The 144,179-nt window shown below is 43.6% G+C and overlaps 1 protein-coding gene across 1 annotated transcript; it reads right to left on the reverse strand.

The window, feature by feature from the left end:
* Positions 1 to 9,279: 9,279 nt before the first annotated feature.
* On the reverse strand, positions 9,280 to 110,810 carry LOC147900658 (Rhodanese/Cell cycle control phosphatase superfamily protein). Its single transcript, XM_087376007.1, has 13 exons — positions 110,647 to 110,810; positions 85,607 to 86,731; positions 85,403 to 85,503; positions 85,057 to 85,171; positions 76,949 to 77,026; positions 58,949 to 59,041; positions 47,558 to 47,641; positions 47,329 to 47,427; positions 47,042 to 47,104; positions 29,059 to 29,089; positions 28,884 to 28,930; positions 28,698 to 28,756; positions 9,280 to 9,714 (listed from the first exon to the last, which is right to left on the reverse strand). The coding sequence occupies exons 1-13, from the start codon at positions 110,707 to 110,709 to the stop codon at positions 9,477 to 9,479; spliced, it is 2,196 nt and encodes a 731-aa protein (XP_087232133.1). The 5' UTR covers positions 110,710 to 110,810; the 3' UTR covers positions 9,280 to 9,476.
* Between the last annotated feature and the right edge of the window lie 33,369 nt (positions 110,811 to 144,179).

Below are 144,179 nucleotides of genomic sequence, written 5' to 3' on the forward strand. Positions count from 1 at the left end.
GAGTTTGGGAGCAAATCTTTGTAGATAGCACAGCCAGAAAGTGCAAGAGTGCATTGTCTCAGATTGAGACACCCTTCGCGGTGTGGTGAGAGGGTAGTATATGCTGCGGGTGAGGGTGAAGCCCTCAGTGACTTTATTTTTCTGATTCGAGGCCATTTCAGGGTGCGTTTTGGAGGCGAAAGTTCTTCGCAAGCACTGAGAAAAAGGCCCTATTTTTGATGTGCGACCACTGCTCTATAGGTCGGTGAAAAGTTGCCATAGAAATTGCATCGTATGCCTATGCGCAGAGATACTAGGATTTACAGAATCATCCTTATTGCCTATTGATGCAAAATCGTCACTAGGAAGTGACTGTGTGGTCAAATACCACTTTTGTCAGTTTTGCAGATTTGCCCTTGTGAGGCTGAAGCTGTGTTTTTTGCAGTCATAGAATATTTTGCAGTGTTCTGTAATGGCGTTTGATTCTCTTTCATAGATTGTCACTAAAAAGCTTGACAAGAACAACTTCCAAGCATGGAAGTTTAGAATGACGAATTTCCTTATGGGAAAAGGCTATTGGGAGTTCATTACAGGAAATGAAGAAGAACCAGTTCTTCCTAATATTCCCAATCAATAGGAAATGCAGGCATTTAAAGGATGGCATGAGAGATCCAGAAAAGTTATGTACAGGCTATCTATCAGTATTTCAGATTCTATGATTATGCATATTCAGGATGCAAGTACACCAAAGGTGGCATGGGATACTTTGGCAAAAATGTACAGCACAAATACGCAAGCTAGGAAAATGCAGCTCAAGCAAGAGTTGCACAATGTGTAGAGAGAAAATATGAGCATCAATGACTACCACATGAAGGTGAAGAAAATCACAGATGCACTTGCTTCCATTGGGTCGCCAGTGGAAGATGATGATTTAGTTTCTGTGACCTTGAATGGTCTAGGAAAGGATTATGCACAGTTCCAGACATCCATTGCCATCCGTGAAAAATTTCGTGATTTTGAGGAGTTGATTACTCTTTTAATTTCTGAAGAGCAGAGAAATGGTGGTGCATCTTCTTCAGGAGGAACTTCAAAAGAAACTGTCTTCTACTCAAATGCTGGAAGAGGTAGAGGCAGAGGTAGAGCAGGCCGATCTGGAGGCCATGGTAGAAATAAGAAGCCATTGGAATTAATCCACTCTGATGTGTGGACTACTAAAGCTGCATCTATTGGAGGCTATCATTATTTTGTCACTTTTATTGATGACTACAATAGAAAAGTTTAGGTGTATTTATTGAAAAAGAAAAGTGAAGTGTTTGGGAATTTCAAAGCTTTTAAAGCTATGGTTGAAAAAGAAACAGGCCTGCAAATAAAATGCCTGTCAGATGGAGGGGGAGAGTACCTCTCAAATGAGTTTGCAAGGTTCCTACAAGAGCATGGCATAAAGCAGCAATATTCATGCAGTCATACCCCACAGCAACCCTTCTCCCCTGTTGCCCACCCACTTTTACATCAATCACATTTTCATTCTCCATGGTCCCACTGCAAGTACTTTATGGGGACACCCCTATAAAGCCAATCCTCACAATGAGCCCAAGAGGATATCCTTGAGATGGGGGTCCAAATACCATCCTAAAGCTGAAAAACATTGCTCTATGTCCCCATAATCCCAAAAGATGTGGCTTTGTTTTTCCAAGGAAAATACTTCTATTGAGTATGAAATAAACACCAAGAGCAAAGCTCATGGTAGATATACATCATCCAAAGCATGAGAAATCAAAGCCTTATATGTAGGACATACACTGAGGCAATGTTGCAGACTTGGGTGTCTCATATGCAGGGTAGTGACTTCTATCATTCAGTCATCGCAACGAGTGCCAAAAGCCATGTGAATGCAGGTCACTCTTATGTGGATGGTGAATCCAGTGGCTCAGAACAGAGCATTGATGATGAGTTGAGTATTCCTTCTATTGTTACACCTGGAGTAAGGAAGACCAGGGATGTTTTGAGAGCACCTGGAAGTGAGCCTATTTTGTGCAGGTCTACCAGAGCTGTATCCTATGGATAGGCTGAAATATGATAGATTTGCAGCCATTCACTATGCCTATATGGTCAAAGTGATACAGGAACCAGAACCCACTTCTTTTGAGCAAGCCATGGGAAAAGAAAAATGGGAGAAAGCCATGGATGAAGAAATGGATGCCTTGGAAGCAAATGCTACATGGGAATTGGTGCCTTTGCCTAAAGACAAGAATGCAATTGGCTGTAAGTGGTTTTATAAGGTGAAGCACAATGCAGATGGTTCTGTGAACAGATACAAGGCAAGATTAGTTGTCAAGGGGTATGCACAGACATATGGCATTGATTATGAAGAAACATTCAGCCCGGTTGTAAGGATGGCAACCGTAAGAGTAGTCATTGCTATGGCTACATCAAAGGGATGGTCTTTACATTAGATGGATGTAAAGAATGCCTTCTTGCATGGTGATTTGCAAGAAGAGGTCTTTATGGAGCAGCCACCAGGTTATATTCATGCTGTTCATCCTGAGTTTGTTTGCAGGTTAAAGAAAGCCTTGTATGGCTTGAAGCAAGCACCTAGAGCATGGTCTGACAAGATAGGACAGTATCTTGTCACTATTGGCTTTCAGATTTCCAAGGCAGATTTCTCACTTAATGTGAGAAAAACAGAGAAAGGTATTATGCTGCTTGTCATTTATGTTGATGATTTGATCATCACAGGTGATAGTGATGAAGATATCCTTCATGTGAAAATGCTATTGAAGCAGAAGTTTGAGATGAAGGATTTGGGAGAGCTGCGTTATTTCTTGGGCATTGAGGTGATTATACACTGATGTTGATTGGGCTGGTAGTATTTCTGATAGACGATCTACCAGTGGATATGTGTTCTCTTTTGGAAGTGCTGCAGTCACTTGGAGCAGCAAGAAATAGCCTACAGTTGCCTTGTCGAGCATAGAGGCTGAGTACAGGGGTGCAGCAATGGCTGCATGTGAGGTAGCTTGGTTGCATAAGCTACTTTATGATATGCATCAGTCTACAGATGGGCCAGTTATCATTTATTGTGACAACATGAGTAGTATACACTTGGCAAATAACCCAGTCTATTATGCTAGAACAAAGCACATTGAGGTGCATTATCACTATGTGCGGGAGAAGGTATTACTAGGTCTTATTGATCTAGTTTATGTTAGCACAGAGGATCAGATAGCTGACATATTCACACAGGCATTCAGCACAGAGAAGCTACGCAAGTTCAGAGACCTGCTTGGTGTGCAAGAATTGGGATTGAGCTCGAGGGGGAGTGTTAAGATATCGAGCTCCACTCATGATATGCCAGGGTGACCGTTGTGTATTTATGTCACCGACTTGTTAGCTGCAGATGCGGTTGGTACACCGCCCATGAATAATAGCTAGATGACAGCTATCCTTATGTACTCTAGTTCGTGGCTTAGTTAGTATGCCACCTTAGTTAGCTGAGTTTGGTTTGAGACACACATATAGGGTTCTTCTATTTCTTTGTACTAGAGTTCTTTTGGCTTACACAACTAAGAAGAGGAAAACTGTTTTCAGCCTCCACCTTTGTGTGTATTCATCCATTGTGTATGTGAGAAAGCTGCAAGTGAGACTCCTTCCTTCTCTCCACTATCTTCATAAAAGACACTACCCATCACAACATTATTGATTGTGAAAGGATATGATTCCGGCATAGGGACGTCTTTGTCCTACAAAATGCAAAAACGATTGGAATTTCCATTTTGTCGGAGTGGAGACACCACCTTGCCCAAAGAAGCTACAATTTTTTACGACCATGTCTCTAAGCACCAGGGGAAGGCCATGACTTCAACCCACATAGGGCATTGATGCCTAATCAGTGAAGGATAGTCCCTTCTAGGAGACCATGGCAACACATGTACCATCTATTGACCATAGTGTAGAGAGGAGTATTCCAATATGCTTATATCTTTCTTTTGCTAAAATTACCTCAAAGAATCCTCGACTACATAGTGCACTCTCTGAACAAAACCACCCATAATGTCTTGTAAACCAACTTCTAATATCTCCAATAACAACAAGCATGTAGCCTAGAAAGAAATGATCGTAGCATTATTTGCATACACCCGAATGCCTCAACTAATGTGCCCATAAAAGTAGGGGGCTCTTTCCAATCCTTCTTGGTATCCTCAACTTCTTCATGCATGACATCAAAAATCAGTTGGGCTTCATCTGAGGCACGAATCAGGTTATCCGGGGACCCACAACCAACTTCCACTTCTTATTCTAAGACAATTTGTCCTTGGTGTAAATCTTATCTATTGAAGTTGTATCCCACGCCTCTATCAACACACAAACCTACACCAACGACAAAGCCAAAAATAAACTAAAGCTTATAGATAATAGTTAAAAAAAGTAGCAAAGCAAAAGATCAGCACACACCATTTAAAAAAAGCAACACTAAAAACAAGCCCAATAAAGGGTGAGATAACAATGATAATCTAGGGGGAAAATATGTGTAGAACCCGTTGGGAAGACTATGGTCTGAATTGAAACTGATCTCTCTTCTTGTCTCCTACACACACACACACACACACATACACACATGCTCACACATGTGTAGAGAGCAAATGGAGGAAAAAGCAAGAAAGAGAGCCCATTGGGGCAACAATAGACTAAAAAATAACGGGGTTGATCCCTCAAAAAAGGGCGCACACATGATGAAATCCCTGGATGTCAAGTCACCGAGAGCTTGGCGTGCCCTAGGCATGGGGATACCCACGCTGAAAAGGAGACTACAGAGGCAAAAATACAGTTGTGACTACAAACAAGCTCTCTCTCTCTCCCTCTCTCTCGCACACACACACACACACACACACACACACACACACACACATCTTTTTCCGCTTGATATCAAATACAAAGTTGAAGTGAGCATAATATGTATGCAAACATCCTTATTAAATTTGCAAATATTGAGTTCCTAAATAAGCAATTTCGATCCCTAATGCGACTAAATGTTGCTTTTATACTTGAAAGAGCTTTTAAGCTTTTCATATTCTAGATCTTCAAGTTGATCCATATGGAGCTTGTAACTTATCTAATTATAAATTGAACATATAATATCAATCTCATCTTGCTTTTTGTACATTAAGACATATTGTAAATGTATTGCTATGTAAAAAATGATGACAAAATAGAACATGTTTGATATGAGAAGCAAGGCGACTAATAGAGTAAATGTGTTGTCGTTTTTTAAGTTTGTGGTAGAGGCTCAATTTCTATCTCATTGGAGATTAATATTCTTATTGCATGTGATGCACTTGTTTAGATCTCCTCAAGTCTTAAAGTGGTCATACATTCAATGAGGTGCATGTTTTAAGGACCATAACATTGCCTTCAAAATGAACACTACATTTGATGAAGCAAAAATGGAAAACATGTTTATTCAAAGGATATTACCTATGAAATTGAAGTTAAAAAACAAGGACCATGAAAAAGTTTCAAATATACAAGGTATATGTCTATTTTAATGTTCCAAAAGTTAAGTATACCAATTCTTTTGTGTTTGCAAAGTACATTTGAAATTCAAAACTTTCAATCATGCTATTGATACTCTTTTTGAAGGTTCATATGTCATGAACTATTGGCAAGGTGATTTGTATTGAAAAACATAAACTAAAGACAAACTCACAATATATTAAGGTGCACCATTTTGTGCTATTTACTAACATGGAGACAACTTGTAAAAATTACCTTTCCCTTTATCCATCGAAGGTCCTAGCATGTTAAATTGAAGATTTGTAGAGGCGATGTACTTCTTTAAATGTAAAAGTGCTCATTGAATAGAGCCTTGATTTTAGCATGATAGAAACATATCATGCTAAGGAGCAAGTTAGTTTTCTAAAATAATAGGAAATGAAATATATGTTTTATAGATATTGTACACAAAATGTGAATCTTTCATGTGTGTGCATGCATGCATGTGTGCGTGTGGGTGTGAGCGTGTGCTTGGGGTGTGTGGGCGCAAGTGGGTGGGAGGGCACACACATGCTTGCATTGTAAAAGCACACCAAGTAGCCTAGCTTAAACTCCCCTAGTCGAGTCAAAACACACCCCAATGGCAAAGATTGGAGGCATGAATATGGATGTGGAATCCCAAGTCCTAGTTTAGTCGCTTCAAAGTTAGTGCTTTAGCCATAGCTTCTTTGAGTTTCAAAGATTCCACACACTCTTTTACCCATATGAACACTATGAGAATGTGAAAAGTGGTTCGACCAACCAACAAAGTTAAGGATGAATCTTTGATGATAGCCCACATTTTTCATAAAGACATAAGTACTTCAAGTTGTTGGGAGAGGCAATTAGCTATTACTCTACTTTAAAATTCATACATTATGTGTCCCAAGACCACATCGTAGGTAACCATATATTGGCATCTCAATGAGTTGAGAAAGAGATGATGACGTTAAAATTGGCCAAATCTCTCTCTTTGGCACTCTAGTATTTTTCCTAGGTTAAATCTATGCATATATCATCCACGAATTGAAAACACCTAGAATCTAAGGCAAATGACATTGCGCAACACATTTGGGTCAATTATGACTTGATTAAAAATATCTCCAACCAATGGCCAATGACATTGCGCCTAGCGTTTGGGTCAATTAAAACTTCATAAAAAACACACCCAATCTATGGCTGATGACATTGTGCCAAGCACTTAAGTCAACTAAAACTTGCTTGAATCCTTAAAATACATCCCAAAAGTTGTAAACCTCCTTCTACAACTCTTTCCAACATACTGTCCATGAAGTATGAAGGACAATCATCCCTCATGGTTGCAACATAAGTTCCAATAGACTCTAATCTTTCTATTCCTTTTTCACCATATTAGAATGGCAATCACTATTCCATATCTTGTAGGTGACATAGACTTCAATAAGTTTTCCAACTTCTTGCCTCACAAGGCTCACAACTCTGATCATTAGGTCAAAAGCACACTAATCACCTCCTCTCAATGCCAAGGCACAACAATCTTTGCATCACAAGCGAGTGTCTTCTAATTTTGAAAGTACACCCATGATCTCCTCTCAAGTCTAGGCACAACCATCTCTAATGTAGATTTGCTTTCACGTGACAAGGACTATTTACAATGCTAGATGTAGCTAACCCGTCCTTGCTTCTTTTAGTTTGTTGAAATGCTATGATCATTGTTTTTATCTTATATTTAGTGAAATACTAAGATGCAACATGGATATAATATTTTGTGCTATTTTCTTTCCATCAAGACCATTGTTGCCAAGTGTGATTTTATGGGGAGTATTGTACATTTTTGCTCCTTCTAGAAGCTTTTCTTTATACCTCCTTTTCTTATGTTTACAATCCTTCTACTAGGTAAAAATACACATTCTAGACACCACTATAATATTATAGTGAAGTCATCTTCGAGGGTGATTGCTCTATGAATGTTGGGTAAGTACACTTTCCATTTCATTGAATTTCCTTAAGCATAGGTTTTTTTCCTATCCCCATCCTCTCTTTTCAATGAAAATATCAAAAGAGGATGCACGTATTCCAAGAAGCATGTCTTCCCAAACCTTTCCCAAATATAAAGAAATTTCATGCCATTTCACAACTCCAAGGATCATGGTAGGAGGGATCATATCTATAGTGGCATACAAGATAGGTTCTTTGAACAAAGAGATTTAGTTGATCCATTCCACCAGCATCCATCATGCTCATGCTGATTGAAATAATTACAACCATGACATGCATTACTTGAGTAGCTCGTCATCACAAGAATAGTGTCAATTCTACCATGATAGCTCCAACCTTCCAATTATCTTGAGTTGTCTTTACAATATTTCCTCTATTTGCAATGATGACAATATTGGAAATCCTCACCCAAGGTCTTCCAACGATAGAATCGATTGCTAATAATGTGAATGGCAATTTTAAATAGAACAAATCACATGGCAAGCCTTACTCCTACATACACATGAAAAACTTGGTTGGATTGGACCATCCCCAATTTGTAAGGTCTAGTGAAACCACATTGAGATTGTTTCATTTTCTTAAAGTCCAAGAGAGACTATGGATTTGAGCCAAGTCCTAGATTGCAATGGAAATGTAGGTCTTTCCATCATTGGCCTTTCTACATAAATCTGTAAGATGCCCCAAAGCCTAATATGATGCTCAACAATTAAGATTAGAAACTCTAGTCTCATACTTGATAACAACTAAGCTTATTGTGCCCATTCACCCTAGTCTTGACCAACATAAATCCTATTTGCAGCTTTTAAAATGATCTTTTACAAATATTTACCACCATGAATGCCACTTGTGTCTAGCTATAGTGGTCTTCATTTATATAGAAAGAGGTTATGATTAATAATCCAAAAGCATAAAGTTTTGAGAATACCACAGATGCAATGGCCATTAAGTAGAAGGATTTAACTAGTTTGTACCTTTTGTGTTGTACACACCTTTCTTGTTTCAAGAATTTTTTTATTACTAGGCTCACACAGTGTATGGAAAATATCCAGTGTTACATTTTTCCATTTTTCAATCGAAAGCTGTAATTCCTTTGAGTTGAGCTTATAAAACTAATTATTTTAGACATTTTAGCATAAACATATTACATGGAAAATATTGCATCAAACCCTCTAAAAACTCAAATGAGTGGCTTTCCCATGTTATTTGTAGTGTTTTTTTGCATATTAATCTAATTTGGCAATTGATAATAGTCATAGTTTACCTTCTGATATCCACCTAGGTTTGGAAAGTCTCACTCTATGATTTTGATTGCTGTGATGTAGTCCAAAGAGGCACCAATATACTGCATTGTAAAATAGCACTTCAAAACTACGAAATCTTAGAAAAAAGTAAAATTTGGCATTTTAATATTAGGGTAAATTGGGAGGTATCAGAGTTCCCGATTACATGTGGACTTTTTTGTTGAGTCCTCAGCTTCTAATTCTTGGTTATCACGTCTTGCTTTTTCAATACGTTGCTTTTGTTTTGAGTAAACACGCCCTATGTGTAGGGTATATATTTGATCCCAAAGGTGATCATGATTTCAACCACAAGCCACACCTAGTGGTCATAGCTATGACCCCAAAAGTGATCGTGATTTCAACCACCAGCCACAACTTGTGGTAAAAGAGAGGGCATAGCTTAACTCACCTAAAGATCTTGAAGGCACACCATGGGTTTTCCAGGGAAAGGAAGCGGGAAATAAAGGACGCGATCAAGGGGACAGGCCTCAGGGGACATTTGATAATTGGAGGGATATCTAACAAAAAGAAAATGAAAGCTTTTCAAAAATATTAAAATACAAAACTTGGAGAGTACAACTTTAGAGGTACAAACCTTATGAAGCCTCTCTTAAGCTGGCTCTTCTTTTTCAGTTCTCAGTTCAGATATGGACCTGGATGTGATGTTATTTTATTTTGCCTCTTTTATCAAACCCTTGTTTAATGTACACAAATTCACTCCTCTGTGCTTGTTGCATCCATCCCTTCAGCAGCTAGTTCTTCTAAAGGTTGTACCTCCTGCTGCTGATCCAATTCTGAAGGAAGGGGTCCATGCTTGGCAGCTGCTTGAAGTACTCTGTCCTGAACAGCTGAGGTTGACGGAGAAGTTGCAAGCTGCAACTTGCTGGGCTCCAATTTCCCAGCCATCCAAACGATTCCTTGAGTTGCCAGCGCAAACGGACTTAGCAGCACCCTGATTGAGTATCACATTAGGAACAGTTCAATAAATCACATATTCAAACGGAAAATTTTAAGAAAGCCATCATATTCTCTGGGTTCATTGCGCGTCTAACCATAATTTGTGTTCATGATTCAGTCTGACTTAAAAGACGGGTCCATGCTCTTAAATCTTTGCCTTTACGTTGCTCCACAAGACTAGGAACACATTTCCAATGTTCAATCCACAGAAAAAGCTATGGGTCCTTACATCAAGGAAAGACAAGTTGGGCATACCATACAAACAGCAACTTTCTGGATCCCAAAACGTTTCGTGAGACAATCTAATTATAAAGAAGAAGTGGGACGGCAATATCCAGCAAGTAAGCCCATTAAGTTGACATCACTCCAGTTCCCCATGCTCGTTCCCTTCACTGCTGCTCACTCTTCTCCCCCACAATTCCACCTCCCTACTTCAGAGTCTTGCCTACTACGCTGTGTCCTTATGCAGCCCCTTTTCTACCCTCCCTCCCTACACTGCTACAAATTGCAGCCTTCACCACTTATTGTTGTCAACTCCTAGCCATCAACAAGGCCCCCTTTTGTTAATTTATTTTCATGTTCCAGGATCCCCTGGCCTTTCAATTTGCAGCTCCCTGCCACTCCATGACTTTCAAATCCCTGTCTCCTCCTTTCTCTTTAGAGATTGTAGTGCCCTTTTAACTCATCTCTTTAACACCCCATCCTTCCATCACTCCACTTGTGACTTCTTGTATCTGTTGCCCTCATGTCTTTGACTTTGGAGGTGGTCCTGATTTAAGCTTTGGTAGTGGTCCTTGTGAGGTTCCTGGCTTCTTGGGGCAATCAGCCCGAGTGTGCCCTTGCTCCTCACAAATAAAACATCGCCCTTTCTTCCAAATCCGGAGTGATCGAAGGAAGCGCTCCTTGTTGCCTTTAGTCGGTTTCTGCTTTTTCTGAGAATCCGAAGATTTCACTTCTCCCATGCTCGGAGCTGAATTAAAGAGTTTTCTTTTGTTCTTTCCTTGGGTCTCCGGTACAACTGTCTTCTTGGTGGAGGCCATGGTATCATCATGTATGCGCGCAAAGTGAATGGCCTCCTTTAGCGTATAACTTTTATTATTAACCTGTATGAATCGGGTAATCCAGCTACAAAGAACCCAAGAGGGTAACAGGATCCATCTTTGTAGCCCGAGTCTGTAGATCCCTGAATTTATGTAGGCATGTCTCGAAAGTCAGATTCTGCTTGGTCATATTAAGAGCTTTGAGCTTGGCCACAATATCATAATCATCTTCCTTCTTGAGAAATTCAGCTCTAAAAACTTCCTCAAACTCTGCCCAGGTGGTTGGCTGAGGCCTCAATTCCTTCCACCAGAGAAGAGCTTTTCTTGCTAGGTATCCAACGGTGACAACGTGTACTTGTGAACGCCAAAGGATAATCACTCTCTGTGTCACGAACCACACATGTCATCTTTTAAGATGACCCCTAGTGAAGGAGGACACCAAAAGAGATCATACTTAATCCTAGGGGCATATAAAGCATCTTGGATGCAGAATTTGTGTCATCAATAACGGCTATGAGCAAAATCTCTCCGATCCTTTTAACAGGATAAGAAGAATTGTTGGCACATTATATTTTATTGCCAACAGGTTCACATGACACGCATGTCAAATAAGTCTTTTCTGGACGTGATGTGTCTGGATGCACCACTATCAAAATACCATGAATGTCGACTCATTCATGCTGAATGTGCATGACTCCCAAGAGGCATCATAACTGCAAGTGAAAAAAGCCCGATCGTGCTGTCTAAGATTAGCTAAAGCATCATCTTTTCTTGCATTAGTGGCTGAGCCTGAAAGAGCAATACCAAACTCTTTTCTCTGCTCCTTTGCAATCCTCGTAGGGCATTCACTGATTTGATGATGTAGCCTCTTGAAGTAATGGCATTTTCCTTTCTTTTTAGGCTTTCCGGCATTCTCGTTATTCTTTCCACAAGCATGTCCAAAAGTATGTCTAGAACTATGACCTGCATCATCTTTGGGCTGAGATTTACCTTTCCCCTTATCTTTTGCAGCAAATACTTGCTCTTCACTGCGTCTATGTGTTAACACATTCCTTCTTGTCTGCTCTTTCTGCAAACATATTCCTTCTCTACTCTTGTTGCAACAGGAGTCCCACTAACTTCTGAAAAGTGAGGATTTCAATTTCCCTCATAGATAAATTGAGCAAATTATGGAAGGAAAGATAAGACTCCGGTAGGGAGTTCAAAGTAGTAGAAACAAGTTGCAAATTTGCAATGTCTTCATCTATATTTAGAAGTGGTTGGTTCAACTTGGCCATAGAATCTCCTTCATCCATTTGCATAGAATCAAGATTTCTCCACAAAATTGAGACTCATGCCTCATTACGAGCTCAATGCATACTTCCAAAATAGCTCAGGCATGCTTCAAAGTTTGGCAAGACCAAGTATGAGGTATAATAGACCACTTCACTGGAAGTGAGATCACAAGATAAGGCATGTGCATCACGAGTATCCCATCTCCTTTGGTCAAGAGTGTTACTTGTATGTGCTTGCGCTTGTGATTGTTTCCCTCGACCTGCCCCCCCCCCCCCCCCCCGCCCCCCCCCGCGGTTGTGGATGAGTGCCTGGTGCAATAGGACGAGGATGAGCTTCATCGCCGGTGACATAGCCTCAAAGTCCCTTGGCAACCAAAAGGTTTCTGACCATAAAGCTCCAAAGCAAATAGTTGGTGTCATTCAACTTATCCTCCTAGGCAAGCACACCAAACTATTGTTTGGATTCTGTGCCATCTTGAACAAATGCACAAAGGCAATGAACTCTATCAAGTTCAGTTTTGTGAACACACTACACATCCAAAAATATGCCCATTTTCAAAGCCAATACTTGGCTTGAGGATGCACCTCAAAACAGTCCACAAAACACCTTTACTGGGATGTATATTGCACACTCAAATCTCTGCCCAAACTAACCAATGCTTGGCTCAACAAGGCATATACCCCACCAATAACCGGATGTACTCAGAAATGGGCAGCAAAATACCTCTGAAAGCAGTCCAAACAATGATTGGAAATTGCTACGGTGGAAGCACCACTCTTCCCCTCAGTCAAACTGATCAAGCATCAAATGACTGAAATTCACCTGTATTTTGTACCAAACAGCAAATTGCAGCACTGTACGGGCTGTCTATGCACTTGGGAGTGCAAAAACAACGTACCCCTTCACCAAACTGCTTGAAACAGGTTCGCAACAGCAAGTAGACAGCTCCAAAAACTCGAAAACAGCCCCCAAATGAGTCGACCAGCTGTAAACAGCAAAACAGTCTCACAAAATGACTCGACCACATGCAGCAGATCCAAAACAACTTCGACCTGCAAGAGAAGCTGGCTTTGAGCTCTGGAACAGCACAAAACTGATTTGCAGCTGTCTCGATAGCTCAAAACCAACAAAAAACAGGTCACATTACTTGGAGGAGTGAACAGCAGCAGGCGCCTTGGCCTACACTTGCAGCAGGATTTGAAAAACTGAGAAAAAGGTGGTCTACCTACAGCAATTATGACAAAAAAGGCATGAAACTGATGACCAGCTGCTGTTTTTGTTGAAAAACTGCTTCGAAATGTGAGGAAATTGCTCCAGAAAAAGTGGCCCAGCTGTAGAAGGTCTACAGGATGTGAAAACTGCCAAAACCTACCTACAACAGGTAACGCTGATGTAGAATCAGTTGCCTAGCGGAGGAGGAGCGCCTAGAGCTCTCCTAAGGCAAAAAATGCAGGCAGCTGTTCCAAAACGAGCTGTTTGCAGACTTTTTCTCTGTATCAAAAGTTGAGCTTTTTGCGACATAAGTGGCCCATTGGGTTAGGGGAGGTGCTAGGGAGCAAGGGCACCCTGCTCTAATAACAAATGTTGGAAATGGAAGCAAGAGTTCAAAAGATCACGAAGCTGAAGGAAGCTAAAATGAGATTGTAGCAAACAATAATGAAAGAGAACACTAGTGTAGTCATAGAGGTATAAACCTAGGATGGACCCTAATTGGGGTCAAAACAGGTGTGGTGGCTAACTCAACCACAAAGTGAACCTCTAATTGAAAAAACCTTACAAAGGAAAAAAGCGCCCCTAGCCCCTTATTACCTTGGCTTAGAAATTAATGTTTCTAATGACTTAGAAATTACCACACACATGCTTCAAAATATAGCACAGAAAGCAATCAATACCTTATTCAACATATCCACTTCAATATTGTAAAAGGTTTAAGGATTGAAAACTTGGAAACTTGAAATATACCACATCGCATAGATATATTAGAGAAATTCATATTATATATGGAGAAGGGCCTGATTGCTCCTTTTCGATGGGGCTGGGGAGATAAGAAGTGTGTTTTGTACTCCCAAATGGTTGGAAATGTCTTTAAAAATACAAAACGCCTTTCATTGCAATTATAAATCCTGTAAATTCCCATGTGCATCTTTGATGTAGTGTGCAATGAGGCTCGCATCCTATTAAATCATTCATGCCACACAGTAGAATGGTTAGAAACGCCATCGTCAAACACATGCATAGTTAGCTGTCTATACCACCATAGTGCATGTGCACTAAAGATAGTCCCACTCTTCTAGCATTTCCTTGCATCCCCAAGTTAGCATACATCCCAGCTGCATTGGATACCAATGCATTCCTTAACCACTCTGCAGATTTTCCTACTGTATTTTGGGTAAAATGCATAGATTCTGTTTTCCTAATGATGGTGCAGTCGGGGCTAGAAAGAAATTGCAGCTTGTTCACAGTGATGTTCAATGGTCCAATCTGGACACAATCTCTTGGGGGTCATTTCTATTTTGTCACTTTCATAGATGACTTCACAAGATTCACTTGAATGGTTGCTCTCAAGCAAAAAGCAGAATTGTGCACTGTGTTTAAGCACTTTGTTGCTTTGGTGGAGAATCAATCTGAATGCAGGATACAAACTCTATGTTCAGATAGAGAGGGGGACTATATGTCCAAGGCATTAGCAAACTTCTTGGTTGAGAGGGGCATGGTATACCGGTGCACGCTTTAATATACTTCTCAGCATAGTGGAGTGGCTGAGCAGAAGAAAAAGGTCACTCATGGAGATTGGAAGATGCATGCTTAAGGCCAAAGGACAGCCACATAAGCTTTGGATGGAAACGATTATGTGCACTCATCATATTTTGAATAGGTGACCCACTAAAGCACCTAAATTTATGACACCATATCAGCTTGGTATGGTAGAAAACCCTATGTAGGTTATTTCCGTACATTTGGATTGTAGCCTACGCACATGTACCTAAGGAGTTGAGAGGACAGCTTCATGATAAGGCCGAGAAGTCCATACTTGTGGGTTATAGTAGTGAGAGCGAGGGCTATAGACTTTAAAATCTGTGACCAAGAAGGTCTTTACCAATAGGGATGTCACTTTTGCTGAGAATTCACATCTGCCCCTTGCTGTTTTTGACAAAAATCAGGTTTCATCTGATGCTTTTGATGGGCTGTTGCCAATTTCTTTTGATGCTGCAGCTGAGATGCCTGTGGAAAATCAGAATTTGCCGCAGGATGTGGTCCTTGTGAGAGTTGCGCATGTGCGGAAGCATGTGAAAGAGAAGAGAGAGAGAAAATGACACAAGAGATAGGCAATAACAACTATATATTCCAGGGGTACAACCACAGCCAAGGGACTGGCACAGAGAGAGAGAGAGAGAGAGAGAGAGAATGCCCCAATGTGAGAAAATGAGTAGAGAAGGGGGGAAGCCCTTTTATAGTCCCCACTGCCGGCCTCGTCGGCCAGCATGGCTGCCATAGGACTGACCAACAGGTCTGCTTGACCCGACCAAGCAGGTCAGTTGACCCGCCTTGGTTGGGACCCAATTTGGTTTCCCAACTCAGCCCCACCTGCCAGCTAAACTAGCCTAACCATGCCTCTCTCTATGCTATCCTCTCAGGGCCGGCACATCCCACAATACAACCATCTCTCACTATGAGATGCCATACTCTAACACTCTGCAGCTCGTGGTGAGCACAATGATCTGAAGAAGCAAGCCGATGAAGATGCAACCATGGACCCTCCAGCAGCACGCCTACTAGATTCACCTCGGAGAAAGCACCAAATAGCATGGATTCTCGAACCATAATGCCACCTCAAAAAGCAAATGAGATTTCCTCAGCCGTGATTTCCCATGCCAATATACACCGAGTTCCCAATGGGGTATAATGATTTGTGGGACACACCACTATCTATATCCTCCGATGAACACACCACGTGCAAGGACCTTGAACAATGGACGCTAGAACACACCATGTTCATAGTCTCTGCAACATTAAGCAATGAACCTCGAACATATCTGGTCCATAGCTCCACAGCCTTACTTTGCCTACCAGGCTTTCAATCGATAGGGGCCCTTATCAGCCCACATGCCCTCTCTCGCTGTGACCCATGGGGGGAGACTGTCTTATTGTTGGTGCTATTTGGTGATCCTTGGCAATCATTGCTGCCTTGGAACCACATGACTAGGAAGATGAGTTGACTCCAAGTCCTGGTCCTTAGCTTTACCTTTGGAACCAACAATCTCTAGCCAGATGCCCTTTCTTCATGCATTGGTAGCACTTTGCTCTACATTTCCTTGTCCACTGTCAAAAGTGCTTCACCGCATAGAGTGCCACCTAGAGTGACCCAAAGCTTACCCTAGGAGACGAGAATTATTCCCTCCTTAAGGGGAAGAGAGAACAAGTCATCAAGTCCAACTGACTTGTTGTGACCTGGCACCTCAAAACGAGTCTTAAGCTAGGGGAAGCTTGGTTAGAATGAGGCCTGCCAATCGGAGTGATGTGAGGGCAACACCTATTGCCTGCAGCTGATCATGGAGGACCTTTGCCAGCATCAAGAATGGGTGCATGGTACTCCCTTTGGGAAACTCAAGATTATACAACTGTTCATGCAAAGTGATAGCTCGCAATGCCGAATTCTTGAGTAGAGATCCTTCAATTTAGACTACACCTCGTATGCACTGTTCAATGTTTGGATAGCCAGAGAAACCTCCTTAGTAATTATCTGGACGAATGTTGAATGTGCCTTCGAGCTTACTCGTACACGGGGTCCCATGAAGCTATTCCAATCTGCACACCCTTCTGCTTGAACCTGACAAGACAAGTCCCACTAGGTGAAAAAGAAGTGAGGAAAAGCGAGATGGAGGAGTGTAGAAGATTGCCCTCCTAACATCTCCAATACGAACCATTGTTGCTGTTCATGCCTCAGGCAAGCTGTCCAATAGGATGCTGACCAACAAGATGCTATTACGCCAAGGGTTAGCTCCACCACACAGCATCTTTTTCCTCTCCTTCATACTGCCTTAAGCCAGGCTATTGCAAACCCTGATTAGCTCTTTGATTTGCTCTTACATTTGCTATTGTTAATAACTGCCGCCTCAATGCGCCTTTGGCAAGATGCTCCTGCTGCCTTAAATCGTACCAAACTGCTCCACACAGCCGTCTAGTATCTCTGCTGCAGATCGGCCTCAAACAGGCCCTGCAGCCAAGGATCAACACATTCAAGTGCCCGAAGATCTTCGTAGCAATGTTCTCTGAATTGTGCCAACTCAACCCTCTCTAGGTCTGCCAACTCAACCCTCTCTAGGTCCTTCATCAATGATGATGAATGAACCATGTGAGAGTTGTGCACGTGTGGAAGCGTGAGAGAGAGAGAGAGAGAGAGAGAGAGAGAGAGAGAGAGAGAGAGAGGGAGAAAGAAAGAAAGAAGTATTAACGTTTGCAGAAGGCCTTGCGGGCCTATGAGACAAAGTGCAAAACCAAAAGGTAACTCATACAAGCCACTAAGGGCTGAAGCAAAGGGCTTACTAAGGCCCTTGCTGAAAGCTAAAGTGCTTAGCTAGTGAACAAAATAGTAAAGTAGCAAAATATCAGAAGAGTATCAGGTGCTCAGAGCTAACACTCCTAGTACATGCCCAGGTTCCATATATCCAGGTAACCTGGTGGCTCTCTGATGAGATGTGAGGAGCTCTTGTACCTGTGTCTGTCGAGTTGTCTCGTGATGCGGTGGAGGGTGTGGTCTCCTCGATCTCTATATCCGATGGGCTACATCAAGGGTGATGCCTCGTCTCTGACAGTCACCTTAGAGGAGGGCTGAAATAGACCAGACCGCGATCCTGCGTGCCCTGGTCCCTCTCCATCTCGCATGTGGAGTGCGTGTCTCTCGTTTGGCAACATCATGGCCGAGACTCCCACTGCTAATCCACCATGCTCTCATCTCATCAAGCTCCTCTCCCTCAGCCTCACCGGCAGCTGACTCAAATGCATAGAAATCAGTAACAAGTGCCTGTGCTCTGTTGATCTCGGTGACCATCCTTGCAACTCTCTAGTCTGTCGCATCACTATATCTCTTTGTTGTCGCATCTCAATCAAAAAAGACCAACACAAACCTAATTGGGAAAATGAATCAGCCGTGTTAAGTGGACCAAATCCATGCCCCTCCTGAAAGAGGTAGTGATATTGCCCTCGAATCTCATACTAGACCGGGCACACACATAGAAAGTGCTCCTTTGTCTCGATCTCCTCTATCCTGCATAGTGTGCAGATCTTCTACTCTCTAGGTATGCCTAACAGCACTCGCTCACGTGTCAGGTGGGCTCTCATCTCTCTGCACTCATTGTCAAACCAGGGGTTTTGGGGCATCTTCCCATTTGGGACACGTGCAGATCGAGTCGTGGGAAAGGATCTCGTGACAACATTCTGTATCACTGAGAAAAGGGTATCTGATGCATGTGCGAGGTCCATACCCTCTTCAACTAAGACTGGAAGCTCAAAGGCCAGGTGGTTCACATATACCGGGTCAAGAGCACGATCAAAATGGATATAGACGCGAGTGGGTGGCAGGGGGGCCCTCCTCTTGGCTGGCCTAACGGTCGATATACCGAAGGCAAGGTATGAGTGATCGGCCCCAAGTGGAGGAGGGGGCACAATAAACTCACGTATCCATGGGGCAAAGGCTAGTGGACTCAACAGGTAGTCCACTGTACTTTTTGCCATGTGGGAAACAAGTGAGCCCACTAGATGATGGCCATCTCCACAGACCGCTATATATGATCAAGTCGTATAGCCCCTAATTCAAGTAGGTGCCTCCCATATGCTGTCACGGCTGCATCTACATCTGCATCTGCCGACTGCTGCCTCACAATCCCTGGCTCTGTTGCATATGAGGGAATCCTAATCAAAATCTAGCAAGCCAACCTGTCTGTTACTAGAACGTGCATTGAAGTCACCAAGGAGGAGAGTGTCCCCTTGTCCAATGGTGACTTCTTGTGCATACGATGATGTGTCTGAGAGAGATTGACACAAGAGATAAGCAAGAGCAGCTATATAATCCATGGGTACAACCATAGCCAAGGAATTGGTGCAGAGACACAGAGAGAGAGAGAGAGAGAGAGAGAGAGAGAGAGAGAGAGAGAGGCCCTATCTGAGACAATGACTGGAGAAAGGGGGGAACCCTTTTACTGGCTCCCCTTCCAGCCTGGTTGGCCAACATGGCTACCATAAAACTGACCAACCGTTGGCCTTGACCCGACCAGTAGGTCAGCTGACCTGACCTTGGTTAGGTCTCGTTAGGGTCGTATTGACCCAGGCTCCTGTTACGCTCAAGTTGAGGCAACATGACCTCGGAAGGGTCAGTCGACATTTTCCTTTAAAGGATCAATGTTTGTATTATATTTGTTTGAGCTTTACGTAAATAATAAAAAAGGAATCAAGGTCAAGGTCTTTGGTGAGGGTGACATGGCACAAGACTAGGTGGATCTAAGGCTAAAGGGTCTAAATGCATTAAATGTGCCAAGGGGCAAATGATTTCAATGATATCCCAAGAGAGGGGTAAATGATGCATTTAGGAGGTACCTTAGAATGAAGACATGTGGCATACTAGATCCATCTAGGGAATTGGGGCTCGGTGGAATTTTGCAAGCAAGATCTTTCACGTAAATTAGGTATTCTGTGAGTTTGCTACTACCGAGGTTGGCTGGGAGGAAAGTATGTGCCTATGCCCGTGATTGTGAAGAGAAAGTTAGGTGTTACATATTTATACATATCATTTGGTATCAGAGTTATACGTATCATTTGGTATCAGAGCCCTGGTCACATGATTCTATCGGGCTATGGGAGTTTGGAGCAACGCTTCCCTCAGAGTACAAAGAAGAAATGCACGCAAAGTTATACGAGATCGGAGTCAAAGACGAAAGCTGTACGTGGGCTTTGTGACGGGAATCTAACGAGCTGTTGACGATAGGAAGCAGGAGTTCACGACTGCAAGCAGAGGGTTATTGTGTCGTTACGGGACTTGCATGTGCTACTTGAAGGGCACCTGGAGTTCGATACCAAGGTCCGTTTGTTTGGTGAAAAAGAGCTGCGTTAGATATTAGAGTGGCGCACGCACAGGTTTACGGGTGGTTACCTTCAAGGCTCCTTGACATCGCGGGGACTAGCTGTCGTTATATTTTGGTATTTTTCGTCGTTGATTTGAAGGCGTGGAAGACGAGATTATAGGAGCCTGTGAGCACAGGTTAGATTTGCAATTATTTATATCGTGATTCCGTTGGTAGTCGGGGCTAGCGCTTATGTATGGTAGTTTGATGGTAAGCGGTGCGCACGATTCTTGCCCTTGTACGGTGGTGAGAGAGTCAGTGAGGGGTTCATATATTTCTGTCTGGTAATTCAATAGCTCTGCAAAGTTCGTGCGTTACGATGGACAAATGGTTGTGTTAGTCGTGACAATTCTGGGCTTGACTAATGGATCTGGTAGCCTGCTGAGATACGTGCATTTTGCTGTGAACGAATATTGAGAAGCTTGGTTACATTTAGTCATATCAAAAGATTAATGACTATGTTCAGAAAGACCTACCTGGTCAGCAGTAGCCAAATCGACGTCACATATTGAAACAAGAGAAGAAAATTGGGTTCCAAGACAATCCCATTCAAGAAGTCGATTCTGAGTTACAAATCAAATGGTGGCTAGCAAGACGAAATTACCAGGGAGCATCTTACTCTGCTTTTCTAGAATTTTGGTATTTCTAGTGCTATTTCAGATTTTATTTGTCTTTAGTTCGGAGTTCCTGCTCTTTGTATTGGGTTCTAGATTTGGGAGGCATATTGGATTGATGCAAACATTCGGTTATATGCCTGTTATGCATGGGATATTTACAGTTTAGGTGTGCAGCAGGAGGTTCCCTAGTATAGGAAAAAGTGGTTTTGGTTGCAGTTGATATATGCCTGGTTAGCTGTAAATTTGGGAGTTGGGCTTTCGATTCTAGATACAATTTAGGTGTGTTTTTAAATAAAAAAAAAACACACACACACACAACCCCATCGACCTAAATGGAAGTTGAAGAAGAAGCTTCTAGGGTGGATCCCGTAGAGTCGGGAGTCCGGCCGACCCCGCAGGTGTCGCGCCCAACAGGCCATACACTGTCTGGTAGAATTGACTTATTGGAGGATGCCTTGCAACAGATTTTAGCGCAACAGTTACAAGCAAATGTAGGTCAATCCGAGCTCAGGAAAATGCTTCATAGTATGTCTGCTAGACCATCTCGTGAAGAGAAAGGTAAATCTCCAATGGAGCTTGAATCCAGTGTTCATACGATCAAGCCTAGGAGGGCTAAGGTGCCTAATATTGCCAATTATAGGCCAAAAAAGTATTTTGGTCGGATGTTTGACCGTAGTTCTGATATCATAGAGACCTGGTTACACAAACGGGACGAGGCCTTCGCCATTTGTGAAATCAGGAATGATATGAAGAAAATCTGCGAGGCCACCCATATGTTTAATGAGGCAGCGGATCGGTGGTGGATAAAACAACAAAAAGATGGAGTGGCATCCACTACTTGGAAGGGGTTTAAAAAGGAATTTAGAAAACACTTCTTACCTCTTGACGAAGCATCCCGAGCTTGGGATCAGTATCGAAACCTTCACCAGAGAAATTTATCAGTGGCGGAATACACTGATAAGTTTAGAGAAAGTGTAATGAAGGTTTATGAACCTCTATCTCAGTCAATCCAGGTAAAAGATTTTATCTTTGGACTGAATGATTGGATCAAGATGGAAGTTCGGGCTAAGTATGCGAACACGCTAGATGAAGCGATTGCCATAGCCCTGAACTATGAAGATGTCAAAGGGAACAAACTTAGTGGGTTGGTGCAAGTTGAGACTCGGTATGAGTACCCGAAGAAAACTGGGTTTAAGAAGAAGTGGATTAGCAAAGGGAGTGTCTCACAGCCTAGTGGTCAAGCCAAGCAGGCGAAGCCAGTTGAGACTCCTAAACCAAGTACCACCATTGGGATGAAAAGAAAAGTAACATCAATGGCAGCCCGGGCTTGGTCGAAGTCTTCTTTGAACCCAGAGCAAAGAGAAAAAGCGAGGAGAGAAAGCTTGTGTTTTGGATGCCTTCAGCCTCATCAGTGGAAAGATTGTCCATGAAACAAGGATCGTCGAATGGCTGAGATGGTGATCTCAGAATGCGACGTGGAAATGGAGGGAAGTCCCAGAGCAGAACAGATGCAGATTCAGCTAGCAGGATCTTCTCAAAGGTCAGTACCTATTTTGTTATGTGTGTCTGTTGCTAAGCTAGTAACTAGTGCACCTGATAATGTCCTATCAAAGCCCGCAACAACAGGATATACAGCCTTTAACGATACAGAGTTAATTAAGATGAAGGGGCAAGTAGCCAATCATGATGTCATTGTGTTGTTTGACTCAGCATCAACACACAATGTAATTAACTCCAAGTTGTAAAGAGGCTGAAATTAAAGACTAGTTGGAACTTTGAATTCAGGATTATGCTGAGAAACTTGATTTTGAAATGACAACTTGCTCACGCAGACATAGCCCTGGGTAAGGCTTGGCATTCTAGGAAGAATCCAGCCATAGATTGAAAGAAGCACATTTATCAGTTCAAGATGAACGATGTGATGTATGTCTTACGAGGTAAAAAAGATATACCTCAAGGACCGTTGGTTGGAGCCGTAATTTTCAGTAAGATAGATCTTAAATGTGGCTACCATCACATCCGTATTAGAGCCGAGGATGTGCATAAAACTGCTTTTAGAAGCAGGTTTGGACATTATGAGTTTTTGGTAATGCCGTTTGGACTTACCAATGCTCCAGCTACATTCTTCATGCTTATATACAATTTACTACGTCCGTATATCGGAAAGTTTGTGGTACATTTTATTAACGATATTCTTGTGTTCAGCAAAAGTATTGCTGAGCATCACGAACACTTAAGAATAGTGTTCAATACTTTGAGAAAAGCCAGTCTTTATGTAAATAAAAAGAAAACTGTACGATGTATGGTAAGACTTGAATATTTAGGATTCATAATTACTCTTGAGGGGGTAGAAATGGATCCAAAGAAAGTGGCTGCGATACTAACTTGGCCTATCCCTTAGAGTTTGACTGCTTTGCGATCATTCTTGGGATTTGTCCAATTTTATCAAAGGCATATCAACCGATATTCCAAAATAGTATCGCCATTGACTTATCTGACCTGAGATAAAGTACCTTTTATATGGGGACAAAATCAACAGGAGAGTTTTAACACCATAAAACAAGCTGTGGTCTCAGGACCGGTGTTAAAAATAGTTGATCCCCAGAAACCGTTTTTCCTTAAAACCGATGCAAGTGGCATTGCCGTAGGAGCAGTTCTCCTCCAAGAGGAAAGGCCAGTAGCCTTTGAAAGCAAGAAGCTTTCTCCCTCTCAACGAAATTGGCCGACTCATGAACTAGAGTTGTATGCTAATATCCATGCTCTGAAAACATGGAGACATTATTTATATGGATCAGAGTTTTATGTTGATGTTGATCATGATACTCTAAAACATTTTTGTAAACAACCTGACTTGAGAGGCTGCCAAGCTAGGTGGGCAGAACTCATGCAAGAGTTTAACTTGACGATTTGGTACCGAAGAGGGAAGGATAATAAAGTTGTTGATGCGTTGTCACGCATTATGCATAATGTGAGTTTCACGGTATTAGAGAGTGCTCTAATGACCGAGCTTAGAGAAACTCAAAAGGTGGATGAGTTCGTCCAGAGCCTTTGGCCTAAGGCTCATGTATTCAAACCCAGGGAAAAGGATGACCTGGCATCCAGGAAAGGCCAAACTTATGCAAGATATACCATAAGAGATGGTATGCTGAAGAGAAATGGCAAGGCAGTAGTACCTAATCAGAATGATCTCAGGCAGAGAGTCATTCAATAATGCCATGATAGCCCATGTGCGGGACATCCAGGAGTCGAGAAAACGTATGATCTCGCGAAGCGAGATTTCTTTTGGCCGAAAATGAAGAAACATATTCATGAATATGTGACACGTTGTTTTTCGTATTAGGTAAGTAAAGCAGAGCGGGTGAAGCCACCCGGACTTTTACAGCCTTTGGAAATACTACTAGGTAGGTAGGAGAGCATTTCCATGGACTTTATTGTAGGTCTGCCTACGACACAAGGTAGATATGATTCTATTCTTGTGATAGTTGATCGTCTTACCAAGATGGCTCACTTCATTCAAACTAGAGAGTCTGTTAGTGCCCCGCAAGTGACGGATTTGTTTATTAAACATATATTTCGTTTGCATGGATTACCCAAATCCATAGTGTCAAATAGGGATATCAAATTTACCAGTCATTTTTGGATTGCAGTGTTTGAGACACTAAGGACTGAGTTGGGAATGAGTAGTGGGGATCATCCAGAAACGGATGGTCAGACGGAACGAATCAACCAAATTTTAGAGAATATGCTTAGAGCATATGTGTCATTGAGGCAACATACATGGGACAAGTGGTTGCCGCTGTTAGAATTTGCCTACAATGATAGAAAACATTCCTCTACAGGGTTCAGTCCGTTTGAGCTGAACTATGGTTATAGACCAGCAAATCCAACTACAGTTGGAGTACCTCAGAAAGTGCCTAGTGCTGCGAACTTTGTAGTTCAAATGCGGGAGATGCTAGCACTTGCGAGAGCTAACATCCGCCAAGCTATGGATAGAGCTAAGGCGTATGCGGATGAAAATAGATCCGTTAGGGAATTTAAGGAAGGAGAAAAAGTTTTTCTTAAGAGTTCCTTCGCACTCTTTGACTGCACGAGAGTGTACTAAGTTATCACCCCGATATTGTGGGCCGTGGTTAATTCTAAAAAGAATAGGCAAGATAGCCTATAAATTAGAATTACCACAAGGTTGTAAGGTGCACCCAGTGTTTCATGTTTCTCGTTTTTGCATACAGGTGACTCACTAATCGAGGGTGTTGTTTTGTTTCACGAGATAGAGGATAATGTAAGACGCAAACCAACAAGAATCTTGGACCGAGGAACAATGCAAGTACGCAATCGGAAGATACCCATGGTGTTGGTTGCATGGCATGGTTTACGTCTATCAGAAGCTACCTGGGAATCCGTATACCAGTTACGGAGAGTGTTCTCATACTTTATCATCAAGGACGCTGATGCCTAAAGAGGGAAGGAATGTTACGCTCAAGTTGAGGCAACATGACCTCGGAAGGGTCAATCGACATTTTCCTTTAAAGGATCAATGTTTGTATTATATGTTTGAGCTTTACGTAAATGATCAAAAAGGAATCAAGGTCAAGGTCTTTGGTGAGGGTGACATGGCACAAGACTAGGTGGATCTAAGGCTAAAGGGTCTAAATGCATTAAATGTGCCAAGGGGCAAATGATTTCAATGATATCCCAAGAGAGGGGTAAATGATGCATTTAGGAGGTACCTTAGAATGAAGACATGTGGCATACTAGATCCTAGGGTATTGGGGCTCGGTGGAATTTTGCAAGCAGGAGCTTTCACGTAAATTAGGTATTCTGTGAGTTTGCTACTACCAAGGTTGGCTGAGAGTGTTCCCATACTTTATCATCAAGGACGCTGATGCCTAAAGAGGGAAGGAATGTTACGCTCAAGTTGAGGCAACATGACCTCGGAAGGGTCAATCGACATTTTCCTTTAAAGGATCAATGTTTGTATTATATGTTTGAGCTTTACGTAAATGATCAAAAAGGAATCAAGGTCAAGGTCTTTGGTGAGGGTGACATGGCACAAGACTAGGTGGATCTAAGGCTAAAGGGTCTAAATGCATTAAATGTGCCAAGGGGCAAATGATTTCAATGATATCCCAAGAGAGGGGTAAATGATGCATTTAGGAGGTACCTTAGAATGAAGACATGTGGCATACTAGATCCTAGGGTATTGGGGCTCGGTGGAATTTTGCAAGCAGGAGCTTTCACGTAAATTAGGTATTCTGTGAGTTTGCTACTACCAAGGTTGGCTGGGAGGAAAGTATGTGCCTATGCCCGTGATTGTGAAGAGAAAGTTAGGTGTTACAGATTTATACGTATCAGCTCCCAATTTCAGCCCTACCTACCAACCAAACTAGCCTAACCAGGCCTCTTCCTATCATATCCTCTCCAGACGAGCACACTCACAACACAACCCTCTCTCACTATGAGATGCCATACTCTAACAGTCCTATCACTCAGCAAGAAATTGAGGATGCAATGGCATAAGAAAGTACCGCAATGCAAGAAGCAAGAACATTTCATCATTGGCTGCTCTGTACTCTCCAAAGAGCAAGCTCTCTGCATCGCTTCCAGTCCGCACACGTAGTGACACTAGAGATGGTAAGGATGCCACTGGTGTCACTCAATTTGGACCCGTAAGTTACTTGATATGGATGAACCTGATTGCTTTGATGATGCACGTGACAATGTGCATTGGATGCAGGCTAATGCAAGCGGAGCTAGACTCCACTCAGAAAAAACCACACTTCAGAGTTAAAGACTTGCCTATAGGCAAGAAAGCAACTGGCACAAAGTGCGTTTACAAGATGGAATGTAGATCGGATGGATCTACAAACAGGTACAAAGCCTGTCTTGTTGCAAAGGCCTATGTGCAGAGGAAAGTCATAGATTATGACAAGACCTTTGCTCCGACTTCTCGTATGACTACCATCAGGTGTGTAGTTGCTATAGCTGTATTTTATGGATGGAATATCCATAGATTGGTCGTTAAAACTGCAACCTTGAATGAGACCTCCTGGAGGAGATTTATGCTTCTCAACCCATTGGTTTTATGGTAGCTGGCAAGGAAGACAGGCATTGCAGGTTGTAGAAGGCCTTATGGATGGCTTGAACCAGCCACCCTAGAGCCTCATATGCAGAAATTGATGCCTTTTTTACCAGCCAGGAATGCATAACAGTCTAAATGAGAGCACCCTATATATCAAGAAAGAAGGGGATGATTTGCGCATTATTGTTTTATATGTCAATGACATGTTGCTCACCAGTACAAGTGCTGCAAAAATTACAGATTTCAAGGCTGTATTGCAGAAGACATTTGAAATGTTTGATTTGGGGCTGTTACATCATTACTTGAGCATTCAATTTGTGTAAGATGACAAAGGCATTGGTTTGTTGCAATCCAAGTACATTCGGAAACTCTTTGAACAGTTCAGATTTCAGAATTGCAAGCCCATTTCAACTCCTATGAAGCCAGGGTTTAAGCTGTCCATGCATGATGACAATGAATTGTTTGATGCCACTATTCACAGCCAGGCTGTGCGATGCCTAGTTTACTTGTGTAATACGTGGCCAGATATTAAGTATGCAGTATCCGAGGTGAGCTGATTTCTGCATAGTCCAAAAACCTTCACATTGGCACGATGTGAAGCGCATGTTCAGATACTTGCAAGATGCTTGGTCTCTTGGTTTGCTATTTCCCCAGGGGAGGGGGGAAATATCAAAGCTTTAAACTTATAGCATATGTATTTTTCGATTTCCGTTACATTTTTTTATGTGCACCATCCCTAGGAAAAAACTTTGAAACAAAACGCATTTCAAAAGATTTACTGACATTTGGAAACGTTCCAAACGTCAGGCACCTATGTTACAAGATTATATGCGCAGCAACAGGACTAGGTACACCTTTGTAGCATGCTAAGGAGGAGGAGAATACAACATGCCAAGCAGGTTCATGTTTCACTAACACACTGATCTCCCTACTTGTGTTGAGATATATAAAGTTAAAATAGCAAGCTTGACAGTCTAGCATCTATGGTGTGCTCGATACTCTCAACCTATGGATACAATCGACGACAGACATGGTTTAGCAGTTTCAGATGTACCTCATACACACTCTAAGACATCTGGGACTAACACGCACAGTGTTATGGGCGTTTATGTCAGCAACTGCCTTATTTTCTCTAGAACCTTGGTCTTGAGATTCTGCAACCTAGCAGTGCTATCTATTGTGCCCTTTATCTCTCTCAATATGCTGTTTAGATGCTCTAGCAGTTTCTCTCAAAGCAACTAGTTGACTAGCTTGCATTGACCCTTTCTCAACTTAGCACCAGCCTTGTGCTTAAAGCAAGCCAAACTTTGACGTAGTGCTGTCTTGTAGACAACTTGTGCAGGCAGAAGTTTACAAATTAACTGCAATGTTTGTGTACAGTAAGCCACAAGACCTGTTTTTGTTCTAAGCATTGCAAGGTTGCAATTGAAGATGTCATCTCGAGTTGACATCTCTTTTCGACCCAGTATAGCATGGGAACAGATATGACCTGCCTGCCACAAACTTGGCTTGCAGATTGTCAGGCCATTTCTATCATTCTCATCCGAAGGGGTGACCTTGTGTTTTGCGCATATACAAAGACTGGAGTCTTCCTGGGTGTCTAAGCCCTTGCTTTTATTAGTTTATTTACACTTGACAGAAGCACCCTCTGTATCAACAAAGGGGGTGGCAAACTCAAAAATGATTTGAGTGTCCCTTAAAAAGATGATAACCCTTAAGACGTTCTCCCAGCCTTGCCATTAATGTTTGTCAACAAAGAAAGAGTCCAAAAATAACCAGCAAAATTCCCTCAATCTTGTAGTAATACTTAGTAGACTTCAAAACTCAAACTGTCAAAGAAAAAAAAAACTCACCTTAAATCGGCTTTCAGATCAGCCACACTTCCATAGGAGCTGAAGCGAGAGTAGAGTACCTGAATCAAAACATAGACAGGATAAGTGATGCTCAATGCTGGCATGCTAGAAGTATAAACAGAAGCAAATTACAACCGAGCTAACAAACATCAGATACAAGCCATCCCTGCAATACTTGGACCATACTTGACTAATACATATCAGCCCCAACAATTGAAGGGTCTTCTCCCATTCTGCATAGGGACAATTATAAGAATTAGTTGCATTTTCGCCTCCATTTAAGGTAAGCCCATTACACTGCAACTTCAACAGCATTTATCGCTTTTCTTTTCTTGAAAAGATAAACGTGAGCTCCCCTCACCAGTCAAAGCATAAATGCCTGCGAAAAAGCCCTGTACATATTTACAAAAAAGAGTGAGAGTGAGCATTTGCACTGTACATGGAAACAACTCAATCACTAAAACTAGGCTCTCTATGACAACCCCTCTCCCAATTGCAAGGTTATCACTCACTTTTTTGGAATTCAAGCATCACTCAAGGCACCCCTCCATCTTCAATAGGAACTCATTTGAGAGCATCCAAACAATTAATCATTGGTAAATTAATAAACATTGAGAAAATCTTACAATAACACAAGTGAAACTTGACTGTTACGTGTTAGACAGTTGTCACATTGACATATTTGAATTAGCTCAAATTATGATGCAGTTATGACACCGCTCTGCTGGAGTTATTTCCTGCCTTGAGAATTACAGATCCTTTGTTTAGTGACTGTTTATAACTTTAAGCTTGGGATCAAAATCACCAATTGCCATACTCTACATCACAACAATATTTTTTGGATAGGCATTAGGAAAAGACGGAGCTCATTTTGGGACCGTTTAGGTTGGACAAAAAATAAAGATCCTCCGATGAGAGAGAGGCCAACATTACATTAGAAATGCTTTAAAAAAGCCTTTCTCTCTCTATAGATGCTTGACACACTCACATTTTGAAGTTCACGCTCTTGTTTTTTAGTGTGTCATAAATGCTACGACAAACTACGAAAAAGATAGACTGACATTTTGAAGTTTTCGCTTGAGCATTTTTTTGTGTGTCATAAATGCTACATCCAAGGACCCAAACGGCTTTCTACTATTTCGGTGCGGAATTTAGTGTTTTTGGCATTACTATTGTGTCCAGAGCAGGCGAAAAACCCCCAAAACGACTTTTAAATCACTAAATTTGGACCCTTTGAGAGGTCGAAACGACCAAAATAGGCAGCAAAAAGGATAGTGCTTAAGAAAGAGATTTGGGCACCAATGATTTCCCAATCGCTTTCTTAAGCACTTTCCTTTCTAGCGCCTGCTTTGGTCCTTTGGATCCCTCAAGTAGTCCAAATTTAGTGATTCAAAAGTCATTTGGAGGTTTTCGCTTGCTCTGGACACAATGGTAATGCTAAAAACACAAAATTCTACACCAAAATAGTAGAATTTGGATCCATGGATGTAGCATTGGACACATTGAAAAACGCTCGAGTGAGAACTACTCCCCCCCCCTACCCGAGAAAAGAAAATTCTATCAATGCTTGAAAAAACTGATGCTTTTAGCCTCCATGAGGAGCTGAAATAACCAGTAAATACAAAAGAGAGGCTGTTAAAAGAAAACCATCCTATTCCTAGGGCACCGGCTCACTGCCTAGATTGCCCTGGAACAAGGGCTAACAGCCACGGAGGTGGTCTATACATCCAACGGATATCTCCTGCCGCAAAAAGAGTGTAGAAATCCCTGCAAGCCAAGCCTTGCAGAGGCGGTCTCGCCTTTCAACAGTCCCTCTCGAACCAGGAGTACCACGCTCCCAAGTAGTGCACAGCGTCAAAATGATATCTTGCCAGATGGCCACAATGGTAGCCGTCAAAATCGTCGCTTGTCGGAAGGCAAACCATGAAGATATGAATACATCCTCCTCTATTACTAGATAGCTCTTGCCAATCCTACATGCCCAAACATTGTCCCAAAAGCCTAATGCAAAATGAGACTCATAAAGCCCCATATTTTTTTGGTATTCTTCTGCCAAATTCACTGAAATCTATAACGCCACAGTGGTGGAGTATCTCTCTTTCCTTATTTTAAGTCGAGTTCATTTATTACCTCTTTGTTGTCATTGATAAATGTAGGGATTTTTTGCAGCTTGCTTCCGTCTGCCCAAGTGATGTTGTCCTCAAACCGAAGACAAGAGTATGGGTGATAGCTCTCATAGAGGAAAGTAGGACACTCTTAAGCTATAGCCAAGTGACCGAGTTAGGTAAAGATATTATGTGTCATTTGCATTGTGCTTGCAAATAGAGTTATGCGTGAACCGACTCCAAAAGACTATATCAGCTCTAGGGCACTTCTTAAGACACTCCTTGTCTCCCCACACACTGGCAAGTTGGTGGTACACCATAGTTTGTGGGGGAACATTCCCTTTTTTTCCCATAGAAAGACTTCTATGAAGTACAAACAAAACCCGCGAGAGCAAGAGCTCAAGGCGGAAATAGATCATGCGATACATGAGAAAATACTCCTCAGAAGGAGGTAGAAAACAACCAAGGTTGAGGCTGAAAATGCCATCTCAACCCTGTAGTAGCCTCAAAGAAAAAAACGGAGCTCCCATGTTCCCTTTAAAAAAAAGCTCTCCTAGCAAAGGCTACACGTGAGGACCCTTGCATGGCCGCCCAATTGGCCATCACAGTATGTATAGTATCCATCCATCTATTGGCCAAGGTACAAGAAGGCATCCATCCAATGCCTCTGCATCTGGCTCTCCAAATATGCCACGCTGCAGCTACACCGAGCAACCCAAATGTTCCAAGCGATGATGCTGGCACCGTCTCCCAGACACTATCCTCTGATGGGAACGCCAGTTGTGAACAGGAGGGTGGTGCCGCATCAAAGACCTCTATCCGGGACACCTGCTGTCCATGGATCCTGTAAGCTGGTGACACTGGGTCATGGAAAAAGCATGCCCTCCCTCTGTGAGCCATGCTACGATCCCCCAAGTGAAGTCTCTCAGCATCCACTATGAGCTTGCCACAATCCGAAAAGTCATGAACCAGCTTCTTTGCGCAGCCATGCAACCCCACAATGGGAGATCGTGTCCACTACTCCCTCTACACAACAAAGGCATCTACCATCGACTCGCATATGCTCTAGCCAAGGACCAATGGGCAGCCCTTCATCAACCAGAAGAAAAATGAGATCTTCCGAGGCCTCAGGTTGGTCTAGAGGCGAGGCCAGATTCGTGAGATGACCTCCCTGAGAACCTCCTGCTCCACCCAGTGGCACTCCCTTGACGGAGTCCAAGGTGCGGCCTCTAGCTATGTCCGATGACAGATGCGGGCCGTGTAGGAGGAGAAGGGCACCTCCTCACTCTGTCTGACTCTCCTACTCATGCAGGCCAAAACCACTTCCTTGGGTACCATTCCACCTCGCGGGGAGACCAGCCCTCTCAGAGCCAAAGATGCTGGGTCTATGTACTAGGCCTTGGCTAATTGGCCTACTACCCTGATCCGATGCCACTCCAATCCCCATAGATCTCCCACATCCCCACCATCACTCTCCGACTCATTCTGTAAGAGGCCGTCCGGACCCACCTTGTAGAAGAAGGAGAGTCTCCTGGAAGAAGCGAACGGGTACCTTTGTCCGCGAGAACTGATTGGCCCAACAGTGTGGAGTCCAAGGCGAATGAAGCCCCTCCCACCATAAGACGAGGATTGCTGCCTCAATCTCTGTCATCCGGATGATTGTCCCTATCAGATGAGAAAGCGCATGTGCCCTCGCGGATGCCTCATGCGGAAGCCGCCTTAAGACCCGAAAAGACCTCGCCGGCCCGTTGTCCCACTATGCCCACCCAATATGTGTTCACTATCCAACCATACGCCCCTTGGAATCTCGGACCTCTGGGTGCGACATAAGTGGCTGACGCTCAAACTCCTTGCAAGATGGGTTGGCCCTAATGAGACCACTGGAAAGGCGCTGCTAGACTCGAAAAAGGATCCTCATCAAAGGAGAGCCCTTCCTTATGAGAAGGGCCTCCAAAAAAAACATATGTGTGATTGTTGCCACTGTCCACCGCTGCGGGGGGTGTTCACAAGAAGCCTACGCTCTAGGGGGCGTTTCCAGGGCTCTATGCCTAGGGTGAGACCCCTAACAACCAACTTGCCCAAGAAGGCTTTGCTCTGCATCTCCGGGCCAATAATACCCAAACCCCTTTCTGAATGAGGTAGAATCATTGTCTGTCAAGCAACTTTGGCTCTGGTGCTCCATGTGCCATCTGATCTTACCCAAAGAAAATTTCGCACCAAGACCACAACGGTCCCATGTAGACTCGATGGAAGCACCAATGTACCAAGCCGTGGCGAGGATCTGGTTGACTACCAGTGCTCTTCTTGCGAGAGAGAGTTTGGATGAGCTCCGGTAGAGGAGCTTTCGCCGTACACTCTCTAACACTAGGGCAATCTGTTGCTCTGTTGTAATGTCTATCCCGACCTGGCATCCAAGGTACCTCACATTCTGCCCTTGCAGGATCCAATGAAAGCCAAAGTCTGAACCACAATCACGAACCTCCTGGACTGCCTCTGAGCCCGTGAAGAAGACAATGGATTGGGTCCAGTTGATTCGAGCCCCGGACGCCTCCTCCCGCCGCGGCCCTCCGTCCCCCTCTCCGCCCGCCATCCCCCCCCCACTCCGCTCCTCCCCTCTTCGCTCTCCGTTCTCTCCCCGCCTCCCTCCCCTCGCATTGCACTACCACCCCCCCCGCCCCCTCCTTCCCCCCCCGCTGCGGCGCAACGCTGAGAGAGAGCTTACCACCATGGGACGAAGGGCCTCTCCCCTCTGTTGAAGGTTTTAGAGGATGGGTCCCATGACCCGGCCTCTCCTTCGAAACCCTCACAGAAGCGCCTTCGTCTGCACACTGGACATCCTCCGACCACCTCGACATCGACCACAAGCAGACGGCTGTTTGTGGCCCATCTCCCTTCTTCATGAGTATACGCATTATCTCTTGGAACGTCAACGGGTTCCACTCATCAGGAACCCGCGGCCCCAGGAAGATGGTGCTCAGACAAGAGCTCCAGCCAGCCTTGGTGGGAAGGGTAGATGTGCTCCTATTGCAGGAACACAAGCTTTCGGCTTCTCAGACCAGTAATTGTGGGAAGGTCCTCATGGGACGCTCCCACACCTACTAGGAACCTTCCATTGGCGAGCAGGGGAGGAGCGGGGGTGTCTGTACCTCCATCGACGCTTCTCTAGTTCAGCATGTGTGTGGTTTTGGCACCCTGATCCCAGGACGTGCGCTTTGGGTGGGCTTGAATATTGGGGGATCCAGTATCGGCATCCTCAATATCTATGCCCCAACCGCTCAGACGGAGAGCCGTTTTTTGGAGCTCTTTGACAGACTTACTATCAAAGATGGATTCTTGGATTATAGAAGGGGACTTCAACAACCCTGAGACCTTAGAGAATCAGCAGGGACAGGGCCCAGAGTTCCTCGGTATAGCTCAGGCGGAGCAGGCAGATTGGGACTCCTTCCTATTCGCAGTGGGAGGTCGGGACAGCTGGAGGGAGCCTTCCTTTCGCAGATGGACAGGGAGTCTGGACTTCTCTCGGGGTTACAGGAGGGAGGGAGGCAGACTTCTGGAGCGGCTGGACCGTTTCTATGTCAGTGATTGGGCGCTTGGCAGAGGTGGAGAGTCAGAAGTGGTTCCAGGGACGACACTCTCTGACCATGCCCCAGTCATCCTAGTCCTGGACTCAGCCTCTCACTCCTCACCTCCACGCTCATGCCGGATCCCAGACTCCATCTACTCCAGAGCAGCGGTTCGCAGCAAGATAGTGGACCTGTGGAAGCAGGATTGGGATCCCATGGGGGATATGGCAACACAGGTAGCTCAGGCGCTTGCCGAGTCTAGTCTCATCTGTCAGCAGGAGGCGATTCACGTCAGACAACAGTGGTTGGCGAAGGAGAGGGGTCTCAGACGAGATCTCGCCTCGATTCAGCGGATGCAGCAGTCTTCTCCACGCTCTGAAGAGCTCAGACGGCAGGAGGTTCAAGCACGAGCCATGCTAGAGGAGATCACCCAGCGACACTCAGAGTTCTCGTTTCATGCTTCCAAGTCCTTCTGGGCTAGGAAAGGCGACAGGATGTGTAGAGAGTTCTTCAGGACTCATGGCCAGAGGTCAACAGGGGAACAGCTCCGATCTCTTAGAGCGTAGGATGGTAGTGTCAGGACAGATCCAGACGAGGTCCGGGACTTGGCGACAGATTTCTACAGATCCATGTTCCAGCAGGAGCCCCTAGACCCTCGTGGCCGCCTATGCAGGGAGGAGGTGTGGAGGTATACACCGTTGCTCGTGCAGCCTAGCATGAGTGATTCCCTTCTCGCCCCTTTCACCGTGGCAGAGATGCAGGATGCGGTGAGCGCTATTGATGGGCAGAAATGCCCACGTGAGGATGGCCTCTCTAGAGCTTTCTTCACCACCTTCTGGGAGCAGGTCCACCAACCCTTGCTCACAGCCTTCCAGCATATCTTCTCCAGCGGACAGATGCCAGAGAGCCTTGCCTCCCGACTGCCTACAAAATCCTCGCCAAGATGATCAGTAGCCGTATCCGCCTCCTGCTACACGACTTGATCCATGACACCCAGACTGGTTTTGTCCAAGATCGCAGCATTTTGGACAACATTTTCACTTTCTCAGAGGCGACGGAGTGGGCCCAGCACAGTGGCCAGCACCTCGCCATACTCCTTGACTTTGAGAAGGCGTACGACAGGGTAGACTGGTCCTTCTTGGAAGGTACACTCTCTCGGTTCGGTTTCCCGGACGAGTGGATCAGAGGTATTGCTAGCCTCTACAGGTCGGCCTCTAGTCGGGTTATCATCAGCGGCAGGATGGGGGAGAGATTCACCCTCTGGCGCTCGGTGCGTCAGGGCTGCCCGCTTGCGCCCTACCTCTTCCTATTTTTTGCGGATGCCATGACCCACTTCCTACGAGCCCGTACCACTGGTTTTCGCGGGATGCATCTCCCTATTCGAGACGATGCAGAACTTCTGGACTCCGAGTATGCAAACGACACAGCCCTATATGTGCAGGATGACATCGAGTCACTTGAGCGAGTGAGACTGTCCTTAGAGGTTTTTTGCCTAGCCGCTGGGGCGAAAATCAATTGGCATAAGTCAGTTGGTTTTCTTACAGATCCGGGAGTCAGCTCACAGTGCGGTATTTTCCTGGGGTTTCGCTAGATCCCTAGTGGACAGACGACACATTACCTCGGATTCCTGGTAGGCCTGGACATCACGCCGGCTCAGCAGTTCTTACCGGTCCTAGCCTCCATACGACGGAAGCTAGCCTTCTGGAGCACGGCTCGGCTATCCTTGGTAGGCAGGGCCCTTGTGGTCAACCAGGTCCTTCTTGCCACCGCATGGTATGTGGCCTCTTGATGGTGTTTCTCGAGATCATGTGTAGCCCAGCTGAGGAGACTGGTGCGGAACTTCCTTTGGCCTGGCTCAGATGGTTCCGGCACCACCAGAGCCCGGGTTGCCTGGCAGACGGTCATTCTCCCCCAGACAGAGGGCGGCCTTGGCATCATAGATCCAGAACTGCAGAGTCAGGCACTACTTGGCAAGTTAGTCATCCGCGGTCTGACCCCAGGAGGGCAGACGTGGAAGCTCTTGCTTCAACATGGTCTCAGCGCGTGCACCCCCCAGAGAGGGGGTGATTGGCAGCCATCTATCCGGTGGATCTTCACTTCTGCCCCATTGACTCAGCCCCGTTCCCCCTTCTTCCGTAGCCTCATCTCGGTCTGGAGGAAGTTGCGACACAGGCTCTCCCAGGTTCCCCCTAGCTGCCGAGAGGAGATAGACAGACAGCCCCTGATCTCGAGCAGCCAGATGACAGATCATACATGTCGCCAGCTTGGAGAGAGATCCCATATCCCTTGGGTGCTCAGGCCCGCGCGCTCGCTCCGGGTTTGGAGGGACGTCTACAGCCGACTGAGCCCAGGCGAGTTGGCAGCAGCAGTAGGTACGGCACGTGGGATCCAGGCTCGGCGAGCGGAGATCGATGCTGCCATTCCTGCAGGTTGGAGGATTCCCATGGTCACCAGACAACTCTTCCCGAGAGATGAGAGGTGGCTAGGACAGTTCACACCCCGGGGCATTCCTTTGGTGGTTGCAGGCCTTTTCTCGGACTCCTCGATCCACTTCTTCTCCGTCGCCGATGATAGCCGCCTCCAGAGCAGAGAGGCCGTGATCGACCCCCAGCTTCCCTAGCAGCACCTTCGCATCATAGGGCTGCAAGGGAAAACGTGGCATATAGACCCTCTGATTATGCAGGACCAGGACTGGAGACTCTGGATATGGGAGGGCCATTCCTTGACAGAGGTGGAGTGGGACCCAGGGGAGTGGCGTTGGCCACCATTGGAGACCTCAGAGAACCCTACCCCCTTCTCTTACAGTGCGCGTACTGGTAGGCGTGCTCTTGGGGCTCTCCAGCGCGGGCTACCCACACAGGCACATAGTTGGTATGCCCAAGGGATATCTCTGGTCTTTCTTCGCACATTCTGGAAGACTCTTTGGGCAAGCTGGCGGCCGAGGAAGATCTCTTACTTTCTTTGAATGGTGGCACACAAGGGGCTACCAGTTGGCAGCTGGCTGAGGCAGATGGGGCAGGAGGGGCACTGCCAGATGTGTTTTCAGGAGGAGTCGTCCCTGAAGCACTGCCTTTGGAGCTGCTCGCATGCGCAGACAGTTTGGAAGGGAGTCATGGGGATCTTAGCGAGGGCTGCACCCGAGCTAGGACCGGTCACTTGGGGAGCCGTTTTGCAATGCTAACTCTCGTAAAAGACAGCAGAGACACTCTCATTTGCTCTCCCTCTCTCAACAGAGACACTAGGGCCCAGGACAACATGTCGGGCTGGACCCCCCCGAAGGTATTTTATTACTTGAAGAGAATCTGTTACAAAAGTTCAGCGTAGAGCTGTCTGATACCCCCCTTCAAAACGTGAAAAATCCCCTTTATTACAAGAGCTTCAAGCTCATTTCAAATTGGCAACATGCCACTTGTCTAAAATCTAGACTAAGTCCTATTACATGCCACTAAGGGCCACTCTGGAGTCTTCAAAGCACTTGGTCACACGAACCGCCTCCTAGATGCTTGTTAGGCTCCCGTAGCGCTTAGGAAAAATAACTCTTCCTAGTACCTGCAACAATTAATTAAAGCGCACCACCATGGCACCCATTAATTGTTAGCACTTTGCATGCAAATAACACACTGTGTACTAATTCGGGACTACAAGAATAGGCTCTGTAGTCAACTTCTCCTTGAGTGTATCGAATGCTTTCTTCTGTGATATTCCCCATGTGAAGGCTGCATTTTTCTTAGTAAGGTCATGTAATGAAGCTGCGATATCAGCAAAATGTCTAATAAACCTTCTGTAGTAAGAACACAGGCCTAGGAAACTTTGAACTTCATGCACAGTTTTCAGCTCTGGTCATTCCTGAATGGCACGGATCTTTGCTGGGTCCATTTTTATCCCATTCTTGGATATTATATGCCCCAGATAATGGATTTCTTCCAAGAAGAATTCACTTTTCTTGCTGTTTGCGTAGAGCTGATGATTTCTCAGCTCTTGAAACACTATAGCAAGATGTTCCCTGTGCTCTTCTTCTGTCTTAGAAAAGACTAACATATCATCCAAGAAAGTACCCGTGAAATGCCTGTACTTTCGGAAGATGCGATCCATCATTCTATTGAATGTGGCTGGAGCATTTGTCAACCCAAAAGGCATCACTAAGTATTCATACAACCCGAATGTAGTGCGGAATGCTGTCTTGTGCACATCCTGAGGCTGTATCCTCACTTGGTGATAGCCACTCTTTAAGTCTATCCTGCTGAAAACTGAAGCTCCATTTAACTGATCCAGCACATCATCAATGCGCGGAATAGGGAATCTATTCTTGATGGTCATTTTATTCAGTGCGCGATAATCGACGCACATACGGAATGAACCATCTTTCTTCTGTACTAGCAGTACAGGGGAACAAAAAGGAGACGAGCTGGGCTGAATCAACCCTTTGGACAGCAAGTCCTATACCTGAGCCATAATCTCCTCTCTCTGAGTCGCAATGACTCTATAAGGTGGTCTGTTTGGTGGCTCACTACCAGGCATTAACTCTATCTGATGATCTTCTGGTCTCTCTGGGGGTAACTCCCCTGGCAAAGCATCAGAAAAGCAATCTTTAAAGTTTACAAGAAACTGAAACTTATCTTTGTCTGCATCATTCATTTCAGCATGCATATCATTCTCTTTTTCTTTTACAAAAACCATGTACGCAGAGATTGTAGACTTTATTGCTTTACCACATGTAACATCAGATACAATGGGGATAGTGTCCCCTTTATTCCTGGCAACTAAACGCTGATTTTTTCCCCTATGCACAAACTCCAGCACTCTTTCAGGAAGAGTCAACTTCACTGCCTTGCGATGAAACCAAGGCATTCCCAAGACTACATCATGATGTTTCAGTGGAGAAATGAAGAAGTCTTCCTGATCCACATAACTCTGAACATGAAGACGGAGCTTCCCTATCAAGGGAGTGACTGGCACAAGATTCCCACAAAAAATCTGATCGGCATCCAAAGCCCTGCCCAACTCCTCCGTCTTTATTCCCAGCCTCAGGGCTAGATCCTCTGATATGAAATTATCAGTAGCCCCTGGATCAAATAAAATTAGCGCTTGCTGGTCTCTGACTTTGCCCCATGATAGCAGCAATTCTCGTTCTTCTGGGTTTGAAGCATGACCCATGTCAGGAATCCCCCCCGCCATTGGCTTTTGCAGTCCTCGTGGCTTCTCTGCCTCTTTTCCCTTCGAAGTTGAAGGCTTTTTTGGGCACTGGGCAGCCACATGCCCCTCTTTGCCGCACCTGAAGCATTTCCCATCTCTACAGAATTCAGCTATCTGTTCAGGGGTGAATAGAGATTTGCCTTTATAAGCCTTTGAAAACTGAGTACCCCTCGGCTTCTGAGGCTGAAACCCTTTCTTTTCAACCTTGGGGTACTCTTTCTTTTCTGATTTTGAAAAATCAGTTTTCTTTTTATCAGCACGTCCTGCATGCAAGGATAGCACTATAGATGGATCTTGGAACGGCACAAGACTAGCTACTGAAGCTGAATGCATAAGGTCTTGAATGTTCTTTGCCCCCAAAGCATTCACTACTGCCTGAATTTTTGGAGTGAGACCTGCTCTGTACTTTCTCATTTGGGTCCCTTTGGAGATCTTTTTGAAAGGTGCAACTTGTAAATAAGCATCCCAAAACTTTTGGTTGTACACATCCACTGTATCTCCTGCATCCATATGCAAACTGTCCCAATCTTGAAGAACATGGTCTCTAAACTGTTTAGGCATAAACTGCTGGTAGAAGACTTTCTTGAAGTCCTTCCACTTCCTTGGGGCTGACCCATCTGTGGTCTGTGCACTCCACCATGCACTAGCTGTTGCTGTCAAGTGCAAACTGACCTTTCTTAACTTGGAGGATTCTGAAAACTTTTCTGTGCCGAATGCAGCATCAAACTGCCTGATGAACTGCAATGCTTTGTCTGTATGACCATATTGTCCATTGTAGGTCATAAACTTGACAGATTTACCTCCCTCTTTAAATTCCTTGGTCTCTCTGGAAGACTTTCTCTTCCTAGACTTCTTGTGTTTCCTTCTTTTCCTAGATGGTTTATCTGATAAGGAAGAAGAAGATACAGAAGTCGAACTCGAGGTAGACGGTGATGGACTAGGAGATCGGTGATGATGCCTCGATCTCTTCCTGCTATGAGACCGTCCCCTATGAGATCTCTCTTTTTCTGGCTGTACACGAGAGTGTGCCTCTGGCATTGGCACGTCATATACTGCATTAGGCATAGCTTCTGCTTGAAACAAATGCCGAGCCCTTGGATCCTTTCTGAGATTTTCCATCTCTTGTATACGAGCACGTACCATCTGTTCAAATTCTTGTTGAGTTTGCTGCACACTTCTCTGTCTTGGATGTACATCCCTATCTTGTGAATCCCACTGGATAGGTGATTGATCCATATTCTGATATCTGCAAATTTTTTCACACACCGTGTAGGTAACTGATGCACAACTACCTTTGCTTTTCCGACAGAAAAATTACCTCAACAAGAGATGTCTTGCATTCACAACTTGTGCCAGTAATTGGGCTATCAATTCAAAGCATAAACCCACAAAATTGCTAAAGCATCAACAATTGTATTGCCCCTTTTCTGGCTACTGCAAATGACTTCAAAATGCATCTGTTTTTCCCTCTTTTCTCTGCTCAAAGGCATGCATATTCTTTTTCTGCAAATCTCTGATTTCTCTGCTTTTCTCTGCTTTTTTGCTGCTTTTCTGACAGTAAAAGTCTGCTTTCTCTGTTTTTCTCTGTTTTCTCTGCTTTTCTGCTGCTTTTCTGACAGTGAAAGTCTGACAGGCAGGTGAAATCTGATAGCAGAAACAGTCTCTGTAACTGTCCCTTTTTTTTTTTTTTTTGGAAAGAACAGTAACCAGATGGAGTAACTGGCTAGTTACTCTAACCAGACTGACTGGTTCTGGTCTGGTTACTCTGCAACTAGATTAACTGGACTGGTTGCACCAACCAAACTGGTCTGGTTAGGCCAGATTAACTGGACCAATGTTGAACTAACTGGGTACTGGTTCAACTAACCAGAGTTGACTAGCTGTAGTTAACCACAGGTCAACCAACCAGGATTTACTGTACCAGGGTTAACTTAACCACTGGCCTGCCAGGTTGACTGCCACGTGTCAGTGCCACGTCATCTAGTGCACGTGTGGACGCCACGTCAGCTGGACCTGCTGGCTGCCACGTCAGTTGTCTGTCAGGCCTGCCACGTCAGCGCCATGTGTCCTGCGCCACGTCAGCTCTGCAAACCTGCCCAAACCTTGGCAAGAATTTCCGTCGAGACCATTGCGCCTTAGAGACCAACGCGCGTCGCGGGCTTTTGCATCTCTGGAGAGTCGCTTGTCTTCCGTCAGCCAGCCTTCTGGAGAGTCGCTTGTCTTCCGTCAGCCAGTGAACCCGTGCGTGAAGGCGTCGCTATGCAAGGCATAATGGCTACACAGGAAGCGTGACAGAATTTGCCCCAATTAATTTGCGTTCGCATCTCTGGTGTTGGATGCACGTACGCCATCAGCAATACCAGGACTTGCGCTATTCCACCCGAGGCGTCACGCAATCGTCTGCTCAAAGCTCTCTCCAAGGAATGACACAAACCCATGCTCCTGATTCCTCGCTTAGCTTACTAACTGCAGGACCCCATGAACTTTCGCACTTTGCCTGGCCACCGTCCTGCGTATAGCCTTCGTCAGTGCATCCAATGGTAGATGGTCACTAGTCGTTTTGAAAAACTAGTGCTTGAGAACCAGAACTCGTAGCCCACTATTTGGGCGGAATTTGCAGCAGCCAAAATAGAGCATCGAAAGGTCCAATGATCTTCTGATCACCCAACCACACACCCTCAAGCCTTTCTTGGATCATCACCACCTGAGAAGATGGCGAATCCCAAGCTCTGATACCAATGCAATGCTAACTCTCGTAAAAGACAGCAGAGACACTCTCATTTGCTCTCCCTCTCTCAACAGAGACACTAGGGCCCAGGACAACATGTCGGGCTGGACCCCCCCGAAGGTATTTTATTACTTGAAGAGAATCTGTTACAAAAGTTCAGTGTAGAGCTGTCTGATACCCCCCTTCATAACGTGAAAAATCCCCTTTATTACAAGAGCTTCAAGCTCATTTCAAATTGGCAACATGCCACTTGTCTAAAATCTAGACTAAGTCCTATTACATGCCACTAAGGGCCACTCTGGAGTCTTCAAAGCACTTGGTCACACGAACCGCCTCCTAGATGCTTGTTAGGCTCCCGTAGCGCTTAGGAAAAATAACTCTTCCTAGTACCTGCAACAATTAATTAAAGCGCACCACCATGGCACCCATTAATTGTTAGCGCTTTGCATGCAAATAACACACTGTGGACTAATTCTAGTCACGGTGGGCGTCCCCACTGAACACATGTGCACACCTAAACAAATATAAATATATATATTTATTCTCTGGTTGACCGGAGTCAACACTCTTGATTATAATTAAGGAGCTTTGACCAAGGGTCGAGGCGCCTTAATTATAGCCAAGTCTCTCCAACCGAAGTTGGCACATCTTGGTTAACCGAGGTTAACCCTCTTGGCGCATGCCAAGTCTTGTTGACCGAAGTCAACACTCTCTGACCGTAGTCAGCTCTATAGTTCTCTGGTTAACTGCAGTTAACCCTCTTGGTAATAAACCAAGTCTCCTTGACCGAAGTCAGGTTTACTTGACTAGAGTCAAGTATCTTTGACCATAGTCAATCCCTTGACCAGTAAAAGAACTCTTTGACCATAATTAACACATATAAAACACTTTAATTATGATCAAATAAATGGTCAATTGTACTTTGACTTAGGATATTTACATTGTGGTGACACGTTTGCTGGTGCAGCACCGAGATGGGACATCACTTGGCTTATGAGTTCTCTAGGCAGGATCCAGTCTTCTTCATCACGCAGGCCACCTGGGCATACATGGACAGCTTCCCTTGGCATCTGACAGAGACAGATGCAGGAGCGATGACTCGGCACCCAGTTTGGGAGATCATAGGGAGCATTGCAGGCTGGCATATCTGGACTTCCACATGCGCGCAGACCTTAGGAGATCAGGCTTCTTCTGCTACCCAGACCCTAGCAGAAATTTGGAGCACGATCATTCACACGCTCAAGGGTCAGTGGGATCAGATTCAGGGGGAGTCCCTGGCAGGGAAGGAAAAAAGACGGCGCTTCCTTTGCGACTGGGACCACCGAGAGCTGTTCTTCCAACACTCTGGAGCTTCCGAAGGGACAACATCTGTACGGAACAGCCATATGGCATGCAGGACTAGTACGGCACAGTTCTGGCACCCCTAGGCCAAATTCAGTGGCGGTTAGTTTAATCACTTCGCCAACATGTCCCCGCATCACGTCCTGTCTTCAGTGGCATTACTCCCCCCCACCGTGGCTGTTTGTCCACTCTCCGATGATTATGCCCTGAGAGGCTTGTAATTAGCATTTTGGCTCCTCGGGCTATATCCATTTTGTGATTACAGCCCGCTGGCCTTTAGGCCCTCTTGTACTCTCATTTTCAAGTAATATAACTAGCACTACTTTTTGTGCAAAAAAAAGAACCGCATCCCTGTGAGCCCTACGGTCTGGGAACGCAAGAAATATCTCAGAGCCTCAGCTACAACGAGAAAGTGAAAGGGGGCAAGAGGGCAGCTCTGTCGAACCGACCGAGAAAGAGAAAAGGGCTCCACACTATATGGCCGCCAATGATCACCTGACTAGAGTTCCCCGCATGAAGAGCCGAGATCCACCTATCCGTGAAACCCAGACGCTGCATCGTGCCCTCCAGGAAAGATCACTCCACCCTGTCGTAGGCTTTCTCAAAATCCAAGAGGAGAATGGCGAGGGCCTACAACTCCTCCCTAGCCGCAGTCCACAGCCTCCCAAAAAGTGAAGATGTTGTTAGGATGCTCCGGTCCTGCACAAAGCCTGTCTACGTGTCATGAATAATGTCTGAGAGGTGGGACCGCAACCGCAAGCTCAAGACCTTGAGCTAGGATCTTGTATGTGGTATCCATCAAGGTGATGAGACTCCATTGGCAAATGTTCGACCTATCCCCCCCCTTTTGAGATCAGACAAATCCAACCTCGACTCAAGGACTGCGGGGGCAAGCTAGGGTCAAAGGTCTCTTCACAATCCAGGTGAAAAGGCATGCTAATGTGCTCCCAGAAGCTTAGGAAGAATGTCAAGGTCAGGCCATCCTCCCCTGGGCACTTCTGAGGGGGGAGGGCCTTGAGGGCCTCACTAAGCTCCTGGTCTATGAAAGGACCCTCTAGACGTCTACTCAAGCTCTACGTGACCACTGTAGACACCTGCTCCCAAACTGCCTCATGAGCTATCAGGGTCGCAAGGGACTCCTCATCTGCCTAAAACAACTATAGATAGAAGTCCGTAGTCATCTTTAGGATCTCCTGAGGATACAAGTGCATCAGCCCCTGTGCATCCCGCAATCTCTGAAGCTGTGTCCTTGTTGAGCGAGGCCTAGTAGTTTGAAAGAACTGCCTGGTCATCCTATCCCCCTGCTGAATCCATCTAGACCAGGATGAATGATACATAAACTCAGCCCTTTGAATCTCTATGGCCTGTAGAACTAGTCGTGCAGCCTCATGTCGGTCCTAGAGCCACCAAGAGGCTAGGTCCTGCTCTTTGGGTCTCTCTATGGAGGCTATATCCTGCCTCAAGGCTCTCTCGCACTCTTGGAGAACCTGCCTTCGTCGTAGAGCCTGAGACTGGAACTCCACATTACTACTCAATCGCCTCTGCAACCCATGCCGCCCATCCCTCACTAGGCTTGGCCTCCAGCGGCTACCAAATCTCCTCAACTGCCTACTGGACCTCCTCCTCTTGCAAGAGGTAGTCGGGGATGCAAATCCCCTTTTGGAGGAGTCTGGGATGGGGCTGCTCAGGGTGAAGTACAATCGGGGGATGATCTGACATGGTAGAACCTGCTAGGATGCCCATGGAACCACCCCTGTGTAGCACCCAATCCCCAACACAAAATCTATCCAAGCACTCTAACAGACCTTCCTATCTCCTCTGACCAAAGGAGAACTACAAACTACCCAGGACTCTCGTTAACTATGCCTCTCGCCAAGGGTCCCTACCACTGATCGCAAAGATGAACTGCTCCCACGCGCTCCTCACGCTGCAGAAATCTCAGAGGAGGCTCCTCCTTGCTTGTCCTTTGCATGCTCTAGGTTGTTGAAGTCACCTCCAACAATCCAAGAGTCAACCTCTAGAAGACACTATGCTAGTCGTCTCCAGAAGGTGGGACGGTGCTAACGGCAAGCAGGTGCATATACGTTCAGGATCCCTATCCTTGACTCCCCTGACCGAATGCCCATCCAAACTGCGCGACCTGCTATGAGCTCCACCTGGCCACCGCCTGCGAGGCTGACATATAGACCCCTCCTCTCCTGCCCTATGATGGGGACCAAACCTTTGGGCCTCTGCTTGGCAAGAGGTGGTGGCATTGTTCAATGTCGGGCGTTGCAAGGCCTCAGCCCACAGGTTGAGACGGCCCAGCTGCTGGGAATTTCAACTAAGGACTGAAAGGAGAGCAAGCAGGTCAAGGGGCAGGGGGCGCAGGTGCCCCCTAGGTCCACACGAGCAGCACAGGGGGCTGAGCATCCCGAGGCGCAGGTCCCGCACTCCACACAGGCCTCCCAACTCCAAAACACGATCCAGCAAGGGGGGGGGGGGGGGGGGCGTGACGAACGGGCTGGGAAGCAGCCGCAAAGGGAAAGAAGGGACGGACGGGGGGCAGAAGGCTAGAGAGAAGGTGGGGGGGGAGAAGAAAGTGCGCGGGAGGGAGAAGCAGAGGCAGAGGGGGAGACAGGTGGGGAAGGAAGCTGAGGCGGGGCAATTATACCTCCGATTGAATGTTCAACCACATAAAGTTGTGCTTCTCATCTAGAAAGTTTTAATTTTGAGCCAAGAAAATATAAAAATCATGAATTTCTTACAGGGCCCCAAAACGAATTTTTAATGCTTGTGAGAGGAAGATCCTGAAAAACTTACAGTTTCAAGTTTCTGCAAAAATGGTCTACTACATAGAGAGCACAAGAGCCCTTAAGTCTATTAATCATGAGAATACTTTTTGGCTGCACTTCGTACACCATATTTTATATGATCAACGTGTTCAAAGAAATGATAAGATGATGAACTTACTATTTACAGGAGTGAGGAACCTTAGAAACAGGATTCATGCATCATTAACTGTCACAACCTTCTACGAAAGAAGATTGCACAACAGTTTTCATTGCTCTTCTGTTCGAGATCTAAGTTAAGAAAATGCAGGTGCCTTGCAGCACTCCCCCACAAACACAGTTCAAGTTGTTTTTCCCTGTATAAATGGCTAGAAGTCCTAAGGATGCTCATGGACATATTGTGACTGTATCACAAGGTATCCACATGTTGGGTCTAGAATGCACGAGTCCATATCAAAAGAAAAACTATTGAAGAGGCATCAAAATGCTCTAGTATAGTCCCCACAGTATAAAGAATAGTTGACATCACAAAGTGGTCATTGTATTCTTAGTCCTTTGCCATTGATTAATCTGAACTAAAAATGGTTGCAGTACTTGAAAAATATTTAGACTGTGGATATATGTGCATTTGCATTAAACCCACCAAAGTGACCGCTGCAAGTCCACCTGGGGTAGGTTTGACTTCCTCTAAAATTGCCTCCGCTTCCTGCACAGCAAGTCAATATGACATGTCAACATTAACAGTGCTAAGATTATATCCATAATGCACCTCACAGAGATTTGTCACTCACATCCCCAAAGCACATTTAATGTAGTATTATATGACGGATCTAATTGTGTCTCGCTGAACATAGCACAATCTGAAAACTAGGAAAGGGCTTACACTGAACAAAACATTCTAACTAACTTCATGCTTGCAAACTATCAGACCTCCTTGATGATGATCAACGGAGTCTCCGGACCTATTTGCTTCACACGAAGACCATCAGCTTTCCAAGATCTGAAGCCTCCATCAATCCTGTATGGGATCTGCAAAAAGAAACTGATAAGCGTTTTTAAAGGATGGGTCCTGTAATTTGCAATCAAAACCAGACTGCCTAGCCTCTCCTTCATATCGCTTCACTCATTTTCAAATGTGGTATAGAAAAGGGCGGCTTACCTTTATCCCAGCTTTCTTCAAAGCTCTAGCAATACTTTTTGATTGACTCCCATCTGCATCCATAATTATAACCTTTGTATTGGGCTGAAATACAGAAAAGCAGATCAGATGGTAGAAAATATTCTTTCGATTAAAAAACTCAAAGAAAACACAAATACAAGAATCCAGATATCCACAATAATTACCACATTTACCTTAGCGAGTATCCACACACCGAGAATCATGTGAGCCGTAAGGGAAAATGCTGGAGATGTGTGAAGCAAGGGGAAGACATCTCCAATACAATAAGACCAAACTTACTGAACAAGGAATCACACCGCAGACTGTTCTAACTGTTGGAGATATCATAGCCAAAGAGTGTGTGAGATGTGATGTGTGATGTGTTGGACTAGGAGATCTAGTACTAGTTCAAGTGTGAGTGCCACGTGTCACTATGGGACTTATCCCATATGCACTTGGTGCTAGTGTGTGAGTGTGTAGCCTATAAAAGGCTTGTACTTCACTTGTCTCATGATGATAATGATGAATGAATGAGAGCCTTCTATGCTGTCTACATTTGAGTTTCATTTCTTCACTCCCTAGCCTATCTCTGTCTTTCTATCACACCATGTTTCTAACATGGTATCAGAGCAGGTCAGTCCTGCCCTAGGCACCCTGCCATGTCATCATCTTCCTTCCCTAACCCTAACTCTGCTCAGCTCTTCTTCTTGCAGCCGCTTCTAGCTGTCAGCTCATTTCCACCTCCATTGCTGCCTTCATTCAGCCTGCTCTATAGCCACTCCACCTATGTTTTCTGCCCTTGCAGCCAGCCGCCTCCATTCGAGCTCTCTTGGAGCACTAGGCAGCATGTTCCCTGCTGGTTGTTGTGTTTTTCTGAGGCGCCTGCAACGTGTGGAGGTTTTCGACGCCCCTGCTGCAGCATAGCCAACCACCTGTGCGCTTCATTTGCAGCACTTCAAGGCCTTTGAAGGAATTTCCGACTTGTTCTGAGGATGCTGCTGCACAACCGCCTCCAACAGAGCCATTCCCAAGCTGTTTCAAGCCCTCTAGATAGCTGATTTTCACCTTGATGACCTGCCTTTGCAATTCGGAGCTGTCCTGCTGAGCTTTCCTCTACATTTCTGAAAATGCACATGTAGACGAGCAGCCAAGCCATATAATGATAGAGTATGCATAAGGGAAGGAAGAGCGCATAGACACTTTTTGTTTTGAGTAAGAAGAGCGCACGCGCACATACACACATATATATAACAATGGACAACCCTACTTGACATCGATAGTACTCTTGATCTCATCCGTCCATCAAGTAGGCATCCGAACTTTACTTGAAACGCTCTCATGAATTGACTTTGAGTCCTCAATGGCATGCTTAGGAGGAACAGGTTGTTCCCTATTGTCTAGCTCCTCATCACCCTCACTGGTACTTTGCTACTCCTCAAAGCTCTCCGATGTCCTGTCTTCCTCTTGCTCGGAGATGGTCAATGACCTCTCACGGTGTGACATGATTGCTGAGTTGATGGCTATAGCAAAAATTTGAAGGCGTCCTTCACCCAACACTATCAGGGCTCACCTTTGTGTAAAGATGGTGACTATCCTGGCAATGGAACCACCAATCCTCCTCCAAAAAACCCTGGATGCATCATAGTATGTGGAAAAACTTGATGTCCTTGATTCACTGAGTGAAAGTTATTGGCATTACCCATTCCAGGGACAATCGAGGGCATCACTGGTGGCTGTTCACCCGAGGGAGCGTGCCTGTGAGTCTTCTTATGCTTCTTCTTAGATGTCTTTTTGCTTCTAGGAGGAGCAATACTGCCACGAGGGGCATTATTGCCAGGAGGAGCTTGCATAATCTTCACAAGACTCTGTTGCAACTGTGACAAGGCTCCCACTGCACTTGGCATTTGTAACTGAAAAAGGGCATTGGGATCAAGCTCCTCAGCCTCATCTACCTCATCCTGTGAGTCCTCAGTGGCATGCTCAGAAGAAACAGGCACCTATCACCTGGGTTGAATTCAAATAGGTGTTCTCAGCCGCATGGTTAACCACCACTTTCGAGGTGGATATTAGACCACCTCAGAACTCCTACAGGCATGTACCACAGTCTGAGCAAATTAAAAGGTATTGCTGCGAGCTGCCAAAGGAGATTCGGGACTATTGCACAAAGACAAAGGTCTTTAACATGGCTCAGTTAATTGAGAATGCATCTATAGCTTATGCACTCATGTAGGAGGGAAAGGTTTCTGGGTTCAAAGGCAACCATCTGGAGGCACCAAAGTCAAAGGGCAACAAGCGGGAATCACCCAAGAAATTCAGAAAGTTCTCACATCATATGAAGGCAAAGTTTGTTGCAAGGAAAAGGCAAGTCATGTCTCCTACCCATATGTCAGATGAAGAAAAACAAAGCACATGAGGTGGGCAACTTTCTTTCTATGTTTCATGTGTGCATGTGCCTGGAATGTTGTTTTGTTGCAAATGCACTTTCTTGAAAGCCCACCTCAGATGAAGTGTCCATTAAGCCACAAGTTTCAGCCGTTACCATTGCATATCATGATGAACTTGATGCCATGAAGGATCAATATGCCAATGATGCTGATTTTGCATGGATTTATGATCAGTTGGTCATGAGGACTATACTCTCAAGGAGGGTTTTCTGATGATGCATGGCAGATTGGGTGTCACGCACCAGTTGAGGCCAAAGGTTTTAACCGAGAGTCATGCCCCACCTTATGCAGGACATAGAGGCATTGATGCCACCATCAAAGTTGTGGAGCATTATTTCTTTTGGCTAGCATTCAGGCGGGATGTCAAGACATACGTCAGGACATGCATCACCTCTCATAAAGTGAAATATGACAGATATAAGCCGGCTGGACTGCTGCAGCCTCTACCCGTTCCCGATCGACCCTAGCAGAGCATTGCCATGGATTTCATCTTCAATCTTCCACGTACATCATCGGGACATGATGGGATATTGACCATTATTTGCAGATTCAGCAAGCATCCCATATGGAAGAAGATTACAGCTGACCAGATGGCGAGACTTTTTATGTCTCATGTGTTCGAACATCATGGGATGCCTCAATCAATTGTCAGTCATCAAGACCCACAGATGACAAGTCTTTTCTGGAGAGGTATCTTTGAGAATATAGGTACCACACTAATTTATCATCCTCTTCCATCCTGAATCTCATGGACAGTCAAAAGAAGCCAACTCCACTGTCCTTTATCTTCTCAAGTGTTATGTTTCGGATCAGCAATCGAAATGGGAGCAATTTCCGCCACTTGTTGGGTTTGCATACAACAACACTGTACATTCAGCTATAGGAAAAGCACCCTTCGAGATTGTGGCAAGAGAACGGAAGGTACCTCCCTTTTTGCATACGAAAGAAAAGATTTTTGAAGCGGATAGATTTGTGGAAAGTCTGGATGCTGCCTATTAGAAGTTGATATCAAAACAGCCCTCCAGAAAAGCTAGGAGAAGCACAAACGGGCGAGCTGATCTTGAAAGAGGGCAGTTGGGTGTTGCTACATTTCCAGAAAGTGCGAGTCAAGAGGATGAGAGGCAAGGACAAAGTGTACACAAAGCTGAAGATGAGGTATTATGGTCATTTCCAAGTTTTTGAAAAGATTATTGATGTAGCTTACAGGCTGAAGCTACCTGACCATAGGACGATACACAATGCCTTTCATGTGAGTTTATTGAAGCCTTTCCATGGCAATGTGCCTGCTGACCTGCTTCATGAGGATCAAGCCCGAGGTTAAAGAGTTGGATGAAATCTTGGTTCCGGAACAAATTTTGGCACAGACGGAAAGAAAAGTAAGAAGTAGAGTTTCCCGTCGCTACCTGGTGAAGTTCAAGAACTATCCTGCACTGGATGCGAAGTGGATGGAGAAGAGTGATCTAGCAGAGTCACCTCGTATTTTGCACCTCTACTTGGACGCATTTCAGCTTGAGCCTACTGCGGTGTAGGCTCCTACAGGTTCAGTAGAGCAGAGATCTTGAGCATTGCTTGGTGCTCGAGAGGAGGGTAGCACCTCCACTTCCTTGATACAAACTGCTCATGTATCTGGAGATCGTTTGGTGACACCGATTATCTCACCCGAGATGCTGCTTGCGGACAGTACTTCTGCCGTGAGGTCTCCATGATGGGTGTTCACGACACTCCACAAGTGGATGCATTGATGTATGGATAGACTCTTCAGCTCTCCTAGCCCATATTATCATCGCATGTTGTATCTTACAGATGATGTATATTTTGGTATGGGCTATTTCTGCCTATTTTCACTATTCTTTATTTTCCTGTAAGTCTTTAGCAGCAACCTGGGTAGTTTGCTATCTTAGGAGGAGGGTATGTCATGGAGACGTGAAAAGTCTAATGTAACTCAACCTATGGATAACCCAAGGTTAACCGTGGTTAAGTCAAGTTATAGTTTGGCCGTGAGGGACTGGCTAGAGGAAGTGCAAACTTCTTAGAAGTTCCTAGGGGCAAATCCTAGATGTGCCCACTAGGTCCTAGGGGCAAGGAAAAGGCATTAAAGAGGGGTTTTAAAGTTGGGCCAAGGGACAACCAACGTTGTCCTTGGTCAAGTGGGTTAGGAGGACCATTTGCCATGCATGTGCTCCTACCAGCTATCATCTCTCTCCCTCACCCTCCTAGAGCATTCGTAGCCTGCAAAGGAAGCTGGTCTCACCTTGCAGAAGCTTCCTATGCTGATTTCGTTGCACCTTCTTGCTCCTGCTTCAACTTCCAACTGCTGCACACGTATTTTTATGTTGTATGCTTCCCAAGGCAATTCGTACAACATGTACGAACTGCGGTACGATGCATTTATTATGTGGTACGATGTATTTAAGGCCAATTGTTTGGACCTATACAGACTTGAGACACACCATTTGAGGCATCATCTCAGAGCTATACGGACTTCTCGGGTGCAATTTGAGGCAGGCTCGCTTCCCGAGGAGGTTTTGCTGGCACATATCCTGAGGCAGACACTTCGGGAGAGATCTGCTGACCATTTCCTCTACAGCTCTTTCTTGCCTTCTCTCTGCTCTCTTTATGTTCATCTCTCTTTTTCCTGGAAGCTGGAAAACTCGTGCACCCTGCTGGGATCCTAGACAGGGAATACGTGCAAGGACAGAGCTCGCCCCTTTGCCACGGACAACGGGTATTTGGTTTTGTCTTCGATTTGATCGCAATTTCTTGATTTAAAGATATTTGCAGTATTTTTATTGTGTTTGGAGTCCTTCCGTGTTCCCACATGCAAAGACTTATGTGAACCCTTGAATCAATGCTATGTTTCATCATCTATGTTGTTTAGCAAGGTTATACATCAATGGGGTCTAATGCGGGACATGTGCTCTTCTAGAACCCAGTCTAGGTAGTTTGTACATTTACTTGACATTCGGATCTAGTCTGAGATGTCTACTCTTCTAGAAGTCAAAGGAAGTGTTTGGCATGATGCATTGTGGCTTTATGTGAGGCATTTGACAGTTTAGCAGAGGTTCATAACTTCATTGCCCTTTAGTTTCCTGAAGGAGCATGCCACTGAGGACTCACAGGATGAGGTAGATGAGGCTGAGGAGCTTGATCCAGGCAATGAAACCACAGAAACCGGCCTTCACGAAACTAAAGGGCAGCGAACCTCTGCTAAATTGTCAAATGCCTCACATAAAGCCACAATGCATCATGCCAAACACTTCCTTTACTTATTTCACTTAGAAATAAACTGAAAAACAACTGTGTGGAGGCTAGAATGCCCCATCTCAATGAAAACATGATGTATGCAAATCTTGGGATGCAGCCTGGTATGTAGACAGGGATACTTGGAATGATGGGCAGCACTTGGAATATGCCATAGATGCATGGAGTGGGACCCACAATGGTTAATCCCACCATGGGTACACATGGTATGGCTCAAAATGTGGGATCAATGATGACTCCGCATTTATACAGCCCCCCGTTTATGATAATCTTACTCCTAAAGACAAGCCGAAAGATTATAAGGACGGAGGGGCAGCAGTGAAGTTTGAAACTTGCAATCAAATGCAGGACAGAGTGAAGGCTTTGACATTTGTGCAACAATTTGATGCCGCCTATTCAGGTGGACATTTCACGGAGTTTTCCAAAGTTCGAAAGGCAGCCACCTTCTTTAAGGAAAACTCAGCCGCATGGTTAACCACCACTTTCGAGGTGGATATTATGACCGCTTGGTACAAGCTAGATGTGGGGAATTGCAGAAATTTGAAAAGAGTACAATAAGAAGTTTTGGGAAGCCTTGCTGCCAGTGAACTCCTACAAGCATGTACCGCTGTCCGAGCAATTTGAAAGGTATTGCTGCGGGCTGCCAAAGGAGATTCGAGACTACTGCACAAAGACAAAGGTCTTCCACATGTCTCAGTTAATTGAGAATGGCACTACAGCTTATGCACTCATGCACGGGAAGGTTTCTGGGTTCAAAGGCAACCACCGGAAACACCAAAGTTAAACAGCAGCAAGCGGGAATCCCCCAAGAAATTCAGAAAGTTCTCGCAGCCTATGAAGGCAACGTTTGTTGCAGGGCAAAGACTAGTACCATCTCATACCTGTATCTCAGATGAAGAAAAACAAAGCCTTTATGATGCCAACAAGTGCTACCTTTACAAGGAGAAGGGGCACAGGTTTTTCGAGTGCCCACACAAGAAGAGGAAGTTCCCTCCTACTGAGCAGGGTGAGCATAAGGAAGAGGAGGAATGATCCGAAGAATAAGGAGGAGGGGCACAGGTCTTTCGAGTGCCCACACAAGAAGAGAGGGTTCCCTCCTACTGAGCAGGGTGAGCATAAGGAAGAGAAGAGGAATGATCAAAAGAATAAGAAGCCCAAAACCAATGCTGGTCTTTTGCCAGACTTGATCGGGGATGTTCAGAATGTGGATGCTACAGAGTTATGTCGGGGGCTTGGGGTAAGATAAGAGACCAAACAGCTTTGATGTTTTTCGATCTGGAATCCAAAGCCAAATTTATTTCTCCAGAGCTGGCTGGAAAGTTGGGAATAAAGGCTGAAGAGATGGGTCCTTTGTGTGATGCGGACATGGCTTGCCTAGGGCTCAGCCAATCAGTTACCCCAATGATAGGCAAGCTGAGAATGCACATTCAGAGCTACGTGGACACAGAAGTGTTCTACATTATGCCGCTGAATGGTTGTGATGTGTTACTGGAAATACCCTGGCACTTCTGAGTCGGGACTGTTTTGGATACGAAGAATAAAACTATCACAATCACTCACCGTGGCAAAACACATTTTCTTGATGCTAAATTGAAGGGAGAATCTAAGCTGGAAAAGCAACGGACAGATTTTCTTTTTAGTTTAAGGAGTGTTTTTCTCACTCTTTTCCATAGGAGTTGCCCCCTGAAAGGGCAAAAGACCATACGATAGACATAATCCCTGGTAGCAGCCCACCTAACAGACCTCCTTATAGGGTCAGTGCAACCCAGCAAGACGAAATCATGAATCAGGTCAAGGACCTGTTGGAGAAGGGGCTGATTCATCCCAGCTCTTGATCGATGATATTTTGGATAGGTTACAGGGTTCTGGAATGTTCAGCCGCATTGATCTGAGGAGTGGTTACCACCAGACCAGAATTCAGCCTGAGGATGTGCACAAAACAGCATTCCGAACCACATTTGGTTTGTATGAGTTTCTTGTCATGCCATTTGGGTTGACGAATGCACCTGCCAGAATGATGGACAGAATTTTTAGAGAACATCGAGCCTTTGCTGGCACTTTCTTTGATGACATCATCGTGTTCTCTCAAGATGAGGCTGAACATAAGAAGCACCTGCCAATTGTTTTTTAGGAGCTTCGGAAGCATCAGCTGCTCGTCAATGCCAAGAAAAGTGAATTTTTAATGCATGAGATCCATTTTCTCGGACAAATTGTTTCCAAAAATGGAGCTAGGATGCACCCCGCCAAAGTAGAGGCTATCAGGAATTGGCCACACCTTAAGAACATCCATGAAGTATGTAGCTTTCTGGGCTTGTGCTCGTACTACAGGAGATTTATCCGATACTTTGTAGAGATTGCATCACCACTCCATGCCTTACAAAAGAAAGGGGACACTTTCAGATGGGGTACCACCGAGATTGCAGCTTTTTAGAAGTTGAAAGAGAAACTCTGCTCCGATCCTATTCTCGTACTACCCGACCTTCGCAAGCCTTTCGCTGTCCAAGCTGATGCATGTGGGAATAGCATAGGCAGGGTATTTACGCAAGACAGTAGAGTGGCGGCATACAAGAGTAGAGCGCTCAAGGACGCTGAAATGAATTTTGGCATCTACGAGAAAAAGAGGTTGGCTGTTATACATGATCTTTCGACTTGGAAGCATTCTCTTTTAGGTGCTGATTTTTATGTTCAGACCGATCACCAATCCTTACGGTACTTTCTCACCCAAAGAAAGCTCTCCAAACAGCACATGAGGTGGCAACTTTCTTTCTATGTTTTATTTTCAGATTGTGCATGTGCCTGGAAAGAAGAATGTTGTTTTGTAGCAGATGTAGTGTCCATTAAGCCGCAAGTTTCAGCTGTTACCATTGCATATCATGATGAGCTTGATGCCATGAAGGATCAATATGCCAATGATGCTGATTTTGCATGGATTTATGATCAGTTTGTCGAGGGGCAGAGACATGAGCACTATACTCTCAAGGAGGGTGCCTATGGGGAGGTCCCAACCTCCTCATAGACATCTCTAGCAAAATGTGAAAGCCTGGGGGGAATAGCGCACTTTAATGAAGAGGTCCACTAGAGAGATACGTCAGAACCGGGACCCGGATCCAAAGAAATCTAGCATGCGTCACGCTTCTCGACAGAGATCATCCCCATGAGAGACGACATGTATACTACCACCTCTCATCTTGACCCACGAACTCCTCATGTCTCTAGAGTCTCATCAGGGTATGCCGACTCCCATGTGTATCTGCAGACCAAGGGCAAAGGACATGCCAGGCTCTGATGTCTCTCTATGTAGAAAACTATATCTCGTCCTATGTAAGATGCCAAGAAATTATTTGGATCTGATCGTAAGATACCATTACAGTTTCAAATAGTGCACATCAAGGTCTTGGTACTCTAAGTCTCGTATAGCCCAACCCGTCCGTTGGATGTCCGTGGGGGCCTATCAAGAGATGCCCATCTCAAACCACTACCCACTTCCTCTCCTTGCGCGCGATGTCCCACTACTGTAGGAGGGTATACCTCTCCTCTACCTATATGGATGTGAGGTCCGCGTCCATGTGAATCCAGGGGTGGTCACGTAGCATTGTACCCTTGCGTAATGCTGGTATGGGTGTATCTCAAACGCATGACAAGAGGCTGATAGCGAGTGGGATCGCGACCGATGTGCCAAGCGCCCCCCCAATGCCATGCTCTTAGACCCCATGGTGGAGGTCACAAAACTGGTAGCATCATAGAGGGCATCATACTTGAGTTGAGAAAATCCTAGATGCGTGTTTGCGAGGGGCTTCGACAAAACCTTAGGAAGTTCGGAATAAAGGAGGGAGAGGGAGAGATGGTTCTTTCTCTAGTGGTGCACCACTAACGCCTTTAAGGCCTCCAGCATCTACATCTATGAACCATGTCTCCAAACAGTTAATCATTGGCAAGAAGACCACTAAAGGGGACTTGGACTCATATGCACCCTCTACCCAAGGTGTGGAGCCTCTTTGAAATAACTCACTATAAAAGGATGTAGTCACTTCCAAGACTTCATAAAAGTCTGGGTGCATTTGACTTTGCTCCTCCAACTCCTCGCATATCTCGAGCAAACATGAGCTCATGCTTAGCCCTATTGCCAAAACATGATCTATAAGCACACCTTAACCATACCACACCTAACATATGTATCACGTAATCGTCATCTGAGTGCATTTATTTGTTCCTATGGTGGCATACATAAAGCTTCGAGATGAATAAGAGGAGTTTCCCACTACCCCCGACATACTACCTCTCCCTACGCTAGAGAATTATGACCTCTAAGGAGTAAAGATAGTCCTAAAGAAGCTGCATGTAGGTCCATCGGACCACAGGTCCAGATGAGAGGTGATGAGAGGCTATGAGGCTGAATTAGTACGACACTATAGATGCCGCCGATGTCAAACAAGCATGAGGGGGATGGAACCCCCTAGGAGCAGGATACATAGGAAGGAGGGGTAAGGAGGAGCTGAGAGGGGGAGTTTGTAGGAAGGAGTATGTAGGGACGTTTAGCCAAAAGGGGCTAAGAGGAAGTTTTAGATGGAGAAGGCTGCAAGGTAAGCCTGATAAGGTTGATTGGAGAGAAGAACTGAGAGGAGATTTTGGTTGAAGGGGAAGGGAGAGAGGAACAAGGGTGACTCCTGTGGGGAAGAGGATGGCTAAAAGCTATCTGAGAGGGAGGGAGCCTGGGTTTTCCACCCCCAAAGCATATCTTTGGTACTCCATCTGTGAGGGCCATTCGAAAACAAGATTGCCAAAACAATCACCATTCAAAAAAAGAATGTTCATGTGTTTCCCAGGCAACCCTAAGGTGACTGTAAACCTCAGCATAGGGTGTTTAGTTTCCATATCTCCATCTACTGTGAACCCATGGTAGAAGAAAGACCAAGTGTAAGCCCAAGTAAACTCGACTTGCTAACAGCAAGAGCTAAAAGGTCTCTCCCAAGCTAAGCTCGAGAAGGGAGACTCCTCTAGTGACCTTGTATAAGGTCCGCCTTTAGTGCCATGCTTGCCGCGACCCAATCTTGCATCTCACCAATCACGGAAATGAGACCAACAATGCATCCCAAGCAAAGCTCAGATCCTAAAACTACGTGCTCACCAATTGTTTGTCCTCAAGGGAGAGTGATATTCGAATGGCAGTGGGAGTCCAGGATGCTGCCAAACGAATGTCGCACTTCATATTCATTCAATTGAAGTTGAAAAATAAGTTTCTGCAATGTTTTTGTAGAGACCTAATTGCTAATGTCATTGACCATGAAATCAGTCAACTCATTTAGAGCATGTGCCTCTAGGAACTGACCAATTGCCTTACTGAAGACAAGCATCATAGACCAAGTGCCTCACTGAAGACAAGCATCACAGAATAGAAACTCTTTTTGCACCAAGAATGGCTCTTCATTCACAGTAATCATCTGGCGGAAGAAAAGTTTTGATGGCAGGAAAAGCAGTTCAGCATTTAGAACCATTTGAGCACTTTTCTTTTCCTATTTGAAGTTTTGAGTTACAACTACTCACTACATCATCACAAGCTTCAAAAAATGGTTTGCAGATGGTGCCATAGACAAGAGACTGGTGTGAGAATAGCATGAACAACACCCAACTTTCCTTTTCTTTTTGAGGCACATAAGAGATCATAAAAACACTTGGACTCTATACTTACTTGCACAAGTTTCAAATTTTTTATTACCGTCGCAGTGATGATGGCATCAGCATCATTTACATTCTTCAAAAGTTTTTGAAAAGAGCCTTGCATCTGCACATCAGTCCACCGAACAATCATCAACACAGGATCCTGAGAACAATGTGCACTCAAAGGCACTGTATTTGCAGAAGAGAAATGCAGCTTTTGACTCGTAAAAGAATATAAAAGGGCCATCAACTCCATCATCCATAGCCAAAACTACCTAGTATGACATCCCAACCAATAATGTAGATCATCCTACAAGCATGAGTTCACAAATACAGCCCTATCACATGCACACAAGGAGATAGATTTACAAGAGGTTTTCCATTAAGTTAAGTCAGGACTTCAAAGTTGAAGCAGCCACTCATAAACATGTCTATTTCCTATTTTGTGATGCCATACACAAATTATGCTGACTCTCTACTTCTCTGAACAAAGAAGAGGCGAGTAAGCTACTAGAAAGGAAAGCATCGCAGGTAAAACCTTCATGGATGGCATTTCATGTGCTGTATTCAAAAACACCAGCTTCTCAGAGCAGTTAACATAGAATATATAGGACACAATTATAAAGACACCATTTCCCTTGATAAAACCCAAAGCATGCGTACTCCTACTTTTCTCTTTATTTTCTTTTGTGCTTTGCAATCAAATGGTAGTGTGCATAAGAGCACACACATGACTATATTTCTACTAATTTTTGTAATGACAATTTCAGTTCATTGACTCCTATTCATTCTATTCTAATGGTAGTGTTCTTTGTTAGCTTGAAGTAGTTGTTCATGGCCTTCTTGGCAATATATGTTTGATGGTCTGATCTACACGTAGGTCTGCTTTTAGTCAACATTTTGGTCCATTTCAGTTGTTGTTTCCTTTAGCAGAGATTGTGTTCTCTTCAATTGCTTTCACACTAACCTCATTATTAAGTCTTCGCTATGAAAGTAAATTCCTTCATAAATGATGCCAGTCTGTTACAGATAGTCAAAAGGTTGCCTGATTAGTTGCACTGTCCAGTGTCTTGCAGCCTTCATAAACCCTTTGCTCCACTCGGATCATTCGGCAATCTGAAACAAATTCACTAAATACTATACCAGAACATAAAATAACAAGGTATCTATTCTATTTCTCTTCTGCAATTGCTCTACAACTATCAACACATAGATACAAGTACAATATACAACTGTAAATTCGAAACAATTTTGGCAGATGTGCCAGATTCCATCAGTGTCAACTTGAATTACAGTTTTCTATAAACACCAAAATGTCTCAATCTGGTCCCACTGCAATAAGAGCATAGTCCCTCATGATCCTTCGCTCGGCCATTATGAAGTTTCATTACAGCGTCCTTCACTCCCCCTTAGTGAAGAGGGTACAGGAAGTGGGGCGTGGCAAATGTGAGAGGTCAGGGATTAGCTGATCAGGGGTGTCATATAGTGTGCGTGTGTAATTATACCAGAGCTAAGTATCAGTGAGTGGTGAGGGGGACCGTCCCTCAAGAAATGTTCGCCAAATGTCCTTAGAGTTGTTACTAAACAAAATGTTTAGTAGTTCCTCCTCATTCTGGCAAACGAAATCTAGTTTCTTTCTACCTACTAGTCGTCGGCAATACTCGTGTAGCGTCTCTGGTTTGCTCGAAAGACTGATTTTGGTTTTGAATCTGAGCTGATGGCGTAAAGCCTTACACTCATCATCGTACCAACTATTTCAAGGTACGGTCCCAGGTGGTGGGGGGTAGGTGGAGCGAATGGTGTGAGGGAAAGCGTGGAGGGCAGCTTCGTGTAGTGAGCGGGTGATCAAGGCAGCACGGTCCTCTAAAAAGGGTATGAAGTCAATATAAGCGAGAAGTATGTACAGACGTCTTGAGTAAATAGGAGAGTGATCGCGGTCGAAGTGTATATCATGATAGGTAGAGTATGAACCCAGAAGGGTGGAGGGTGTTGTGCGATGGGGAGTGGAAATGATAAAGATAGGTAGGTATCATCAGCCCCTGGAGGAAGAGGTGCTACAGTAAAATCAGTAATGCGAGATGTGAAGGCAAGGGATCCCATGATGTAATCAACAACGCTAGAACCTCCCCCATGTGGAAAGCATGTGAAACCATCTGAGACGAGCCATCTATCAAGACCATTATAAATAATGAGATCATGCATCCTGCCACGGTCCAATAGGGCCTGCCCATAAGATGTGACCGGACCTCATCTGTCAGCCGAAACCCATAGTATACATGCACCCTCAAGGTCAATATCTGGCAATAGAATGGAATCATCCCTGAAGTCAAGGAGTGGTACCTAATGGGCCCCTGTCCTCGCGTTGAAGTCCCCAACTAGGAGGACTTCACCGCGGCTCGAGAAGTCAACAACGGACTAATAAAGGGTTGCAAATGGAGATGTCTCAACCTCATCTCGAATATCTCTAGCAAAGTGGGATGTCTCGGAAGGGAAGTGGCATACTGCGACAAACAGATCCCGGTTGTCCATGTGTTGCCGGATCCGGATCCAAAGAAACCTGGAATGTGTATGCCTCTGCTCTACTGAAATGATCAATAGAAGGGTGGAACTGTAAAGAACTGCTACTCCCACTAATCGTCATACCCCCCCTATTTCTCTAGTCTCATCTCTGTAAGCAAACTCCCATGTGTACCCGCTGACAACTTGTACTGGGCGCTCTGGACTCTGATTTGTCTCTGTGTAAAAGACTATGTCTCGACCTGTGTAGGATTCCGAGAAGTTCCCTGGTTCTAACCATAAGGTACCATTACAATTCCAAATGGTGCAAGATAGGGTCTCAGAGATCTGAGTCTCATAGACCCCGCCTCCCTACATGGGAGGGGGATGGATGCCCGACGGGAACCTGTAAGAAGTCGTCCATCTCGTACTACTTCCAACTTTTCCTCCTTGCGGGCCTGATCCTGCTACTGCAACAGGAAGCGCCTCTCCTCAACCTGTAGTGGGGTGAGGTCCTCATCCATGGAGATCGCTAGCTGGTCTCGTAGGGCTGACCTACGCCGTAAAGCCGAAAGTCATGCCTGAGCGTGATGGAACCGTATGATCGGGGGCTGCTCTCTGTTGGGGTCTCTCCCCACCCGCCATGCCCTCTCGATCCTGTGCTCGGCTACCCCCAGAGTAGTAGCCACGAAGGCCATCGCATCTGTCATTGGTGTAGCCTCAATGCGCAGGATCCCACGTACTCTGATGTTGAGTCTTACTAGCACTCTGCTGCTGCTCCATGAGGGTAGCTGAAACGGTTACCCTTGCAGGTTCCCGTTTGGCCACGTCGACCCATCCAGACGTCTCCTCCATTGCAGATTGCATGCTCGCAATCTGTGCCTCAACAACTTGAGTGCTCCCTAGGACGGTGCGTATAGCGGTGACCTCATGTCGGAGTTGCGAGATGTCCTGTCTCAGTCCCTGAATGAGATCAGCCTGGTCTCAAATAGCACGAGCCTGCTCCTGTATGACATGCCCCTGCTCTTGGGTAGACACTGATAGAGGCAAAGAAAACCGTGTATATAGCAAGGGGGGGAGCACCCAAAAGAAGGAAGGGGAACTGCTCCAAGTGATACCAAAAAAGGGGGGAGGCTGGCCCTATAAATAGGGCAGCCTGTAGGCCGACTGGGGGCCAGATATGTTCAACTTCAGGAGTAGGTCTAGCCAACCTAGGGCCAACCAGCTGGTCAGTTGTCCCAGGCCATACTAGTCCCTATAAAGGGCATGCCAGGACGCCTAGGGTCTACCCCAAAGCTACCCCTAGCAGCCCACTCAAATGGGCCTACCATCAAAGCAAGAAAAATAGGAGCAGGTGTTACAAGTGTGGCAAAAGAGGCCCATAGCAACTGGCTTGGGATCCTACAGATCACATGACTTCTTTGGAGCATTAGGTGACATTTCTTCAAGGTAATAGGCACATTGGAGCTATCTTCCAAGACATTTCCTGCTGGAGAGTCCATGGTGGCATCTTCATCGGTCGGCTGCCTCAGATCATTGTACACATGAGCTGCAGAGAGGGTGTTAGAATTGAGGGCATCTAAGGTGTAGATCTAGTGAGAGAGGACTTCTATTGAGGGTGTACATGCCCCCTTTCAAGCTAACTGCAAGTCCAAGGGTAAGTCTTAGGATCAAGACTCATAATCAAACTCTGACCACTCCGGAGGTACCAAGGTAGCTGTAGCAAAGATTGCCTCAGAATCTAAGACAATACCAGCTTTTTGACAATAAGAAGTCTTCCCCCACCACGGGTCACAGCCAGAGAGGGCATGTGGGAGGGAGGACGGGTTACTTCTCACCCTATTCAGTTGACAGTTTGGTAGGCACAGGAGACAGTGTGGAGCTATGGACGAGATGTGTTCAGGGTTCATTGTTTCAAGTGGTTCCCAATGGAGGAAGATGTGCTGTGGAACACACCACGTCCATTAACCTATCAGTGAACTTATCACATACAGAAACCCCATACAAAGAACTCAGCCATGCTGCCATCTAGAGTGACCTACAGCTTGCCTGAGGACAAAAGTACTGACTCCTCTTCGAGCAATAGAGAGGACAAATCATTGAGGTCTAATTAAATAGCTGAGAGCAAACACCGCAAGGCTAGAAAGACCATGTTGTAAGCCAGAGGTAGCTTGACGAGCATAAGTACCGCCAACTGGAAAGAGGCAGCTCCCGTGGAAAAAAGCTGGTCATGGATGACCTTAGCCTTCATCAGAAAGGGCTGCATAGTACTACTGTTGAAGAACACAAGACTATAAAGCTGCCCCATTAGAGTAACAGCCGCATCGCTGAGTCCCTCGCATAAAGGTCCTCCAGTTTGGACCATACCTCGTGCGCACTAAGTCAATGTCTTCACTACGGGAGAAACCTCCTCCATGATAGTGCACACAAGGACTGAATGTGCCTTCGAGTCATTGTCTTCTCAAGTAGCAAGCTCATCCTGAAACTCATCCTCCTAAACCTGGGTCCACTTCTTGGGATTGGAAGCTTGCTCGAGTTTCTTCTAAAACCCCTAAACAAGCTCCTATAAGCCTTTATGAATGAACAAATCTTAAGCTGTAGTTTCCAGTAAGTGTAGTTTGCTCCGCCTAACTTGTCCTTGTCATTCGTGCACAGGGGATGTCACGATCTGTGACGTATTCCTTTCTCTTTCTAGACTTATGGATGGTTTAATGAATGGACACTTGTGGAAGGGTATGACCTTTCGACGGGACACTTGCCCTTTCGACGGGACACTTCCTAATGAGGCATAACCCTTCACAAGAGGCATTCTAATGAAGAGACATTCCTATTGTAATGTACCCTCTCATCAAGGGTCACACCCTTCACAAGGGGTACACACCTCTTCATGCACATACCCTTTGGAGTACACACCTTTTCATGTGTGACTCTTCACTCTCTATATAAGAGAGGCCAAATTGTATGGATGACAATCACATCCACCCTACAGACATTCAAGCAATATAGTTATTCCTTTGCTCTCTGCTATCTCAGTCTCTTTACTGTTCCTTAGCACTGTTCTAAATATAGTAAATCTAGGATTTCTTACAGTGGTATCAGAGCAAAATTCGCTCCTGCCTGTAGGAAATGCCCCTCACCTTCTAGCGCTGATCTGATACATTTTCTGCCGCTAGAAGGACATCCGTGCACATAGTGCATGGAAGAGATGGAGAGGATGAGCGCAAAATTTTTAAACGCCTAAAGTCATCCTGGCCTCTCCATCTCCCTCACATCACAAGTTGATGTGAATGGACACGACCAAAATCGTGTCCTTTAAGGTGCTTGGGTTGTCCCAAAACCAAGGGACGCGCCTTTTCCACCATGGGACACACCTTTTGGTGACGAGTCTCGACTCCTCACTCATGGGACATACCCCATCGTGGGCAAAGGGACATACCTATTCATGCAGGGTCGCATCCCTTTTGACAATAGGGACATATCCCCTCATGAACAGGTGCACCTATTCCAAGGGTCACACCCCTTCGAATAGGCACACCTCCTAGGCCCAAGTACCTACAAAAGGGAACCTAGAGGGGTAAAAAGGGATAAAAATTAAACCCATCCCCTAACCCTAGGTTACCCTAACTTCCCTAGGGTTAATTTAACCCCCAAATTAATTTGGGGCAAATAGCCCTTAGGCAGCCCAACGAAAGGGCGTACCTTTCCAGCCAATACGGATACCAAACAACGGCCGTACGAATTTTCTCGCAGCCTGCGCAAGCTTTCGACGCCTATTCCGTACAATTCGTACGGATTTCGAGTAAATCCCTGCGCTGTCCGTACAGCCTGACGCACTCGCCATCAGCCTGCGCCATCGTTCCGTACTTTCCTGCGTAAGCCAGCCCTGCACAAGTCCGGATCTTCCTGCGCACCCCTGCATCAGCCCTGCGCCATACCATCGCAGCCCTGTGCCGTACTGCCGCAGCCCTGCGCCATTACTCGCCACCAGCCTGCGCAATTTCGACCGTACAGTCTGTACGGTACTTCCGTACAGCCTGTACCGTACGGTCAGCACCGCTGTCATTAGCCTGCACTGCCAAGTCCCGGTTCCCGGCGCTGCCAGTCCCTGTTTCCTGACAGCCCCCCCTCGCTATTTGAACCCCAGGCCTTGCCATTGCAGCCCTGACTACCCGATTTCCTGACAGGCTGCTGCCTTTCCTTGTTTCGCCATGTTTTCACCTTGCCAATTCAGCACCAGTTGCCTTTTCTCGCAATGAAGAAAGCCCGTTGACAGCCCGGACCAGACCAGCCTCGAGCACTCCTCACAAAACACTGCAACATGGACCTCCGGACAACGATTTGCAGCCTTCTTCTCCGCAATCATTTGGCAGATTAAAGTATTGCCAGGTGGAGTCTTTCCAATTTGCTTTTTCAGGATTCTTTTAAACAAATTACAGCAAATGAAAGAATCCATATTAAAGCATGGAAACCCCTGGTAATTCACCCGGCCATTCAAGGACACCTCAGGCACCTGCTACTACACAATATCGTGTTCAAATTGCACAGCCAGCCCATTTTGGAGCCTTTGCATCTTGGGTCTTCTGTGTCACGTGCCCTCCGAGTGACTTGGATCACATCCTCTACCTTCTGCGTGAGGCACCTCAATTACATTATTTCCTCAGCACAGTACAGGTTGTGTTCCACGAGACACGAAGATATCCGGAACACGATATTCCTCAGGAGTTTGCTGTTCATTTTTGGAGAGAGTTCTACCCTTCACCTTCGGCATCCCCAGGGTACTCTCCACCTCCTTCAGCTCCCCGATATCCTCCTCTACAGGGTGTACCTTCTCCCAACCAGTATTTACATCCTGAAGGCACTCCCTCTCCTGGATATCCTCCTCTTCCGACAGCAGCTCCTTATCCTTTTTCAAATCCGTGGACTCTGCTACCTACCCCTGTCTTATCACGAGCAGTAACACCTTTCTCAGAATCTCCAGTGTTACCTCCGACAGGACCTCCCTTACCAGATTTCCACGGGTGGTTCCATCCTGCCTCGCCTGCCCCCTCCAATATGAGCAACCTCAGGGAGCAGCCCGAATCCTCTTTCAGGGATGGTTCAAACTAGAGCGCAAGTTCGCGCCTCTCTCACAGGGATTTCCGACATGTCGCACCGCTCGCGTGAAGCCTCTCCCGAGATTAAAGAATCAAGTCCCAAAAAGACCCCTGAAGGCAACACCCAAAGTGAATCTCTATTGCAACTTCAAATATCTCAGCTTCAGGACAGCATCTCCGACCTGGTTCAAAAAGTTCAACAACTCCAAGATTCTCGAAGTCCAGCACATACAGAGGACAACGTGACGCAACCCGACGACGATGCGGATTCTTTCCCTCCCAAGGTAGAAAATACTGAACTGCGTACTCTCTATCGATTACTTCAAGCTTCCAAAACAAAACGACTTGACGTCAAACTTCCGGAAGCCTACACTGGTCAACGTAATCGCCGAACTGTTGACCAATGGCTCGCGAAAATGCGCATGTATTTTGACACTGTTGACCTCACAGAAGGCAAAAAGATCGCCTTGGCAGCCTCCCTCCTGAAGGATACAGCATTTCTATGGTGGCAAAGACGCTTAAAGGACGGAAAAAGTGTGTTAACTTGGGAACGTTTTGAACACGTGCTCCGTAAGCAGTTTGTACCTGCCAATGCGGACTTCCAAGCACGATCAAAACTTCGACAGTTGGAGCAAACGGGTTCCCTGTCTTCTTATATCTCTCAGTTCACCACATTGGTGCTAGAGATTGATGGTTTAACTGAGGATGATCGCCTTCATGCTTTCATCTCAGGCCTACAACCCTCGTTACGCATTGATGTTCTTAAAGCCAATATCACCACCACAGATGGCGCTATTGCTTACGCAGAGCGCATTACAGATTTCCTCAACACAGGGAAGCAGAGTGCTACTCGCACACAGAACTCTCCTACGGCCAAAGGTGCTCGCCCTCAAGATAATACCAGGTTTCGCAAAAACTTTGGTAATCAAGGTCAGCGACAGTCTCAAGATCCCCAGAAGCCTCAGAAATCATTTGCTGGATCCCAACAGAAGCAGTCCCCTAAGGATCGTGTTTCTTCTTCTTCACAAAGTCATTACCGACAGCCCCAACATAAAGGTGCGGCCACTGACAAGAAGAACAACTCCAGCTCAAAAGGACTTTGTACCATCTGTACAGGCGACCATAGATGGTTCGATTGTCCCAAGCGACCAAAGCAAAATTCTAATATGGAATCTAGTACTTCCCCAAAAGAAGATGCTACCTCAGCACAAGACAAGAAAGGCAAAGCTGTTCGAATGGCGAATACCATCCACCTGAGCCTTGCCAGCAACCCCGAACCTTCCCTGGCCACTCAAGTACTTTGTGTTCAAGGATCGAACAACGGTCACCATCCTCATCGACAGTGGCTGTTCTCATAATTTCCTAGCCAGTTCTGTGGTCGATAAACTTCGGTTGACCACCAGTCCTAGCCTCATGGACTATCAGATTGAACTCGCAAATGGAACAACTTTCTTGTGCAACACCAGGATTAAAAACTTGTCTTTTCGCATCCAACATTATACGGACAAGTTGAACTTCGACATTATGCCTCTTTCTCGGTACGATGTCATACTCGGACAACAATGGCTCTACGACTATGATCCATCAATCAGTTTTCGCAGCCATACTATCCAGTTTGTCCACCAGGGAAAACTTATTGAGCTAACTGGTTCTAGGGACTCTCCTTCAACCCCAGTTGCCTCTGCCCTACAAGTAAAGAAGTGGGTTCGTAAACGCCAAGCAAAGACTTCACTTCTGTTGGTTACGGCAGTCGAGGAGACACCAACAAAGGATCCTCATCCTCCTGAATACCTCAACCAACCTTTTTTCCAGCCTTACCTGGATCTTTTTCCACAGGAATTGCCAAAGCAGTTACCACCTCGACGACCAGTGGATCACCCAATCGAACTTATTCCCGGTAGTAATCCACCGTCGAAACCTCCTTATCGGGTTTCTCACACTCAAAATGCAGAAATCCAAAGACAGGTCACCGAGCTACTCGACAAAGGTCACATTCGGCCCAGTCGCAGCCCTTTCGGATCTCCTATATTACTTGTGGAAAAAAAGAACAAGTCTATGCGCCTCTGCATCGACTACCGAGCCCTCAACAAGCTCACTATCAAAAACAAGTATCCATTGCCTCGCATTGATGACCTTTTCGATCAACTTCTACATGCAACACACTTCTCCAAGATTGATCTTCGTTCAGGTTATCATCAAATTCGTATACGAGAAGGCGATGAATACAAGACAGCTTTTCGAACAAAGTATGGACACTATGAATGTTTGGTCATGCCTTTTGGGTTAAACAATGCCCCGGCCACATTCATGACATTAATGAACGACATCTTCCGGCCTTTCCTCGATAAGTTCGTCATCGTTTACCTCGATGACATCCTCGTTTTCAGCAGATCCCTACATGAGCACAAACAACATCTTCACCAAGTTTTTGAAGTTCTCCGTGCCAATTCTCTCTACATCAACATTGAGAAGAGTGAGTTCTTCAGAACCCAACTTGAATATTTGGGACATGTTATTTCCGCTCAAGGTATCTCTGTGGATCCCAAGAAGGTCGAGGTAATCCGAAACTGGCCTACTCCTAAGAATGTTCATGATGTCCGCTCTTTTCTCGGATTGGCAAACTTCTACCATACAAAGGTCTATCAGTTTTCCGAAATTGCAGCTCCTATGTCCGAATTATTGAAAAGCACAGCAATTTTTCAGTGGCTTCCCGAAACAGAGTATAGTTTCCAACAACTCAAGCAAGCACTCACTACTACACCAGTTATGGCTATTGCTGACCCAAATCTTCCATTTGAGGTCATGACCGACGCTTCCGACATCGCTACTGGAGCAGTCTTGATGCAAGAAGGCAGAGTCATTGCTTTTGACAGCCATAAACATTCTAATATCCAAACCCGATATCCGGTTTATGATAAGGAGTTTCTTGCTGTTGTACATGCTTATCGCTCTTGGAAACATTATCTCATGGGTGCCGACTCTGTGGTCAAGACAAACCATCACTCTCTCAAGTATATTATTACTCAGCCAGTCATGAACGCTCGACAAGCACGCTGGGTTGAGTTTCTGGCCAACTTTCACATGACCATTGAGTACATACCAGGACTACGCAATGTAGTTGCAGATGCTCTCAGCAGGTTACCTCTAGCATCAGCCATGGTAATCTCTACATTATCTGTGGATGTTCCGAACTCCTTCAAAGGAAAGTATTTCAATGATAAAGACTTCGGCACCGCAGTACAAGTTCTTTCCAAAGATCAACCTTCGATTTCCGAACAAAAGATTTTCTCATCCTATTCTTATACGGACGACCTTCTGTATTATCAAGATCGCGTCTGTGTACCACATGACAAGGATGTTCGACGTCTTTTATTAAAAGAGCATCATGTAGTTCCTTATGCTGCCCATCCAGGCATCAATAAGACTTATCGGTTACTCAGTGCAACATACTACTGGCCTCAGATGAAAAGAGATGTCATCAACATGGTTACATCTTGTCTATCATGTCAACAAATGAAAGCAAGTCGACGACTTCCAACAGGACTTCTTCAGCCTCTTCCAGTTCCAACTGAAAGGTGGGAAAGTATTTCCATGGATTTCATTACAACACTACCACGATCCTCCAGAGGTAACTCTCAGATTATGGTAATTGTTGATCGCTTGTCCAAATTGGCACACTTTGTTGCTTGCAAAAGCAGTGCACAGGCCCCGGACATAGCCAAACTCTTTATACAACACATCTTCCGACACCATGGATTACCCAAGAATATCATATCCGACAGAGATCCTAAGTTTACCAGTCACTTTTGGATTTCCCTGTTCGAATCTTTGGGTACTACTCTACTGTTCAGTTCAGCTTACCACCCCGAATCAGATGGACAGACTGAAAGAGTCAACCAAGTTCTGGAAGAAATGCTTCGACATTATGTTCAGTCACGCCTCGCAGCCTGGGAAGAGTATCTACCACTCCTTGAGTTTGCCTATAATAACTCTTTCCATAGTGCCATCAGCATGACTCCGTTCCAAGCAGCTTATGGACACACTCCGATTGTACCAACAAATTTTGTACTTCAACATCGAGTGGCCCTAGCTGATCAATTGGTTCAAGAAATGCAAGATATTCTACTGCAAGTCAGGGATCATATGCGAAAAGCGCAAGAGCGGTATCAACGGTCTGCCAACAAACATAGACGTCACCTGGAATTTAACACTGGTGACATGGTGCTATTATTTGTAGCCCCACATCGCTATAAGACGGTTAAGTCTGTGTTTCCTAAGTTGCGACCTAGATACTATGGACCTTTCCGGATCGTCAAGAAAAATTCACCTTTAAGTTATAAATTGGAATTACCACCATCATGGGGTAAAATCCATCCAACATTTCATATTTCTTGGCTAAAGACGTACATTCCAGGCGATGAAGCAGTTCCTCCTGCAGGTGATTATGTCCCAGAAATCGAAGACGATTATGTTCTCCTTATTCCTGAGCGTATTCTGGACCATCGACAGCGAGAGACTCGACATCGACTTATCACGGAATTCCTTGTTCTTTGGCGAGATCTGGACGACTCCGACGCTACTTGGCAGTCTGATGAAGACTTACAGCAGTACCCTGATCTTTTACAGCAGTATTTTCAGCATCTACCATGATATTTTCTACATCAGTTCATTATCTCCACCAGGGTCTTCTTTTGAGTGGGAGGGGATGTCACGATCTGTGACGTATTCCTTTCTCTTTCTAGACTTATGGATGGTTTAATGAATGGACACTTGTGGAAGGGTATGACCTTTCGACGGGACACTTGCCCTTTCGACGGGACACTTCCTAATGAGGCATAACCCTTCACAAGAGGCATTCTAATGAAGAGACATTCCTATTGTAATGTACCCTCTCATCAAGGGTCACACCCTTCACAAGGGGTACACACCTCTTCATGCACATACCCTTTGGAGTACACACCTTTTCATGTGTGACTCTTCACTCTCTATATAAGAGAGGCCAAATTGTATGGATGACAATCACATCCACCCTACAGACATTCAAGCAATACAGTTATTCCTTTGCTCTCTGCTATCTCAGTCTCTTTACTGTTCCTTAGCACTGTTCTAAATATAGTAAATCTAGGATTTCTTACAGGGGAGCCATAGATACATGATCACCCTGGAACTATTTCAACCTCAACATCTCTGCTTCTGATCCTAACAAAAGAAGCCCCTACTAGATCTAATGATCTTGGTCAAAACACATGATATTGTTTCATCCATGCGCGATGCAATAAGGGGGGGTGGGATATGGGCCGAGACAATACCCTGCTACTTTTCCCTTTTGTTGACCGCACCGTGTGTACACTCAAAACCCACACAGTCGACATAGACCACCTAGCCAATCAATGCTCTGGACCAGCTTCTGCTGATTGTGTGGGCTAGAGCTCCTCAAAACTCAGCTTTCTCCCTTGTGAGCGACCTTGAACACAACTATTCTATTTCAATCCCAACGCTTCTTTGAAGTTCCCTTTTCTGTCTCAAACTTTCCAGCTACCGGTTGAAGTAGATATTGAAGTGCAAGTTAGTCCAGCAATTTGTTCTCTTTGGCTGCGTTTTGGTTTCCAGCCACCTGTGGCTGTGATTTTAAATTGCACGATTTAACTAGAAGGGCTATGATAAGCTGAGCTTGGAGTTCAATTAGGTTTCAGCGGTATCAGAGCACAGACTAGTCACTTCCCTTGGTGAATACAGTCCAAAGCCCCTGTTGATTGTGGGAATCTGTTGCGATTGGAAGAGCGCACCATCTTCGAATCAAAGGAAGTGCTTTCAGCTGCCAATGAATTCAAACACGAGCTGCGTAGTCAATCACAATGTGTAGATGGTTCTTGTTCAGCCCAAATCAGCCCCTCCAATCCTTGAATTCAGCCAGGCAATCCAGCTGATTTTCAACTACGATCAGCCTCAAATCTTTCTGATTTGGCTCAGCCCTGTTTGCTGCCCCAAAACAGAGAATTATTCAGATGATTTCCTGCAAGAAGCATTAATTTCAGTTCAAGTTATTGAGCAGTCTTGAGTGTGGATCAATCTGATTAATTCTCTCAACAATCCAGTGTTATTTTGGCTCACCCAAGCTTAGAAACAGTTTGGGCCTCATCTAGTTTGACTCTTGAGCCCCACAGAGCATGGTAGCTCGGCTACTAGATGGCCAAGCCAAAGGGGTCCCATATGACCAGATGGTGATCTTGATGAAGAGTTTGTCACAGCTAGAATCCAGGAGTTCAGACTTTGAAGCAGATACCCCAATTTCAGCATCTATTTGAAGAGCATGTGCCCAAGCAAGCGGGGATTTCATCTACCCCAGTATATTCATAAGACCGGTTTTCAAACAACTTTTGGATTGTAGAGCTTTTGGTCGTGCCTTTTAGTTTGACGAATGCCACTTTCAACAAGATGGACCAGTCTTTAGGCCTCTCAAACATTTCACAGGTACCTTCTTTGATGATATCCTTGTTTTTTCAAGGTCAAAAGAGAAGCATAAGAGACATCTAGCCATCGTGCTCCAAGAACTACGAGATATAAGCGTTACATCAACGGAAAGAAAAGTGAATTCTTCTTGGATAAAATCCATTATCTTGGTCCCATTATTTCCAAAGATGAAGTACAGATGGATCCCGCAAAGATCAAAGCCATCTAGGAATGGCCCGAGCTAACAATGGTGTATAAAGTACACAACTTTTTGGGGCTTTGTTCCTAGAAATTGATCAGATATTTTTCTGATATTGCAACCCCACTTCATGATTTGACTAAGAAATTTGTGGTCTTCAAATGTATTATCAGGGTCACCTCTCCACCTGTGAGCCCCCAAACAGACATAGGGGAAGCAGGGCTGCCACATAGGCAGCATGCAGGCTGCCATGCCCACATGTGCAGCAAGAAAAGGCTGGGCTAGTGTGTGACTGCCATGAGGCAGTCGGGCAAGGCCAGCAAGGACTATATGGGTGCACAACAGCATCTGGAACAGATCTGCAATCAGCACCAGGGGTTTGCGCAGAGAACAGGTGCAGATTGGAGCAGTACAACAGGTCGGGGCAGGAAGGACATCCTCAGAACAGGTCGCAGACTGTACGACTGCAATGTGGCAGCCAGGCACTGGTCATAGGGCATGTTTATATCTGCAGACTGGTCCGGCCAGTCTGGAATGGGTATGGCTGAGTTGGCAGGACAATCAGCCCAGTCCTCTGCAGGGGACAGCTCATATATTCAGTGTTAGAGAATCTGGTGCCCCAGTCAATTGACTGGGTCGCTGAGTTGGCAATGCATCCAGCCCAGGCCCTCCACAACAGTAAGCTATCAGCTCCTCTCTCTAGTAGAACAAGGGCTGGTTCAAGAGGTTCAGAGGCAGCACAATATGTGAACACAGCTTGGATGAGCAGTATGCTTGATATGGATAACCCTGATACGACACAGCTTCGATGAGCAGTATGCTAGATATGGATAAACCTGACTCTATTTAAAAAAGTTTGCTTGGAAGTTAGTGGATATACCTGTTGGTAAGAAGGGAATCGGTATGCAATGGGTGTATAAGCTAAAGAGGATGTCAAATGGTACCACTAATCAATATAGGGCACAATTGAACCACGATTAGTGGTTAGTAGGGGTGTACCGTGTGTGTGCTCTAAACCCTAGTTAATGGTTGAGTTGGAGTTTTATCATGTTGACATTGTTTTGTATTCCACTCTCATTCTCTCCTATTCTGCATCTGATGAATTTCAGCACCAGCTTCTTGCCTCCTTGCAATCTCCTTCCATTTGTTTACAAAGTTGAGACCAAAGAGACTAGTTGTAGCAAGTGGAACCTTGAGGTTGATGCACCAAATGTGACCAAATGGTGAGAGGAACCCCCCTCCGGAGCAAGCTCCAACATTTCTACAGGATGGCACAACTGATTCTCTAAAACAAATATTGCCTTGAGGGTGAGCACAATGAGACAAGCACACATCTCTGCTGAGCATAGGTAAGAGATTGAGCCCCTGCTCTTGCAGCTCCTCCAAGGCAAAAAGGTTCATATAGCAGACAATTTGTGTGGTTGGTAGAAAGAGGAGACATTGGGTGATAGATTTTAATTCAAGGAGTATCAAGCATTTTTCTAAGTTGTCAAGAAATGCAGTGGGATTAAGAAGAGTGGCACTGGCCGGCTCAGCCATCCCAATTGGAGCCACTAAAATCACTATAGCATATGTATACGTGTGTAGCTTGGCCCTCTTGAGGAAGACATTATCCCATCAGACTCTCTCCTCTTTTTGGATCTGCTTATGGACCATTCATATCTAATTCGGGCTGGCTGCCCATGAAAGCTACCACTAAACCCTTTCGTTTAGGGGATATGTGATGTCACTTGCGGCTACGATGCTAGTGGCAATCATAAAGCCCTCCAATATTTTCTTTGAAGATATGAAGCGGCACAGGTAACTTGGTGGCACGTCCTTAGGATCCTCAAATGCCTTTCCATGGGTCCAAGGGTGGAGACCTGGGGGACAGTAGCAAGATGGAGCAGGACTTTTAGCCCTTCTTATAGATCCAAAATGCCTTTATGATTTGATCCAAGATTATTCAAGTAATCCCGGCACTCCATCAGAGAGTCTTGCTCCTAAGGATGATATGACAGAGCTATCATCAATCCTTGGCATATCTGTGTTGCCCAGTACAACCTAGAGATTCAATGTATGGCCACCTATTGACCATCTTGCTCAACATTATCGTCACCTTGCACTTTATTTGAAAGCCAGTCCAAGAGGGCCTCGCAAGACTTCTAAATTTTGTGGACACTTTTGCAATACCTGGCTGCTATGCATTTTTTACAAAATCTTGGATAGAGATATCTATTGGTTGTATAGTCCTCCACATTGCTCCTTGCGACTGTTTTCACAAGTTCTCATATACAATGAGCCAAGGAACCTATGAAGAAGCTTTGCAGGTTTGCACAACGCCTTAGTCAATAGCTAAGTTGCATCTCCTTTTAAATCTTTTAATTAGGAATTTCTTTTTCCCAATAAAGCAAAGTTTTCAAAAGCCCGACAAAGAGTTAAAGTAATACACAATACATGATTACTGTAACCTTCTCAAACCCACTAACATGTTAAAGTCCTAGCCTAATGAGTACATAAGCCCGACAAAGAGTTAAAGTAATACACAATACATGATTACTGTAACCTTCTCAAACCACTGACACGCTAAAGTCCTAGCCTAATGAGTACATAAGACAAACTCATAAAAATCCTCAAAAGGTTCATAGCTAGTGTTAGTTAACAATGGTTGTGAATGGTAGAATTTCAGCATAATTTTTCCCCAAATAAATATGTTAAGTGTTATTCAGGTAAAAGTGCATCTTATTTTCGTACTTCTTTGTTACATATGACTGCACTATTGCACAAAAAAGAACATAGTGTCTTGTTTGATGATGGAAGCACCCATGATTTCATTTCGCAACGTTTAGTTGAAAAGTTAGGGCTTGCAACCATCAAAACAAAATATAAAGTCAAATCAACTTTTCAAGGTTCGAATTATAATTGCTTGCAAATGGTTAAGGATCTTGAGGTGACTTTAGGGCCATTAGTTGAGAGCCGTGATTTCTTAGTCGCTCCTTTGCGTGAGCAAGATCTCATTCTAGGAATGCCCTGGCGCATCGATCATAATGCCAAACCTGATTATCTTGAATGCACCATTACTCTGACTCAAGGCACTGAGACTATGACTCTAGTATGCGACAAGAATCTTCCCTCTTGGCCTATATTGTCACATACCCAAGCTAAAAGAGCTTTGCACAAACGGATGCAAATAGATTATAATTCGTTACACAGTTCACCTGTAGCTTTAGAAGAAGTAATATTGAGGTAACATGTGCCTATATATTTACAATTTTAATTTTCATTAAAAAGATCCAAATGATGGGGAGAATCTAGAGGTAATTTTCAAATGGGTATATATATGAGAGACTATACGATACGACTAAAACATCTTTTTGATGTTACACAGTTCACCTGTAGCTTTAGAAGAAGTAATATTGAGGTAACATGTGCCTATATATTTACAATTTTAATTTTCATTAAAAAGATCCAAATGATGGGGAGAATCTAGAGGTAATTTTCAAATGGGTATATATATGAGAGACTATACGATACGACTAAAACATCTTTTTGATGGACACAAAACCTAAGAGTGCTTTCTTTTGGAGGAATATGTGCGAGGAATATGTGGCAAAATAATACCAAGATTTTTGAATTGGTAAGCTACTGTTGGACGCTTTCATTAGACATGCAATATGTAGTCCAAAACTGTACATCACCACCTATGATTACTTCCTAAAAGACGAAACAAGCAAAAAGGCAATTAATGAAAGTAATACAAATCAAAACATCCGTTACGTATATTTATATGACTGCTTAGCCAATGTTTACATACCTTTGTTGCCTCAACACTTGCAAACTTAAATCGAGCTTGCCTCCGTAAGTCTGGAATACCTTCACTTTCTCTCAAGTCCTACATAATTTTCCGATGGATGCACATAATTAGCCCAAGGATTAAAAATTAACCCACAGAAAGGTTTCAATTTGCTTCAGTTTCAACATTAATACTTTAAATGCAAATTCAAAAAACTTAAGTAAATGCACCCATCGATTTAGCTCATGCTTATGAACGAACCCTCGGCAAGAAAATCCTTTATGAAAACAAACCTGAAATAAAACTTAAATAAAGAAACAAACTGGTGTACAGACAAGGAAATTGAATTTTGAAAAAGGAAAGCACTTAAAACGAAAAGATCATTTTGAGCTAATATCTAACCCATCCACAACGAAAAAGCATATCCGAGCATAGATCCAAATTCATCCAAAAGCAAAAAACAAAAAAAAAAGTGCAACGGTTAACCTCATGATGGACCCCCAACAATACTATAAACCAGCAATCTCAAAAGGACTAGCTAGTATGACACCACAAGCTTCATAAGACATATTAGTGGGTGTGAATTGTTACATAGACATAAGCCTCATGTAGGCCATCTCCTGGTGGTTCTAGTGATGTCCTATAGGCCATGGTATGTGCTTTGTAGGCATAAATAAAGACACTTGTAGTGTTAGTGCCTTTTAGGCCACATAGGACACCTAGTCCTATGTGACACCTAGGACACTTAGTCCTAGGTCTAGGTACTCGTACCTTGTACTTCCCTTTTTCCTATTATCCTAGTTTTGATGTGACGGCTAATCTATCGACTCTTTTGCAACCTGCATTCTCTCTCTTTCATTCGATCCTACAGTGGCATTAGAGCGGGGCTTGACTCGTCTTCTCTTGCACCTGGACTCACATCAACTCTCTTCAGCTTCGCTGCCCTTCATCCGTACAGTCGTACGGTACGATGACTGTACCTATAGCCTGCTCCGTACTTACTTAGCCGTACAGCTCTGTACCTACGCCCCCGCACAGCTCTATACCTGCATTCTGTACGCTGCACCCGCGGTGTATAACGTACCTGATCCGTACACAGTACTTATTACGTACTTGCGACGTACAACCGTACGGTTCCGTACTGCTCCGCTACGTACCTACACCGTACAACCTGCACAGAGGATCTGCATCGCCGTACAGCCATACAACGGGCGCCGTACCCATTTCGTACTACTTTACGTACCTTCGTCGTACATTTCGTATAGCCGTACCTGCACTCCGTACACGCACAGTACCTACTTCCGTACAGGCATACCTATTTTTGTACTGTACTTCTGTACATTCACCGTGCAGCGCTCCATACAATGTACCAGATCCATACAGCGTAACAGATCCGTACATCTTGTACCTGCACCAAGTATTCCGTACAGTTTCACACGTGTGAAACTGTTGTCATAATCCGTACTAGCTAGCATTGGCTGTGAATCCAGACATTGGCAGTTCTTGGGGCTTCCAGTTCTTTTCACATTCTTTGGTTGCAATTTCTTGCAAGAACATTGGGGCTTTGGAGTTTGGTCTGCAATCTCTTGTTTGTTTGCAGTACATTCGGTCAGATTGCAGGACATTGAGTCACTTTTGCAGACTTTAAGTCAGATTTGCATACATTGGGTTACATTTGCAAAAATTTCAGCAAAATTTGGGGCTTTTTTGCATTTGCTCTCTTTTTGGCCTATTTGCCCTCAATAAATTTGGGGCTTTTGCCAGATTTGCTGTTTTTGCAATGAACATTGCCTGCCACAGTCACATTTGGGTCAAATCTGCATTTGCCCTTTGATTTGGGTCGGAAATTTGCAGATATTTGCTGTCATTTTTGCACAGCCAGCTTTTTGCAGTGATAGCTTTGAGGCTTTTGGGTTTTCAGGTCTCTTTCAGGGTATCACATTTGCTCTGGCTGGGAATAATCAAGATCTATTTGGCGTTCTTCCTAAAAATAATAAGTTGGATGGCACCAACTATCCAATGTGGTCTTATCTCATGAAACATATTCTTGTTGCAAAGCATTTGTGGAATATTGTTTCTGGGGCTGATCTGAGGCCAGCCAATGCTACAGTGGTTGCCTCTACTGCTGGTCCCTCTGCAAGGAGTAGTCCTCCTGATGCCTCTTCCTCTAGCATTCATGCTGCTCATCTTCCAACTCAAGAACAGCCGGTCTTGCAGGACAGCAAAGGATGCTTGGGATAAATTGGCTTCTCTCTATCAGATTCGCAATGAAGCTCGTGTTGCATATTTGAGAAGGCAATTACAGGAAGTCCTATGAATGAAGGTGACTCTATGGATGCATACCTGACAAAGGTCAAGGACGTCATGGAACAGCTTGCCAACATTGATGAGGTGGTGCCAAATTCACAGCTTGTCAATACCACATTGAGTGGACTGCCAGATACATATCAAGGGCTTGCTACAACCCTTCGATTACTGGCCATGGGTAATCCAGACCACTATTCTTTTGATCAGCTAGTTACTTTGCTTTTGCAGGAAGAGCAAAGTAGAGCTAATAGACAAGCCATTATTCCTAATCATGCATTTGCTTCACAGCAGACAGGAAGAGGCAAGGCTTCCAAGCCTATGGGCAAGCCAAAATCTGCACATAGTAGCTGCAATTCCTCCCATGCATCTAAAAATACAGCAGATAAGTCAAAGAAGAAAAGATGCAACTATTGTCGCAAGCCTGGACATGACATTTCAGAATGCAGGAAGCACATTGCTTCGGAGAAAAAGAAAGCAGGATTGACAGTTAATGCCTCTCATGCTATTGAATCCCATGAGCCAGAAGATGCTTCACATGCACATGCTCTTCAAGATGATTGGGCATGGGCTGTCCATTGCTCATTTGAATCCTCCAAAGCTGATGCATTCTTTACTACTAATGATGCTCAGTCCTGGTACTTTGATAGTGGTGCTTCCAAACATGTCACATCTTGCAGACAGTTGTTTCATTCTTTAGCTGATGCACCTCGAGGGGGGACTGTCACATGTGCTAATAATGCTTCATATGCTGTAAAAGGAATTGGAGATGTGCAGCTCACATCCATTTCAAGCCATCATGTTACTTTGACAAATGTTCTTTTTGTGCCTGGAATTGAAGTCAACTTGATTTCAATTTCAGCAACTGCCACTTCAGGTTTCAGAGTTATTAATGCGCTAAAGATTAGAATAGGGGGACTCCCAGAAGATTGGTACAAAGAGGAGGACACATATAGTGAAATATTGACAAAGATGAAAGCAAGCTTGCCCAACATTGAATGGGTGGATGATGATGAGCAGGATGATGACGACTCCAAACCAACTTCTATTATGCACTATAAAGGTCATGCAATCCTTACACTGAAGTCAAAAGATATGCGGATCAAGCTTCTTTGACAACCTTACAAGCTGAAGGGTACCAAAGTATGGATAGCAGAGGAGCTTACACAGGCTCAACTCAAGAATAAGGCAACTAAATTAGCTAAAGTCAAGGCTGCAGAAAGGATGGAAAATGGGCAGTTTACTATGAAGGCATAGCCCTAATCAGAGAGTTTAAATCAAAACCAAAAGACTCTCAATCTTAAACTGATGTATGGATGTTTACTCTTTCAGACTATTATGTAGGTACTCTAAAATAATGTGGGTTGCTTTTGCACTCCTTGGGAGCTGCCATGTGCCCTCCGTAAAGCAGTAGTACTAGACGGTTTCTTGCTGTCCCATAGACCTTTTGGTCTCCAGTGGACGTTAATAGACTCTCTCTCTCTCTCTCTCTCTCTCTCTCTCTCTCTCTCTCTCTCGCGCGTAGCCCTTAGTCATCAACATAGCCTTTGTCGTTAGCATCATCCCGTCAACATCAATGTAGCCCTTCGTTGTCAATAGCATCCTGTCAGCGTAGCCATCAGCATCAGCGTAGCCTCGTCGTCAGTGTCAGCATAGCCCTCAACGTATCTTGTAGCATATCCCAGCAACAAGCAGCGCCACTCACACAGGGGTCAAGTCGGTGCTCTTTTCTCCAACAGCAGCTCCAGCGTAAAGGTCCCAGGGGGGGAGGGCAGCATCCTTTATTTTTTCATACCCCAAGCTAGCGTGAAGCCTGAAACCCCTAGCCCAATTGGGGGGTTAGCTCAGCAAGGGGGTAGCAGCAGACATGGCCAGCAAGGAGTGGCCCAGCCTCCCTTCGAAGTCTTCCTCCACCCCAATAGCTTCAGCTAGCAGGCTACGATATGCCACAATTGCACCTATGACAGTAGAAGCTCAAAATGAAGGAGAGAAGACAAAAATGAGATGCTGTAATGGATTGCTGTGAAAACTCAGTAGAGGCTCAAGAGAGAGCCAATATAACAAAACCCTAGGGCAAAGTACACTAACTAGACTGCTGAAATTGAAATCAAGTTGACTTCAATGACAGGCACAAAAAGAACATTTGTCAGAGTGACAGGATGGCTGGAAATGGATGTGAGTTGCACATCTCCAACTCCTTTTACAGCATATGAAGCATTATTGGCACATGTAACAGTCCCCCCTCGAGGTGCATCAGCTAGAGAATGAAACAACTGTCTGCAAGATGTGACATGCTTGGAAGCACCACTATCTAAGTACCAGGACTGAGCATCATTAGCAGTAAATAGTGCATCAGCTTTGGAGGGATCAAATGAGCAATGAACAGCCCATGCCCAATAATCCTGAAGAGCATGTGCATGTGAAGCATCTGCTGGCTCATGGGATTCAATGGCATGTGAGGCATTAACTGTCGATCCTACTTTCTTTTTCTCCGAAGCAATGCGCTTCCTACATTCTGAAATCTCATGTCCAAGCTTGCGACAATAGTTGCATCTTTTCTTCTTTCCCTTATCTGCTGTATTTTCAGATGCATGGGAGGAATTGCAGCTGCTATGCGTAGAGGAATTGCAGCTGCTATGCGCAGATTTTGGCTTGCCCATAGGCTTGGAAGCCTTGCCTCTTCCTGTCTGCTGTGAAGCAAATGCATGATCAGGAATAATGGCTTGTCTGTTAGCTCAACTTTGCTCTTCCTGCAAAAGCAAAGTAACTAGCTGGTCAAAAGAATAGTGGCCTGGATTACCATGGCCACTAATCGAAGGGTTGTAGCAAACCCTTGATATGTATCTGGCAGTCCATTCAATGTGGTACTGACAAGCTGTGAATTTGGCACCACCTCATCAATGTTGGCAAGCTGTTCCATGAGGTCTTTGACCTTTGTCAAATATGCATCCATTGACTCACCTTCATTCATATTCACTTCCTGTAATTGCCTTCTCAAATATGCAACACGAGCTTCATTGCGTATCTGATAGAGAGAAGCCAATTTATCCCAAGCATCCTTTGCTGTCCTACAAGACCGGATGTGTGGAATAATGATTCTCTTGCATGATAAAGCAATGCATGAATGTGCATTTGCATCTCTTGCATCCCATCTTGACTGTTCTTGAGTTGGAAGAGCAGAAGCAGGAGTGCTAGAGGAAGAGACATCAGGAGGAGTATCACCTACAGAAGGACCAGCAGTAGAAACAACCACTGTAGCATTGGTTGGCCTCAGATCAGCCCCAGAAACAATATTCCACAAATGCTTTGCAACAAGAATATGTTTCATGAGATAAGACCACATCGGATAGTTGGTGCCATCCAACTTATCATCTTCACGAAGAACTCCAAATAAATCTTGATTGTTCCCAGCCATAGCAACTGTGATAACCTGTAAAAGACCTGAAAAAACAAAAGCCTCAAGGCTATCACTGCAAAAAAGGCTGGCTGTCCCAAAAATGACAACAAATATCTGCAAATTTCTGACCCAAATCATAGGGCAAATGCAAATCTGACCCAAATGTGACTGTGACAGGCAATGTTCACTGCAAAAACAGCAAATTTGGCAAAAGCCCCAAATTTATTGAGGTCAAATAGGCCAAAAAGAGGGCAAATGTAGAAAAGTCCCAAATTTTGCTGAAATTTTGCAAATGTGACCCAATTTATTTGCAATCTGACTCAATGTACTGCAAAAGTGACTCAATGTCCTGCAAATGTGATTCAATGTATTGCAATCAAAAAGAAATTGCAGACCAAATCCCGAATCTCTCCTAAAGGTATTGAAAACCCCAAATTTTGCCAAAGTCCTGCAAGAGACTTCACACTTGCAACACTTGTACTGCAGTATCGAGGGAAGTACCAGCTGTACGGACAGCTCAAGTACAGTGTACGGCTGTACAGCCAGCTCAAGTACAACTGTACGACTGTACGGTTGTACGGCCGTGCGTTGTACTGCGATGTGCAGGTACAGTGAAGGAGATGTACGACGACGATGCAGTACGGCGACGCGCAAGTGTACGGCGACGTGCAGTACGGACGTGCAATGCGGCGATGCAGTACGGCGCCGTGCAGGCGTACGGAGACGGCGATGTACGTGTTCACGTACGGGCTGTACGGCTAAGGTACTGTATGCAGTACGGAACTGGTGAGACTGGACGTCTGGATCTACAGCACGAAAAATGGTGTCTGATGGCCACAGGTGCTGAAGGAGACCTCGAAAAACTGCAGGTGCTGAAGATATGTCGACCAGCAGGGCAGCAGACTCCCAAAGAGCAATGGAGGACTCGGGGACTGAGTAGAGCTGGAAGACAAGAGCAAAACCTGCTCTGATACCACTAAAGGTCCCTTGAGAAAAGAGAGAGAGTGCAGGTACGAAGGAGACGTAGAATAGCCGTCACGTCAAAATCTTAGATAGATTGAAAATACACAAGTACATAGTACTTGTACCTAGACCTAGGACTAAGTGTCCTAGGTGTCACATAGGACTAAATGTCCTATGTGGCCTAAAAGGCACTAACACTATAAGTGCCTACACTTATGCCTACAAGGCACATACCATGGCCTATAGGGCATCACTAGAACCATCAGAAGATGGCCTACATTGGGAAGTCTTTCTGGCTCTTTGGTTTTCATCCACCCGGACCGGAGTTTCATCTTTTCTTTGTTTGGGTTCGCTATTGGGCACTCTGTACTTTATGGACAGATAGGAATTGTAAAGTCTTTGGTGATCCTATATTTTCCTTGTTTGGCTTTTTCAAGTGTTCTTTGCAGCAATCCTTCTTTGATTGCTTGCAGATGCGCTGCATAGATCATGATGTATATCTAGCATACACTAAAATTTTCAGCTGATGTAATTTCGGCTACCTCATTTTGAGGTTGCTACTCTTGTAATATAATCAATCAAAAGTTTCCACTAAAAAAAAAGTGTGTGTGCACGCGCGCCTTGATGGAAGTTCCTTGTGCGCTGAGAGTCTCACTAGTCAAAGGTGTTTGAATGTCCCCTTGCCTTGCAGGAATCCAGGCGCTCTTATTTTATTTCATCCAAAGGGATTAGGTTGGTTGGTGATGTGCTTCATGATGATGATACTTTACTATCCTTTCTTTTGGCAGCCAGACAATACGGGTTGGGTATGAGAGAGAGAGAGAGAGAGAGAGGTACGAGGTTATATCCAATGGTGATATACAGGTTATATCCAATGTTACAAGGTGGAAAATATAGAAAAGTAAAAAGAGGGAAGAAAGGGGGGGATGGCTGAGGAGACTGAACAAAAGCCAAATTAGAAAAGGAGGTTCTAGTAAGCAATGCAATGCATATGTTCGCACATTTACTGAAGCATAAGCTGTCCTCTGAGTTTCCAAAGATCCCAGGATCTCTTTTAAGTAAAATCTCTTTTGGAAAAGATGGCCAAATAGGTCATACACTTGATGAAGGTTAAAGAATTATCTTATTATCACTTGGTCAAAACTTGCAGGACAATTTTAAATAGAAAAATCTGCCTGTTCCATAATATGGAAGATATATTAGAAATGATCAAAGAGAGCATGCAAAGTCTCGACTGAACAAAGAGTCAAAACTCTAGGAATCCACAAGGTACAAAGCATCTAATTCCATTATACATAGCTGCCATGACATCCTCAACAGACTAATGAGCAGACAACAAAGAGCTAAATTATCTGAACACAGTAAAATAAGCAGATTCCAGACCTTATAGATGTATATTCACATTGTCTAATACACATAATAAGTAGGCAATGTCACACAATTTTTTGATTTTCCTTTGACTTGCCTCAGGTCTTATATCCACAAGAACGATGTTGCCATCTTTTCTTAATATATCTAATGCTGAAGCAGGTGCCAAATCACCAGAGTAGCCACCATACACTGATTGCCGATACAGTATTCTACATTAAAAGAATGAAAAATATATGAGACTTGCAAGAAACATAGTTTCCTCTTTCCTAAGACTGGCATTCCAAGAGAGTGCAAACTTATATGTTACTGTGTTGAAATTTTGTAATCGTTTCTTTAACATCACATTATCCGTCTATTGCTAAACACCCACATCCTGTACAATCTAGTAACAGGAAGGGAAATTCAGACAGCAGTTTTGGTTCCAAAAGTAAATTACAGACCCTAAAAAGACCGTTCCGCCAATGACCAGAATAACTGGAATAATAGGATTCTGAGGATCAAAGCCCACAGCTCTTCCTGCATCCAATATGACTGAATATACCTGCATGCAACATGCTACCCTGGTTTGAAAATAAGAAATTCAAAACATTCAAGATTATCAGACTCTTTCAAACAGAGCTCCAACAGTCACTGTTCTAAACTACCTTCTGGAGAGCATATTGTATTGGTCCAGCCAATTCTGATAGCTTATTCTCAGTGGTTTCAAGAAACAACCTCACATCTATTGGCAGGGCCTCTTTGGTAGCAGAATATCCATCAGCAATTACTCTACCGATTGCTACAAAAGACGTGCCTGTTGCACTCTCAACAGTTGTTACAACACCCTTTAGGGCATCATTTACCGGTGTCCCCATGCGAAAGGGACTTGTCAGCACATCAAGTGGATCTAGCTGTTTGTAAATTGTTCCTTTACCAGCTTCAGATTCCAGTACAGTCATGGGTTTCTCATATGAAGCAGATGTATTCTTAATAGTATTTACAATTGATCCATTGATATCATCATATGTGCTCCTCAAAGCACTGCCCACATTATCAACTGAATCCTGAAATGAGTCTTGGATATTTGTGATTGCATTTACAAGAGCAGATTTAGCCTCCACGAAAGCATCTGATAGGGACTTTGAAGCCTGAGAAAGTGTGTCAACTGCCGAGTCTGGTTCCGCAGAAGGGCGCGATCCAGACAACAAGGCTTCGTATGCTTCCTTAGCTGACATGGATTGATCAATCAAGAGGGAATCCTTTGCAACACTTGCAGCTTCCTGAGAGCTTTCAACAGTGGCATTTACTGAAGCCTCAGCACTAGACCTGATACTTTCCAAATCAGTGCTCTGATTTGTTAAACTAGAGTCTGGTGATGCAGGAATTTCATTCATCAGCAATGTGGTTTCTCCAGGAACTACATTTACGTCGGTTGCAACTGAAGACGATGGTTCTGTTGGACCTTCCATCAGGGATGGAACCCCCTGGATGTCAGAGGGAGTAGCCTCTCTTTCAAGTTGTAACAAAGATGCTTCACTTGTATTACGTTGAATCAGAGGAACTTCACCTGAAGTTTCGACAGTGCCATTCACATTCACAGTCTCTGCAGCCTGGACCCCTTCAAAAGCAACAGCAATAGCCTGTTGTGATGCATGTGCCACTGCTAGTCCAGATGAATGTCCATGCTTGATCTGTATGGTAAATGTGCGGACCAACTGTCCCCTTGATGCAAATTGAAACTTCTCTAGACAAAGGCGAGTTGGTGTTTCTGTAAATCCATGCCATGAGATCTGCATGGAACTAAAAGCTTGATAAGAGAAAGGTGCTGCAAGAATGGTGCAAATACAAAACACTTTCCAAATGAATCTGATTAGTGTTATATAACAAATGACTTTAAATCAGATTGGATTTTTAAAAGGAGATGCAAGGAGAATTGCTGGAAGCCCAAAACAGGTGTAAAATATATTGAATTGCTTTGATAGTTGAGGGTATTGCTAAGGGATCAAAACTGTGGGATTAACAAATGACTTGCAAGAATTAACATGCTCAGAAGAACACCAAATATACAACTGTTGCACAAAAGCATGGACGAGGTACACAAGATTAAGGGCCCCTCTTTATCTAAGCTCTCATAGATCAAAAAGATGGGGTTTGTCTTCCCAAACTCTTCACAGACTTTGAGACCAAACTACTAGACTTATGTATCTGAAGCTTTGGACTCAACAAGTCACTAAATTTCAAAAGACTATGTATAATGAAACCTCCCATTCAAGTCGTTATTATACGGCCTTGATGGGTTCTCCGATCCTGCATCAAAAGATTCACTACGGCGTGAACACATGTCTAACTGTATCAATAATCAAAATTGATGGTAACACATACGTCTTGCTGTATCAAAACTGATGTTAAGTTTAGAACTTGCAATTCTGTATGATGCTCCAAGAAATATTCCTAAAACTCAGATGGGGACGGTTGTGTGGCTGTTCCAAGCTCAAGCTGGAGCTGAGCACTTTGGAAGTACAAAAGCACAATTTACTTGCCACGAGCTGCCTGTTGGCAACTTCTTCAACTCTCAACACATACTCAATCTCAGTGGCCACAAGATTCTCTGTCTTCAACATATTTGGGGGACGAAATTGTGGGCACTCCAGGTGTGAGTACTCCTCATGTCAGCCAGTATATGAAAATCCTGCAATTCAACCTTAGCGCCTGAGCATTCCTAGCATAACAACGCATCTTGGAATATTTAAGTGCAGCTCCAACTGTGTATCCTGATACTAATCATCATTAAAAAGGATGTTATCCTCAGCATCATTCCGTACATGGAATGGCATATTATCATAGTGCTCAATTGAAGAGCCCCTACAAGGCCAGTGGGAACTGCTAGCAATGGTGAAAAGTAGCCCTCACATTCATTCAAGAAGTGGCACACGCAAGAGCAATAGCTTGTGTGGTGCCACCCAAATCAAGAGGAAAAGAATGCTTGGTGTCCACTCAAAACTCTATAAACTGCCTTGTATCCTAGGCACTTCCTAGCTCCTAATGCATCACATCAAGGATCTCAAAGACATAAAGTTCCATTTCTCGCCACACTAAGAGCATAAAATGTACTCCTTCCTGCGGTCCAAGGTGCCCTTGGATACACTTTAGCTTTTGAAGAAGTCTTTGCACTAAATTTTGCATGTGTCAGGCCCATAGCTGTAGAATACTTGGGATTCGGGAAATGGGGCTATGGCTGCCTTTTAAGTTTTCGTCATGCCAGTCAAGTATCTTGGGATTCAATTCTGCCTCCAAAGCGATTCCATGTGTGCTGCCCATTTTCAAAAGTGTACTTGCTAGTGCGCTTCAGCTGAAATGCTTCAACAAGCTCTGCAATCGGCTTAATCATGAGTTCACACCATAGAGTGCAAGTGTCACCTCTCTGGACAAAAGCAAAACCTTGTCATTTCATAAAATTCATTTTTAGAAAACAAATCCTAGACTAGCACCATTAAACGGGCTTAGTCATAAGGAAATCTACATCCTCAATCCCAACAATACAAATTTCTTAGAAAGCTAAAAAGCTACTCAAATCAAATAAAAGCTAAAAACAGCTAGAAAGCTACTAGAATAAACTAACAGCTTTTTCTATTTTACTAATGTAGATATATCTTTCAATTCAAACAGATATTCCAACCTCATAGATTGGAATAAATATAATATTTTATGTAAATAATTGTTAATATTTCTTTTTTTTAAATTGCCCTACGACCCCTCTACATGGCCTGTAACATTGAATGTATCCTAGGCTTGTTGGGGCCAAAAAACTCAGGATTGACTTCTAAGATTTTACCCAAACAGGCAGCTAAGGGTCAATGTGTACACTCTAATGTGCATGCAAGTAATCAAGATAAAATAGAATTTACTTAAAGATTGTTGGTTCCAAAACTTATGTGCACTTCTGAGGTTAAACTATATGATCTTGTTCTATCCTTTGAACCAAGCACTATTACCTAGCACACTAAGGCTTATCCCCCAAGGCCAAGTCAAAAGATGTTATGCTCTATAAGGTGTATAAACCCTATGCAGGTACAAACCCTGAATGACTACACAAACCCTTTGAATGTGCGGATCATCCCAATCCCATGAGGTATGCTGACTGGTGGCAGGTGAAGGTACCAAGCCCTGTTGGCTGGAACAACGCTATGGGTTGTAACATGACTCCATGTGTAGTGGAGTCCATGCCATGCACTAGCTCTCAACATCCTGTCACCTAGGGGGGGATTGGTAAAAAACCCAGGGGGGGATTGGTAAAAAACCCTATATGGAGTGTCAAATGTGGCTACGCTCGCAAAATGTGCCACCACCGTAATAAGCTATTGTAGACACTTCATGTATAAACCATGGACATATAAACTCGTGGTGTATAAACAAATATCATTGAATCTATAGATGACCCCTCTAAAAAGAACTCACATGTGCGATTAGTAAATAAGTGCACAAATAAAAATTAAATGAGAAAATTATATCCAGATATCCATAAGGTACGCCTACCACAAGCACCTTAATGGTCAAGTCAAAGGGGAAGGGGATATGTTCCTAAGAATGGTTTTAGTATGATGAAGAGTGCAAAGCGCATAGGCAACACCATCATTCTGTGATGAGGATAAAAGGAATCTAGAACCATCATTCTGTGATGACCATAAAAGGAATCTAGAAAGAAATAGACTGAATTGAAAAAGAGTACCACGATTGGTGCAACACAAGAAAACCTAAAACTCTAAGGCATCATTTACACCAGTAACTCCAACAAATTTTGGATGAAAATTTTGGAGAAGAGATCACCATTCCCCATCAAAGATCATAGTCTCCATGGAAGGCACATGTTGACACACTCTACCACTTGGCACGATGATTCATAGCCCAAATCCGATTTTCCCGATCTGATGTCGAAGGTGGAGACATCAAAGATCTAAAGGCGGCACTGGCAGGAAAGATTGAAGCATCTAAGAAAGAGAATGCCAAAACTATCTATAATGCATCCCCAAACAATACTGTCTGACAACCAATGGAAAAGAGATCAATGCACCATCCGGATGTAACACATCACCCACCAACTATATCCCTTCGTAGGACCTGAAGTAAGAGTGTCTAGTTCTTGCAAAGCAAGGGGAGGATCAAACAACTTTGACCAATGCGAACTTTTCGTATGCAAAGAAGGATTGCCCTCCAAGGAGGTGCCGCCTTGCCATTTGAGATGAGAAAGAATTTCTTTCCAATCTAAAAGCATCGTAAAGGCAAATGGACAACCCTTAACTTTGCCATAAATGTATCCCAAAATAAAATCCCATTGATTTGGATGCGAGTGCCCAAAAGTAGTAGTCAACTGTGAAATCAAATGATGCATCATAGCAGACCAAGCCTAGTTACACTGTAGAGATTCCAGCATCATCTTCCCCTTAGGTGCCACAATGTGAATGTGAATATTTAAAATATTTAGACCATCATGCATTTTTGGAGAGCAGAGACACTCCATAGAAAGTAATATGAGGCTCTTACGGCCATGCCTTGAGCGCCAGAAGGTTTCCATAAGAGTAGACATAAAAGATTGAATATCCTTCTTAGCAAACATTTTTAGAGGCAAGAAGTGTGAACAAAAGGAGAGCAAGAGTGAGAGAGAGAGAGTGAGCTAAACGTAAGTGTACCGAATAGTGGACTGAAATGAGGTAAGTACAAAAGAGAAGTGAGGGGTTTTGTCTAAGTGACAAAACCCTATCTTATCCACTAACCGTAGTTAGGGATTAGACTGTGGTTAGCGAGAAAAAACTCTCAGAGGGAAAAGTGCCCCTAACCTACTTATTACAATACATTGGCCACTGCCTAGAATATGATAATAATTCTAACACACCCCTGCAGTGCCAATGTGGTGTAGAAGATAGTGATCAATCACCAAAAGGAGATAAGTTTAGGGCATTGCGAAATGCCTCAAACTTCTCACGTGGAAGTGCTTTGGTGAAGATGCCTGCAACATTGTCATGTGTTGACACATAGATAATACTGATCTCCCCTGCTGCATGCAACTTCTCTCTGACATAATGATAATGAACCTCAATGTGCTTTGTATGAGCATGAAACACGGGATTCTTTGCCACTGCTATAGCACTCTGACTATCAGTGAGGATTGGAGAAGGACCCTCCAATAAAAGACGAAGTTCAGCGAACAAGCGTCGCAGCCAAACACATTCAACTGTCGCTATGAAAGCTGCCCTGTACTCAGCTTCACATGAGGAAGTAGCCACTGTAGATTGCTTCTTGCTCGGCCAAGAAATGCAAGCTTTGCCCAAAAAGAAACAATTACCACTAGTGGACTGCTTGGTATCATAGTCTCCAACCCAATCTAAATCACTGTAAGCATGTATCTGCAAGTCACCACCCCTGGGAAACATCAAGCCATAAGACCTTGTGCCTTGCAAATAACGAAAGATGTGTTTTACAGCCTACCAATGTGTTGTCTTTGGGCTGTGCATATATCTGCTCACCTGAGATACTGCATACTGAATATCGGGCCGTATTGCACAAATAGATAAGGCATCCAACAGGCTGTAAAGTGTGACATCTACTAATTCACCTGCATCATACATAGTAAGCTTCAGCCCCGGCTCCATGGAAGTGGCTATAGGCTTACAATCATGCATGTTGAACCTATCCAAGAGCTTCTGCACATACTTGGATTGAGACATAACGATGCCACACTTGTCTTGTATAAACACGATCCCCCAATAAAAATTTAACATGCCCAAATTTGTCAGCTTTCAACTCAGCTTTGAAATCTGCAATTGTTTCCTCATTTGACCCTGTGAGCAACATGTCATCTACATAAAGAATGATGACCAAAATATCCCCCCCATCCTTCTTGATGTAGAGGGTGCTTTCCATGGGACTATTATGTAACCCCTTACTTGCCAGGAATGCGCATCAATCTTGGCATACCATGCATGTGGGGGTTGTTTCAGCCCATATAAAGCTTTGTTAAGCTTGCAAACTTGAAGTGCATTGCCAGAAAGTTCAAATCCAAGAGGTTATTTAACATAAACCTCTTCTTGCAAGTCCCCATTAAGGAAAGCTGTTTTTATGTCCAATTGATGGACATTCCAAACAAAATTTGCAGCCATGGCAATAACTGGCCTTATGGTGGTCATCCAAGATGTAGGAGCAAAAGTCTCCTCATAATCTATGTCCTTCTTTTGTGCATAGTCTTGGCAACCAGCCTTGCCTTGTACCTGTCAATGGAATGTGTCAATTTTACGAGCAAAAACCTATGAGCAGGTTTATCCGAGCATGCTTTTCAAGAGATTTGAAAATTGTATTTCTTTAGGAAACATGGTTTTTACACGTTTATTTTCTCACTAGAACTAAAACTAGATTCCTTTATCATAAAAATATACAGACTAGTCACTCATTCATTTTTACATAACATAAATTTTCTTATTCATAGACATGCCTTTGTACCCTTGTTATTACCTTAAAAAAGTGTTGAAAAATAATTCATTTAAGAAACATCCCTCATAATCACTCTCAATGTACATATATTATACATATGTAATTACTTATTAAACACATTTATATCATATGGCAATATCTTTCCAGTGTTTTTTTAGCATAAATAACAAGATATTTATGGACATGTTTCTAAAGAAGTTTAAATTACTATAAATAAGTATTAAATTGGGCTTATATATCACTCTCATAAAATACACTTAATATTTAATACTATATATGCAAGATTTTCCAAAATATAACCCCTTAGATGTGCTCAAATGGGGTTTTCCAATCAATTTAAGTGGTTGAATGACTATATTTGGATATTGGATGTGAAAGTTATGTCACTTTTAAAAGTGTTGTCTAAGGTAGTTTCGCTGGCGAAACTACCTTGGAAGACCTACTTCAAAGGGGTTTCGCTGGCGAAACTACCTTGATGGCTTGCTTCAATGAGTTTTCTTTGGAGAAACCCTTTCATGAAAATAGGTTGAGAGAGCTTTTCAATGTCACCCCCTATTAAGTTAAAGTTGTAAGAAGGATCATAAGGGCATTTTCATAGAGAAGTCTACTCTACATGTGGGTTTCTTCAAAAGCCATCCCATTATGTTCTCACCATTCCCAAAGATTCATGTAAAGATTTTTGTATACAATAGGCATTGCTATAATACTTTGCATATTTCTAAGTGAAACTATGTTTTCTTCCGTTCCATTTTTGCCAAATTTTTGTATAGTTAGAAGGTATTTTTTTCCTTCGCTCGGACGCTCAGAAGATTTCACTCGGAAAAATGCTCGTCCCCCCATCAATGGACCCATCTGGCTTCCTTTTCACTTTAAAAACCCACTTGGTACCAATGGCATGCTAATTTGGTGGCAAATCCACAACATCCCAAGTCTAATTTTTCTCAATGGACTGCAATTCATTGTGCATGGCATGCATCCAATGCACATCATCATTTGCTTCTTCAAAAGAGTCAAGTTCTTCTTCATCAAGAAGAGTACTTACATAAGTTATCTCAACTGAAAGAGTCCCCCCTGCGTACCTTACTGCACTACGAGTCCTGCCCGGCAATGGGGCCTCAAGCCTACTCTCCCTAAGAGTCTGTAGCAATCAATTCAGGACTGTTTTGGCTGCGTGTATCTCTTGAATCGCTTGCCTGACAACTTCATCCACACCTTGTGGAGGTACAAAATCAGCCTGTGGCTGAATCGGGGCATGGGATGAGGAGGTTGCTGTAAATTCTGATTTTCAGCAAGAGCCTCAGGTGGGGAACCAAATGTTATAGGAGGCATCCCCTCAAAAACATCATCTGAAGAAGCGGGAATTGTTCAGCATGTGTATGTGCTGAATTTTCTCAAAATATAACATCTCTACTCACAAAAATCTTGCGAGAAGTAAGATTGTAGAGACGATAGCCTTTGCTTTGTGCACTGTACCCAACAAAATGCATTTAAGTGCCTTATCTGACAACTTATGTCGAAACTCCACAGGCACGTGGGCATATGCAACACAACCAAAAACCCTGAAGTGATCCACTGAAGGCTTTCTCCCATGCCATGCCTATAGGGAGTGATTGTCTTCAAAGCCTTTGTGAGAGCCCGATTCAAAACATAGTTTGCACACATGAGGCCTTCAAGCCAAAACTTGTGAGGCAACTTTTTACTAGTAAGCATGCATCTATCCATCTGCTTTGCCATTTTGCTGAGATGACTGTAAGCTGATGTGTGATGCCTGTCTCCTTCGAAAATGCCTCAAACTCATGAGACGTATACTCCCCTCCTCTATCTGTGCGAAGTGTCTGCACCTTGAGTCCTGTCCCATTCTCAACCATAGCCACAAAGTGTTTGAAATGCATAAACACTTCTGATTTTGCCTTAAGACCATAGACCCAAGTGTCATTGGTGAAGTCATCTATGAATGTAACATAATAGAGATAACCACCAAAAGCAGGTGTCCTCATGGGACCGCAGACATCATCGAATATAACCTAAAATCCTCCTCTATTGAGAGAGGACATTGAAAGCAAATTCTTCTTTATACCTGGCACATAGAGAATGTCTAGAATTTTGAAATCTGTGCCATCAATGGATGTAAGGATGATGTCCCCCACTCCACACACTAAATAAGAAGAATTATTTGCACAAGTCACCTTCTTTTTAGCAAGTGGAGGATGCAGAGATGCAAAAAGGGTCTTCTTAGAAGTGATGTGCTTGGAAGCACCACTATCAAAATACCAAGTATTCAGTGTCTCAGTGACACTGAGAGAGCATGCATCCTTTGAAGGATCATAACTGCAAGTCAAGAAAGCATAAGGATCATCCTCAATAGTGGCTATAGTATCTGAACTACCCACTGAAGAAAATAAAAATGCAAGACAAAAAGTCATAGTGCTCTTCCACAAAGTTGCCTGTAACATCTCCCCCATCATGTGCATGAGGAGCTGATGCATCTGACAGAGCCATACCTGAATCCCTTTTCTTTTCTTTAGCTATGCGCTTCTTGCATTCACCAATATAATGACCTGGCTTCTTGCAGTAGTGACAAATGCCCTTCTTTTTAGGCTTATCTGCATCACCCTTTGCCTTATAAGAGGGCTGTCCTGAATCAGCTTTATGCTGAAGTGCGAGCTGATTGGTGCTGCCCTTTTTCCTTAGGCTTAAACTTAGAAAGCATGGCATGCTCGCCAGCCCGTGTTGCCATATTTCTTCGTGTCTACTCTTCTTGCAACAGAAGTCCTACCAACTCGTAAAAAGAGAGAGGATTGCTAATCCCCCTCGATGACAAATTCAGCGAGATGTGGAAACCAAGATAGGACTCAGGAAGAGAATTCAGAGTAGTGGTAATCATCTCTGATCCGGAATAACTTCATCAATATTCAGCAGCTGCTCCCTCAAATCCTAAAGCTTTGTGAGGTCAGTATTCATGGAATCTCCCTCATCCATATGCGTATGAGATAGTGCTCTCTTCAGGAAACATACTCTCTAATATCTCCCAAGCTGCCTTTGAGGTCTTGCATGACCGAATGTGAGGAATAATGAACCTCTTGACAAAAAGAGAAATCACTGATAGAGCTTGTGCATCCCTAGAATCCCATCTTTTCTGCTTTGCGGTGGGAGCCACTGAAGTAGCAGCTACTCCAATTACTTGTACTACATTTTGACCTCTACCCCTGCCTCCAGCTGTAGGAGTGACAGGTGTAGCCACAGAATCTGAACTTGCTTCATCTCCATTGACATAATCCCAAAGATGTCTGCCAACCAAGATGTTGCAAACCATAAAGCTCCACAAGGAGGAGTTGGTGCCATCCAACTTATCCTCCTGTGTGAGGACTCCAAACACCTCATTGGGGTTGTTCTGAGCCATTTTTGCCAGATAAAGTAAAAAACACAGCAAACTAAACAAGTAAAATCCCTTTCTCGGATCTAAAATGCACAACCAAAGTCTGCCAAAGAAAATCTGCCCACAATGACAAATACTATCACAGCCTACCTATCAAAGGCTTGAAATGCACGACAATGCTCTTCAGATGCCCAAAAAATCTGCAAAGAAAATCTGCAAAAACTGACAAAAGACTGCAAATTGACTCACACTGAGTCCAAAACTGCTTGCAACTCTCCCAAATGGCTTTTCAACTGCCAAATTGCATCCGAATGCCAAAAGCCCCAATTTCTTCACGGAAATTGCATCCAAAAGAGGGCAAATTGACTGAAAGCCCCAAAAATGCCTAAAATTGCAGTTCAAGACCAAAGGCCCCAAATTTTGGGGTGAAATTGCAACCGAAAGAGGGAAAATTGATTGAAAGCCCCGAATTTGCAATCTGTCTGCCAAAGCCCCAAATGTGCTCAACACCTGCAAATGTGCACAAATCTATCCCCAAATTTGATTGAATCTGAACCAAACAATGGCTTGATGCAACACATCTGAAGTCGTATGGACAGGAGCTGCAGATACTCGTACAGTCGGAACTGTCAGCCCATACGGACTAACAGATGGTTGTAAAGGTACGGAATGGAGCGGCGCTTGTACGGCTCTGTACGGACAGATTTGCCTTCTTGATTGATCTAGTTTCACCAACTTATAGGGTTCATGGCCAGCAGGTCTCCTGGATGACAGTCCAGCATCACTACTTGGAACATCTAGGTGGCTCGATGCAGCCAGGTGTGATGGGGGGCCAAGAGGTCCCTCCGATGGCTACCCTAGTTGCCAGCAGGACATCATCTTTACTTTGTGCGCCACCTAGGAGCGCGATACTTCAAGTTCAAGAGTGACCGCCGAAAGGCGAGAACGTTTCTGCAAGGCTTGGCCTGTTGGATATATAGACCACCACCCTAGTTGTCAGACCTTGTTCCGGAGATTCCCTAGGCAGTGAGCTAGGCTCTCTGGAAATAGGATGGCTTTTCTAACATCCAATCTTTCTTTTCTACTTACCGTCTTTAGCTCCTCTTGGAAGCTGATCTATATGGTGTTTTTCAAGCATTGATAGAACTTTCTTTTCTCAGGAAAAGAAATAAGAATCTCGTGTACTCTGAAGTGAAGGAAGTCTCTCATGTGTATTTCTACAATAAATGGCATCCAAGGGGGAAGGGATGGATGGGAATAACCATTTGAGTACTCTTATCGAATAATCTATCAAGAGAAATATCTCTACCTAAGGGATCATGGTGGATTTCCAAGACAAATAGTCAAAGTGGCCTATGGTGGGTTCCAAGATTAAAATAGTTAGAGTCGCCTACTCCCAAGTACATTCATGAGATGAGATCTTTCTTAGGGATGCGTAGCTACTATAGGCCTACATAGTCTTTGAGAGCCAAAAGCTTCAAAGTGCTGAATTGATAGTATACTCCCAAGTACATTCATGAGATGAGATCTTTCTTAGGGATGCATAGCTACTGTAGGCCTACTATACCCTTTCAGAGCCAAAAGCTTCAAAGTGCTGAATCGAAAGTATAGCACTCATGAAATGGAATCATTGGTTGTTGTGCATGAATATCTCCAATCTTTTGGACAACCTATATTGGAGTATTAATAGGTGAAAGACAATTAGCTTTTGCAACATCTATATAAAGAGGGTGTAGGAAAACGCTCACAGAAAATTAAAACACGTGTTCTGCTTAAATGTTATCTTTGGAGGTAAACTTTCATAGAGCAAGAGATTTTGCGGGGGGGGGGGGGGGGGGGGAGGGGGGAAGCTAGCAAGAGAAAAATACTATTAATAGTGATGCTTCGCTTAAATTAAGAAAGAGGGTACCTAGGAATGCACCAACAAGCATTGAGGGCTTGATAGTACCCAAGAGTAATTGAGGGTTTCTGATGGTACCCACTTTGGAGACCATGGTACCAATAAACAATGTTATATTGACCAATCTCTTTGGATACTTGAAGGAAGTTGCCAATTGTATCTTTGAGAGAACAATGGGAAAATACATTGTAAGGGATTGAGAATTGGATGTACCTCCCAACAATTAATCTGTTTCAACTTGGTAAACTCAAACTGAAGGCAATGTATTACTTAATGCATTGCTCTAAGATAGAAAAAGGCATGCTAGCATAGAATGTTGGAAACTGCAGAGGCCGCCACGTGTCGAGAAGGATGCGCCAGGTGCTAGCATGCTCTAAGATACAAAAAGGCATGCTGACATAGAACGTTGGAAATCGTAGACGCCACCATGTGTCGCCAAGAGATGTGCCGAGTCGGGCGTCCCAAGCCCGCCCCATAGCCACGTAATCTCTCTCTCTCTCTCTCTGAAAATGTCCTGGGTGGGATGAGAGAGAGAGGGTTGAATCCACCATAATATGCAAGGCATCCAATCCCCCCACATTGCTTATGGGATTGGAATTCCACAAAGCGACGTGTCAAACAACACCTTTTAAGGAGCCAATTACCCATTTTTGTCATAAACCATACAAACCACACAAGGGGGTACCCAAGGAGGTTAGCCCATAGCAAACAACCCCCGTGGGCTAAGCACCTTGAAAGGTGAGGTGACCAAACCAAAGGCCAGTCCATCAACCAAGGGTGGTGAGAACAATCGCACGAGTCAACAAACCAAAGCTACCCATGACTCAAAGTCCATGACAACCCAAACACGAACAGCCAAGTACCAATCCAGATCAGAGCCATCGATAGAAGCCGCACTTAAACCCGCCACGATTCGCGGCTCCTCATGGCGAAGTCACACTTTAATGCCCATCATGTAGATCGTGACAACTCTACAAAGCACACAGTCCGCCGCCGAATAGTCTACACCGGTTGCCACTTCTCGCGTCAGAGCAGACACTAGACCAAGTAGAAACCAAAGACAATTGCCATGTGTCACCACGCGACAACCACTACCAAGCAATCCGTCGAAACAACCTGGCCTTGATACCATGTTGGAAACCACAGACGTCACCACGTGTCGCCAAGGGATGCGCACTAGGTGTGGGGGTCCCAAGCCCGCCCCATCCCAACGTGGGGAACCAGGTTCGTTAAGCCACGGGAGACATTCGGGGCTGCTACTAACAGGCACCTTGCTTGCTTGTGACTGTGTGGGCATGCTTGGCGTGATATTTTTTTGTTTTTTTTAGAGGGCCGTTGGAGTTTCATGAGGTGCTTGGAGTGGTCATTGGAGCCACCCTGGCTGAGTCAAGTCTCTCTGTTGAGTCGGTTGCTTATTGGCTGGGTCTGGCATTACACCTTGTCGTTGGAGATGTCTGTGGTGGAGTGACTACTTGGAGCTGAGGCATTGGGGTGTTGTAGCTCGTTGGTAGTAGTAGTGTGGTGCATTGTGCTACTGAGTTCCCCTTGAGTCGATGAAGGCATTGCATTCTATAGTCCTTGGCCGTAGGTAGTGCTTGTAACTGGTTGTGACCCGTGTTGAGCTAATGGACAAGCCTGTCTCTTCCTACGAAAGCAGTAGGAAAGAGCCAACATCTTCTCACAGATAGATGCTAATGCGCTACAGGTAGATCCTCCACTCCAACATGAAGAACCAATCGATCTAGAGATGCCATTCTTTATGGCTGACCTCGAGTGGAATAATGAACCTGAAGAAGGTACCCATACCAATGATGACTCAGATTTTCCTTGGGACATTGAAACAAATATTGCGAATGCTGAAATTGAAGATCAAATCTTTGATAATGACCTAGCCATTCTGCATGCCCTAATGGCAGTCGAGCTCCCAAAAGTTGAACCTCCGCAGTTGAATAACAGCAGAAGATCCCGCAAGAAAGCTGAAGGAGAAAATCGCAGAACGAGCACTTCAATGAATTCGAACGAGTCGAATCAAGGATCTCATCGAATTATACCTTGCAAAGTCAGCTCCCTCAAAATCAGAACCACTACCCCTGAGGGACTGGAAGGAGTATGTGCAGCACATGAGCCCTTACTTGGAAACACCTTACCAGTGGAAAAGTTACCCCACAGCTTTGACGATTATTGATCCTCTTGTTCCCAGGCAACAATTTGACAAATTCCTTGACTTATTGCGACGTCCCTTTCCTGTTGCTTGCACATAAGCTCAACACGCTCTCTATGCTCAGCGACGTACTCAGTACCCGTCGTCCCTTTCCAAGACTCTTCGTATGCTATCAGCTCTCCTTTCACAGAAGACCCATCATTTCATATATCACGTACGTAGGCCGCTCTTCCCAATAGCCCAAGTAACCAACCGGCAGCTCCTCCAAAATCGATTCCGTTGACAGGCCGCCTTCAGTCCATCGTGGTTTTCCTTCAGCGTATCTTCTTCTTTTCCCTTACGCACCTGGGTATGTCAACCGTGGACAGTCCGTCGTCTTTTTCTCTCTCTCCCAATCGCACCTCCCTCTCTCTCCCAAAAGGTCCAGGGTGGGATGAGAGAGAGAGAGAGAGGATTGAACATTATATGCAAGGCATCCAACCCACATTGCTTACGAGATTGGAACGCCACAAAGACACGTGTCAAACAATGCCTTAAGGAGCCAATGACCCATTTTTGCCATGAACCATACAAACCACACAAGGGGGTACCCAAGGGGTTTAGCTCATATCCCACTTGTGACTAGACCATGTGTTTATTTTGCAGGAGAAGTTGCACAAAAAAAAAAACAGAGACAACCAAGCTAAGTATTCTTAACCTTCCTTCTGATTATTATAGAAATCAATAAGACAAAATGAGCCTTAGGGATTAGGTTTGCATTAGAAGCTTGAGGGTGAGTGGTACGATAGCAAAGAAAAGAGAGAAGCGTTATCCTAGAGCTCTAGGAAACTTCCATTGATTGTATCAACATGTAGGCCACAAACACCATAAGAATTCAACCATGTTTAGTTATTAGCTAAGGATACCTAAAATTTAAGCAAGAGGGAATGTCATGACATGAGTACCAATTATAACCCAAAATAGTATGCTAATCAATGAAATCAATAGAAGAAGGTTGGTTCAAACGGCTCTAAAATCGTGAAGCGTTATCCTAGAACTCTAGCAAACTTCCATTGATTGTATTAACATGTAGTCCACAAACACTATAAGAATTAAACCCTGTTTAGTTATTAGCTAAGGACAGCTAAAATTTAAGCAAGAGGGAGTGTCATGACATGAGTAGCTATTATTACCCAAATTAGTATGCTAACCAATGGAATCAATGGAAGAAGGTTGGTTCAAACAGCTCTATAATCGGAGTCATATTGAGTAAGATAGGGAGAAAAAGGTTATGTTAAGTAATAGGTCATTGCCTAGGGATAAAAAAGGACTAGAATAACTAAAATGTAGGGAGAGGGGTCAAGGACCCTTAGAAATTCTAGTATCTAAGGTCTAAGGTGTCTTAGGGAGAATTGAAAGGGCACATTTAATGGGACCACTCCTGTGGTCACATCCCTTCTTCCACCCCTTCCACTCAATTGGTAGTACCTAACTAGGAGAGCACCTAGGATATGTCCTATGGACACAGTTAGTCAGCCTAGAGTAGGCAATAAGTAAGATAGGGAAAGAAATACCCAACATAGAGGTCACAGGGGCGCCTACTACAGCATTAAGGCTGGAGGGGGGCCTGATAAACAGCTATAAAGTTCTAGTGCCTACACAAATCGGGTAGAGCTCAGGAATTTGAGGATAAATTGAGATTCTAGTTCATTACAATCATGATCAAGACCCTCTGCTTGTGCATAGCCTTTGGCCACCAACCTGGCTTTATACTTGTTGAGAGTCCCTACTTGGCTTTGTAGATCCACTTGGTCCCAATCCCCTTCTTCTAGGCACCAAATCCCGTGTATGGTTCTTCTCAAATTTCCATTTTTGACTCCAATGCTCGCCACTCTTTAGGATATCCTTCGCTACATCAAAGATTCTCGACTCCTAGATTACTCGAATCTGACCCATCATTCCATGTTTCACGGTGGTAGTCTAATGAATGCATCAAGACTTCCTCTCCACCCCCGAACTACTCTCAGGAATCCCTAAGTTGGCCTCGGTCTTTAGATACCAGCATGGTACCTTTCTAAGTCGTCTTCTTCAGGAGCTCAAGTTCTTAATCTTATACTCTGACTCTAGGTCCTCATTTTTGAACCTACTGGTGACTCGTTTTTGCTTTGAATGTGAGCTTAGCACTGGAGGGGGTAATGCTGCAGCTGAGGTTGTTTCACTATACAGATAGTGCTCAATCTCCTAAAAGACCAGAGCGCTACTAACCAACACCTTCTTTGACTCTTTGTCATACAACCGATAAGCTTTGGCCTCCTAAGTATATCTGACAATATGCATTTCCTACTTCGTGGATCCAACTTATTGCCACTGTCCTTGTGAACATGCACCCATGTGCCAAACCTTAAATGCTTTATGACGGGCTTCTTACTTGAGCATGCTTCCTGCGAAGGGAGGGAGCTGTTCCCCATGTGACTGCAGTCCACCTGTAGGATTTTGTTTGACCTATTCTAGGAGGAATGATGCTGGTAAACAGGCACTGGTGCGCTGCTGTTTTTCCTCGCTGATTTGCTTTGGGTAAGCCCCATGCCAAGCCAGATGCTTTTATAAGAGTAAACAAACTCGCTTTTATTTTTTATTTTTTAAACTCGCTTTTGAGGAAAGGATTTCCAAAGGAGTTTGCTTTTTCTTGCTTTGGGATTGCTTTCTCAAAGTTGGCTTTTCTAGAACAAAGCAGCGAGCTCTTTTGGGCTCTTCTCCCTTCTATTTAGCAGCCCTGAAATGCCCAACCTCCTAACATCAGATCAAATAAGCTCCTACTCCTGTTTTAACTTTTGCCTCACTTTCTTCTCTTGATACCCTGTCCCTACGCGATTCCAGCCTCTGCATCCTCCTTTCCACTCTCCTAGTTGCAGCCCTATTGCTTTTCTCTCTTCCCTCAGCCCTGCCTCAGCACTTCTCTTCAAACTTGTATATCTAATGGCTGAAGGGAGTAACATGCTTAGTGAGGAAGCTGCAGCAGCTACAGCAAGCATGCCTCCACATGAGGAGCCTCGCAACGAAGAGGGGATAACATGGGCTTTGGTGAGGATGATCTTGTCACCAAGGAGCAACAGGCGGACCTGAAGGCGTACTTTGAAACGCAGCTGGAGTTGAAGAATATGTTCATGTTCCCATGAGACACACCTCAAGCACAAACGCAAAAAATTGTGGTATTGCAAGCCACAATTACGATGTTGGCAGCCAGAGCCGGTGGGAGTGTACCAATAGGACCATCCTTCACACCTGAGGCTTTCTAGGTGAAGATTGTACACTTGAGAGCATAGACAAGACACATGATTGAACCTGTGGCAGGTACACTTCTTCGTCCATCCTTTTATTGATGCATTCAAAGTCCATATGGCACAAGGAATGTTGAAAGGCTCCCACTTGGTGGCACAAGTAGAAAGAGAAACTTAAGACTTGGCCTGAGTTTGAAAAGGTATTAAAGGAAGAATTCCTTGAGCCGGAGGATGAGTTTGACCTCATCTCCAAGTTTACTACTTTAAGTATGATGAGCCAATTGTTTGATGTGTACCTACAAACAGTTTTGAGATTTGCAATATAAAGGCCAGATATGGATCCAACAATTTCATGTGGATTTTTCATTAACGGCTTGGCAAAACAACATAAACTTCAGGTACAGAACAATAGTAGCAAGGATGCAATTTGATATGCAAAGATTCATATTAATGCTCTAGCCAAAGGATGTTCTTCACAAAAACCTCAGCCAACTACAGGGACGAGACAGAAGAGAAGATTCCATCCCACTAGGGCTCAAGCATCAAGTTCATCACACACTCCAAGTGAACCGACTACAAAGCGCATTAAAAACACAGAGAAAAACCTTCACTTTGTGAAGAAGGTTCATGAGCAAAAAGGAATATGCGGATGCATTATCTGGAATGAAAGACTAAATCAAAGAGTACAACTCTGACTGAGGTCAAAGGTAATACCGTACACACCTTAGTCCTCGATCAAAGGTAATACTATTTCTTCCATACGCACTTTATCCTACATCAAAGTCTGTATCGTACAGATTGTAACTTCATTACACAGATGTTCAACCCAATGACCTTGTTTGTAAATTAGGGTTAGAATAGTCCACATCCTAATTCACTCTGGTAGTACTCACAATTTCATGAATGCCAACATGTGCAAAAAGTGGGAGTGCCGACACAGCCAAGTGGCCATGACTATGAAGCGGACATGGCAGTTGGGAAGCAAATTTGGGATTGACGTGCAACGCAGATTCCCATTGCTACGTTCAGGAATCCTAAATAGATCCAGAGACGAAATTCCAAAGATATACCGACTAGAACGTAGGACAAAGCAAAGTTTCTTCATTACTTTTCTTGTATTATAACCCTTTCTGAGAAGTAATAGAATAGATTAATAAATTGAGGAATGAAGGCACTTTAACTTGTGCAAAGATGAGAGAATCTATACAATTGGAAAGCAATCGTTCCATATTTAGCCATATCAGAGATCTTTCAGTCGATGTGAGGCATCTTATGATATTCAGCACAGCATACTCAGGTGGTTGTCGTTTATCAACGATATCAACTTCTAAACCTAAAGAAGATTGAGTAATGCTAAAATCCAAGAAACTACAATAGCTTCCACTGGCTATATAATCAAGTTTACAAAACTCTCGTGGATAAATCTCTAGCCAAATGAATTTGGATCTTTCTACTTAAAATCTTAAAAGTCTTGAATACCTAGGACAAATAAGTCATCTATGAATCTCCTAACCTAACTAAGTTTATGAAGAACGATTGGATAGGTCTCACAAGAGATCAATCGTTGCCAAAACTCAAATTCATGAGAGATCAAATCCTTTAAAGCCTTGCCACATGACCTATGACATCTCACAAGCTGCCATGTGTCTTGTGCCACCTCATGGTCCAATGCCACTTGTCATGGCTGCCACATGGCACATGCTATACAGCAGTATTTTAACCACGCTTTATTTGCTTGACTAATAAATTCAGTTTAGGTGGTCAAGACTAGTCCGATTTTACTTCTGTTGTCATCCTTATGTTTTTGGCAGTTAGCTCTATTCAAAGGGCTAGTCTAGGATTAGTTTAAGTTTGGTTGACCTTCTCACATAACCTATTAGGCCTATTTAGTTTGTCATCTTCTCTTCTATCTCTTTGACTCTTTCATGTTCAAACAAGGCTACAGCAAGCATTCTCTTTAATAGTGGTTGGATCAGTTTGCATTCTATGCATCTAATTGGTCCCATGTTTAGTTGTCAAGTGGGTGTGGTCTTTTTGTTTCCCTACAGACATAAGTCTCAACTTGCGGGACACTAATGCCATAACCCCTTCAATGAGGGTCCATCATCAAATGCTAGACCCTAGCCAACTAGTATCTAGTTGAATAGCAGAAAACCGTATGCATTCTTTTGGCACACATCCTAATTTAAAGAACTTGAAACTTCAAAAAATAAATATATGCAATAAATGAATTACCAAGCAATTGGATATGTGTTTTGTAAAGAGAAGTGACATTCCCTCTGTCTTCTGTTTTGTTGACCTCTATTGAAGTGCTTCCTCATAAGCATCAAGAATGTCAAGATACTCATGAAACATTCGCTCTTTCATCCATTTAGCATCTGTAGACGGCAATCCTTTTCTTCAAGAGATAATTTTTGTAGCTTTTGCTCATCTTGCCATGATGAAATTGGGGGGAAGACTATTTGTTCTGGAACCAAAAGTCTCATTATCCTCCACTTATGGTGGGTCTTCATAGACCGGGTCATGAGGAATATCCCCAACATAGGGTTTGATCACACTAACATGGAAGACATTGTGTATCTTCCAATGTGGTGGGAGATCCAATCGAGCAAAACCTCATGACCCAAAGAGCCATAAGACTTGAAAGAGTGAATGCTTGGCCAACGAGAAAGTGTATCTATCACTGCATTTTCATTTCCAGGAGTGTACAAGATTTGGAAATGAAAAGACTGTAGGAAAATAAACCATCTCATGTGTCTCTCTCTCAAGAGAGGTTGCTTGGAGACATATTGTACGCTTTGAGGATCAGTCTTAACCTAACAAACAACAAAGTCTATTGTAGGCTTTGATGATAAGTCTTGACTAGGGAGCTTTAAAATTCTTTTAAGAAAGTTTAACCTTTCTTGACTAAGTGAATCTGTAGAAATCCCTTCCAAAACTTCCTTTGAGCAACATAAAGAACATATTTCTTTTTTAGTAATTGTTGCAGATTGTGAATGGCTTATAAAAGGAATAGTATTTCCTTGAACTCCAACTAAAATGCTCACACCTCAACCCTTTCATTGAATGGTCAGGATGTTCTTTGCATACCAATTAGAGGATTGACTTGCTTATTCTGAGTATGACGCCTTGGTTTGGAGGCAATCATAAAAGATAGGTGATCAAGATACCCTTGAAAGTGGACCTTGAGTTTACCAAAATGAGAGGATACGCCTTTTCTTCATGACACTTGAAGCACCAAGTGCCTCTTGTGCTTCACCACTCATATGATAAAAATTTATGTGTTCACCATCCTCATACAAGAAAAGTGCTGGAAGATCATTTACCTGACCCCAAGTTTTGAGCAAAGTATGGGTTGATCTTTTTGTGGGAGAGTCGTGGGCTACCAGTGCCTTCTTCAAAGTCTCCTTGTTGGCTTTCACAGTTTTCTTTTCGGGATACTCAAAAAAATTGTGACCATGCTCTCCAATTTGAAGCATCGTCCTTTGGAGTAATACCTTTGCTGTTGTATGAGACAAGGCATTTGAAGGTTTCTCTTATGGACATGCTTTCGAGGAGGTCCATTGGAGGCTTATTGGTGCTTCTTGAATTCCTTTTGGAAACTCCTCGTCCTTTAGCTCGCAATTTTTAGTGCCACATCAATGGTGTCCTCCAAAGTCATAATTCTTTTTAATCAGCATGGTTAACTTCATGAACCTAAAACTGTTGGGTTATACTCGTCAAGATGTTACTCGACTCATTGAGACTGGGGGGCGGAATGGGGATGTGGGGTTGGTTGGGAGGCAGGCTGAGTCGGCCAGCAAGGGCAAGGAGTCGGCCAGTTTTGGGGCAGGATCGACCCTATAAAAAGAGGCCTTCAGGCCTCAGTTACACATCCAGCAGCCAGCAGGTTTGGGAGCAGCAGGAGCAGCAGTACACACTCCCTCAGGCCTATATCCAGGAGGCAGAGAAATCCAAGAGTTGCTGCAGACTGAGCTGTTCTAGAGCTGGAGCCTTGGCTGTCTTCTAGGGTAGCAAGGTGCTGCGGTCTTTGGACGGAGAGTCTACATACGCTCGAGGTGGAGCACGCGGGCTCAGTGATCTAAAGATATCCGGCAGATAGTAGAAGTACCTTGTGGTAAGATTAGAGGATCACATCCTGGTTGGACTTGGATCTATCTCTTTTGTATTGTGTCCATAACCTTGGACGGAAATATATTGTTTTGGTGGTTTCTATATCTGGCTGGATAATTATCTATTTAATAGTCTGCGCATCTATGTGAAGCACATTAAGTAAAGAAGTTTGTGATTCCACACCCCACACACAAGTTGGTTAATTTCCAAGAAGATGGGGTCCCCCCTTATCCAGGCCCTTTACTACAATAAGATACAAGACCAAGGTGTTGAAGTAAATCTTATCAACACCTTCCAAACGTGAGACCAAACTGAGGACACAGACTATAAGGAAGAGCTGCTGCAAGAGGAGCTGCTACTGTAGAAGAGCTGCTGCAGGAGGAGGGGCTGCTGTAGAAGGAGCTGCTATTGTAGAGGAGTTGCTGCAGGAGGAGGAGGAGAGTATGCACCAGCAAGAGGGAAGAGAGTGCGCCTATGAAGGGGCATGGGACTTCTTTTATAGATGCAGGATGCGGCCTACTTCAAAAGTGGGAGTTTGTGCCCAGAATGGCATGGAGAAGGTGGCTCCCTTGAAAATGGTGGGCTGCATGGGGACTTGCGTTCCTATAGTGACAAGTGGTGCCATGGGTCGTCGTGCATGGCCCTGCCACATGTCCTATGCCATCTCACAGGCTGCCATGTGTCTTGTGCCACCTCGTGGACCCTCATGCACCCAATGCAATGTCATGGGTGCCACATCAGCATGCCATGTCTCACATGCTATAATTGTGGACTAAGGTTATTTTAACCGCTCTTTATTTGCCTGACTAATAAATTCAGCTTGGTTGGTCAATACTAGTCCGATCGTACTTATATTTTCAGCCTAAGGTTTCTGGCATTTGGCTCTATTCAAAGGGCTAGTCTAGGATTAGTAGTTTGGTTGGCCTTCTCACATAACCTATTAGGCCTATTTAGTTTGTTGTCTTGTCTTGTGTCTCTTTGACTCTTTCATGTTCTAGGCCCACACCCAAGGCTTTAATAGTGGCTGGGTCGGTATGCACTCTATGCATTTGATCGGTCCCATGTTTGGGTACTCGAGTGGGGTGTACTCTTTACATTTCTCATATGAAAATACGTCCCAACTTGTGGGACACTATGCCATAGCGGCTTCAATGCAAGTCCATCCTAGAATGCCACATCCTTCATGTTCTACATCCCTCTAGTATTCTATGAGAACCTTTCACAACTAGCCCTCTCTAAAACCACCCTTGAATCAAATGTATGCCATGTTGACCTCTAGCATGTCCTTCCAAAGGACCTTATTCTCTAGGTATCCCTCTAGTTGTCCCTAGGCACTAACCCTTTTAATTACTTGTCATCTTTATTCTCGTCGCTTATATACACTATACTATCTAGCCCTCATGGTTCCCCCTCCTATACTGTGGTCTCGCGCGGTTGTTGGCAAAGACACTCCAAGTCAATTACGTCAACGGAATGAGTACAATGGCATTTGCCTGATGCTGCCCAAGATACACCCATTTACTCCTCTAAAGCTCCTTGCTATTGATAGCCACTGCACCTTCCTAGGTACCTCCTTTTGATTGGTTGGATTGCAATTTATGTCATTTTCTCAACTTTCAATTGGAAAATTACTTTTTTGGTAGTATTACAAACCGCAATTTATTGACCTTGGCTGGCATACCCTTGTTTGAGTTGATTGAACCATAGGTGCATGGGTATGGTTAGGTACAATTAGCTTGGGTTAGGTTAGCTAAGCTTAGCTTGTCCTAGGCTTGACCTATCTTGGCATGCAAATGACGGTGTGGTAGCCCGCAACTTTGAGGTGGATTCACACAAAGTGTGATAACATATGCCTCATAGCCGATGACATGAGCCTCGTGGATGATGATGCACCTTGGCATTCCCATGTGCCTTCCATCATCTGCTAAGCCCTTAGTGGGGTTCCTGTGTGAACCTCCGTGTGATTGCAGCTCCTTCCCAGTGAGTCACTCTTGCTGTCTTTTGAAGCTACTGTCTTGGCTGCTGAGCCTTTGAGGTCTTTCAACTGATTGCAGCCGTCTTGGTCAAGCTACTTGTGTGCTAAATGGTGGCCTGACTAGTCTTGCTGTGGAGCCAAGGTTCGCTCCAATGTTGAATCCTCCTCTACTAAATGTGGCTCCTCGAAATGTGTGATTCCTCTGCAGCAGTTCTCCTGGCAAGCTTCCTAGAGCTCCTTTCTTCACACACGAACTTTGTAAGGCCTTTTGAGCCTTACAAAGCTTTCACTCCACCCAGCTCTACATGCCCACACCCTCAACAAGCTAGAGAGTAGTAGTAACGAGAGTATAGGCATAACTCTAATATATTTCCAATTGCTCGTGCCGAGAAAGGTAGTGACGAGCGTATAGGCATAACTCTAATACCAAGGGAGAATACGGGAGAGCATAGACAACACACAAGTCCCATAACCTGCAATGTTCATATTATTGAGAAAATTTAGATTATATACAATTAGGAATACGGTTGATCCCCATACCTTCCTTTAACAACATACTAATGTATGCATAGATAATACATCAGATGAGACTATAAAGTTCTAATATCGAAAAGGAGCAAGGTTGGCGGTTATGCTTAGGGCTTTAAATTGAAATGCAAAGGACCTCAAACACTGAGTACGTAGCCCCAGAGGAGCGAGATTGGCAGTAGTGGTTATGGCGGAACCTGGTAAGTCACTTACTAAATATAGAGTACATACGTTTCACCCGACCTGGTTTTAGAAATAAGGAGAGGAGATGAGGGACTCTGGCCGAGCGGGAAGAAAGGTCTCTTTTCTTAGGCTGATACGCTCTTGGAATCTCGCAGTTGGCAATGACTCAATTATGGGAGGAGGTGATAACTTGCGGGGCAACTGCCCTCTCTTGGAGATGCAAGATAGCCCAGCCAGTAAAGCAAGTCGCTACTCGGCCTCAGTCCCTCCCTCCGGAACTACGCTCGCCTGAGAGGACCAAGGACTCAGTGTCGTCAGCAAAAATTAATGGTAAATTTTTCAGGACGCAGGCAGCGATCCAGCTCCACATAGAGCGAGTTTTATACCAATCCTCTTTTGTGTTTCGGATAACTTTAGTACGAAGATCTTCTCTGAAAAGCAATGCGGTTCATCGTTAACCGGGCCTCTTTTCCGGGAAAGGTCATAAGATACTCTCGATTATACATCTGACTCCCGACAAATTAGCATCGTCGAACCTTGAAAAAAGCTATGCTAATGTGCGTCCGTAAATGGCCTAAAGAAACCTTTTCACAGTGATGGGAACAAGCACGATTATTCTTGGCAGGCAAACACAGAAAATGTTATTTCTTTGTCCTTATTAATACAGGTATTGCACACGCCGAGATAGGAAGCTGGCAAAAAGAAGCATCATCGTCGGGAATCGAGTTTGGACCTGGGATGAGGGAATTGCTGGTGGCGAGACAGGATGAGCAGTCACCAGAGACTGCAGCCCCATGGCGGAGGGTAGATTGCAATCGCTTCAAAGCAGGTTTCAGCTTCGCTCATAGCAATGATATGGACGCTCAGCTATCTTCCCATTGCTTCGTGATAATGAGGATCTCAGGTTTGCATCTTGATTGTCCAGTGGCTCATCCCCCACGTGGCACCTCCCTATTGGTTTGCCTCATCCACCTTGGAGCCACAAAACACGGGTAAGAGGGCATTCCCACGTCACGGAAATGCTCTCCCTATTTCCAACAATTTTATTCAACACATTTTGCAAGAGGACCATTTTGAGAAAATTTTCAATGACAAACATTCTGATTATATGTTGCAACAAGATGCTATATGATTCTTTTATGCATAGATCAAAGACACACATCCATAAAAGTAATTGGCAAAGTCACGAATGGCGCTATCTAAGATGACTAACTTTAACTGTTTTAGCAACCTTCATTACTAGTCACATTTTCATCTAAGTGTTCTACTTGTTACATCATTATGGTGGAAGTTTCTACTTTGCTCTAACATTACAATGATGTTCCCTTATGATATGCTCTCTACCATGGCATGTTTCAAGAGAATATAGTTATTTTTCTAATACAAATTTATACTTCTCAAATACATGAAAATTATGATTCTATATTCTTGTATGTATAAAGAGAATATAGTTTGCTACTTTGCTCTAGCATTAAAATGATGCTCCCTTGTGATATGCTGTCTACGATGGCATGTTTCAAGAGAATATAGTTATTGTTCTAATACAATTTTCTACTTCTCAAATACATGAAAATTATGCTTCTCAATTCTTGTATTTATAAAGAATTGTGGTTTTGGTATGGCTATTGATTGCATTGAAACCATAAACATTAAATTGTTAGTGTCAATGCATGACCTCTAGTGCATTCTTTTTTGTGAGAAATGTACCTTCTAAAATTTCCACATTATTAGAGATTTTGGAAGTTAGTATGGTTCAAATGTCAAGCAACTCAAATCATGGAGTTTATTCATCCTACTAATGATGATCCACACGTAAAGATCTCTAAATAGTAGTTCTGACACCACACGATGTAAATGATTTAGAAGTCTTGACATCTATTTTGTAGGAATTTGGACAATGATCTTTCCAAAGTCATGTGCCCAAAATAATATTGTCCTAGAAAATGGATTACATTATTTCCAATCCTCGACATTTGAAATAGAGTAAATGATTTGAGTGGGCCAACTTTGGTTCATGTTGGTGACTAAATATTACCAAGGCAAGCGGTTGAGAAAACATAGCATCATCAAATGAACTCCACTTGCCTTTTTTCTTGTCTACGAAAAAAGAGGTGGATTAAAATAAAATGAAGAAGACAAATAATGCTAGATAGTTTGTGTATCTATTAAATGCAAAGTTACAAATATATAAGATTGATTATGTTACTCAAACTTGCACATGTAAATGCAAAAAAAATAAAAAATAAAAATCATTATGACAATCACAAATGTCACATTTATCAAATTTCCAAATTTTTTAGTATTGTTTATCCCAAAATCACATCATCCCTCTAGGAGAATACAAGGGGAGATTTTGCAACGTGTAGGAGGGCAATTGTTTGGTAATGTCTCACTACAACAATCTTACTAGAACATGGAGAAAATAGTTAATGAGGAGAGTAAGAGGATGAACTAGACTCAAAGAGGTGATAAAAAGGAGGAGGGAAGGTCAAAGGGTGTGCTTGAGGCATTGCATGCCTTGTGGCGATCCTTTGTCCATATACAAGTAGTAGTGAAGCCCAGTTTCGTTCATAAGCTATGAAGTATAGAAGTAATGCATGACAATAAATAGAAGTATTGGTCGATCTAAAGATACCTTTTTTCATGCAATTCCATCAACCCATTGAAAAAGTCATTTTGTTATGCAGAATACATTTGAACACAATATGATGAATTAAAATTTTAGCAAATTAGTTTTTTTAATTTAGTTGTTGTTGTTTTATTTCAATACTCACTTTGAATGTGGAGTTTTGCATTATCTTAGAGATCATATAAAATAGTTTGAATGGTATAATATTAGAGCATTTGGAAAGTCTTTTACAGTCATGAAACTTGAATGCAATCAAAATCTAAAACTTTTATTTTAAAAATCTAAAAATTTCCTAACATTATTTCATCCACACTACATAGCTATTTTCTTTTGGGACTTATGTAGTGGTTTTTTATGGCTTTTGCAAAAATGTTTTCACATATCTTTCATGATTCATTGATGGTCATCTCGTCGGACTGCGATCTAGAACTAGACATGGCTCCCATGCTAACTCATAGGCAAGTGAGCATGGCTCAGAGGCTAATGAGCATGGTTTAGACTCAGAGGATCACCTAGCATGGCTCAGAGGCTCATCATGCATGGATGCATGATCAACTCAGAGGTCTAGGAGACCAATGCACCAACATTCAGAAATCACATGCTAGGCCTAATAAATAGATCTATCAAAGCCAACACATGGCTCCCACATACATCCCCCTCTTGGCTCTAGGGATTAATGAGAGACATGCAGCCATACACCATAGAAACCCCATACATCATTTTACGAGGACTATCCAAGACAAAGAACCGTTATTGACTCACACACATGATTTATTGCATTCATTTAAGGGAAACACTCCCAGGGCAGAGCACCAAATACAACATGCTTAGAAAACAAATGGATCATCATCCTCCACACACTTCTTGCATGAGGGAATGTTTAAAAAAATGGAAGATGTCCTCTTTACAATGGCAGAGAACATTTGTAAACTATGATGGTAGGAATACCAACAAGACAAGTAAACGTGCCTATAAAACAGTGTTTACGACCATCTTTCTCCTTGCCAGATTTTTTGGTGGCCTCTCCACCTTGCAAGTGTATCCTTGAAACTTTTTAAAACCAAGCCCATTTGTCTTTCATTGAAGTTCAAGTCCCATAGGAATGCCTAGCAGTCTAAAATTTTTTACTTTGGTAGTTGAGCATCCTTTATGTGCTATAAGAGGTTGACGATTTGCCCCAAGGACATGCAATATCTTGTTTCAGAGTGAGTGATCACAGATCATGAGGCTAAGCAAAACTTTTCCAGATAGGAAAGAGAGCATCCAATGTCTGCTTGGGTATTTCAAGCAATTAGATTTGTCTCATCAGCAAATTGTCAATTTACTAAGCACTCCCCTAAAGGTCACTCAATCCAGTTGACCATTCCCCTATTGGTGAAAAAATCAATCAAGTGCAGTAGCATTTATAGCAAAAAGGAGTAGAACCTTGAGTTCATTAATGAATGATGGGAATGCAACACTTCTAGAGAGTGTGGGGAAAAGTGCTCTCATTTTTTTTTGAATTATTTGGTGGATATGAAATTTGGGAAATATTGTCTTAGTGTGCACACATTAATACAAGATTTCAAATTTAAAAGAAAGGTATTATGCCAATGAGTACTATCAAATGGAAGTAATTAGTGGCATTGAGAATTGCACTACCGTTGATGAGATTCCATGCTCGCCCGTCCTTACTTGCAATCTGCTTGCTTTATCTACACATCCCATTACTAAATATTGGATCGATACCTGTTATGGAAGATTTTAGTGTTGGAATTGTCATGGTTATCACTCTAAAAAGAAAGGAAAGTGTCATTTACATTTAGACCTCCATCTTATGCATATAAAAAAAGGGAATCACTTTTGATTCCCCTACAAAGGCTAGATGTTGAATCAAGTTGCAAAGCATTGATATATTTTGTGTATTATGGGTAATTTATATACTTTCAAATTTAAACTCATAATGAATTTCAAAAGGGGGCCTATTTGCCAGACTATGGGGAACTTTTGCTTATAAAGTGATGTCATTTGGTTTGACTATTGCATTAACCTTTTCGAAATAGTTGGGCATTTTAGCCTAATCTGGGAGTTTTCATAATAGTTTTAACAATAATAATATTTGAACCCATTCTCAATGCATGGATCGCATGAAGAAAGTAAGATCTGACTTTGGCTAGCATTGATGAGGCAAAAGATTGTTTGAAATTTGATATCAACGTGACCTTGTCATGGCATGCTATACATATAAGGTTCCATATCAATCCTAATAAGGGAAGGAAATTTTTGTAAACTCCTAATAGTGTAATTGGTGTATGGATGTTTCTTGGGGAGATCCAAAGATTATCACAGCCATAGTTATGGCCTTGTGGAGCTAACATTTTTAGTGAGCCTATTGATAAAGAAAGGGGACTTCTTTTGATAGAGATCAAAGTAAAATTAGAATTTCCCAACGTTCTTATATTGCCCCTTCACTAGGGCAATGTAAGGACGTTGATTTCATTGGGATCACTGATTTTGTAACATGTCTTGTCATTCATTAGTAGAATATTACTACAAAAAGGAGGACCATGATAGACAATATAGTTATTATGTTAGTTCATAGCTCACAAATGTTGATGATAGATCTGGGAAATGGAATTAATTAGTAAGTTTCATTTTATTTTGTTTCCTTAGCCCTTTATCTTACCATGGTTCAATTTTCCTATGCTAATTGGAAACGTGTGAGACTAATGGCCTGTTTGCCTATTCCAATATATTTTGTCGGTGTGCTAATAGGCTTCCCTAGTGAAATGCATGATGCTCCATTTATCTTCTCAACCAAATCATCACATTGTGAGTGATACAATGTATGATCTCTAATCTCTAGTCTAATGCATCCTCCAACTCATTTATAAAAGTATGTCCTCCATAAATGAGAATTTTCAATGTGCATCCAAATTGTGCACATATGTGATCTATGAAAAGTGGTACCACCATAGCTACCTTACCATTGATTATGGCTTTTGCACCACGTTGCAAGGTTTGTAACCACCAATACTTTCCATGAGAACACCAAGAAGTGGTCTTGCGAGGCCGATGAGCATTTTGGGATTCAAAGACTTAGGTACCAGCTTTTATTAAGAGGGAACATCCCAATCATACTACAAAAGATGGCCATCTAAACACCAGTGATTCGAACTACATGTAGCAAGAACAAAACGTCCCAAAAGGGGGTCACTCCTTGTACCATCATGGAAGAGGAGATATCAACTAGGGATTGCCCCTGACCATGGCATCCTATTAGTGATCACCCTACTCAGGTCAAGGAAACTAGACTGCACACATCTTACAACCATAGTCTCCCTATACCCCAGTGGGATCCCAAAACAAAAGACAATTTGATTTTGCACCATCTAGACAACACTCGCCACCACTGTCACACGAACATATGGCCAGCAAGCCACAAGAGTCGAAGGTAACCCCACTAAGTCCCTGAGTAAGACAATATTCCAGTTATATGCAATATAGAATTAAGCTAGGAGGCTTGACTTACAAACTGTAGCTTCTAGTTTTGTCCATTCCTCTTTTGTCACCAGCAGTTCCACTAAGCATGCCTTATCATCTCACCACAGAGTGGGCAAATTGGATTAACATGAACCTTTTGGCTAGCTTGGTTCTCACAGTTAATTTCCACAGTAGGGAAACACCACTTCCTATGTGCTCCACCATGCCCACCACCAAACCAAATATTTGTGAAGCCCCCACTTGCAATTAAGGCCATTGAATAAAGCCCGATCCACCAACACGTTCCAATACAAAGCTTTAGCTGAAATTTTATTCAGGCAAGTCTTGCCAACAATTAGCCATTAATTCTCTCTCCTGCTTCTAGATTCCAGACAATTTGTGGGCCAAAAGCCTGAGCAATCCTAGCCAAAATAGGCTTCATAAGACCCCTTTCCCTGGGACTCATGACAAACTGTGTTGAAATCACCTCAACATCCAACCAGTTTCCTCTAGAGCCATCCTAGATCTGCGAGCAATTGTGTAGCCCCTTCCTAAATAGTTTTCGAGCAATCAGCAAGTCCAGACAAGCAAATGGAGTCCCATTGGTGGTCCAGGCTCTCCCCACCAAATGTTTTCACCCATATTGGCATCCCCTTGAAGCCCATCCTTACCCTTCAAAGTCATCTTTAGGTAGAATGCTTTCCAAGTAGCAACTCTTCAATAGAAACTTAGAAAACAATTTATCATACAAGACAACCCAACTCAGAGACCCACCCCAACTCCTTGGCCTCTTTCAATGAACCACTTCACCACCACAACCCATGAATATGAGTCCAAAAACAGGCATGGAAACCATTTCCTAATGATCAATGTGTCTTTTACCCCAATGTCCAGCATTCCCAGTCCCTTCTTTAGCTTCGGCACCTTCAAGGCCTCCCATGGCACATAATGCATTTACACCATGTTCCACACCCCATAGAAAGGCTCTAAATAGTTGCTCAATCTCCAAGCAATGGCTCTGCTTGAAGTTCCAAACAATTACTACATGCGTGGTAGAAGGTGATAGTACATGCTTTACTACCCCTTGAAAGGGGTTGCCATTCACCAGCCTTCACAAAATGAGTTCCGAACCTGCAAAAATCTTCGCTCTGGCGCTTGTTGGACCACGAAAAGCCACCAAGCCCAAATGTTTCCATATAATCAATGAGGCCATGATTAAGATATAACTTCTCCCATGCATCTAGCCCCGAGACAGACACTAACCCACCTAGATGCAACCTATCCTCCCCTACCTCTGTGAAATTCTAGTCACCGCCTGACAGACAACACTCGCACGCTGACAATGTACTAGTAAGAAGACGCCATCATTCACTCATGCCTAGCAACTGATTGGAAGCATACACACTAACAACACAAAAAGAAGCTCCCAATCCAAAAATTGAAGCTGCTAAGAACCAATCCTCAGCATCTTGAAAGAGTTCATGAGCAACAAATGGAGACTTGACCAAAACAACAGATCCCCCCCTACCCCGAGCAAGACCAAAATAGTGCATCCCCCCCTACCCTGAGCAAGACAATTAACAAAAATTTCAAACCCTAAGTGGAAAAATAGAAACTAAAACCCATCATTCTCACCACATTTAAACTATTGAAGCAGCAAGGATTCACCAATGTAAGGACCAGAGCAAGCCCTCATTGCTTTATGGGGTTGCAACAACCAGATAAATTCCACAAAAGCACAGAGATTTGATGTACCTTCCCTTCACCCCTAGAGTACTCTAAATCATTGATTTGCCTATGCTTTGTAGGCATATATGAGAAAATAAAAAATATTTTTCTTACCCTAACCAACATTGCGTGCCACATCATTAATCTACTTGGACATCGATTTGTTGACCTGAGACGTGTGTTTTCTCTTGAATCTTTTCTTAGTAAGCTTTTGTGGTGGTTAGCATCTGGAAGGTCTTCTTCTTATAGCTTAGACTATTCGCCATTGACTCCAACAACCCCATCTTGAATTTTGTAACAATCTTGCACCTTCATGCACTTAGTTTCTCAAGCAAATCAACTACCAATGTCTTTATTCTCAAGATTGTCTTGACCCCGCTTTTGAATCACGAAGAGCACCACTAGAAGAGCTTGCTTGTTGTTTTGCTAATCCTGATAGCTAGGCAACGAAGGATCTTTGGCTTGCCGATAATCTGGAGCTAGGAACATCATGCATGTAGATGGAAGCCTTCCCTTTTTTTCCCACAATCTTCCAAGGCTCATTCCCCAACTTCAAAGCAACGTCTAGAACCCCATCGATCATTGTTAACCTTGTGGCAACAAGGGCCTACAGTGCAGTCTAGAGCAACAACCATGAGATCATTGTGTGTGTAGAGTAGCGGCAAAGCTCCACTTGTAATATGTTGAGCCTGCACCATCAAGGATAAAGTGAAAGCCATGGCCCTAAAAGTAAAGGACGAAATGATGCAGGCCATAGAGCAAAAGTTGTGTCTCCTAGCCACCACAATAGTACCACGAAGAGAGAATGTCCAGTGCCCACATTGTATGGCCAACCACACGGCCAATGGGTGCCCAATTGTGAGAAACAGACTCAACTCACCAGAAGTGGCTCAACCCTTAAGGTTACGGTGTGCCATTTGCAATGTTGTAGGCCATGATGTAAATACATGTTTCTATAATATGAGGGTAGCACAACCTCGACCCCAATAGAACCAACAACCACCAATCCCAATATAATATAGGCAGCCAGCACTAGCACCCAATGCACAAGTGCCACGACTCAATCCCATCCTAGTGAGGACACAAGTGCCTCAACTATTGAGAAATCCCAATCTTTCGCACTATCCTCGAGCCACAAATCTTGCTCCAGTAGTTCCAGTGCAACAACTCCAACCTAAAGAGCTAGAACTTCACTACTATGAGTTTGAAATAGAAAGTGACTTTGATATAAGTTGGTGGTTGGCTAGGAAGTGAACCAACTAGTTTTTGCTATAAATACAAATATACATGTATTGATTACCATAGAACTAGTTGATGGGTGTAGGATTTAAGATTAGCATGCAAATGACATTTTTGACACATTGGTTATACTATACACTTAAAGCTTGACTATGCATAGTCTTGGTAACTGGCAGTAACTCGCACAGTAGGAGATACTGAGGAATGATACTTTATGCTTGGAGAGACCATTTGGCTAAGTGAGGCATGGTTGAGGAGTCTATATGAGTTGTTTGTGCAAAGGAGTCTCATTCTAAACACGATGTTTGCAAGTGTAATCGAATACATAGTCCTATAAATGGTGATGTTGTGTGCTACTTTGTTTGGCTGAATACATTGGTTGCTCTTTGGTATGGCAATGAGAAATATGAGGCCATGAGCACCTTCTAGAGCAAGGAAACAAATAGTCCTACAAATGGTGATGTTGTATGCTACTTTGCTTGGCTAAATATGTTGGTTGGCTTTTTGGTATGGTGACATAGTGATGTTGTGTGCTACTTTGCTTGGCTGAATACGTTGGTTGGCTTTTTGGTATGGTAATGAGCATCGGCTACATAGTCCTACAAATGGTGATGTTGTATGCTAATTTTCTTGGCTGAATACATTGGTTGGCTCTTTGGTATGGCAATGAGAAATATGAGGCCATGAGCATCTACTAGAGCAAAGCAACAAATAAGATGAGGTGTGTATCTCAAAACCTATGGACCTCTCATGAAGGTGACATGTTATTTTGGTATAAGAGGGGATGAGATGCAACAGATAAAACCTTAAAAAGAGATTTATATTCTGATACAAATCTTGATGTTTGGACCGCTTGTGTTTTCTCATATACAAAGCTTGATGCTTGGCCACTATGGCAATACAAAATGAAGGCTCAGTTTGCATATCTACAATAGTGATTTTACATTCTTTCTCACAATGACAACTTTCTTCAACATTAAAAAACTTGTCGGCATTATTTTTTTCTTATGAAAAAAGGTTTATGCATAATATTTGGATTGTGTGAATATGTACGCATGTACATATGTATGTATATATGCATGCATGTATGTATGCATGTATATCTAAATTGTATATGTATGTACACATGTATATCTGTATCTATGTATGAATACACTGTGTGTGTGTGTGTGTGTGCACGTATGAATATTTATTTATTTATATTTATATTTATATGTATGTATGAAAGACTGTATGTATGTAAGTATAGATAGATAGATAGATAGATAAATGGATGGATGGATGGATGGATGGATGGATGGATAGAGGGAGGGAGGGAGGGAGATAGATAGATGGGGATTTTTACTTCATTGCAACTATGCCAAGGTGCTGAATATGACTCATTAGGCCATCAAATACACAAATGCACAATGAAAAATGACAACACAAACCAACAAGTTTGCATCTAGTGAGAAACAAAATGTTGGCTATGATGTGACTATACACATTGGGGATAGAGACTTTACTTCATATTAACAATACCAATGAGGCAAAATTTGAGTCATCCAAAGTCGATATGGGGATCAAACACACAATGAAAAAACCAACGACAAGAGCACGAGAGAGAGAGAGAGAGAAAGAGAGAGAGAGAGAGAGAGAGAGAGGGAGGGTAACGTCTTTAGGAGGCCTTACAGACATATGAGACAAGGTCAACCAAAAAAGTAACCCATAAAAGTATGCAACTCTCTATGTGTGTTTGCAACTCTCCTTGTCTCGACCCTTAATTAAAGGGACAAGACCCGCATTTTTGGATTGCCCAATAGTAATCCTTAATGTATGTGAGACTCATTTATGCTTTAGATACTGGGGTCTGACGATCAATCCATCCTCTAACACTCTCAGGAAGTGGACATGATAGAGCTAGATCTTGGTGGGGAACTTTGGTTCCCCTCTAAATTTGTGATGTATACACCGGGAGTATATCCAACCGTATGATACAATTGAGCTCATCCCTTGGAATGAGGGGGGATGGGGCATTCAAGCTGTAGTGAAAGGAGGGGAGTTAGTCCATCTTGATTCCCTAACCAACAAACCATGTGGATATACATGCATACCAAGTCATGCTGAGCCCTCTTTCTATTAGTCATTTGGAAGACTCTAGTGCCAACCTCAGTAGTCTCCAACTAGGCAAAGCCCAAACCCTTTGGAGGCATGTCTCATCTGAAAGATAGCATGAAACTTGAGTCGTGTCATAGCAAACTCTGCCTATACTATAACACTTATTTCATTAATTTTTGGATTGGTGCATTGTTCAAATTCATTTTTTGAGGTACTTTTGGATAAAAAATGGAAAAAAAAGAGGCTCTTGAAACAAAATATTGAAGCAAAGAGTAAGCTAAACAAAATTCAAATTAGGAAACTTGACGTGACATGTTATTAAAATTAGAGTACATTAAAAAAAGAGTTCATCACATTTGTGAAAATAGTTTATGATATAACTTAGGGATCTAAGTACAAGTAAATTTTAGAGCCATATGGTGTCAAAAAACACCTTATAGTAGTAGACATAAGTTACAATCCTACCGTCATATTTGCCATCTCTATCTCATGGGTTACACTCCTTTGCGTCGCTTTTTTCATCTTCATCAATATAATTATAATATATAAAGATGCACATAGAATCAAACATTCTTTCTTTCAATGCTTCTTGTCTATTCCTAATACTTTCAACTTGGTTTGCTAAATATTGCCCAGAATGAGCGACTCTATAAGACATCTCTTCAAATAGACGTGCAAGCTCTTCTCTTGTTGAAGAGTACTTTCGTAGCTCTTCTTTGCAATGTCTTATCTTCTCATGCTCTTTCTTCTCGAGCTACTTCTGCAAAGCAAACTCATCTTTCTCATCTTTTGTCATCAATGGTCCTTGCCTCTATCTCTCCTCTCGATGTCTTTTATTCTCGGCAATCCCTGATAAGTTGTTGTTGATTGAAAGCTCAATAGAACTGATAATTGCAAAAACTTTTTTCATTTTCAAAGTATGCTAGTAGGAATAGGAGAGGAGAACTAAAGAGTGGTGAGAAAAGATAGCGAGGAGATAGGAAAGGAGATGAGAACTAAGTATGCAAGTAGAAATAGGAGAGGAGAATTGAACTAAGTATGCGAGTAGAAATATGAGAGAAGACCTAAAGATGACAAAAGATAGCGAGGAGATAGGAGATGAGATGAGAATTGAACTGACTATGTGAGTAGAAATAAGAGAAGAGATCGGAAAGGAGATGAAGATAACACTAATAATGAGAAAAAATAGATGAGAGAAATAGGAAAGAAGATCGGAAAGGAGATGAAGATAAAGAGAGACAATATGGATGACAATAAAGATTGGAATATAGTGGTTTAGAATTTGACTTGTATAATTATTGTGCTTCAAGATATGAGACATTTTATATATAATTATTAAAGTGAAGTGAAAGATTTGCTGTAAAGTGCTTGGCATAGGATATTCACAATTAAAAAGGTAGCACAACATTAAACTTAATATTACATTCAATAATTATATGAGATGACATTTTAAATTACATTTAAAATAATATGAGATGAGATAAGACATTAATGGAATTGAAAAACACATGAACATCATGAGAATATGAACAATACTTCCATTGATGCCATTGAAAAACACATGAACATCATCAGAATTGAACTGACTATGCGAGTAGAAATAGGAGAAGAGATCGAAAAGGAGATGAAGATAACACTAACAATGAGGAAACATAGATGAGAGAAATAGGAAAGGAGATCAAAAAGGAGATGAAGATAACAGTAAAGAGAGAAAATATAGATGACAAAGGACATGCAAAATATTGGAATATAGTGGTTTAGAATTTGACTTGTATAATTATCATGCTTCGGGATATGAGACACTTTATATATAATTATTAAAGTGAAGTGAAAGATTTGCTATAAAGTGCTTGGCATAGGATATTCACAATTAAAAAAGTAGCACAACATTACACTTACACTTACATTTAGTAATTATATGAGATGACATTTTAACTTAACATTTAAAATAATATGAGATGAGATAAGACATTAATGGCATTGAAAAACACATGAACATCATGAGAATATGAAAAATACTTCCATTAATTACATTTAAAAATCAAATTTACATTTAATATGAACATTGCTTTCATTAATTTCATTTAAAAATTAGATAAGCTGACATGTAAATTTTCATTTAATATGCACAATGCTTTCATTAAAATTAAAAATTAGATAAGATGACATGCAAATTTATGTTTCATAAAATTTACTTGCAAATTTACATATACAAAAATAACATCATACATGCATCACAACTCTTGTGATGCTTCGAGTGGAGGCTATGATGCTCTAGTGTATACCGAGTCTCTACTTCTTGTGCAAGATGTAGTGCTTTTGGAGTGGACTCAGACTCTTGTTCCTTTGCAAGCTCTGATGCTACTTCAGTTGCATGTCATTTTCCTATGGTAGCAATTAGGTCTCGAACAGTTTCATCCCTAAACAATTGTAGATCCTTCTTTGAATATATGAGCCCTGAAGGTTCTTTTGATGAGACTTGTGGCTTCAGTGAGAAAATTTCATTGAAGTTCAACATGTAGTTATCAGCAACTCTCCACCCACAGCTACTATGATCATCCTCCTGCTCCACTATTGAATGCTTTTGGAAATCTGGCGAGTCTTTGTACTGCCCTATTTCTATGATAGCATATGCCCATCATGACATATTAAAAAAACTTAGTGTGTCAATTGCATAAGATATGTAACATGGAAGTAAGAGCATATTAATAGAACACTTACATTTGCACTGAGCCATGAAAGCTTGCAATTGAGTTGACAAACCAACAATGGTTGTCTTCAAGGTCCCAAACCACTAGACTCCAATGTGCACTACATGGACAATTAAGAACCACTATGATTTAACACAATGTTGCCAATACAAGATGAAAAATAAGGTTTAGATGATACACACATATCTTGATATGCCATTAACAAGACTCGCACACCCTCTAAATGTAGAGGTTGCAATCATTTGCAAGCATCAACTGCAGTCTTTTTACTATAGGAGAAAGGAGAGAATCTAGCATATACACACAGTTCTGTACTGGTCTAGAAAATCGTGAGAGATAACTATACTGCACCAACAAATAAATGAATATTATTTTATTAGATTTAGTCAAAATATGGAATTATCAAGATTAGAACAAGTTTGTATTAGACGTGAGAATGACCTGAGAATGGCCATCATAACATTGTCATTGACCTCTTTTAAAGGAACATGGAGGATTGAAACCTTCTCTCCATCAAATTCGAGATACTGAGGTTGATACCCTAGCATTAAAAGGGCTTCCCATTTCTTCCAATGCAGGCTTATTTGTAGAATTTAAGCTCTTCTATCCTCTTTGTGTCTTTGACAGCATCCATTTCACACTCCTTTGAGCCATCATCTATTTGACTTGGGGGACGGTTCATAATGATGCCTATAATAAATGCTCGAATGGTACATATTACAAATGCACGTAGATGCAAGTTTGTATATGTTGATAGTGTGGTTTCACTCTACATCTCAAAAATTTGACCAAGTACCAACAAGCAATTGTAACTAACCACCTACAACTGTGGCTATCCTTTTGATGTTGTACCTGACATGTTATATACTCTATTTGATGTGTCAAGTCACTATACTCTATTTGCTATGTTAAGTCACCTTGTCGAATTAATGCGTCAACAGCACCTATTAACTTTCAAGCTGACCTAGTACCAAGTACCAACAAGCAATTGTAACTGACCACCTACAACTGTGGCTATCCTTTTGATGTTGTACCTGACATGTTATATACTCTATTTGATGTGTCAAGTCACTATACTCTATTTGCTATGTTAAGTCACCTTGTCGAATTAATGCGTCAACAGCACCTATTAACTTTCGAGCTGACCTACCCATCATAATAGATAACAAGAGTAAATGTGTGCATTGCATATGATGCATGACATGGAATCAACAACAGAAGTAGTCTATACTTAATCTAACACATTGCCATGGACGAATGTTGATTGACGTCATCATTATTGTATTCACCACTTTCACCATTCTCACCTTCCCCATCCATCTCTAACTCAGCATTCTTTTTATCATACTTAGTTGTGAGATGATGAGCCAAGGTTTCCAAGTACTCCATGAAGGCATTGCTTTCAATAATATTTATAGGATAGCCTTTCCTAATAAGAGCTTGGAACAAATAGCCCATCTGACACTGATGACTTCCCATCTTGATGGTAGCAAAAATTCAATCATACTAAGTAAGAGATCGCCACTTTTTGCTGGCCTTTCATAGTGATTCTGTTGATGATGGAGGGAGCTTCATGCTCTTCCAGCATTAGTCGCAATCTCTTCACACTTTCTCTTTTGTTCAAGTATAAATCATGGTATGGGATCATCATGCATAACACAAAGGATTCAATATTTTATGGTTTAAGGCCACATTCTCTCTTGTCCCTCTTTGTTGAGTACACACCATTGCACACATTTAGTTGTCTTTCATTTGTCTTTCTAAGGTGAGAAACATTTCTTCCTTCTCTTATTTATCCACAAATGTGACAATATTACATAATCTCGTTTTACCAATGGTGATACATAATATTCTATCAATGAGGTGATGAACATTAGCACATGATGTTTAATCTATAGAGAAGAGTTGTGGCTTATCCCACATTGTGTCATTAGCTAAGAAGTCTTTGAATGAAACTTTCTTGAAGTCAACAAGCTTTCTAGACTCTGAAATCATCTCCGCTTTGAATTAGAAGCCGTTGTGCAAAGAATCTGTTTTTCTGAGAGAATGCTCACTGATGAGTCAAGTATGTATGAATGCACATTTTTTGGGATTTCATTGGTCATATAAGAAGTCACTTCTGATCCATCCTCATGTACACTTACCCACTTATTTACCCATGCCTTCTCATTAGGTGATGATAAAGCTGCTGCAATCTGCTTCACAATATTACTATTAACTTCACATTGACTGATTGGAATGCCTTTTTCTATGAGTAAATATTTGATTGTGCTCTTCACTACATCATGCTATTCCATGCAATGGTCTTTATCTTTTTTACCCAAAACCATTGTTTATTCATTAATTTCTTTACAGCCATGCTTGCATACTTGTTTGGCAAGTTTCTCACAGGCCTCCACATCTGAGTCGTCATGTCCTTTTTCTCGACCTTCCTTGACGTTTGTGTAATAAGTGAGGGAGTGTCATATGTGATATCCCCCTTCTCATACGGATCACACACTTCTTTTATCTATTGGAACACTTCATGTAGATGGAAAATTATACTTGTGTAGTCCTCATACCTATCCCTCATAGTCTTAAAACTTGTTAGCACTTCTATCCTTTCCTGCTTTCCCCTTGGAATAATTGCACTCAAGCATGTGCAAAAATCAATAAGGTCCTCTATTTCAGATTTAGTAGGGAGAGAGAGGTCAAGGTGAGGGAGAGAAGTGGATCAAGGCCACGGCCATTACCATGGTAGCAAGAGAGAGTAAGAGAGTGGAGTGAGGGAAAAAAGGTCAAGGTGAGGGAGAGGAGTGGAGCAAGGCTGCTGGTGTGGAGTGAGAGCGAGTAAGGGAGAGAGAGGTCAAGGTGAGGGAGAGGAGTGGAGCAAGGCCGTGGCCGCTACCATGATAATGAGAGAGAGTGAGGGAGTGGAGGAGGAGTGAGAGAGAGAGAGGTTGTGGCAATGAGAGAGAGTGGAGGCAGGTCATGAGGGAGTGGAGTAAGGGAAAGAGAGGTCTAGGTGAGGGAGAGGAGTGGAGCACAGACCGTGGCCATGCTACCATGGTAGGAAGAGAGAGTGAGGGAGTGGCTGTGGCTACTGATGTGGCATCAAGAGAGAGAGTAGAGTGAGGAAGTGGAGTGAGGCTGTGACATCGAGAAAGAGTGAGGGAGTGGAGTGTTGCGGTGAGGGAGAGGAGTGGAGGGAGGTCGTGAGGGAGTGGAGTGAGGGAGAGAGAGGTTGTAGTGAGGGAGAGGAGTGGAGGGCAATCATGAGGGAGTGGAGTGAGGGAGAGAGAGGTTACAATGAGGGAGAGGAGTGGAGGGCAGCGGTTGTGAGGGAGTGGAGTGAGGGAGAGAGAGGTCACAGTGAGGGAGAGGAGTGGAGGGAGGTCATGAGGGAGTGGAGTGAGGGAGAGAGAGGTCACAGACAGTGAGGGAGAGGAGTGGAGGGAGTCACCACGAGAGTGAGGGAGAGGAGAAAAGGAATGTAAAAGGAAAGCATCTAAAAAGAAAATCGTATCTTATAATGAAATCACACTAACACAAGATTTTAAAAAGATAAGAAATGGAATCGTACCTCTTTTTCTTAAGAAGTAAGAATAGTGAGAAGTGAGCTATAAGAAGTTGAAAAGTGAGCCGTATGAAGTTGTACAAATGAGGAGAAGTTGAGTTGTGAGTAGTATGAAGTCGTACAAAGTAAGAATGAAAATGAAGAGCAAATAAGAAGAAATGAAGAAATGAATAGTACGATTGAGAGGAGAGGAGAAATGAAATCATGAGAACCTTAGGATTCAAAATTTGAATTTTGAAACAACCTTTTTAAACATTTAATGTCATAGAGAGAAGAGAAGGAATGAAATCATTAGTACCTCAGAATTCAAATTTCAAAATTTGAAACAACCTTTTAAAAAATTTAAAATCATCCCTCTTTTATATTTTTTAGAATCGTATGAACTAAGTATTATTAAATAGCAAGTCTTCACAATGCACTACTAAAAGGACAAGGACAACGAAGAAATACCAACGTGGTTGAAGGTCACCCCTATTTGAATACACACAAATGTGAGGAGTCTCCTTACTTTTGCTCCTACACTTCCACAAACAAATTTTATTTTATTTAAAATTTGAATTTAATAGTTAGATAATTATTAAATTAGTGACAAATTAAAATTTTAAGTTTCCATATTAAAAAAAATATAAAATTTATTTTAATTTGTTTACATTTTAAGTTTAGTAAATTTGATTTTATTTAAGTTAAAAATTTGTTAGCTAGAATTTAAATTTAATTTATTAAATTTGATTGTAAATTTAGTACTTAGAGATTTATTTTTCCAAATCAAAACAATTTTCCAAGTTGCTAATCGAAGCCATGCTTAAATTTTCTTGACTAGTTCCTAATTGGAGTCAGTGCCTTCACTCACATGCAGTTTCACACTCACAACCACCCTACCATTCAAGCGATGAGCACAGTTCAATATTGGTAACTGTATGTATTAGTGTGTAGCATAGTTGAAATTGAAATAGTTGCGAAGAGTAGATTATAGTTTTATTAGTGTACAGGGCAATTGAAATTGAAATCACTATGCAGAGAATATTATAGTTTTATCACTGACAGATTAGAAATGTATCAATGATTGTTGATTTTTTAAATATTTACAGCATAATTAAGCCTTTTAAAGCCTACTAGGCTATCCCCAGTATTTTTTTAATCCTTTATGTATATATTTGAGCCTTGTAATAGTTGTATCATTGGATAGATTATCAGTGGCACACATTGTACTTTTGTCAAAAAATATTTTATTATTCTATATAAAATGACTTATCCTTATTGTTTTTGTATATAGGAATCATGGAGCATGACAAGATTTTTGTGGATGTTGATGTTTCAATATTTGACAATGATATGACCTTGACGCATGATGGAAAAGATTATGCAATGGCAGTGTTGCTCAAAAGTATGCCTGAAGATTATGATCATGTTGCTACCACTTTGAAAAATCTTCCTAATCCTACTCTTGAAGGTCTTATTACTGCTCTTCAAGAAGAAGAAAGGCACATGGAACTCTGGAGAGGCAATGACACAGCCTATGCCATAAAAATTCAGAAGGGCAAGTTTTCACCTTGCAAACATTGTGGGAAGACTAATCACCTCTCAAAAGATTGCTTCAAGATCAATCCATGCAGACATTGTGGCAAAAACAATCACCATGAAAAGTATTGCAAAGCCAAAAAGGGAGCAACTACAAAGTCAAAAACTGCCAATCTACTTTCAGTTAATGTGCCTCCACAAGATGAGGCCTCCTATGAAGACTATGCTTTTTAAGCACTTTTTTGTTTATCATCACTTGGTCAAATTTTGAGGTTCTCTACCTAGAGTAGTACTCCAAAAAGAATATGTTATGTAAATCACCTCTGGTCACCATATGATGTAGACCATGTGATATGTATTTTGTCTATCCCATTTCTGTGAACCTCACACCCTTGGGAACCCTTGCTAGCATGAGATCCTAGCCATAGATTTATCCTTGACCACCATGAGATGGCATGAGAAACTATGAGACTAGACATATCCTTGACACTACAAGAGGCAACCCCTTGAGGGGGGGTATGTTGGGATAAGTATGATAAAGGGCTTGCTCTATGGTGCATGTGTGCATCTAGGGGAGTCACATGTGTGTTTGTGTGTGTTGTAAAGGCACATCAAGTGCTATGATGTGTCTAGTGTGTGACCTAAGTGATGATGTAAGACAAAGGCAATCCCACTGATGTAGGGATTGATTCCCACTGATGTAGGGGCTGATTGCCACTTATGTAGGGGCTGATTGCCACTTATGTAGGGAAGGTATTACCTTCTCCCCCTTTCTATAAGAGAGAGACCTCTCTCTCACAATCATAATAGAGAACAACATATTGCTTTCATTGTGCTCTCACACCTCTTGCAAGATGCATCTATTCTATTCTATGGGATTCTACACTCCCTTCAAAAGGTGACATGTATAAAAGGCCAAAGTGTTGACTTTAGTCTTCATTGTTGTTTTTGCACAAGTTTGAATACAAGCTCCCTCTTCTCTTCCAAGGGTGTTTTGGGTGTTCTCTTGTTTCCATTGTAGTGCCCTTGTGTTTGCCACTCCATCCCCCTTCACTCTCCTCTTCCCTTCTCGTTCTCCTTCCCTTATCCCCTCTCCCCCTTCTCTCTTTCTCTCATGGAAACACATTGCAACAATCCGGAGGCCGCTTGAGTGACACATGCGGATGGCTCATGCCTTGCATTGCTCTCATAAGGAGTAGCTTGGAGTGGAGTCTCCATCAGCATCTCTTCAACATCCCCACAACATGTAAGTCACCATCGACACCTACACATTTCAAGGAGTAGCTTGGAGTGGAGTCTTCATCAGCATCTCTTCAACATCCCCACAACATGTAAGTCACCGTCGACCCCTGCACATTTTTGGCACTGTTGTTGGGGAATGGAGGTATACTTTTGCATCGCACTTGTCTTCCTTCATTATCTACCCATTGCACAAGGCTTCAAGCTTAACTTGAAGCATTGTTAGTGGAGTTGTAGGAGAGGAAAGAGTGAAGAAGTGAGAGTTTTGGCTGTAAAAGTTAGGAAAGCTGTCATTTTCTGTTGGAAAGGCATTTTGGATCATTTGAAGTTGTTTTTTATGCTTTTTAGTGTTTTGAGTTTATAGGAACTTAGTTTGTGAGATTGTTAAGGAGGTGTGATGTCCAAACACACAAAAAACAATTGAAAATGATGATTCTTGCTGAATTTGAAAGTTGTTTTGTGTGTTAGAACCCACCCCTCAAGAAATCTTGCATTTTGGCTTGCAAAAATTATTTTTCTTTCAAGTTTTTTTCATTGTGTAGGTAGTGTAGCACCCCCCTAGCATAAAAAAAACCAGAACAAAAACTCAAAATCCCCCAAAAATCCACAAAAACCAGTCGGCGATGTAGTGTTGCACTATCCCCACGAGTCAGTGTGTTACAGCTATCCTGCTGACCGATGCGTTAGTCATATCCCATCGGTCAAACCACATTGACCTGATGCATTAACCGTATCCCATTGACTAACCTTTTACCATGGCCTAATCTGCGCCTTGATTAAATGTGTGTCAAAGCTAATTATCCCACTGACCTGATAGCCATTGACCCATGGCCTTAGAGCGATCCCACCGACCGTTGATATCTCGTTATTTCGTCGACCAGCACGATAAGCCCACCCCCACATCCGTGGCCATATTCATATCATGTCACCTGATGCGTTACGCCTATCACGCCACCGTTGCTATAATTATTCCACCGGCTCAGTGTCCCATCGACCATTGCTATTTTCTATCCCCACACCCATCGCCATAAATATACCACTTATTGGCACATTGATCAATATCTTCCCGATCCCATTATCCCTCCATCTGTGGTCTTAACCTTATCCCTATGTCTATAGGGATACCACTTGTGTCTTATCCCACCAAACACATGGCAAGATTTATTCCATCGATCGGTACATTATGTTACTCCATCGCCCATCGCCATAATTATTCCACCGACTGCTGCTCTACTGATATCCCACTGTCCGATGTGATACCTTATCCCTATGACCATTGGGATACCTCTAGGATAGTCCAAGAAATAAAAAATTCCAAAACCTCAATTCAGCTTGAGTGTGCCTAGTTAGAAGTCTCCTGCATGCACTTAAGGTCTGGGAGAATTTCATCTAAGGATCCATGCCAGAAGATAGTGCTTCAAGCTATGCTTAGCCCACCCTTTGCCCTAGCTGGGGATCCGGAAGCTTGATTCCTAGCCCCCACTTGTTAATAGGCCTCCGACAAGAAGATCTATCTAGCTTTGATGAGACGGAGAGCTTGGACGAAGTAATGCAAGACCCCTCGGGTCCAAGGGCTTCTAAAGCCCCATTCACTAGTGTGGCCTCTCCCAACTCTCCAGCACCTTCGGTTGCATCCAGGCTGAGAGGTAAATTCTCTGCATGTTCGGGCGTTTAGGCCCGAATAGAGTCAGCAGTAGCAGACATGGAGAACCCCTTCACTAACATGTCTATAGAAAGGGAAGATCAAAATATCCAGCTCCCAAACCACAGATCGGGACGAAAACCACCTTCGCAGACCCAAGACCCTCCTCCTATGCAAGACCTCCCCAATGGGAACACATGAATGATGAAGATCCATGGATGAGGGAATTCGGGGGGCAAGATCCCAACTGAGGGGATGCGAGGAACTTCGAAGGAGGGGCGCCTTATGAACCCCCAACTTTCGTCAACTATGGGGCACCATAGCTCCCACCTTATCATCCATTGCATGGAACCAACGTTCCCATGCCTCAAGATCCACCTCCTCCAAGAGTCCATCCCTTCCCATCCATACCCATTGCACCGATGAACGCAGGCCTTGGCACATCTGTCCCAATGCCGGTACCAACAACTACATGGATCCCACCACCAAGACTAGGCTGCCCTGCGTCCTGTCAGGCGCACAATGACACCACCCCCGCCAGTCACTCAAATAGTGTAAACTGATGAGGCAATGTGCATCTTGGTGAATGCCCTAGGAAGGGCGGCCATACCACCTCCACCCATCCCAGTGTTTTTTTGGGGGTTGCAAATCCCTCGAGGAGCTGACCCATAGCTATCTCCAAGTTAATGACCAATTTCCTTAGAGAAGGAGACCCGGTCTCCCATGTGGAACGATTTGAGTAAATTTGTGAAGTTTTTGGTGCTCTTGGGGACCTAGAAATGGCCAATGGGTTTGGTCTCAACTTGGATGGCAAAGCAGGCCAATGGTACAGGGCTCTCACCCCAGAAGAGAAAATCAACTGGGAGACATTGAGAAAGGCCTTCATTGTGGAGTTCGCCCCTAGCGGCCATAAATGGAGCCCAATTAATCAATTATATGAGGTAAAGCAAAATGACAAGGAATCCCTTAGGGATTACATTGCCAAGATCAAGCACCTCAATGCTAACTGTGAACTGTATGAGCAGATGAGCGACGAACAAATGTTGCCCCGATTCCTCATAGGATTCGAAGACCTGAAGTTGCACGACCACATGATGGTGATGAATCCTACTTATGTAGCAAGGTGGCCATTTGCATAAGTGACAACATGATAGACAAGGTGAATTTTGATAAAAACGCGAATCCCTTAGAAATAGCTCCATCGGTTAGGTCTTCGAGTGCAGAAATGATCAAGAAGGAGACCCACGATCCCAAGGGCTTGAATATGAGTGAGTTGGCCTCTAATTTGCCAGATCATCTAGGTCATCAGTGGAGGATAGGAACCTCCAAGGAGGTGCCGAGCAACTCCCACTTGTTTCCACAGAGAGACAAAGTCTGGTGTGGGTTATGCAACAATATGCAACCATCCTTCCAATGAGAGTCCACGCCTAAGGGTAAGGCTGACACTCTACTATGCACATTGCCATAGGTGGGGAAACCATGACACCTCCCAATGTCAATTTCTGAGGTCCCTTCCCCAACCCATGTATCAAATGAGACCCCCATTAGCCGTTAGGCTCCGCCTAACCCCCTGAACATCTAGGGTGGTCCTTTGGCTAGTTCAAGCTAGTACAGTGCTCAGCTAGCTTTGTTACCACCACCCATATTGGGCCGCAACCTCCACTACCTTGTATAGCTCCAGTCAATCAAGTGTTGGTAAAGAAAGTGCCCAATGACTGGGAGGAGATAGATCCAAATCACGGACCTCATGATTACTACCCCTATGAGGAACGAAGTGGCACCCTGAGCCACTACCTCCCCCCAAAAGATCAGCACGTTTTTGTGTTTTAGACCACTCCCGTGAACTCAAGGACAAGAGAACTAAACTCAGTTGCCCAAAGGCCCTCGCTCCAATGTTATACTTGCCAAGGTCTCCACAGAGGAAGTGAATGCCCCTACCAAGCTACCTCAAACCCTTTGGTGTCCTACTTCAAGTGCCAAGGGCCACATTTCTTAAAGGACTGTCCCTATAAGGATCGTACACCCGCTGCTCCACCCACAACCAACCCCACACCCTTGTGTGTGGGGTGTGGAACCAAGATCTGTTCCAAGAGGGTTGTCCTATGGGAAAGCCCACACTCAAACCCATCTGGTTAGTAAAGTTAGTTGATGGCAGAACTGTTGAGCCCTTGGGAGTGCTTACTGGCATAAACATTAAGGTATTTGGATTCACGTACCCATCAGGTTCATAGTCATGGACTTCACTTGGCAACTGGGGTATGAAGCTATCCTAGGCAAGCCCTTATTACAAATGTCTAGTCTCGTGCACGACTGGCATACTGATAACATCTACTTGCGGCATGAGGAGCAAATCATGCAAGTGGACTTGCACACCTACTAGGCCCACCCATTGTTGGGACACCTTTTCGCCACAAGATCTGACACCACCGCCCGAACCACCTCCATGAAGCTATTCCAACCATGTGACAAGGAAGAGGATGAAAAGGAGTCTGATGATTTTGGTATGCACCTCTTCTGGAGTGAGAATTCTCTCAAAACTGGATGCACATCTTAGCCAATATAGATGTCCCAGAGAGGATAGGGTTTTAGATGACTGCCCCAGAGCTCGAGGGTCTGACCCCAGTGGTTCCCGTAAGAATGTTTCACATGCTCAACCCTCAAGAGGTAAGCAAGGGGACTGTGAGGGTAAAATCCGATCTCCACTGGCTATCATACGTGGGTGCCATGTCTACTCACCATGAGTTCTCCTCCAATTAGGGAGCCAAGGTGGTAAGATAACCTCCCCCGTCGGCTCTATAAGCGCAATGGAAGAGCCCCCTTCAGGTCCAAAACTCCCTGTATCCAAAAGCTCGACTAAGGTTAAAAGGACCACTACTCCAGTAGAAATAAAAGGAGGCTGAAGAAATAGAGGACCTATGGAGGTACCAGCCCATTACAAGGCCTACACAATTGAGGATTGCAAGATCTTATACCAATAGGCCAAAAGGTACTGGGAAGATGGGTGCTCCCAAGAGTACGATGGGCTAGCCCCAGTCAAGGAGGTAAACCTAGCCCCGGAAGGGCAGGACCCCCAACCTGCAATCGTCACCGATGATCTCACCCCCAATGAGGAGAATGCTTTAATATCTCTCCTACAAGAGTACAAAGACTGCATGGCCTAGAAGTACACCGACATGAAAGGGGTCCGTAGTGCAACACACAATCCCCATGCTAGACAGCCAATACATCAATGCCCCTACCCTATGAATCCCAAATATGCACTCATAGTGAGGGAGAAAACTCATAGATGTGGGATTCATCTACGAGATTGAGCATATGGACTGGCTATCACCCATCATGATAGTCCTAAAGAAAAATGAAAAAATTAAAGTATTTAAGGATTTGAAAAAAGTTAATGCTACCACTAGATGTGACCACTACCCCTTGCCATTCACAAAACATGTCCTAGAAAGGGTAGCCGGAAAGGAAGCCTGTAGCTTCCTAGACAAATTCTCTGGTTACAACAAAGTGTTTATCACCCCACAAGACCAACATAAAATAGCCTTCACCACTGAGTGGGGTGTGTATGTGGCTAGGGTGATGATATTTAGATTAACCAATGCCCCTGCAACCTTCCAATGGATGATGAGCATGGTATTCAAGGAATATCTGAGGGACTTCGTGGAAGTCTTCTTGGATGGCATCTGCATGAACTTGACGTGGGATGACCACCTGAAATACCTCAGTCTCGTCCTTGAGAAGTGTCGCTTATACTGCAAATCCCTAAATCCTCTTAAGTGCTAGTTTTGGGTCAAACATGGTATCATTCTCAGCCACATAGTGTCCCAGAATGAAATTTCTATGGACCACAAAAAAATCAAACTCATCTTGGAGTTACCACCCCCTACCAATGCCAAGGGAGTCCAACGATTTATTGGCCACATAGGCTATCAAAAGAGATTTATCTTGTTCTATGCGAACATAGCCTGCCCATTATACAAATTTCTAGTATCCTTTGAGTGGACCAAGGAATGCTAGAAATCCTTCAAAACTCTCAAATTTGCCCTAGCCACTGTACTAGTGTTGAGATCACTCGACTGGAATCTAATATTCCACGTCCATATCGATGCCTCCAACTTTGCCATTGGGTGTGTGTTAGCTCAACTCGAGGAGCATAACCTGGATTACCCAGTATACTTTGCGAGCTACCAAGTAAACAAGGCCGAGGTTAACTACACCACAACCGAGAGGGAAGATCTAGCCATGGTCTATGCAGTCAAGAAGTTTAGGCACTACTTGTTGGCTAACAAGTTTTTCTTTGTGGACCACCAAGCATTGTTACACTTGGTCAACAAGCCCTGCATGACTAGATGCATCACCAGGTGGATGCTAATCCTTTTGGAGTTCGACTTCACAGTCACTGTATGTAAAGGGAAAACCCATGTTCTAACCGACCACCTATGAAGAGTCCCAAACGGTGAAGCCCCAATGGGAATCGAAGATGACCTCCCTGACACTTCTCTCTTCTTTCTTGACATCATTCCTAAATGGGCCATCGAGATCGGTCACTACCTGGTGAACAGACTACCTCTGGGCTAGGCCCTTAAGAAGGATAGAGCCCACAAACTCATTAAGAATGCAGTGCCATATTAACTGTGATAGCACGCCAACTATACCGCAAGGGCAAGGATGGCATCTTGTGAAGATGTGTGTATGCGAGCACGAATACATTGATGTGCTTGAAGAAGCCCACTCAAGAATCATAGGAGGTCATTTTGCTTGCTGATGTTACAGCACGTAAGGTGCTGCAAGCTGGTCTTTGGTGGTCAACTCTCTTCAAAGACACAGCCAAATTCATCAAATGGTGTGACCCATCCAAATCCCACACAAGGTGGACATGACGCCCTTGACCGTAATCCTAACTAATCAACCCTTCGAGAAATGGGGCATCGATTTTATTGGACCCGTAAGCCCAATAGAAGGGAACTGGGGCTAGATACATAATCCTGGCCACCGATTACTTCACCAAGTGGGTAGAAGCGAGAACCACCGTGAAGGCCCGAGCGATGCAAGATTCACCACCAAATTCTTATATGAACAAGTCAACACACAGTTTGGATGTCCCTTGGAGTTAGTTAGTGACTGAGGAACTCATTTCCTCAACAAAATGATAGCAATCCTAACTAGTGAGTTTATGATCATACATAGGAAGTCAACACCATACTACCCTAGGGCAAATGGCTTGGCTGAGAGCTCCAATAAAACTTGATGTAAGATCATCACCTATATAGTAGAGGCCAATCGTACTGACTGGGAGCATAAGCTCATGGCAGCATTATGGGCCTACAGAACCTCCTACAAAGTGGCCACACACTAGAACCCCTTCAACCTAGCCTTTGGGGTGGAGGCAGTGATGCCAATAGAGTATGTAGTGCCTAGCCTTTGCCTTACCATTAAAAAAATACTTATAGAGAATGCGTTAGCATAACGGCTGGTTGACCTCGAAAGGTTAGAAGATACAAGGTCGCGTGCAGCCTACTCTCTCTAGGTAGAAAAGGCCCGACATAAAAAGTGGTCCGATTGTAACCTCAAGAACAAGAACCTAGCAGAGGGAGATTTGGCACACCTCTATAGTGTCTATAATACCAATCGCAAGCTAAAGTACCAAGGTATGGGTCCCTACCGCATGGTCGAGATCACTCCCCAAGGGTCATGCCGAATAGCCACACTTGATGGGACATAAATGGATGGCTACCTTAACGGGAGCAATTAAAAAGATACTACGGGCCACTCACATTCTCTACCCTTCAAACCATGCATAGAGAAAAAGAACTCAAGGCTGAGGTGGCTAGGATGAAATGCTAGGCCATCGAGGAAGCCTAAGCCCATAACACTAAGCTCCGATAGCGTAAGCAAATGACACTACTTAAGGCAATGACTAAACAGGTGGAACGAACATATGAGCTAACAGTAGAACCAGCTAGGTTGCTTGTTCAACTACAAGTCCCATGCATGCGCATCAAAGCACTCGTAGATCTAGGAGTGAGCCACAACTTCATCTCCTGCGAGGTATGGGAAAAGCTACAGGTGCCCCTAACCCTCACCGTCACTTCAATAAGAGCTATCAATGGCCAACTCATACAAACCTTGGGTTTTGTGAATTTAAGTCTAATGGTTGTTCGCCAGGTAGTGAAAATACACTTTTATGTTCTCCCCACAGAAGCAATTGACGAATAGATTATATTGGGAAGAACCTGGTGCTACATTGTGAACTATCAAATCGACTGACGCACCTAGACTACTTCACTTACAAATGGTGGTAGAACGGCGGTAGTCTCGTTGTGTGGACCAAGTCCTACTCCTTCAGTTCCACCCTCATCAGTCCATGACAGCAAAGCTATACAAGAGCGCGGACTGAAAGCCCCATCCGCCCCCGACCCCCCATTAAGAGGCCAACCCCGAAGGGAGAGGAAAGCCAGCCGCAGTAGTAAACCGATGCCATTGCCCATCTTGCCATGCCATTACCATCCTACACTCAGAAAACTTGTGAATAGCAAGTACAATCGGCTATCCTCTATGCCCAATGCCACTTCAATCAGACCCAATGCCTAGAGGAAGTCCAAGCAGCACAGAAGACCCTAACCACCCCAGAAACGTCTCTTCTAAAACCATCCGTTCCAAGAAGAAGAACACATCGCCAACTCACGCTTTGAACTCCAAGCTCCAATCCACCTCCTCCATGGCAACATCCCCCAACTGCTATGTCCCCACCAAATGCTTGGGAGACCGAGGCAAGGTCACCTAGGTGCCGAAGATGATCGTACAAACCATGAAGATTCCAAAGGTAGCAACACAAGAACCTGTGTGGACTTGAGATGCAGAACCACAAGAACCTACCAACGAACCAAGCACGACAAACTAGCCCCAGAATCTTGGACATGCTCTATTACCACGAATAGTCCAACTCAACACAAATATCGCCAAAGGTAGAAACCAACCCCTCCACTGTGGGGTGTTACACAAGAACCTCCCTCCAAATCCAAAGGCAAACCCTCAAGGGTAATTGCGATCGTATGAGCTCCAATGGTACCTTTCTACTCACGAAAGCAAGGGTTAATGCCAAAGGCGGTCACACAAGAACCCACTTTCCCTGTGCAACAAAGGACCATTACACAATAACTAGCCACAATGCCAATGTACCCTTGGCATCCAAGGTAAAATACAAGCTGGACACATGCTCTACATGGCTGTTAACATGCTATGTGGTAGCACGGCACATCACATTCCTCATAATCATCAAGTTTAGGTCTAGGTGAGTCAGTACAATAGGCATATCACTTGATGTACCTGTATCCAACAGACATGCCACCTAGGAGGGTACAACAGTATGGGTACACCCCCATCAAGATCAAGGAAGTGCACCTCGGCTTCCATAAAAGGCGAATACAAGGTCGTGCACTCCCAATCACACTCATTGCTTGGAGAAGCCTGGCTCCAAGAATTAGAAGCATGTGTCATTTCCTTGCGCTTCACCTGCGAGGGTCACAACTACACCCTCCATTACCATAGAGAGACAGCCTATGTAGCACTTAAGGAGCTAGAGGTGCAGGATGCACTAAGAGTTGTTGGCTTGAGTAGAGTGGTAGACCACCTTCCATGCCACCTGGACATGAAACTCTTGGCAGAGTTTCTCTAGGCGTATGATAGCAACACCAACATTTGCATCTTGCGAGATGCAACAGGCAATCCCCACCACTACCACCTCAATCAAGATGTGGTACGTGCCACCTTTGGTCTTCCGGTCATCGGTGAAAAGTACTCCACAAAGAAGAAGCTGGAGGCCCTTAGCATGGTCTACCAATATGACCGACAAAAGAGCAAAGGAGAATCCACTTCATTGCCATTCGCAAGTCAGAGGTGGAAAGACCGGGGCGAGAGCCTTGCAATGGCTAACGCAAGTAAAGCACATGGTCCAATATCTTGCTACGCTTGGTGGAGCCCTAGGCTAGAAATTGGGCATACTATTTTTGTAGCTAGATGAGGGATAACTTCAAGATGCATGGGGAAGTAATCTGTAACCCAATGCTCTACATGCCGATTCTATACTACTTGCTGCAACAGCATCCACTTGTCGACTACAGGTTGGCCGAAAAATCCACCATGGGCCTAGCTCAAACAGAGCCAAAAAAGATAGAGGTCAAGCCCAAGCAAGCAAGGATAGAGCCTAGCACCACTCCGACCGATTGCCTTGTGCAACCAAACCCAAGCCACTTGCTCATGCAATATGAGGACCACCAGATGCAAGAATTCATGAGTCGACAACTGTGACTCCAGCAGGCGGAACCTCATAACAAAGGCAAATGGGTTTAGCAGGAGCCCATACTAATTGAGCCCACTCCGACTAGCCACTTTGTGCAACCGGACCCAAGCCAGTAGTTACTCCACAATATGAGGATGCCAGATGTAAGAATTCATGAGCCAACAATTGCGACTCCAGTAGGCGAAACCTCATAACAAAAGTAAATGGGTTCAATAAGAGCCCATACTAATCAAGGACCTCCCAGGTGACAAAACGGTCACCATTGGCCTCCATCTAGGAGCCATGCCGGCTACTCTCATTGTGCCCTATGGCTCGATCTCCACAACAGCCCAAGAGACCACATCCTTTGCCACCGTCACCTTCTCCTCTCCATGGGCAAGCCTAACAGAGGCTTTACACTTTTGCAACGCACCCCAATCTAGGGCACCAGGTGGCTACAACCACATGTCAACCGACCAACTCTTGCATGTGGACCTGATGGAACCACGCCTATTTGAAGCCATGGTGCATCTTCCATAGGTGGCACACAAAATTTTGCAAAGGAGGTAAGACCAAGCCTCACAGCTCTCAGCAAGTCTCCTTTAGGCATAGCTCTTGGTGCATGACAGTCATGCCATAATGATTGCCACCCAAGCCATGGCTCAAGCAGCCATAGACAAAGCAGAGGAGTACCATGCAAAATAGAAAGAGCTTGAGTTGGCCCTAATAAAGCTCAAAGATGACCTCACCACCACAATCGAATCCCTGGTCCAAACTCTCATGGACCAGGTCAACAAGGTAGAGTCTGGCCTATGAACAACATTGGAGAAAAAGGCATAGGCAAAGGCACAGTACGCCAGGACACAAGAGAGCCAAGAGTGATGGATCCAATCACTACAAGATCTCCTGGCACAAGAACGGGCATTGATAGTGTCCCTTCAAGAAGAGAACAATGAGAGCATGCCCTAGTCAATTAGAAGAGTCAGGTTTGGAAGATCGGGAGCAACATAAGTTTTGGACGTATAGGGAGGTCTCCACACAGCTGACCACCTACACATCGCACCACGCACCATCCCCCAAACACTACAAATGCACTTCAATACACTCTGTGCACAAAACCTCATCTTCCACCTAGACCTCACAGCTCTACCCCTCCTAATGCCCTCCAAACAATCCTCCGCCGTAACCCCAACCACTGCCGACCCATCCTATCCATGTCATATTTTTCATTAGATCTCTAGCCCACTTGTCTCTCTCTCCTCTGCCCCTCTGACCTCCAGGCTCTAGCTGCCCATCCTATCCTCTACATATTGAGCTTGCATGCACAAACACCCCAAAGCAAAAAATATGCACAGGATGGGAGCATGGAGGCCATCGGGCCATGCAGTCATCTATGATGGGGGTATGGCAGGGACCCTATTGCATAACATGATAGGCATCCGATCTATCTACCATGGCCATCAATACCATAGTTTGACTTTGTACATGAAGAAGCTACTTCTTGATTCCTTCCTCCCTCATCCTAAGGCTGTGTATGTTCTTCTTCAGGTCCTCCACTCTTTCCTCATCAATCCATGCAACAACTACATTTGATTCCCTCAGCATCTCTTGAAGCTACTTAAATTGATCAATGGCATCAATATGGGCCGTTTCTAAGACTTCCAATCTTGTTGTAGGGTCTTATGCGTAACTTTCCAAAATTGCAAAAGTGGTTTTACATAACAAGTTCCACTATGGCTGATACAACTTGTTCCATCATGGCTGCTCTCTGCATCCTTCCTGGCCTGGAGAGCTGCCTCATTGTCTTTTCCACCGTGGCTAATCTCTACCCCATCCTTCCTAACCTTGAAGCTCTCTCGTAGCTCCTACATCACTACTTGGTTTCTACATTCCCCCTTTTCAATTTCTCCATCATCTAGTCTTTTCCAATGTTCAATGCATTTTACATATTGTAGATCCATTTGTAAAGAGCATCCTTTTTAGCTCTCTGATCATCAAGATGCTTTTGCATCATTACTAGCTCCTTCTCCATGATGTCCCCATCCATTCTAATGTCTTCAAGCCTATCCCAAAGCTCCTTTAATGCACTTCTCTGCTTCTTCTCTTCTTTGTCTTTCCATGTCGACCATTTTTTAAGTGGCCTTAGCTTGCTCTTGTGTCTACAAGGCCCTCACTTCTACCCCCTCTAACTTGGCTTCTACACGCTTCCTAAGAATTTTCTCATGTAGCACTGCCTTTATTACATCGATGGCTTTCTCTAGTAGAAAAGTCACCTTTTGAGACATCTTCTTAACATATTGCTCAAAAATCTCTTTGAGGGTAGATGTCATCAAGTGCATTGCAACTCCAACAAATTGAGCTGGCAATTTGGATTCACCATCCATGCAATTCTTCAAGTTGGTTATCACACTCTTGGAGATTGCCCTTGAGAAATAGACATCATGTCCTTTCAATCGCTCTACTACTCCTTGAACCTGCTAGAACTTTGTGGTTCCTCTCGCATAAAAAAAGAAGTGCATTGTCTCCTTTAGCACATCTTGGAGGTCTGGTGGCAAGCTAGAAAGCTTGATTCCACCATCTTTACTAATTTGAGTGTTGGGGTATAGATCTAGAATATCCTATCTCTTCCACTGCTTCTCCAATAACTATGCTTGAAAATTTTCTCTGAGAATTCCTAGCGCATTTTCAATCATGCTTTCATTGATGGTAATCTTCTAACCTTGACAGACTATATGCCCCTCCTTCACATTCACCTCCTGTACCAATTGGTGAAGTTGGTGAGAGCATCCAAATTGGGATTTTGAAGAGCGAGTGAGGAACTTCCATATGTCACAATTTCAAGATCAGGGGAGGAGAGGCTCTCACACTGTGCCACAGAGGGAGAGCTCGTGGAGGAAAGATTATGTGAGGAGCTTTCAAACTATGCAGACATGTTTTGAATCTTGGTGTGTCCAAGGGGATCCATTATAAGAGGGGATGGAAGTTGCAAGAAGAGTTCAAGGGAGAAAGAAATGGTCGAGAGGGATAGAAGACGAAATAGTGAAGGAAATGGAATAGTGGAGGTTTAAGTTTGCAATCCCATTGCAAGGGAGAAAGCAACAGTCAAGTGGTATAGAAGATGAAACAATGAAGGGAATGGAATAGTGGAGGATTAAGTTTGTAGCCCAACTACAAGGGAGAAAGAAATGGTCGAGATGAATATCAAATGAAACAATGAAAGGAATGGAACTGCCAAGGTGAGAGCCATGGTGGTTGGCCCAATTTTTGATTAATTCAAGGTGGTCGTACTACCTTGCATGGTAATGAGTGATTAGAGGTGATCAGGCTTCATGATTTACATCTATGGTAATTATTTCCACCTTCCACTGGTGGTGGTAGCTAAGATTCCACCGAGGTGGCATCTAAGATTACCAGCCATGTTTGCGGTGGTAGCTAAGATTCCACCAAGCTAGCAGTTAATTATCAGCCATTGTAGTGGCCCGCAATTACTCACTTGCCAATTACCACCATTGGGCTTGCATGATCAGTAGAGTGTAGTTAATTACCAGCCATCGGCCTTGCATGCTCATTAGAGTGCATGGTAATGAGTGATTAGAGGTGATTAGGCTTCAAGATTAATGTTTTTGGTAATTACTGCCACCTTCCATCGGTGGTTGTGGTTGGTGGTGGTGGCTTCGAGGTGGCATCTAATATTACCATCCACATCTGTGGTGGTGGCTAAGATTCCATTGGGCTGGTAGTTAATTACCAGCCCCCACCACAGTGGCTTGCAATTACTCACCTACCAGTTACCACCTCCGGGCTTGCATGATTAGTAGAGTGTTGTTAATTACCAGTCACCAGGCTTGCATGCTCAGTAGAGTGTAGTTAATTACCATAGTTAATTACCAATTTATTACTAGGACGGTGGCATCTGCTTCATGATTACCAACCACATCATAATTAATTGCTACTGTGGTTGATGGCGAGGTGGCGTCTGAGGTGGTGCCTAAGATTCCACCTGGAGCTCGCAGTGAATTACCAATCAATGCAGTGGCCTACAATTAAAAGGGCTCATGATTAAATTTGGATGGCACCCTCCTCAGATTTTGATTAATTAAGGTGATGGTTTAAAATGGCTCATGATTATTTAGATGGCACACTGGGCCTCCAGGTGAAAAGGGAGAA

The sequence above is a fragment of the Dipteris shenzhenensis genome, chromosome 6 (genome assembly GCF_047967505.1).
Source record: "Dipteris shenzhenensis isolate YYH24624 ecotype China chromosome 6, Dip_SZ_1.0, whole genome shotgun sequence".
Taxonomy (NCBI): Eukaryota; Viridiplantae; Streptophyta; class Polypodiopsida; order Gleicheniales; family Dipteridaceae; genus Dipteris; species Dipteris shenzhenensis.

Coding starts and splice junctions, on each gene's coding strand:
- LOC147900658 (XM_087376007.1), bottom strand. CDS start 110,709: ATGGGGCTGCAGTCTCTGGTGACTGCTCATCCTGTCTCGCCACCAGCA. Junction 47,105..47,328: donor CGTTGATCATCATCAAGGAG/GTCTGATAGTTT, acceptor CTTGCTGTGCAG/GAAGCGGAGGCAATTTTAGA. Junction 9,715..28,697: donor GATCTGAAAGCCGATTTAAG/GTGAGTTTTTTT, acceptor ATACTCAATCAG/GGTGCTGCTAAGTCCGTTTG.